This window comes from Rhipicephalus microplus, chromosome X (genome assembly GCF_043290135.1).
Source record: "Rhipicephalus microplus isolate Deutch F79 chromosome X, USDA_Rmic, whole genome shotgun sequence".
In the NCBI taxonomy this organism is placed as follows: Eukaryota; Metazoa; Arthropoda; class Arachnida; order Ixodida; family Ixodidae; genus Rhipicephalus; species Rhipicephalus microplus.
In genome coordinates, this window is record NC_134710.1 from 206,071,883 (window position 1) to 206,194,916 (window position 123,034).

The 123,034-nt window shown below is 45.3% G+C and overlaps 1 protein-coding gene across 1 annotated transcript; it reads left to right on the top strand.

The window, feature by feature from the left end:
• Positions 1–29,151: 29,151 nt before the first annotated feature.
• Positions 29,152–120,345, top strand: Cad96Ca (tyrosine kinase receptor Cad96Ca). The gene is made up of 13 exons (XM_037435788.2): positions 29,152–29,397; positions 73,269–73,349; positions 99,846–99,997; positions 111,847–111,897; positions 113,189–113,425; positions 114,154–114,357; positions 114,957–115,082; positions 116,231–116,384; positions 117,215–117,325; positions 118,242–118,423; positions 118,980–119,102; positions 119,243–119,354; positions 119,451–120,345. The coding sequence occupies exons 1-13, from the start codon at positions 29,334–29,336 to the stop codon at positions 119,720–119,722; spliced, it is 1,869 nt and encodes a 622-aa protein (XP_037291685.1). The 5' UTR covers positions 29,152–29,333; the 3' UTR covers positions 119,723–120,345.
• The last annotated feature ends 2,689 nt before the right edge of the window (positions 120,346–123,034 follow it).

The following is a 123,034-nucleotide window of genomic DNA, read 5'->3' on the forward strand; positions in this document are numbered from 1 at the left end:
CAGGTGGTGCCCTCTACTTCATCAAAGACGGTCGTCACCAAACCGACTGCTGGCGCTGATCTCTCCGGACAATGGCTGCAAACCTCAACCCATCAAGATCTTTAACCCCCCCCCCCCCCCCCGCGCGAGAGACTGTTACGACCGGCCCTAGGGAACCAAGCAGGAGGAGTTTGGGGGAGAACCGGTTCTTGACCGACTGTGTTGTCCACCCCACCTCCCCATTCAGGTTCCCCCTCTCGCCGGGAGAACTCCGGACTCTGCTGTGCGTTCGTGACCATGTTTGGTAACATTTTAGGGCGCCGTGACCATATATGAACCTCGTGTTAGGTTGTGCCACTCCATGTGTTGTGAGGTGTGTTTCCCCCTCTCTCGTGGCCGAGGTGCCGGAGCCACCGTATTGGCTGACGATGCGGACAGTGCACCCAGTGTCGGCAACGCGGCGCTATAAAATGCCGAAGACGTTTTGTATCTCTCACTCTTCTCTCTTTGGGTCAGTTGACCACTTCTCCACATGTAAATAAATCTCTGTTGTTCGTTCGGGCGCTTCTTTCTCGCTGAATTGTTGGACGAAGGATCCTGCGACGGGGCCAGCTACCGAAAACGAGACCGGCAGGACCCGGAGTCCCAACAATCCCAACTGTATCTGGAGGCACGGTACATACCAAACGAAAATAACCTGAAATAACCTCAAAACAGGGGTAAACCACTTGTCCTCTAGCGAAATACCCTTTCCGGATTTTTTTTACCACCTACCATTCGAAGTAAAAATTAACTCTCGTGCTAACTGAGCTTTTGGATGTAGGAAGGGTAGTAATTATTTACCCCACTGAGGGTTTGAGCGAGTATAGACAGAGTAAATTTTTACTGCCTTCACAAGGTTTTTCAGGTGATTTTTGGGAGTTATTTCAGGTGCTAAAATGAAAGTTCACGGGTGCATTCGCCAAAAAAGTCATCAAATTTATTAATTAGAAATTAAATAATTAATAATTAAAATAAATTACGGCAGAATTGGTGACACATAGATTAACATACAGACAAACACACACATACAACAATTGCAGAATAAAACATCACTTCAATAGACTGCACGTGTTGCTTGACTATACTTCGACAATTCGGTATATGTAGGCATGCCTTTTTGACCTTCCGTGCAGTGCCGGTAGGAGAGTTGTTTTCTGCATCAATTAACAATAAAGGTTAAACGTGCAAGCATAAGCTTCGGGTGGGCTGCTGTTCGCGAGGAGTCACACCAACCTTTTATTATAAACCACCTGATTTCACCTTTTTGAATATCCAGTAATTAGCTCGCACACCGGCCTGTTGGCCCCACCCGTGTTAACACTGATGCACAAATCCATAAAATATACGTATGTACACACAAACAAATGTCAGCTCAATGTTTTTCATTGAGCGGTGGTGCACAAACACAGTTGCAGCACGTAATCACGACAAAGGGCGTAGAAGAGCGGGGCACGCCTGCATATAAGCTTGTTACCGACGGCGTACTAGGCCTTTTCGAGGAGCATGGCTATGCGATGAACGACAGCTGGCGATCACAGAATACATATCTTATGTGAACTTCGTCGTAATTTCGGGCTGCACAATTCAGGCTGCACTTTACTCCAGCAGACATCTTCTGTTGAACAAAGTGTATTCAATGCTTCTTTTACCTGCCCTGGTGACGCATTTACACTGGCCGGCTTCGTGTCAACGACGTAGCGAAAACCTTTCGCTTATCGCTTCGGTAACTGGTCACTCTTCAGGAGGCATCCACGGACGATGATACCAGCTTGATTTTGTTACCGCTGGTAGCTTTTTGCGAATCAGAACGAAAGCTAGGTATCCACGACGTACAGGTTCGGAGGCTCACGCTCGGAAGCGCACGGTCACTCGATGATGTAAGAAACACGTGAGATTTATCAGCTCAACCAGACACACAGATCCCGAGCTTCTTCCAACGTCTGTCTCCAGGGCGGCCACACAGCAAAAGCCAACGATTTGCGAAAATGTGCAGGACAACTTTCCAGCACGTTGGTTTTTGTCTTGGAGTATCCCCCTCCCCTTTTTTTCGTTTACAGAATGCTTTCTTCGCTCGTTCTGCTCATGCTGCTCTCAGTTCCAGTGAAATTGCGTTGACTCGAAGTCAGTCATGAGGCGCGACAATGTCGTACCAAACTTTTAAAAAAAGCATCTGTGGTCCTCGCGTACATCCATTATTCAGTGAGAGCGTCAGTCAGGGGGTTTTGGGCCAAAATCCGCCGAAACAGCTGCAGCTTGCAGTCACGTGGTAATAAACTCTGAAAGGCATGTTAAACATCACACGATAGAAAACTCCACATGAGGTAAAACTGGGTTTTGACATCCTTTCACTACGTACCTCGGAGCTGGTGGTAAAACTATGTCATGTACTGCGTTTTAATCCAACACGAGGTAGTTATTTTAAACGCGAGAGAATTTTCAGAGGTCATGAGCCATGAAAACCCTAATCTTGGATAGTTTTTGCTTACAGTGTAGTTGTCATTGTGGCAGTTGTCTTCGTCACTGTCCTTGATGCCAAAAGCCTTGGTTTGCCTGGTGTTTACCGGTAGGAGCTCGCGTTTCGGCTGTAGTCTCTAACGCCTGCTGTGAGTTCGACAGAGTTGTTAGGGTCGTCCTCTTAAGCTTGAGCTTGGGTCAGCGCTTTGCGGGGGCGTCGAGATCACGGACGAGGCAGCACCTCCACTAGATGCCATGTAGTCGTCGCGCGACGTTGACTCAGGCAGCAGTCGGAGTGTCCAGCACTAAACTTTTTTATTTGGGCGAACTTTTGTACGGAATATGAAAAGACGAATTCATCTCGTTGCGCAACTGTCTGGAGACGAAAAACAAATATAAAATTGTCATTATTTCTGCAAATGCGAAACGAGAAAAAACAAAAACAAGAAAAACGACCAAGTAATATGATTGGTGGGCGTTTACCAGTAACTTTAATGAGGAGGGTTAGTTGACACTTTCGAATATAATAATTTGATGGAAGCATACTGTCGACTAGAAAAACTGCCAGATGAGCGAGTTTGCGAAACTTGAATTAAAACGGCCCATCATCTCTCACATGAATATTCGTTGGTTTGTGAGGAAGAAAATTTATGTCTATTATACGTGAAAAAACACTCTTGGATGAGTACTCCGCTGTACCATTATCAGAGTAAAAATATTCCAGAATACAGCTTCGAGAACCACACACAATTTTGTCATTTTTGTATTTAAATTGTCTTGCACATTTTCCTTTTACTTTGCGCCCTATGTGAGGGTTTAGTATAGTTGTCAGAATGCTACTCTGGATATCCTGTCAATCACTCTGCGCAACTCAGATCTCGACATTAAAATGTGGGCAGTCCAGCAAGCTCGCAAGGTGGCGTTAATGCAATGCCTTGACGTTCTTTCGTGGGAGACTTATGCCCGGGTCACGTTAAACCTTGCCGCACGTTCAATAAAGCTGTATCCATCCATCCATCCATCCATCCATCCATCCATCCATCCATCCATCCATCCATCCATCCATCCATCCATCCATCCATCCATCCATCCATCCATCCATCCATCCATCCAAAAGTCGATTTAGTTTGCCCATGCGGATAGTCTTGAATTGTGGTTAATTGGATCTTTCTCACCCGCATTTCTGTGTGTTCATGCAACGGGAGAGCCAGAATCAATATTTGTGTCTTCTTAACTAACTACGCTTATGCAAGCTCAGCCCCTCTCGTGTCTTTTGATTGCGGAGCATTTCTCAGTCGCATAATGTAGCGCTTCGGCGTCTTTGGCGGCGCCGTCCACACCTCCACAGCACATTCTCACGTCTTGTGCCGGCCCTGGAAGACACCCGTAAAACTGTCGCTCCCCTATCTTTCTATCACTTCGCAAGACTGACGCAAGAAGCGTCTGCTAGTAAAAAAAAGAAAAGAAAACGACTGCTCACGCTGCACAACCGTTAACTGGACACTCTATACGTCCAGAGCTGGACGTATATGCCAGCTCTGGATCGCACATTCGGAATTCAGTCAAGGGCGTCTTTACTTGGATTTCACATGAAATTGAAGAGAACGCTTCTCTTTCATTCACTAAATAAGAATAACAAATACGAAATAACACTTAAGCACTCCAATACCATACCCAATTACGCAACATTCACGCGATAACTCTTTGGCGCATTTAGTCGAGTTTCTCCGTGGGAAGATGCGGGCGGCAATTTTTTAGGGGCGAAGCTCCTTATAGCGACACCTGTTCGTCCCCCGTAGTATGTAACAAGTATAACATTTTGACCTCCAAGGTGGTGCCGGTAAGAGACTTCTTCTGTGCGTTGTTGAACAATAAGAAATAGTGCTCAATGTACATGTCAATGGCTGCTAATGGGGAATGAGAGACAGGAGCATTCGGCTTTTAGTTAACGCGCAGGCTGCGATCACTATTAGCAGCCATTGGCATGTACATTGAGCACTATCTGACAAGAAAGGGTTGCTACGTTATACTCGCTGGGTGTAACCTCCTTAGCTTTAGAAAGGTTTAGCGAGCGTTGAGCTGCAGTGCCATGAATACAATGAACTTGTATATACCATGAATGAACTCGAGGTGGTTAAAAATGGGAAGTATAGATACGAAGCGCAAGCCGTAAGAAAGTAAAAGCCGAATTCTCCGCCTCTCATTTCCCATTAGCAGCCATTGGCATGTACATTGAGCACTATCTGACTGAAAAAGTTTGCTACGTCATACTCGCTGGGCGTAACCTCCTTGGTTTTCGAAAGGTTTAGCGAGCGTTCGGCCGCAGTGCCATGAATACAGTGAACTAGTATATACCATGAACTCGAGGTGGTTAAAGGTGGAAAGTAAACCCGAAGCGCAAGCCATAAGAAAGTGTGCGTGTGCCACCTCTCGTTTAGTCCTTGGAATATCCGCTGGATGGCGGTGCTTCTATGTGGGGAATATATGATGAAAAGATGCGAGATGGTAGTACTTGGAGTGTTAATAGATGGACGAACGGACACATAGACAGATGCATGGATGGACGCATGAACGGACTCAGGGGCGGCTGCATGGACGAACGCAGGGACGGACGCACGAACAGACGCACGCACGGATGGGCTGATGGACGCATGGACGGTCACACTTATGGACGCATGGACGGACGGAAGCAAGAACGAATGGACGGACGAATTCTTCGCCCCACTCTCCATCATTCACTACGTGGATATGCTGCCATTTTTTTTATCCTTGTCTTCCCATGGAGTGTGTTTGCTTAAGATAATCATTTTGGTTTGTATGAGTGGTTCTGCGACGTTTTTTTCAATCTACTGGCTATTCCCCTCAGTTGTTCCTAGTGACACTGCGCACTGTTGGCGTTCATTTCGCCGTTCTCGGCCGGGATCATTGCAGTGAATACGAGCGCCGCGTCCCTTACATTGGCGTTCATTGGTCTTACTTGATCTGATTCACATCTTTTTTGTTTTTATTTTTCTTCGTAGCTCAGGGCAGAAAATGAGTCGCCTCGGGCCTCCCGAGGACACTAATGGCGGCAAGCCCCTCCACACGCAATTACCTCCTCCTTGGCAGCCGCGCTCGGCGTGTTTACATTTTGTTCTCTGTTCGCGCACACAGCCAGTGGTGCCGAAGGCAGGCGAGCGAGTGCTTGATGGGGCCAGATTATTCCCATCATTGGCTGCTGCCCCACCGGGAAGAGGAGCCCAGTAACAGGACACAGGTCCTTGCCTCTGCCGCGGGCGACCGCTGGGCCCGTGCGAAACGTGGAGTCGCTCGTTGCGGCATTCGCCGGCGCAGTGTCTCCTTCGTTGTAACGTGTTTTCACCCTCCCCTCTTTCACACCCATTTATTAGCTGATGAGCTGGATTTTATTTCCTACTGGGCAGGACCTAACTGGCTTTAGTTAAAAAGCAAAACATGTACGAGACAGGAAGAAGTTAGGAGAGAATAAACACGTGAGAATGAGCGTCATACAGGGAATTAAGCCGGCCTAAGTTCGTAAGGTCAAAAGTTTGAAACCACGCTGTTTTTTTATAATGAAAGGTGGACTTTCAAACAATTAAGCAAGCTACGAGTCATGTGAAGTTGAGAGCTGCTAGGCTGTCAGATCGTATTTTACAGTGCTGTGAAACTGCAAGAGAACCCTCTACTTAGAGATAGCGCAGCAGCCTAGCATGCAATGACAAAATCAGGTTCGAGTGCAGACGCTGAACCATTGCCAATTGTATATCAACTTAAAACACGTGATAAAGCCATCGTTAAAAAAAAGAAGAGGTCTGGGGTGGGGCCTTACTGGCGACCACCTGCCAGTTATGCACTTCCTCTCCAGAGCCGGATTTGCCACCCTAATGCAGTAATTGGCAACTACCACCCTTATGAAAGTACCAGTTAACCCTTGGAACTCAGTTCCGAGCGGCTGCGAAGCAACTGGCCAAGGTGGTGGTCAGACCTGTGACGCTGCGGAGGGTGCTAAGAATCTCTGGGTCCTCACAGGCCGCCATCAGAATGTGAACTTGGATGCCCCCAACGCTATAGAAAGCTATCTAGGGAGGCTAGTCTAGCTGTATATCCGAATAATGAAAGGGTGTTAAATGAGATATAATAAAGCTCAGCGAAGTGAGGCTTATACAGTGCTGAAGAATTAGGATGCTGTACGTAGCCGGCGGATCTAACCTTGCATCATTTGCAGGCTATTGCCCCGCCCGGTTCCCTCTTTGCTTATTGTACCTAATGTCCTTTCGTTTGTTTGTTCTTAACTAAATAAAGAACACGTCTTATGCTACCGTGGATTAGTTGACAGAGAAGGGTGGGGCTTCGTATCCACAAGACTATCACTGGCAACATGGAGGAATTCTATAGCATCCATAAAAGGGTGGCAGGTACCATAACGATTAACAAAATGTACAACATAAAGGTGGTACAGGCCTACTCGCCCACATCAAGCCATGATGACCACGTGTTTGAACGCTACTATGAAGATTTAGAGTCAGCCATTAATAAAGTAAAAACTTACTATAATATGCTGATGGGTGATTTTAATGCCAAAGTAGGCAAGAAACAGGCCGGAGACCATGTAGTGGGGAAAAATTGCATAGGCTCTAGAAACTCCAAACGGGAGTTATTAGTATACAGTTCGTAGAACATAACAATTAAGGGATCTTTAATACCTTCTTCAGAAAACGAGCAAACCGTATGTGGATATGGTAAAGTCCTAATGGCGAAATTCAAAATGAAAATGACTTCATTTTGTGTGCACATCCAGCCATTGTTGATTGATATGTTGGGTTTATCGTCCCGAAACCACCATATGACTATGAGAGACGCCGTAGTGGAAAGCTCTGGAAATTTCGACCACCGAGAGTTCTTTAACGGGCACCTAAATCTGAGGACACGGGCCTTGAGCCGTTTCGCCTCCATCGAAAATGCAGCCACCACAGCCCGAATTCAATCCCGCGACCTGCGGGTCAGCAGCCGAGTACATTAGCCGCTAGACCACCACGGCGGAGACCCTAGATTTGTGCAGGATGTAGAAGTAGTTTGCAAGCTCTGATGCAGTGACCATAGAATGGTAAGAGCTCGTATTTACATAGAATAAAAAAAAGGCATGCATAAACTTATGCGCAATAAGTCAATTATTAAGCTAGCGGTAAAAGGGAATGTACGGGAATTCGGAGTTTCACTTCAGAATAGATTCGAAGCTTTAAACGAGGTAACCGACGTTAACGTTGACACAATGAACGATAATCTTACTAGTATACACAAAGAGTTTACAGTGGAAGTTGGAGGTACAGTCACTAGACAGGGCACTGGTAAATTTTTGCAGGAGATGAAAAATCTAATTAAGATGACAAACCATGAAAATCTCAAATGCAACTGATAATATAGAGCTAGTCAAGCTTTCCAAGTTAATCAATAGACGCAAGGTAGCCGAAACCAGAAGAAATAACATAGAGTGATTGGAGCAGGCTGTAAAAAAACAGCAGAATTCTAAAAGCTGTGAAGGCAAACTTGTGCATATAGACAAAAATCAGATGTATGCATTCAGGAACAAGGAAGGCAATGTCATAACCACTATGGATAGAATAGTTGAGGTGGCGGAAGAGTTCTACAGATAGCTGTACAGAAAACAACCAGGATGATATCATAAAAAGCAATAATAGCCAAGAGGAATTCGACATCACAGTAACTACAGGAGAATCAAGGAAAGCCCTAAAGGAATTCAAAGAGGCAAAGCTACTGATGAAGATAAGGTAACAACGGGCCCGCAGAAAAATGGCGAAGAAATTGTGTTAGAAAAACTGGCCACCTTATATACGAAGTGTCCCTGGACTGGAAGAGTACCAGCGTCCTGGAAGAACGCCAACATCATTTTAATTCATAAGAAAGAAGACCTCAAAGTCTTGAAAAATTGCAGGCCGATCAGCTTACTGTCCGCTCATACAAACAATTAACAAAAATAATAGCTAATGGAATTAAGGCGACATTACAGGTAAATCTATGAAAGGACCAAGCAGGATTTCGTACAGGCTATTGAACAATAGACCATATTCATAATATTTTATCAAGTGATAAAGTAATGCGCGTACTACAACCAACCCCTGTGTACATAGCATACATAGATTACGAGAATTCATTTGATTCAGTAGAGAGATCAGCAGTCATGAAGACACTGCGGAATCAGGACATCGACGAAACATTTATAAAGATCCTGGACGAAACCTACAGAGGAACAACGGCCACAACAGTGCTTCATAAAGAAAATGACAGAATATAAATAAAGAAGAGTGTAATGCAAAGGGATACGATCTCCCCATTTCTATTTACGGCGGGCTTACAGGACGTTTTCAGAGGCCTATAATGGAAAGAGTTAGGAATCAGAGTTAATCGAGAGTACCTTAGTAACCGTCGATTCACTGATGACATAGTTTTGATGAGTAACTCAGTGGACGAATTACTGCTCATGATTACTGAACTCAATAAGGAACGCAGAAGAGTAGGTTTGAAAACAATATGCAGAAAACAAAAGTAATGGGCAACAGTCGTGACAGAAAGCAGCACATTGTGATAGGTGGACAGACGCTAGAAGTTGTAAAATAATATGTTAACTTAGTACAGGTAAAAACCACGGAGCCGAACCGTGATAGTGAGATAACTAGAAGGATAAAATTGGCGTGGATCACATTCAGCAAGCATTCTCAAATCATGACTGGTAGATTGCCACTATTCCTCAAGAGGAAGGTATATAACTGCATCTTGCCGGTACTTACCTATGGAGCAGAAACCTGGAGGCTTACACAGAGGGTTATGCTTAAATTGAAGACGAAGCAGTAAGCGAGGGAAAGCAAAATAGTGGGTGCAACCTTAAGAGACAATTAAGATGAGAGAAGAGTGGGTCAGAAAACAGGAAAAAATAGACATGGGCCGGGCATCTCGCACGTAGTCAAAATGACTTCTGGTCATCAAGGGTAACTGACTGAATTCCCAGAGAAGGTAAACGTACAAAGTGGAGACAGGAAGTTAGGTGGGTCGATGATATTAAAAAGTTCGCAAGTATAACGTGGAAGCAGAAAGCAGAAGACCGGGTAGATTGGCGGGTCATGGGAGAAGCCTCTGCTCTGCAGTGGGCGTAGTCAGGCTGATGATGATGATACTAATATTTTATAATTAGTCAGAAATATATACGCACGTTCCTCACACCAATTATGATTTATGAGTATGTGGTAGTGGTGCAGAACTATCGATGGTACTACAAGTCTATCGATAGTAGAGTCACCATCAAACTATCTATCGATGGTAGAAGAAACTGTCGTTAAAGCTATCGGTAGTAAGTTTCATAATACCATCGATAGTATAAATCATGGTGTAACTTACACCGTGGTATAAGATCAACCACACGAAGCCATCGCAGCACAAACGTGGTTTCCCGAGTGTGTAATGCAGTTGGGACTTGCTTTTAACAAAACAGATTTTTACAAAGTTCCCGATCTAACGAAATAATTTTCATTCACTGGCAAATACCTATAGCATTCAATGTTGTGATTAACTCAATTTAACGAAATAATTTGGCCGCCATACCTGATTTAACAAAATTGGTTTTGAAGTAACTGGAGAAAACAGTAATTTGGTCAATATGGTTTTTTTTAAGCGCGCGAATGAACGGTTTCGCGTTAAAACATCTAGGTGCCCAGGTTGGAGCTCTAGCTTTAATTCAGCGAAACTGCACGTTGCGTCAATGCACGCACAGTGGACCCACAGCCCGTATAGTGTTCTAACGTATCGAATTATGCTAGAAGTGGTGGTGGTTTCTTCGGTTATTTTGTGGTTTATGCAACAGATAGCACTGATCATTGCCTCCCATCTTTCTCTCTCGCCCGGCTGACGCTCAGCGCATTCGTTCTCCGCGTCCTACCATGCCGGTAGGTGGTCGTAACTTCGTTACCGGGCCTGCATCTCCCGCACAATAGAGGTTTTTAGCAAGGCACAGAAATACGTTACGGAATATGGAGGCAATGCGGAACCACCTGACGAGTGCACATGCGCGAACATTGTACGCGCATACGGAAAGAAGCCATGTCGTATTTCCATAACTTGTTTCCGTACCTTGCTAAAAGCCTTTATTGTATACTCCTCTTGTGTCTGGGCCACCGTCACGCCGTCTTTGCAAAATTTTCAGGCACGCAAGCACGAATTGCTGAAAAAAACAATGTTGTGGGAGATTATGGGTGCCTCTACGTTATAATTTTAAAATTTTGAAGGATCAAAAAAAACTTTTCTTTGTTTTTATGAATAAGTTAATGAAGTAATCTGAGCATCCCTGTTCCTTGGTTAAATTGAGTTTCAAAAATTTATGGTGGTCAAGGAGAAGTAGATGGAAAAGCAAAAGTTCGCAGGCTTGTGTTCTCTCAGCAGAATGATTGGCTGACACATGATAATCAAGCTGAACTGCTCAGATTTTGCAAGAAAGAAGCCGCCGCATGTGGCGGAACAGCGTGACTTCAAGCTAATGACTGCATTATGTGGTTTAAAAATAGTTATATAAAGAAAAATACGTTTGTCAATGTAAGGTGTAGCTGGTTACTCTTGAGGAGGAATAAATTGATGGACGTACTTCGGTATTTGCATTGCGCCAATAACTTATTTCATTACCAAAAGATAGCTCAAGTGAACTGAGTACTGCTGATAGCAAGCTATAGTGAATGAACTGGCACTATCACCGCCCCACAACAGCATTATCAGTCACAGCACTGTAGGTTTTACTATCGACAGCAGTGTTTTCGATGGTACCATTGTTCTATTGGTCGATTATACTATCGATTGTTTATCGATAGTTGTATTAGCGATAGTTTCTTTAAACTGTCGATAGTTTTATACAAACTATCGATAGGATCGATAGTACATTTGATGATAGTACTGCATAAATTTGGTAGTGCTTATTTTGCTTTTCAAAACACCCCCCCCCACACACACAAACACACACAAACAAACACACACAAACACACACAAACAAACACAAACAAACACATACATAACACATATGCAAACGCACACACACATACACACACATGCGCTTGCTTGCTTGTTTGCACCTTATACGTGGCATTTGTTACGAAAAAATTCGTCAACAGGGGTTGTGATGAACCAATGCTTCCTTATTTCTTTTTATTCACAGAACACCTGTTTCCTCTTCACTCATACAATTTGTCGCAGCACTCCCCACCCCCGGTTTTTCACACTCGTACATCAAATGTTGACTTTTCCCCCTCCATTGTTAGGATGGAGTAGAGAGTACGAAGCGTAGGCAGAAATGAGTTTTGTTCTATAGCCTTGAGGAAGAAAAGTCTGCATGTCGAAACGTTGGCTTAGCACAACAATGTGCTAAGCCAACGTTAACGGATCTTTTCATGGCAAGCTTCCGTCTTCCCTTTTCTGCCATTTTTGCATCTTTTATGCAAGATAAGCGCAGTTCACAGAACAGTTATGTAAAAGGTTTTGTAGATGTCTATGGACTTCAGGACCTCCAGAAACACTTTCATGGTGGTGCTTTTTGAGGGGGCTCACAATTACGCCCGTGGCGCAATTACAAGCTGCAGTGGCGTTGTAAATGTAGTGCCGCCTCGAAGGTATATCTCTAAGGGGTAGCCACAATAAGAAGGAGAACGAACAGACAATAATGTCATGGAAAGCTTAATAATAATAATAATAATAATAATAATAATAATAATAAAAATAATAATAATAATAATAATAATAATAATAATAATAATAATAATAATAATAATAATAATAATAATAATAATAATAATAATAATAATAATAATAATAATAATAATAATAATAATAATAATAATAATAATAATAATAATAATAATGTTATTATTATTATTACTATTATTATTCGGGATTTCATGCCCCCATTACAACATATAATTATTTATTTACTTTTAATGCTGTTCACACTTATGGAAGGTCATAACAGAGGGGACAATACAATGACATATCGTAATGCAATTACACTTTCAATGCAATTACCCTTACAACTATATAATAGAATACAACTACATACATAAAAATTACGTAATATTTGTAACTTTGTAATAAAAAGAGGTATTCTCCTAAATAACAATTCAGAATACCTGATTTGATATGTGGGGTTCTACGTCCCAAAACCACCATATGATTATGAGAGACGCCATAGTGGAGGGCTCCAGAAATTTCGACCACCTGAGGTTCTTTAACGTGCACCCGAATCTGAGCCCACGCGCCTACAGCATTTTCGCCTCCATCGAAAATGCAGCCGCCGCAACAGGGATTCGATCCCGCAATCTGCGAGTCATCAGCCGAGTACCTTAGCCACTAGACCACCATGGCGGAACAACAATTCAGAATACAAAACAAAAATTGAGACAATAACAATGCAAAAACGATACAAAATTCACTGACACATTTTCGGAATGCTTACCATGGACATGGAGTTACATGATATTAGACTAAAATATTAAATTGAAAAATCTCGTAAATGCGCCTCTACAGCATTTTCGAAGTCTGTTACATCTTTTAAAACAACACTAGCCTTTGAAAAAGATAGGTCCACCTACAGAAACGTCGGCCAGCCAGTCTGAGACACTTCCACTATTCACCCTAATTATCGCACTATGTTGTTTCCGTCTGTCGGCTCCCATCTAGATTTTGCAATAGCATTTCGTACTTTGTTTCAAACTTCACGGAGGTCTGGAAAGATAGAATATCGAAACGTGTCGGTATTTGTTTGGTAAGATTTTACGACCCAATTCTTGCTAGTTCTGGGTCTTATTTAGCCTGGATCATGCAAATTGTATACTTAAGATTATCAATGAGAAGTTTATTGTGCACTTCAAAAAATACTTTCAGCCTATATTTCTTTCTACGTAGTTCAAGAGAGTGTAAGTTTCATCTACGCAACATCAGCGTGACCAATTCCTTTTTTAATTACGTTGAACAAATAAAACGCGCCACCAGTCTCTGTATTTTTTCCAGCTTTTTATTAAGCATCACTTCATGGGGACTCCAAACAACGGCTGAATATTCTAGTATCGACCTACCGTAAGAGGTGTAGGCAATATATTTCACGTCCCGCGATGCATGTTCCACTTTCTGCCTCAATATGTATAACGTTTGATAGGCTTTGATGCACACGTTATCTGTATGTTCATTCCATGTTAATTTTTGCGTAACTGTTTCCCCATGATACTTGAACTGGTGCGCATGTAATAACAAGTGCTGCAACAACCAATACCATACAAAAAAGATTAGTTTTCCTTTTGCTGATGCCTGCTTCGTAGACTTAGCATAATTTATTGCCATTTTTCATTTTCTACACAAATTATTTAAAATTTGCAAACTATTCTGAACTTTGAGTTGGTCTTCTGGTTTGATAATTGCGGCGTAGATTCAGAAGTCATCTGCGAAAACTTTAACCTGAATACCTTCTTCTACTATGCTACTAATGTAATTGATATAGAGGAGAAACAATAGCAGTCACATTAGTGAGCCTTGTGGCACTCCTGAAAGTACTGCTAAAGGTTATGATAAATGGCCATCCAGTTTGACTACCTGCGTATGGTTTGTTAATATGCATCATGCATATTTGAGGATTTCATTCATTCCTGCATTGCGTAACTTCAACTGCACTGCGTCATGGGGTACTTCATCGAACGCTTTCGCAAGATCCACGTGGACCACATCAACCTGTGTTCTTATATCTACGGCAGCCTCGAAATCATGAATTTTGTATTAACTGTGTCATGGTTGATAGCCCCGTTGTGGACCATGTTGGCAAAGGTACAATAAAGCGTTCTTATCGATAAACCTCAGTATATATTTTGCTATTATATGCTCCGACACTTTGCAAGTGACTGGAGCAAGGGATTCTGGACGGTAATATGTTGCCTGTTCTCAGTTGTCTCCTTTAAATACAGGAATTACAAATGTGGTGCGACAATCTTGTGGTAGTGAATGCATAATGTAAGTTTTTTGTAAGATGATAGATAATGCGCCGTTGATTCAACATATCGCTTGAGAAATACAGTTGGTATGTCATCAAGGCCACTAGATATTTTATATCAAAATTGAGTAGTTGTTGAAATATTGCAGCCCTAGATATTTCAACTGTTTTCATTTTAACGGCAGGATGATTTATTGAGGCGTCTTCAAAATTATGAGGTGTCTTCAAAGAGGAGTTGTCAAAATTTTTATATCGGATCTCCAGATAGCCAAGACTTTAAGCATTGTCGGCCCTAGTATGGTCTTCAACTTTTAGCTCTTCCCATGTCGCATTGCTCAAACAGGCAGATCAAGGCAGATGATCATCATGTGATTCGATATACAATCTTCCACCGTCGCCTTGTAAGCAGTCAATTTATTTGATAGGAACACCAAGTCTATAACGACTTTGGCATCGGTGCAATTTCGGTATCTTCAAGCACACAATATTTGTTTCACAATGTATGTAAACATAATTTATAGCATTTTTAAGCACTTACTGATTCCTCACTACTGAACGAAAAAAAAATTACACTTTTTATGTGGGATAATAATATACCAAGTCATTACCAACATAGTGTTTTCATGTACATGAGCACAGAAAAACTTCTTCAAGGATTTTATAACTCAGGGGAGCTTGAGGGTTTTGGGTATACAACTCCGTTAAGGAAAACAGTACTTTCAGAATTTATTCTACACCAGAGAATTTCTGGTACTTCACAATCGATTAACAAAACATTAGGAAAACATTTAATAATTATATGTACCCCACTTTCACGTGAGTTTCCGTCTTTTCTAAATATGTTCTAACTGTGAAATACAACGCAATTATTGGGTGCATTTTGATGCAACCATGTGTTCTGTTATTGTGGTTATGCGAATATCATGTGGAAACAATAAGTACTCAAGATGCGTAGTATTGTTCACTGTAGGGAAGAGAGGCTCAAGTTTGTGCAGCGCCCTTCGCTCACTCGCTGGATTTCGTGCCGATCGACTGCTGGTGCCCCCGCGATCTCCGGCGACAGTGCAGCTCTGGCCGACTGGCTCGCCCTACGCCATCTCCTGACGCCGACAAGAGCTGTCATCGAGTGGTGCCCCGTCCTCGGACTGCTGCGACCGTGTCCATCTTCCCTATCTTCTCCTTACTTCCGTATGTAGCTGCCCCTGCGCCACGCTCTCTCCTTCCCCCAATCTCTATCTGTGCACCTTTTAATTCTATCTTTTCAATCCCTCCTTACCCACACCCCCCGTGAGCTACTGTTCAGGTGTCCTCCCTCTGAGAGACAGTTACGGGGCTTACTTTTCTCTTATTTTCATTTAAGAATCAGTCCACCCTAAGCGGAGAGAGGGAAAAGCCCCTGTTACTCAGACGGGCCGCGCTTGTTTGGTTTTCCCATTGCGCGCACGAAAAACTTGTTCCTTTGGGCTTTTATCCTGTATTTGGCACGCTATGGGCGCCGCTCCTTCGTCATCCTGGAAAGCAGGCACGTACACTCCTGCTGCATTATGAGCTGCTACAAAAGTTTAAAAATGTCGAATAACTGAAAACTGCCCATGACGTTCTACTGTTTCCAAATCAAGCAGAGCGAGGAGCAAAGGCGTCAAGAGCGAATTGTGGCAATTTGTCGATACTTCCGCGGTCTTGTAACCTCAAAAATTTTTCGTCGTGTACAGCAGAAACGTGATGGCTGGACTGATACGAAAAGGAAGTGTGTTTGTAAATGCAAGGCACTGCGAATAGACAAGGAGCCTATCAAGATTGGCCACGAGCTTTCCGAGACAGCCATGTGCAATATGCGACAGCTGCGGAGCTTGCTAGCTCAAAACTCCAGTTAAAATACAGTATACCGTGAGCCCTGCTGGTGTTTTATTCAGCTGATGGCTTTAGACCTCTCGTCACCGCTCAATGTAAATAGATCTATGCTGCGTGTTAGCGCTGATTGTTTATACGTACATGTCTTGCAAGCAACATCCACCGATAAGTTGGCAGGCGGAGGTGTTGCGATGCTAGAATCGGAGTCATGGGTCTGATTCCCGCATACACCTGCTTAATTTTCATGGAAGCTAAATGTAGTAGCACTGTGCTTAGATTTAGGTGCAAGAATGGCAGTGTTGGTTTTGCATATTTCAAGCATACGGAGGGATGACGCTCAATGTAAACAAAAGTAGTGCTCGGTGTTTGTGCACCCTTTGTACGTTATCGCCGTCATGTTTTAAACTTGAAATCAATTTGGGTGCACGTTAAAAAAAGCAGTTGGCCTAAATTAATCTGGAGTCTCATACCACAGCGTGCCTCCTAATGATATCATGGTTTTGGCACGAAAAATATTATATCCTTGCATGCACCTGTGCCGTGGGAGGTATACAGCTGCTGCTATGAAAACGAGTTGAAACAAGCACTAAGGCGGCAATGAAGTTTTCGATGATTTCTCAAAACTCAACGCGGTTATCAGTGGCAAATCTCAGCGTAAACAGAAACATGCTCGATACTAGTGGGCATTGTATGTCGATACTAGTGGGTATTGTATTGTGTACCAAGCGAGCTGAGCCAAAGCGACATTAAAATAAGTAAACATGCTGCGTGATAAGGTGTGGATATTATCAATGAAGCATGCGCTACAGGAAACATACATGGTTGAAGTACGCATAAAATTCTTTTTATGTGCGCATTATTATGCTTTCAAGGGAGCTGTAAAAAGTTTAACGTGGCACTGAACTTAAGATACGACGTTGTTAACATCTGGTGAATGCCTCGGGAAAAGGGAAGCTCTTAGAAACTGAACACTGCGCATTGCAATGGCGGCAAGTTTAGGCTCTTCACACCGATCTCCTAATAATATGACAAACTTGGCATCCAAGCAATCGAAATCCAACCACTATATACAAATCACGCGAAAGCGTGGTGGTGGTTTGCCGACAGCTCCGAAAAGACATGACTACCACAGCAAATGCACGTTTTACCGGTAAGATACATATAGAATCCACACTTTTGCTCCACTTTGAATGTCTTAGAAATGCGACGCGCTCATAGCACTCGCTCAACGACATTGTGTTTGACTTCCTAACTGCTTGGTCTCACAAAGGTTCTCAATAAATGCTCTCGGTTCTGGTGAGACTCACACTACGAAAACGTTTTTAAAATCTTTTTAAACCTTCGAACCAAGTCCCAGTTCACGCTGCACGTGCAGGGTGACTAAGGCGCGTTCAGAGCACTTGAACGTGCTGAAAGATCACCGGAAGAAGGTGGGAGCGCAGGGACGAGTGACTGCTTTTTGCTAAAAAAACGGCGAAGAATAGATGGATGGATTCTATGAGCATGTCCATTATAACGGGGTGGTGACAGGTGTGCCACCACACTCGCAAGAAAAAAAATGAAAAGGAAACTTTCCTTTTATGATGGCCTAATGTCTTATATGTTTCGATTAAATCGATCTTATTACAAAAAAAAATATGTTCCGTCTCTTCCTCTTCAGACAGAGGAACCTCATTGTCCTACTGTTTCTGTCTTTTATTGCTACTTTGCTGACACCAATACTCTAACCATCTTTTACTTGCTTCATCGCGGACGTGTTCAGCCTTCCATAATTGTCCCTAAAACCTAAAGCCTCATGTAGTCTTGTACCTACACGTATGCCTGGGTGGATATCGCCGCATTCAATCGGAACATGTTCTATAGCTTCCTTAGCTCTGCCACGGCATGTTCATTGTTCTTCTTTTTTATTTATTCTCGCTTTATTACTGCGTGTTCTAAGGCAACCCAACCTCGCTTCGAATAGTAAAGCGCTTCTCCTTCAATTATCATAAAACATCTTCCGTCTTATTTCGTTCTTGCCCTTTCGGTAGTTACTGAAAGCCAGCTTCTGTTCCATCGCTGTCATTCAAATAATCCTATCCGCCACTCTGTCTTTTTGCTTAATGCTCCTTGTTGCCATATCGTCCACACTGCCAGCCGTATACTTACTGGCAAGCCTCGTATGCTTTTTCCTTCATTTTGTGTCCACACTCTTCCTATACAAATACCTGAACACTTTTCCGGCCCATGTACTCTCTTTTATTTTCCTAAGCATCTCTTCAAATCTTATTTTACTTTGAGCTTCCCTTACTTCGAAGCTTGTTCATGCCATATCCTTCTTTACAGAGTCACTCGTCGTCTTCCCGTGAGTGCCCAACGCGAGGTGTCCCACAGTCCTTTTATTTACATTCATTCCTGATTGCACCTCTGAATCATACACGTCACAGAGTTCCCAAGTGTAAACCCTTGAACCATTATGCCTTTCCACAGACCTCGAAGGACTTCGTACATATTATATCCCCTTGACGCTCTGTGCTTCATTATTGCAGCATTCCTCTTTCCCTTTGCTGCCGATGTTTTTTTCCTGAACGTCCATATATCTATCACCCTCATTTATCCATACTCCGAAGTACTTGTATACTCGCTTACCCTCGGTATTTCTTGGCCTTGCATTGAGACTGCATGATCTTCGTGATAATGGAATGCCATCAATCCCCATTTTGTTGCACTAAACCCTAGTCATAGAGCCTCACCTTCCCTTCTGCATATATCAGCCAGCCACGGTATATCAACTTGACTGTCCGCAAATAGGAGAATATCGTCTGCATAAACCAGACATGGAAGTCTGCTCAGCCATCACGCCAGCCCGTTTCTGTGACAGAGTAAATCCAATGTTGCTACCTTCTAGTGCTTTTTTACATCATCATCATCAAGTACAGGATTAATAACAGCGGGGACAAAGAACATCCCTGTCTCAGCCCCTTGTTAATTTCAACGCTGTCGTAGCTACTTACTCCTTCCCATTTTATGCAAACTGTGTTTCCTCGGTAAATTTTTCTCAAAAGCTGTATTCAGTCGTCACCTATGCCCACTTCCTCCAAGCACGTGCCGCGCAGCACCCCCTGCCCGAAGTTGGGAGGCCTATACCACTACACAACGAGGCCTGTTGTTGAGAAAGAGTGTGAGAAGTTCAGCAGAAAAAGCATCCCATATTTTTTTGTCACACATGTGTAGTGAACGACTCATTCCCGTGCAGTCCACCCTACCCCTTTTCTTTCTTTTTGTTACCCATTTTCTCGTTACTGATTTTCTCTGGGACTTCTCGGTCAAGATTATTTGGTAGGATAGCATTCTCTCTTGTGCACACGCACTAGCTTTATTACAGTGTCAAAATTAGCTTTCCATTGCTGATTAACTCGTCCCTTGTGCTGCATTCCACTTTGTACTCCTTCTCTTATAATATTTAAGCACTTTCTATATTCCCGGGCTACTTTCTTTCTATTTGCTAAGAAGCGACTTTATCTTGAACAATTAGGCCTTGCCTCCCCCCCCCCCCCGAATAAAAAACCTGGCGACGTGCCTGCCTCCCATAATAAACGTGATTTACCTCAAGTTATGAGGGTGATCACGAGAGAACTTTGATATAGGCAGCTGGACAGACAGACAGACAGACAGACAGACAGACAGACAGACAGACAGACAGACAGACAGACAGACAGACAGACAGACAGATAGATAGATAGATAGATAGATAGATAGATAGATAGATAGATAGATAGATAGATAGATAGATAGATAGATAGATAGATAGATAGATAGATAGATAGATAGATAGATAGATAGATAGATAGATAGATAGATAGATAGATAGATATACCTTCTAAACGTCCGTGCAGTTCACAAAGAAATCAATTATTAAAGAACATTCTATAGGAAGCTTAATTTGTGATATGCTCGAATGATAGTTATAGAAGCTCCATATAAATCATGCTGCCCTTTGTTTATTTAATTCAAAGATATATATTAAGTATTCTTGAAGAAGAGATCTAATGTACGAAGGAAGTGCAAGCTGAGGACGATCAAAGAGGTAAGCTGATAAGCGGATCTCAAAGGACGTATTACACAAGTTGCGGAACACCAGTAACCTTCAAGTAGTTGTGAATGGGCGTAATGTGACTTAAACTCTACACATAAAGAGTTAGTTTGACGCCAATATATTTCAACTTGGCAGCGTTAGTATCTCCCGAAAGAAAAAAAAGAGAGTAAAAGAACGCACGCACAGACGAAGAGCACGGTACTGGCATCCTGTGTTTATTGAAGAAACTTACGTACGTATATACGCAGCACAAGATCAGCAAGAGGCATGACCGTCGTTATAATCAAATCGAAAACTAAGAGTCCCCAAGGAATATCTAGAAACATTGGATCAAAGGTACGTGACATGATTTTGACGGTTGCATGCATGTTTAACAGATTGCAAAATATCTTACTGCTAGAGAAAAAGCAACAAAGAAAGTAATGAAATTCCTTGCAAATTTTCAAGGTAATAACAACGGTTCTAGTTCAACAGAAATGAGAAAACAATCCAACTTTCTTTTTCTTTTTTTTTCAATCCAAAAAGCGCGGAATTATAGATGCTAAACGAAGTAATCTGAACATGACGAAACAGAAGAAAAAAACGTTTTTTTATTTTTTCTTAAGCGGGAGCAGCTGCGCTTGTGTAACCATAGGGGTATCGAAAAATGGCAAAAAAACACAGAAAAGTGCTACAAGAAATAACGGCAACAAGACTTAAAGGTACACAGGGTGTCAATAACACAGGAATGTAAAAACACGACAAGCTAAGTTAAAAGATTAGTGCACAAAACCTAACGAAATGAACATCAAACCTGCCCCTCTGATAAGGTCACTTCATTATTCAAGAGTTACCGAAGGCACGCTAATGCACCTGTCACCGGTCTTTAAAATATAGTAAGCCTCTACTATCTTCGTTTTTATCATATCTAGTGCAATTCTTAGCACTAGATAGGATAGGAAAAGAAGGCATGCATTAGCATGCCTTCAGTAACACTTTTTAATAGCAAAGTGACCTTCTATGAAGGACAGGTTAAATTTTCTATAGTCACGCATCCAACACAGTTGCATGTTGGAAGGATGTGACCGCTTTTACGACCATAGTTGTACTGTTGGCGTCAGGCCAAGGGCCCAGCACAACCTCAACGATTAAGGACCTATTACGATATTGTTCGGTGGAGAAAATTAGTCTGTTTTTCATGCGCGTATGTTGGGCAGCTGTAAAATATGTGCTCCGGGAGTTTTTAGCCCTTGACCATGATCAAAACCAGGACCACTGTCACTTATGAACAGTGGCGGTCAAAATAATAAAGACCACGAGAGCACTTGGCAAACAGCGCGTCGGCGCCTTCTGATGACAGCTGACGAAGCTCAAGAGTGCGCATTGTGCACACGCGTCCTTTTTTTACCGGCCAAGCTGCTTGTTCGCTCACTTGAAGGGCGCGCCCGCTGGAACTCCCCAGCAAACCTGGTGTGAAGTTAGCTTCAGTCTCGTGCTCTTTGTCTGTCCATGTGTTTATATGCGCTGAAGAAATCTTTCCCTGAGAAATTATGTACGAAGTAGCCTAAGAAAACGTTTTAGATGCGAAGCAGCTCTTTTGCTAGCCTGTGTAACACTGTTCCTCCGGCCGCACCACTCTTCTCACCACAGGTGTGGGAGTGGTGCCAAGTAGCTCACACCCTCCTAGCAGTTTGCGGTGACGTCTCTCTCCCTCACCTGCCGCTAACTCGCCGCGTGTCAGCTCTCACTCACTTTACCCTCTCCACCACTCGCAGTGCTCGAGCCCACTCCTCACACCCATCCGAGGGAAGCCCATCACCCAGCAGTCCATTCACCAGTGCAGTAGTAGCATCGTACTACACCAGACCGAGACTCAAGATGCTGCTGACTGCCGTTCATCAAGATGCCAGAGTGGCGGCCAACCGACCACCCAAGCTCCTTCCAAAGGGAGGTCTCTAACGCCGGGACTGCTCCACTTTTCCCTAACACCACACAGGCTCCGTGTGGACAGCTGCCAGACTACATGCCAAAGGTCGCATCTCTTCGCCTTCCTGCAGTAGGTGTGGAGATGTTGAAACTGTGGACTATCTGCTGTGCTCCTGCCTAGTCTTGTCTCAAGAACGAGCTACAGTCACATCCACCTGCAGACGCTACGGCATCCCTCGCACCACCACCAGTGAACTGCTCCTCCCGGCACGCCCTTATGTTGCTGCCCTCATCAGCTTTCTGGAGTTAATGGATTCCAGTTGTCTGATCAGACTCCACTAACCATCAGTCTCATGTGAACCTCTTGCCTTCACCTTTGGACACCTCCAGCCTCAGGCGTAGCCTTCAACTGCTGTAAGCTCTATCTAGCCATCCTTTCCTATCTTTTTCTCCCTCTATCCCTACCACAAGATGCTGCACTTTGCTACCTTCAGGGCTGCAGAAATAAGCGTCTTTTTTTCCTTCTTCACTGAACTATTTTTACCACCACTCCTCATGTGGGCATCATCTCACCCGTGTCACCTCTCTCCATCTGTCGACGACAAGAAGCTGCGAGTCGGTGGTTGCGTGCTCTGCGCGCACCTCGAGAATCTCACGGCCCCCACAATTGGGCAGCGCGCCGCTGCTTGCCGTGCGATTTCGCCGACGGGCGACGCCGTCGCGGCATGCTTCTCGCTTGTGTGAGCTTACCTTTCCCGGCTCCGCTGTAGCCGGCGTTGCGAGGGGTACCAAAATCAATCGCGTTCGCGAAGGGCCACGTCCACACTGAGGAGGTGCGAGCAAGAGAAGCCGAACGCAAGCGTTGGCAGTTGAAGACCAGCGACACCGACGATGTGTTAGTCAAGAGCACCAATCACGTTCGAGAATACAGACGGTGCGCGGGTGACACCAAAGACACGCGAGCCAAGGAAGCCGAGCGCAAGCGTCTTCAACGCGTCCCACCTCCCGTGTTTTTGCTTTTCAAACAAACGTTTACTCGAGTAAAAGCCTTGTAAAAGCTTCACCAAGCTTCGCTTCAAACCGTTCTTCCAGTACCCGCGACGACGCCCGTTTCAACCGGGTCAACGCCGTGCGCACCGCTGCTACTACGCATCTCCTCAGGGTTCAACTTCGAGGAGATTGTCCATATCTTTTTCCAAAACTTTAGTATTACAAGTTCAGTGTTGAAAGAGATGACTTCACACGTTGAGCTGCATTAGCCAAGTGTCACAACAGGCATGTAGTACCTACCGAATGAGTTATGCAGACGCCTCCAATGCCCCCCCCCTTCTTTTTTTCCTTTTATTTGCAGGTGTTATGGTCAGCTGGCTTGGGCTTATCACCTTCCTGTCTAACAGTTCTAGACCATTCAGTATACGACTGCGCTTGCCCGGTTCATCTCTGAACGATCAGATATTTTCCAGCGGCGGAATTCCAAGCCTACGTGCCTGTTCTACTTACCTTAAGGCCTGCGATGGTATTTTTGGCCCGGACATTGTGTTTCCAGTAGCCTTTATTTCAAGACCTGCCATGTGATTCCACCAGTGGGCAGGGGAGAGTGGCTACCATGCAGGCGCATACAATGTTTTCCTGCATATTCCTACAGGTCAGCCCTTTCCAGTCTTCGTATATTTTAAGTTGTCACCTTGGTGCTCTTCCCATTCTCCAGAGCTTTGAGGAGCGTGCATGAATGTGATTGATTGATTTGGCGGGTTTAACGTCCAAAAACCACCATATGATTATGAGAGACGCCGCAGTGGAGGGCGGCGGAAATTTTGACCACCCGGGGTTCTTTGCACCCAAATGTGAGTACACGGGCCTACAACATTTCCGACTCTATCGGAAATGCAGCCGCTACAGCAGGGATTCGATCCCGCGACCTGCGGGTCCGCAGCCGAGTACCTTAGCCACTAGACCACCGTGGTGGGGCAGCGTGCATGAATGTGTGCATGCTACGAAGGTTCTGTTGTTAGGCCGCGATGTTGAACTTATTTATAGGTCTGAACGAAGACCCTTGCAATTCCAACAAAGATATGATGACATTTCTCAAAACATCAAGTCCTTAATTCACAAAGATAATGTGAAAGTGCTCTGTCAGGTAAGGTGAAATAAATATAAATAAATCTCGAGCAACAAATCAAGCCTAACTAATGAGCGAAAGCTGGCTGTTACTCAAAAGCTGTCTGAATTTCAGATAGTCTACGCGGAACACGCCCGTTCAGAACTAGAAGGAAGCAACCTCGCGAGACGACTCGACGAGTTTGATTGCTGTTCAAGGCCGACAACTTTTTGTGGTTTCAAGTGCAAGCAAGTTGAAACTGGGTATGAATCCGGAAATAAATTCGTGAGGCTATGTATTCTGCGCTTAACACGCAGCTGCCTGAGGATACCGTTCAACGAGTCACACAGGTTGTGGAAATTCGTTCCTGACAAGTCCACCATGTTACGGCTTCGTTCTCGAGGTAAGACTGTAAAATGAAGGTGTTCAGCTCTTCGAGAATTTCTGCGACGCCACGAGCACTCCAAGTAAAAAAAAAAATGCACGAGTTTGAAAATCGAAGGGCCCAGCTGCTCTCTGCTCGCTCGGAGCCATTTATCAAGAATAAGTATTATTCCTTTTTCCCTCTCATATGGAAGGGTATGTGAAGTAGATGCGGATAGAAACGCAGACAACGCTGCTACTCCTTCCGCTGAGCTACACGCCCCCTGCTTTTGCGAAGATGTCGGCGCGTGGAAAGACGTTCCTAGCAGTTCTATTTGAACAAAATATTTCTTTTCGGAAATGTGTGCCATGCTATGAGCAAAAGAACCGACTTTCCCACCATGCATGGTAATGCAGTGCATGTTTATATACAATACTTGGCTGCTGACCCGAAAGACGCTGGTTTGGTCCCAGCCACGGTGGTCGCATTTAGATGGAAGCGAAATGCTGGAGGTGTACTTAGATTTAGGCGCTCTTTAATCCATACCAAGTGGTCGAACTTCCCGGAGCCCTCCACTACGGTGCACCTCGCAACCATATCATGATTTTGGCACGGAAAACCTCAGATATTAGAAAAAAAAAACTAGCTTGTGCTGCATTATATATACATGTAAGGCTGGCATAGTAGCGCTCATAAAAACGTGGTTGTTCCCAGATATAAGTCGCAATAAAATATAAGAATGTAACATGTTCTTCAGCATCTATCAATCTGGCCGAGAAAATTCACAAACAGGAATTTTTATCACTATTCCGAACATATCTGCTACTCGAATGCAGTGCCTTTCGCACGTTCCTTGGAACTTATTTGTGTGTTCGCGCGCATCAACATCGTGAATTATTTTATGTTGCTATCGCCATTCACTTTTCTTTTTGTCTTGGATGATTCTGTGTCTATAAACACGACTCATTCACTCAGATTATTGCAAAATTCCTACAAATTTTAACTATGCGACTTCCAGTTCCCAATCTTTGAGGGATCGCCTATATGTGCTCACTTAAAAACAAGTCGTCTAGTGGATTTTCAGAATCTGTAAGCTTGTGCCATGAGTTTCATTTTTCAGCAAATTATAACTTAACCAATCCGATTTTTTTTTGGCGAGAGTAATATACTAAGCCTTTAGCTACCTTCCCTGATGTGGTTAATCGCGTATGATTCTTGCCTGGATTAAGTGATTATTGGTCCATCTGCTTTATTATTCAGCATGAAGTTAATCACCCTGTGCACGAACGAAAGGTCATTAGTCATTGTAAGAGGGCAGACTTTTTGGCAATGAACTCCTAAATGTTATTTTCTTGAATATGTGCTGAAATTCAAATAACGTCTTAGTTAAAATAATTGAAAAATATAAACATAACATTTCAAGTTTGGTTCAAAGGTACAGTATCAACGGGAAAAGATTGCCACAAGTGACCAGTTGCCCGAACGGCAAGATTGTGATACGCGGCGCTGCGTTTTTCCCGAGCCCGCCGATATCCAGAGGGCCAAGCACATTCTATCATTTAGTGCAGGGGTGGCAAGCGGAAAGCACTTCATCAAACCGTTTCTCAGGTCAACTGCAATAAAGATGCCCCACCGTGGTGGTCTAGTGGTTAAGGTACTAGGCTGCTGACCCGCAGGTCGCGGGATCGAATCCCGGCTGCGGAGGCTGCATTTCCGATGGAGGCGGAAATGTTGTAGGCCCGTGTGCTCACATTTGGGTGCACGTTAAAGAACCCCAGGTGGTCGAAATTTCCGGAGCCCTCCTCTACGGCGTCTCTCATAATCATATGACGGTTTTGGGACGTTAAACCCCACATATCACTCAATCAACAGGGATGAGTTATTATCAGGTGTAGTAAATCTCTCGGGTTTCGTGGTACTTTGAGAAATGCTGCATCTTATTGTTTGGAAAGCGTGTCCTTGGCTCACGAGTGGGCTCCGCGTGTTGCTCGAGGAAATCAAGTCGTTACCGAACTACTTCATAGTGTTGACTTCGCTCGTAGCTAAGCCTCCGAGAGAGAGAGAGAAAGATAACTTTATCGGTTCCGGTGGTTTGCAGACCAGGTCCACGCCTGAACAGAGGCCAGTACCCCATAAACTCTGGCGGCGCTCACAGCCGCGGAGCAGGCGATAACTTGGCTGAAAATAGTTTTTTTAGGGGCGAAGCTTCTCTAATTCTAACCTTGTCCTGCGTCAGGCATAACAGGCAGTTATCAGACAGACGGACGGACGCTTCACTTCACTTATCTTCATTCACTCCGTGGATATGCTGTGATTTTTTTTTAGGGGCGAAGCTCCTCTTAGTCTAACCTTACCCTGCGTCTGGTGTAACCAGCAGTATCTACTTAACAGTTTAATGAATGGTGCTGTCTCATTACCACTTATTGTCTCGTTTCCTATATATGGCATTGGTCAAATAGAAGTGTGTGCAATAGGACGGACGGAAGCATGGACGGACGTATGGACGGAGGGACAGAAGCATGGATGGACGAAAGGAAGCACGGATGGACGCGAGGATTGACGTTTGGATGGATGTCTGGATGGACCAACGGACGGACCCACGGACAGATGAACACATGGACGGACGGATGCTTTGCCACATTCATCATCGTTCATTCTGAGGACATGCTGTGATTTTTTTTGATGACGTCAAGTTTGTCACTTTAGCAAGTTTGTGCCTTTAGTATAGGATTCATATCAGTGTACTAGAGAAATCGGGTGGTGCAAATGTAATGTAATTCTATTGTAGGCAACCCACTGTGAAAGCTACACGCAAAGGTACCTTAGTGCGAGGTTGTCGCGTTACTAAACTCGATGGTTCAGGTGTTATTTCCGGTCACTGCAGCCAACTTTTATTGGATGTGAAATGTAATTAACACACATGTGTTCGATTTAGGCGCACATTAAAGAAAAAAAAACAGATGGTTTAAATACAATGTCCCACGCTATAGCATGCCTCGAAATCATATCGTACTTTTGGGACGTAAAACCCCAGCAACTATCATACATGTATATTATACTTTAAAAGCTGCTAAATAAATGCGTGTTGTCTCGCAAGAGTTCCACAATTTGCAGCAACGTGTGCAGTGATAGTGTGATCCACATGCCTGGATTGTTTCGAAAAACTCAGGGCGCCGGTTGACTAAAGCGGAAGCAATACTATTGCACTAAATTCTTCTCAGCGTAACATTTTTACATAGAACAACCGGGTGCCACTGACGTGTATGGTGTTGTATAAAGAGGCTGTGATGTTGCCTTCTGTAAGTGTGGAGCAAAACTGTAATGGCAGCCGCTCTATAGTTGTGCATAGACTGATGCGCCTTGAAGCTATGATCGGCGTACCAGATATATAGCGAAGTAAAGGCACAGTCAGGCACAGTTTTAGGTGAAGACAGTGTCAGCGCATGCGTGTTCAGGCATAACAACGATGGCCTCTAGAAGTCTGCAAGGAACTGGTAGAACTATAGCGGTGACTAATTAGGTTTTCCAAAATTGCATGCAACACGCAAGAAGTATCTGTATTTATTAGTTTGTCCCTGTAACAAAGATCTCGGACGAACTCAGAAACGGTTACCAGTTGACAGAGATAGTTATGGTTTCGATGACTCAGTCCGTTTTCTAATCAATCCAGTCTTTTGGGCGGCATAACAGAGATGTTAACGGATTTGGACGCTGCCTCGTGCGGTTACTCAATGCTTCGAGTCACTCCAGAACGTGTGCCGACAATATGCCTGATGGAATGCCCTCACTTTCTTTTGCTCTTGTCATTGAAGTGATTTCGGTTTCTTCGAGTACTGGGGAAGCACCGCTTGCATGCTCAGGCGCACTATTTTTCTCCATTCTGGATTTAAGCAGGTGCGTTAGAGTGGCAGGAGAACACTTTCTAGCACTGTGCACCTGTAAGGCAAACCTGTAGAGCTGACTGCTGGGTGTGGCAAAAGTGCGCGCAAGAGGCAGAGCGCTGAACGGGCACTGAGCCGGGACCACGAGGCGGCGGCGGCGGCAGGAGGAATCCGGCAGGTAGGTGGCGCGCTTCCAAGAAGGGCCCCTCACCCGCCGGCTGCTGCCATACGAGAGGGGGGGGGGGATGAGACGAGAGAGCGAGCCTGCCGGGCTGGCATCCCGTCGAGCCAGTGCGCTCGAAGGCGGAGTCTCCAAGACGTGACCCAGGAGGAGAGGAGAGAGCTTCCTCCGCCAAATTACAGCGTCCGACGACGAGCCAGAGTGCGTGGAAGGTGCGTTCGGCCGGCCAGCTAACTTGGGCGGCCTTCTTTGTCGTGGTGCTTCGCCGATGAGCCAATGTTCCCGGCTTGGCGCAGTGCCATGAGGACTCGGTGGAACTGCGGTGCCGTTGGCTGATCAGGCGGCAGCCGCGGCCCAGGCGACCACCTCGCAAGGATACGGCTGGTCGTCGTCGTGCTCAGTGTGCCCCCACCCCCGTGCGTTGCCTCGAAACACGCGCTCTATCCCGCTCTATCCCGCGCCTGGAGAACCGGTGAAAGACAACACGATGAAGACCGCGTCGGGCGCGTTGGCTCTGCTCGGATGCGTGCTGGCTTCGATGCTGCAGTCAGGTGAGTCCCGGATCAACGGCAGGTGTGCGAGCGCCTCAGAAGCCGCGGGCTGCGGGACGCACATTCTTGGCCATGTACCCGGATTGGTCGGGTGGCCGTCCCTTCTTTGCAACCCACGCGGACCATTCCTGGACCGCGCGCATTTGTAAAGCGAGACGCAGATAACACATCAGTGAGCTCCAGTTCATGGCAGCACGCAAATCTGCGAAGCCCGTCAATTACCACTACTGATTGAAAGTTGTGTACCAAAGGACACCTAAATTTTGAACGTATGTTCAGTGCCGCTGGCTCGTCAGAAGGGGCGTCGGCCAACTGTGACAGCAAACGAAATTGTGCTGACTGGGACGGTCATTGCATTATGATGGAAATAGCTGAATTCGACCACTTATTTTGTAATGCTGACTTCTGTGACCCGTGAACGTTTTCGTTCATAAGCTTGTGGCTGGCTCGAAGTTTACACGTAAATGTAGGCTTGTAAGTTGAATAATCACCCTTATGGGTTTTGTCGCTCCAATGAAATTCGTTATAAGCGAACTTGTGCTTTCTCTACTGATTATGTAAACAATTGCTATGTTCACCAGGGCAATGGCGCCCAAATATTTTTTTTAATTTATTTTCTCAGCTTCGCTGCAGCTTGATGCTCACCATTGTGGACGTGCAGTCTGACCACCCGATGCTTTAGACGACGTCCACAATGGTCGACTTCTCATGTGGTGGAATATAAACCTTAAAGTGATCGAAACCCAATCTGCATGACACTTGAGTTAGTCATTGCCGCTTAGCTCTAAAAGCGTTCCCCACATTTGCATATATACACACCACAGCAATTGTAAGGTCACCTTCCAATTACTTGAGCCAGCATAAATAACCGTTGAATATGGAACTACTGATAGGGCGTTCTATGTGCAGAGATGAACTTTACGAAGACCCAAGTAATGGCTGTTGTTTTTTTATACAAATTCTGTTTTTTCTTCTGGCTTCGTGGCTGTATTCTGGGGTATAGCTGGTAAACCTGTTTTTATGGAATACTGAATGTTGGTTTTTAAATTTGGACATGTAATTCCTCCTTCGCAGCATCTGGCGAGAGAAACGTTTTTTTTATTCATGGGCTTCAGATAGATAGTTTTTATGCAGTAAAGCAGGTGCAAGGTCAACAGCCTAAAAATCATTACGTGATAAGTTATGCCAAAATTAGCAAGGCTGCTCATTCAAATGATCTTATTATTTCTGTAAAATAGCCTAGCTGCGCAGAAGTTAAGCGGTTACGGTATCAGTGTTATTTTATGTGGTAAGGTTTTACTTTTAAGTTCACTTCTTGATACGTGTTCCCACGATCACCATCATCGTGGGTGCCTTGTCTGAGGAAGTAATCTACAGTGGAATGTAGCGCCAGCTATATACACTTGCACAGCCTTGCCGACCATACTTCGTGAAGAACGAATCAGCCATGCTTAAGACTCTATCAACTATTAATTCCCTACGAAAAACGCGTGCCAGTAGTGCTTCAAGATCTAAGGCCACCACTGCCTTTGTGATGGACTCAGATGCCGGGTACGTTTCAGTATATACACTTTGGGCCTCTATATGGTGTGTAGGGCATTTTCAAGTGGGGCCCAGAAACTCGAGAGCAAATTTAAACTGTGCCGATTTCAGCAAGGGAAAATGGCTGCGTCATGTACACTACACTAATGGATAACGTGTACAGAAATTCAAACAAAAGATATTAAGGTTTGAAGGGTGAAAAGTGATCGAGAACGCGGTGCCACTGAAGCCAACGTTTCTATAAAGGGAGTTGTCCTCGTCAGGCTCCATTGCTGAAACGTTAGCTTCAGTTACATCCTGCTACTCTGGAGCGATAGTTTGAGCGAAAATGGGATATATTAGAGCAATAACATTGCTGGTACTGAAACAAGTCAACGTTTAATCGGTGCAGTCTTTTCAGAGGCAGAGACAGTAGATCCGCTCAAATTTCAATTCGTGAAAGTATGCATTCAGTTCCGACATAATTTTTTCTTGGTTTGTCCTCTATCTCATTAACATATATATATATATATATATATATATATATATATATATATATATATATATATATATATATATATATATATATATATATATATATATATATATATATATGTTATCTTTTCAAGCTACCCGTGGTTTTGTCTGTATAACCGGTACGCTTTTCTTTCGGTGAGCTTGCGTTTAGTCCACTGAAGTAGACAAAGTGTGCTCGTAGAAATATCGGAAGACATACACCAGTAAAACTTTATGTAATGTGACTCCGCTGTTTACGCTGCGCCGTGTAGTGTGCTGACTGGTGCCCGGTTCAGATGTGCATGACCCAAATCACAAAGCTGTCCTTCCGTGGAAAGCAGATGAGAACTTTTATCCGATGTTAATGTCGATATACGTAATGCATGATAAGGTTACATTGCCGCACCTAAGGGCCTATATTTGATCCGACAAAACTTGCGGTAGTTGTAGGTGTTCTTTCATAAATCTGATAAGCTGCTTTCTCAAGATCCACCCAACTTCATCATAGCTAATGACTGTTTCTGCGCAAGTGTTAGTGATACAGTCGCTTATTGACAATAAAAAAAAACTTATTTTTGGGCAGCGTGTCCCAATGCATCACTTTTCTTCCTAAAATCGAGCAATCTTGATTATGAACTGGCGTAACAGGTGATACTAGGGCTTGTAGTAAACAACTACAGGCCAGCAGCGATCACAACAAGGGTCATGATTATTGTTTGTCGCCATTATACACCCCCCCCCTCCACTAGAAACTTCTTCCATTAGCTATAATTTTTTTCACGTCATGAAGCTCAGTGAAATAACGCTGTGGTCTAGATGATGAAGCTGCTTTTGCGCCATTAGACTGATTTTTTTTATTTACATTAACGAAAATTTCTCTGAAGAGATTTTGACAAATTTTGTTCGTATTTTTAGTTTGAGGCAGTCGTGTATGCGGGCACAGGGTCATCCACTAGCGAAGGCCAAGATTCATCGCAACCCTCCCTCCCTGCCGTTGGTCGAGTCCGGAAGAAAACGAGCTCCGCAATAGATTAAACAATTCATACTAGTGAGACGGCGGTACAATGTAAGACGAATGCACACAAAAAATTGACCGAAAACGTACGCATTCGTGCTCATCTCGTGTGCATTCCTCCTACCTTGAGGCGCCGTTTCAGTGGTAGGAATTCATACCAACTTGCCCAATTACCAGTCCTTCTAAGATGAAACTATGAAAACAAAAACTGAAGTAAACAAAAAGAAGTTTCTCCTACAGCCCTCCCAATGGTCCTCGATTTTCCGGAGTAAAGGTGCAAAGTGCACAGTTCTTCGAATGAAACATCCTTGGTTGCCATTACAGTCGAATACATGCGTAGCTATAACAGTGTGCATAAAAACGGCGTGAAAGATCCGACTGAGTGAAGGTGCGGGGAAGAATTCACTTACCCCTTCAGATGATTTGGGGGCGTCCCCCCTCCCTGTGCGCATGCCTATGAAGACGGCTGTAGAAACGCGAAAACAATAACGGCCTATAGTACGATATTAAACCAGTGGCAGTAGCGAAACGATTCAACGTGATTCAACAGGGATCAATAAACGACACTTGCTAAAGGGTGATGCAGCAATGGGCAGAGGCGGGGTTGCCAGGTAACTACATTTCCCCAGTGTGATACCTACGACCGGATTAAAAGTTAGTTTTAACTGAGCTCTGTCAGAAGCGTGCTTGCACGGGGTAGTTATAAAGAAAATATCACCAGAGACGCTTGTGGTTTTTGTAAGCAGCTTTGAAAAGATCATTTTATGGCAAAAAAAAAAAAGCTCTATGCTTGATCACTTGCACGACCACAGCAGCGCGTCGATTCCGTCTGCATCATCTTCACACAGTAACGGGGATCCGCTAAATTGGTTACCTGAAAAAACTCTCAAGGCCCCAGGCACGAAGCCATTAGCGACAACTTTGTCCTCGTAATGGCTATCTGGATCCCGTGCACTCGCGAAGAGGAAGTGCCGGCCTGATCATGCTATATATAGCGACGTTATACTTTTGAATGTCTGATGAGATTTACTTCGTTTACCAGCCATCTAATCAAAACCGGCAAGCCTAAGACAGCGACACAAAAAAAGAACGAAAGGCACTGCGCGTAATCTCTGGCGCCTACCGGGAAAACCAGTCCATGCTATCTTTTGCTGTCTACAGCCGTAAACGCATGCGGCGTCCTCTCGGAACAGGCAGACTCTTTCTTTAACATTTATACCGTCTTGCTAAAAACAAAACAAAAAACACAGAAAAGCGCTGCCTGCATGAAAATGAGTAGAGCAACGGAAGATCCTTTGATTCCAATTCGGTGCATGGAAGTCACGCAGTACAAGAAACCGCGCAGAAGCGGCTCTGGTAAGGCACAATAGCATGCCTCGTGGTGTCCTAATCCGCGCACCGTTTGCTGAAAAACTCTCGAGTGTGGTTTTTCGCAATCGCTCGAATCCCTCCGGCCGCTTCAAGGCTTCGCGTTTCTCCACCGCCAGTCGTCGAGGCTACCTTACTCCCATTTGATTAGGCGCCTTCTTGACGGCAGCGCGCCGAAGTGCCGGTGTCGCTGCAGCGGACTCGTTCCAGGAAAACTGGTCGCTTGCGTTGGTCGTGCCTGTCGCCGGCTGCTGCAGCGGCGACCCGTCGGCGACGAGGAAGGGGGGCGAGGCTTAGAGACACAAGCACCGGCGACCTTCCGACCTGACGCTGTTTCCGTTGGCGTTTCAGGCGCAGGCGTCACGTATGGCATTGCGCCGTCTCCTGGGTGCGCGCCATCGATGATCATTATGCAACCACACAAAAAAAACATAACAGAAATAGGTAGAAGCGTTTGTTGTGAGTGTCCCCGCACGCCCGAGAAGTTTCTCGTAATTTGCATGCACGGCTGCCGTTCAACGTCGGCGATGGACGAAAAAAATAGCTGCATTCAAAAACGGTCGTCGCTGTCCGTACCGCTTGTGCAGCGTCTGTGTCGTTCCTCCACACCGTCCTGCGACCTTCGTCGTCGGTGTGGGCACGCCGTTGGGTATCTGCGAATGAAATAATAAATAGATTCATGTTCAGTTGGTCGATGTGCATCGGCTAAGTTTGAGCGACGCCAACGCCGCAGTCGTTTAATCTATATACCAACTCCAAACAGGAAAATCACATAGTTGACAGCTTATAATAAGCGTTGTGCGTAGCAGCAATAGAGAAATAACTCGCTGCGCTGTAGTTGCCCAATAATTTTACCTAATAGTACGAAAGAAACAAAAGTTGAGATTTTGTCTGGTTATGGATTGCGCTCATTGTGTGGCGTGGTGATGTAAATATAAATTGTGTTTATGTGCTTCACTGTGCCTGTGTATTCAATAAGCGCAACCCAAAACTAGTATACATTTTCATTTTGTCCAAGAAGTAGGGTTCGCGAAGTAAAAAAAAAATCACGCTTATTTTAGGACTAAAAATATGTATAATTTTTTAAAACGTTACTCATGAAATCAAGTCACTCTTGTCTGGCATTTCTGAAATATGAAATGTTTGCTCTATATCCAGCTGTATGTTGACGTTTAAATATCGTAGTACTTTTTTTAAAGCAAATGCTGTTGCATATCATCACGATACAGTACCCAGCGGCACGTGTCTTTTTATGTAGCGTCTGCACTAATGCGCATAGTTTGCGATTCTTGTCATCATGCGATGAATCCAATTTCGTTTAACCCACGCGCGTCGTGCTCTTCCCTCAATAATTACAACCTGTGCTCATTTGGTGAGCCAGATGGGGTGGGTTGGGGGGTTGACTCCCCAATCTCTCCGGAAGTTTTACATTATGGGTATATATACATACACGCACACTTCTAAACACACGCATGAACATAAAGGGGGCCACAACGACGAAGACATCGATCTACTCTCTCTCGACGGTCCGAAACACGACACATACCGAAAGCGACTCGAATAGAAACTCGACACGAAGGATCCCAAGCGACCATTTGCGTTCGATGAATTACTAGGCCCATGGCCATCTAAAATAAATGGCAAAGCAATGAAGGTGCTGTGATCCTTTTTCGGAAAACAAACATTTGTGACCACTACTGAGCAGGCTATAGTTAAAAGTGATCATGGCGGCTGTGTTTGTTCTGCCCATATCAGAACTTTTGCACGCACCTATGTAGGATTGTATATATGTATATATGCTATTTTGTTTTTTTCTTTCTATTATTTATTTCTAACAATCAAATCAAAAAGGGGTAGCTGTCGCCAAGTAAAGGGGACAACAACTTCTTCGTTTATTTTCTACTTCAATAAAAAATACATAAAGGGTGGTCACAACCTCACCGAAATAAATTTCTGGTTAGGCCCCTGGCTACGGCTCACGGTATGCAGAGGCCCAGCTTATGGGCCGTCTTTGTGTCTTCTCTGTTCTGCGTAATTTTAATGCTGTTTAAAAAATGACTGGCTTTTATACCGGTTAGCTCGCTTACGCACACTTTTTCGCTTTATACCCGTCAAGCGAAAAGACAATTCTCTTGTTATAACGTTTGAACAAATTCAGCTCAAATACTTATATTAAATTTACAGTAAGCATTTCATTTGCTAGGGCTATAGATGGAGATGATTTGTAACTTCACTTTTGAAGCAATTCTACAAATACCGCGTAAGAATGGCCGCACGAAGACAGCATTTGAGCTGTCTAACAGGTATTTTATTTTTGTTTTACTTAAACGCAAATTTCACAATCAAATTATGCAAATCTTTGTGCACGTAAACTACGCCCGGACCTATAGGAGGAGTATTCAACTTACAGTGAAGACGACGCAGTGAGCATTGTGAAGAAAAATGATAGGTGCATTCTCGAGGGACAAGAGAGCAGATTTGGCCACGGAACAAACATGTGTTAACGAGAGAGAGAGAGAGATGTGATGCGGAAAGGCAGGGATGTTAAGAGGAAAATATCTGGTTGGCTACGCTGCACTGGGGAAGAGGAGACCGAAAAGTTAGGAATGGAGGAGTGAGAGAGAAATTTATTTGAAATCAAGAAGAAGAAATAGACATGAACAGGGAACGAAGCGAGAAGGCACGATACCGCCGTATTTGCTCATTTCTAACCCAACCATGATTTCAACGCGAGGGGTGAAGGATGAATAATCCATGCTGGAAGAAGCGAACAAAACAAGGATGAAAGAATTGTGTGCGTCACTGCCCTTTTTGGGCAGCTTAAATTGTCACGCGAGTGTGGGCTTCAGGTAGCAAAGATCTGGAAATAATAAAAACTCGCGTTACATTCGAGGAGCTACGCTGGTGATTCTCAGTATTGATATGTGGGGTTTAACGTCCCAAAACCACGATATGATTATGAGCGACGCCGTAGTGGAGGGCTCCGGAAATTTTGACCACCTGGGGTTCATTAACGTGCACCCAAATCTGAGCACACGGGCCTAGAACATTTCCGGCTCCATCGGAAATGCAGCCGCCACAGCCGGAATTCGAACCCGCGACCTGCGGGTCAGCAGCCGAGTACCTTAGCCACTAGACCCACGCAACGGGTCAGTGATTATGAGTAACCAAGTGCATTTCAAGGAAAGGTAAACGCGCGATGTAGATACAAAGTTGGGTAGGCATGTGAGATTAACAACTTTGCGCTGATAACGCGAATTCAGCAGCACATGACCGCGTTGGAAAGACATGGGAGAGGTTTCTGCGCCGTAGAGGGCGTATAGTAAGGCTGATGATAATGATACATCGTTTCTTCGAACTCTTGCAACTTGTCATATACCAAGAAATACTTCGGAGACAGAGTCACTGAAATTTTAATCAATCTGTTTAGCGAGAGATTGCTCCTGCGTCTTTCGCGAGGGTAAATATCATGTAAGTGGTGGCTGCTTCAGCGAGTCCTTGAAATGAATTGCCTCCCGAGTTCTCGCGCGATGGCCCCCGTCGGTGATGACAGTGCCGCGTGCAAGAACGAAAAGGCGTTTCGGGCTCCAGAGAACCGACTGCGTTAACGACCAGACCTGTTTTCTTCTTTCTGTCGTTTTGCGGCGTAACGAGTGTATATGCGCTGCTGCATAGGCGCGATTAGTAATATAACCTTCTTTTCTTTTTAGTTGTCTTGTTACGTCATGTGTATCCTCCAAATGTGCAGCCGTGGATGAGCAATTACATCACGCCGTGTATGCCAGTCGGCCTTGCAGCTCTTGATTTTTCCTCCGGTGTGTTAGCCTCACCAGTGAGATGTCGTTATGAATCAGGTGAAGTCAGTCGCTAAGTAGTGCCTTCAGAAGGTACTTGAGGGGTACTTGTTTCTCCTCAAAACCGTACTTGTAGGTTATACCTTCGGGTACGCAGCCAAAAATCTCGGAAGACCAGTGGTGCGATCGATGGCGACTGAATGGCTCATACGTATGCGTGGATGGTAGATTACGCGATTCTGCTAATTAAGTGCCAATAAAGGCGGAATATACTTCCATGACAAGCAGTGGACAACCCAGAAGGGTGGCGTTGGAGTTATCGCCCCCCCCCCTCAATCTAGCGCCTATCGAGCACCTATCACCGGTTAGGACAAATGAGCATGACCACTGCTAGTACAATCGAACAGTATTGATGCTCTGATCAGCTGGGATGGGGTTCTTGTGATGATACAATGATAATAACTACAAAAAAAAAACAAAAGAGCAGGGACCCCTTCTGGTTTTACAACAAACGACCGCCCCCTACTCCCTAAAATGAGTGGCTGAATGCATGGCTGATGATAAGAGAACACAGATTTCTTTTTAACAGAAAAAGTCTACAGCTTATGAATCGCACTGTAAATCAATACGGGGTACAAACTGTAATTCACAAACAGGAACACGAGGCTTTGGAAGGCACCTTATAGTTTAGAAGAAATTTGAAGCTGGCATAGTCAACTTGAAAAATGTCTGCTTTCAAACTGATGATGATATGTGGGGTTTAACGTCCCAAAACCACTATATTATTATGAGAGACGCCGTACTGGAGGGCTCCGGAAATTTTGACCACCTGGGGTTCTTCAACGTGCGCTTAAATCTGAGCACACGGGCCTACACCGTTTCCGCCTCCATCGGAAATGCAGCCGCCGCAGCCGGGATTCGAACCCGCGACCCGCGGGTCAGCAGACGAGTACCTTAGCCATTAGACCACCACTGCGGGGCTGTATTTGCAAACTGCTCTACTAGTTGCAATAATGCTGCAAATACGTTTGTCCTTCGATGCACAGACATATTTGTTTCTTTTAAGCATTCTAAGCGGATGTGCCTCGAGAAAAGAATAAAAGTTAATTACTGATGTCAGGATGTGTGTGTGTGTGTGTGTGTGTGTGTGAGAGAGAGAGAGAGAGAGAGAAGAAAAGGTCTCTCGACTCATGTTGACTTTTTGCGATGTAGCTCATCACTTCGACAATATCTGTGCACAACTGTATCCAGTCTTCCCCTATAAGGTTATCCTCGGGACATATGGTTGGAGGAGAAAGATAGAAAACAAAAAGAAAAAGAGCCGTTTATTAACCCCGTCTGAAACGCAGTGGCAATTGTCGCCACGGCACTATGTGTAAACAATGTCTATACATTATGCATTACTCACGCTCAGGCAGTAGACGTACGCCCCGCCGCTGTGGTCTAGTGGCTAAGGTACTCGGCTGCTGACCCGCAGTTCGCAGGATCGAATCCCGGCTGCGGCGGCTGCATTTCCGATGGAGGCAAAAATGCCGTAGGCCCGTGTGTTCAGATCTAGGCACACGTTAAAGAACCCCAGGTGATCGCAATATCTGAAGCCCTCCACTACGGCGTCTCTCATAATCGCATGGTGGTTTTGGGACGATAAATCGCACATAAAAATCTACCAGTCAATCAATCAATCAATTAATCAATGAATTAATGAAGCTGCTTCCATGGACGATGGTGGAAGGATGGTGGGAAATGTCGCAGCGGTGGATATCCGTGGTGCGTCGGTTGAAAATGACGCAAAGCGAATAACTAAAGACACATTTGCAACTTGTTGCAGTTCCGCGCTGTGGGCGGACGCGCTATTCGCGCCTTCGCAAGCTGGCCGCGTGCGCAGGCGGTGGAACCGTGGCGTCTTGCGCCCAGTGGGGCGTCACGGTCGCAGCGCGCCGCATCGAGGTCACCCAGATTTCCGTTGTCGTCTCGTCCGTCGTCTGAAGGGGCTCTCGTAGTGCATACGTTGCGAGCGCTTTTTCCGCCCGGCCGTTTTTCTTTTCGGGGAACAAGGTGGCCGCCGCGTTCACGCGGCCCTGACTGTGCTGACCGCGTGTCGACCGGCATAACGCCCAGAGTGGGAGAGCTTTGTTCTGGTGAGAGTGTAAATAATTACGGCGCGATTGAAGCGGCTCTGCCACGGAGCGCTTTACTGCCGCCGCCTTAAGCTGGCCACGACACGCGTCGCACCTTCGGGCGTGAGCTGTATACACGTGCCGTGTCCTGATGAAATGTATCTGTGGCTGCTATGTCGGCTGCTGAATAATACTTCTCGACTCGCGCGCTTCAGACGGGAGAAACTGCGTCATAGCGTCGTATACGAAAGCGATGTTCTACGCCAACAGCTTTTCGGCGGGGCCGGATGTATCGCATAACATAAGCTGTGGGGGCGTCTCGTCGAAGCTTGCATTTAATACGGACCGTACGGGGGTGAAAACACAGCCAAGAGCACAACGCACGTAGGTAGCTGTTTCTGGCGGCACTATGTCAACTTGTTTAATAATCTTTCGATAAAGGCGAAGTGGCTATTGACGCCTGTGTACCTATAGACCTATAGCTGCATGTTAAAGGGCCAACCACTCAATGTTGAAAGATGAGAGCGTGCTTTCTTTCCCGCCTTCAAATCCCTTTCGACGAGCGACACACCTCCTCGCAACGTATTCTTGCATAAAGCACATGTGATACAATGTCAGCACTAATCATTGCACATATACGAGGATTTGGCACTTCGTATCGACGTTTGCGCAGTCGGAAATGGACAAACCGAATCGAAATCAGTCACGGACGATGTTTCACGCGAGACGAGGAAGAATGGGTGAGCGACATGCACGGCAAAGCAGGGTAGGAGGCAATTGACAACTGGTATTTCTCTTATACGAACAGACCAACAGTTTTCACCATAATTACGCTTGGTTAACAAGCCGTCTGGCGTTATGAAGTGCGCCAAAAAGACGAAAAAGACCAGCAGAGAATGACGCACGCGTTTTTGTGATTTTAGAAGCTGTTTAGGGGCCGTTTCAAGAACACCAAGTGGTCGACATTTCCAGAGCCTTCCTCTATTATACTGCATGTCTCATAATCATATCGGGGTCTTCGGACGCAAAGCTTGATGATATTATGGCCTAACGGGACCGTTGAAACGTCAAAAAAGTGCAGATGAAATATAAATGTTAGGGGGTGATGGTTACGATAGACATGAAAAAAGGTGAGAGTTATATATATATATATATATATATATATATATATATATATATATATATATATATATATATATATATATATATATATATATATATATATATATATATATATATATATATATATATATATATATATATATATATATATATATATATATATATATATACTTCGACACAAAGTTTTTTGATAGTGGTCAGCTAGCTACCACCGAGTGCAATACAACAGATGTAATGCAGCCCCTAGTGCGGTACAGTTTGTGTAACACGTGCAGTAAATGTTCAGGCACCCTCTGGCATACAGCCACTATCAGATCTTGCCACCAGGGTCGACACTGGTGGCTATATGCTTTGCACCAAATTCGCTACTTTAAGAACCCGATGGCGACAGAAATTTCATCATGGCACCATGGCTACATTCTGGCTACATTTCCTTCTACTTTGGTGCATTCGGTAGCCACTTGTTCTATTATTTGCCGGGAAAATACCTGGCGAGCCTAATGACTACCCTTTGTTTCCAACATTTTTGACGTGTCAGCTGAGACATACGCATGCCCTCCTCCCAGTTCTCATCGAGGCACCTCAATGCAAATTGCGGTGCAGAAAAAGGCCGAAGAAATTTGCCTAGTTTTTGTTCACCTCGTCGGTGCGCCTCACACAAATGTTGCCTAAGATGTGGTAGTTTTGGAAGTTCAAAGAAAAATTGAAATGTGTACGTGCGACACCTGCAAATAAAAGATGAAATTTAAACGTGCCTTACGGCTAGCAGCCTCTGCCCACTGCCTGCCGTCGATGTTGATATTACGAGTCAGCTTGTAATGCCGTTGCACAACGCCTGTTTTCAGGTCCACATTACAAAAAGAGATATCCGCCACCGAATGAGGCTGCAATGGTTATCCTCAGTCATATTTCACTGATTGAAATTGAACTGTCATAACCACTAATAATTTTCTGTACGCGACTTCAAGCACGACCTGCATCCACGCCTAATGTTCATACTGAATGATTCACCGAAGTGTTTCAATCTTACTCTTTCTCTGGCAGTTACTCCATCTGTTCTACATGGACTACATGCAGGTACACGGAAATCATCATTAGGTCACTTATTTGCATCTTGCTCATGGCTTAAAAAACTCGCAAGCGGAGAGAACTATGGTCTTACTTCTATTTTATTGCGGATTTTAACTTTTATCATTCATTGTTTAACAATAAAATTCTTTTTTCATGACACCGCTTTTTTTACCGTTTGGCTACAAATTTTACGATTATGCTAAATGTCTTGGCTAATTTGGCTATCTTTAGCTTGAGTTCTAGTTGCTTTTCGGATCTACCCAACGAGAACACTGCTTGTCACACGTGTATTTGAAATGCGTATACCTAAATGCCTGGGAAGAGTATTGAACCGGCAATTTCAGAACGCAGAGTGGAGGAAAACCATCACGCAAGAGACTGACCGCGCGAAAGATATATACGTAGGACAAACGAGGAACACTATATAGTCCAAATATTCGCACTTATATGGAGAGAAAAAGAGATAATTTATTTACAGAAAGGCAGAGAGGTCGGCTTGAGCTGTATACAGTCTGCGCTGGCCTGCTACTCTAAACTGAGGAGGGGGTGACAATTGAGCGAAAGAGTGATGAACGGCGATGGTAAGGTAGGGAGACAAGAATATGGTCCTGTCACGTCAGGGCAACTCTAAAGACGTGCATCCTGTCCAGTGGCTTGTATATGGATGAATACGTTTGAGCAAATATGAACGAAGAGAGAGGTGAAGTGCAAGGCCAACTCTCAAGAATAGCGTAGACATTACTATTACCAGAGAAAACGAAATATTGCATTACACAGAGAGGTACCTTTTTCTCGTATGTGCGCTATCAGGCAAACTGTACTAACCTTGCAGTTGGGTGAACTGGCCCATCGGTGTGGATATTTCTACAGAAAACCTACTAAGTCTGCCCTATTTCTCAGCGTCTCCTCACTAGGCAACAACAAAAAATAAAAAAACAACGTTTTGCCAACGAAAGCTATGCCATCTTCTGAGTCACGACAGCTATGACCAATAGCCTATAAAGAGCTCAAACACGAGAAAAAAAAGCCGACCTGCGATAGAGAGACACGCGGAAAAACTGCTCGATCCGGTCGAAGACCAGCACTGTCCGCGTTCTGGTCGGTGATTCCAGAACGGAGGGGTACGTGGACTTCCCGCGCCATTCCCGCAGCACTGGGCGACGTGGGCGGCCTCGGCTCGCGCATCCATGAATGTGCATTGCCCGCTGGCCAGGCGCATATCGGGGACGCAAATATGGGCCATATCTCGCACGCGCTGCCGACCGCCGCTCGCTTTTTTCTTTTTTCTTCTCGATTCCTGCTGGCTGGTTGCCGCGGTCGGCGCAGCGACGCCTTGGTGCGGCGGCAATGTGCGCGGGTCTTCCCAGCAGCTCGTCAGTCGGCGTTGACCTCGTTCACTGTGTGGATGTGGGCCGCCCGGCGTGAAGCGCCTGCTCGGGTAGTTAGCGCGGTTGGTCATGTTTAAATTGCTCCCTGGGAACGGGAGCCGCCGGCCGTTATGCACACTGTACGCCCCACATGCAGCGCCCCTGCGCGCGAAGCGATTCGCGTTCGGCACGCGATGCACATTATACGGAGGAGAGAAAACAGCGGTAGCGGCCATCTGTAGCGCAGTCCCGCAGAAATGTTGAGAGTGTGTCTTGCGGTCCAGGAAATGCCGTAGAAGCGCGAGGCCTAAAAACGAACGGCCTCGGCGATTTGGGAATGCTCGTGCATGAGTCGCTCGACCCAGTGAGAGAGAGATAGAGAAAGAGAAGGGAGTTCAAAGATCCCGGATCTCAGCTGTGCCAAATACAAAATGCATAATACGCCCACGGTTGGCAGAGTGGTTCTCGCGCTACATTATATGTTCACATGTCATTGGCTCTTGCGTTTGCCCTGTCCGCTGCCGTAACGAGTCTATATATAGCAAACGAGGACAGCTTCATCCTGGAAGAACTCGTTTATAACGTTGCGCAAACATGGGGTTTGAACGCGCTTTTCAATTTAACTCCAAATTAGCCGCTCAGTTGTGTATCGTACCAGCCCTGCAACTCTTGCATTCGAATTGAGCCACCTCATCAGGATAACCGCATGAGCATAAAAAATGGGAGTGCACCACGCTCACTGACGCGTTTCGGCGTTTTGGTCACTTCTGTGCTGTCCCAATCTTTTGACGAACGCCCTCCATTTAGTCCACTTGTTCGTTTTCATTACGTTTGCTTTGCTAGTCAGAAAAAAACACACATAAAAACATGTATAGGGTGTGATGGGACAGGGGTTAATCGGCTCTTCTTCCCACCTCGCCAGAAGAAACTTTTAAATAGTTCATTCGTTCATTCATTCATTCCGATAGGTAATACATCCTGTAGCTCACAAGACTGTATTTGCTGACTATAAGTACATTATTGGAACTGAGAAACTTTTGCGTGCCAGAGCTGAATATAGGGTTTTTCACCTATACATGAAATGTAAGAAATGAATGATTACGCAAAGAAAAGCACTAATTTTGTTTTAAAATAGGAGAGGTGAAGAATAACGAAGGCACTTTGTCAGACTGGAGTGAGAGGAAATAGGATATCCATCTGAAATGCGCGGTATCCCCTACACAAGTAGCTTACACTGATATCACTGAAACAGACACGTGAGAGCACGAGCGTAGTGGAACGCAAAGTTTGTGATGTAACGTTAGTGTTATCAGTGCATCGCATACTGTTTCCTATGTTATTCGCGCACTTAGACTAAATAACGTTCTAGCGACGTCGTTATTACACGAAAGTAGGCTAATCGCCGCGTGATTATACAGCCTCGACGTCAAATTAGCCGCCATTATGGAACCATATTGTGCGATCTGGGCACTTCGCAATTTCTCGAAATGCTAAATTATGGTGGCACTTTGCAAATCTACTTGTAGCAGGCATTGTAGGAGCGCTTCAAAGGACCAATTCTAGGCGGACAGTCGTTTCTTTTCTCACGGCATGGGTGATTGGCACTGAGGTTTTCGGCGCGTGAAATTAAAAGAAAAGGCCTTCATATTCTCCACCCCTCAACCTTAATTTGGGAATTGAATGCAGATTATTTTTGTTTATTATTATAACTGTCTAAACAAAGTTCGTGTTGCTTGGTCATGGTGACCTGCCCGTCATAGTAGACACGGCAGTTGTCACCTACGGTTCCATCATGGGAAGCTGCCTCTACAGCAGGCACTCGGTGTTCGCTTGCTTACCTCAGTCGAGAGCAAGGACCTCTCAAAACTGCCTCCTCCGGTCAAAGCTTATAGCTGGTCATTTCGTGGGACTCTTCCAAGGCACTCAAAGATTCCAAACCAAATTGACCATCGATGCAAGAGAAAAACAAAACGCGGTAAATTAACCACCACTGTAGGCTCGCAAAGCGACATCCCCCGTGCCCGCGGGCGACACAACCGGGCTGTCAAAGAGCGAAACCAATTTGGCCCCCCTCCGAAGAAACATCCGCTTGCACCGCTTCAACTGCTGATGATAAAAATCCCTGAGGAGCGTGCGAAGAGACCGAGGAGCCGACAGAGGCTCCAGGCCGCACCCAGCAATGAAGCCACGGTTGACGGTGCTCAGCGAGCAACGCTTTCGCAGAAATGTCGCTTTCTCTGCAGCACGAAGGCTGTCGTTAGGAGAGGAAAAAAGCAAGGGGGGGGGGAGAAAGACAGGTGCTACCGAAGCACCACGCCTCCTTGGAGCGACGTTCTCGGTGACCACGCTGACACGGGGAAAAAAGATAATAAATATGGCCGCTGGGCAAGTGCTACCGGCGCCGAGGCGAGCAGGTTGGGGCGCTCAAAAGCGCGGGAAGGAGCTCGCACACGCCCGCATTGTAAAACGGGGAGAGGAGTGCGCGAAAAAGAAACAAGAACTGTAGCTCCACAAAGAGTGCGCCCTCAGGAACGCCGGCACAGATCTGGCGAGAAGGCGGACTTGTGGGTGTGACATCTTCGGCAGCTCGCAAGAAGGGAATAAATGAGGCGCGTCGAAAAATAAGAAGAGTCGGGGAGGGACAAGGAGCGGCGCCGACCTGGGCCAGCTCGCGCCTAGTAACCTCGGCGCATCTGGAGAGGCAGCCTTGGAGATAATTGAACGCCAGGCCAGACGACGACACTCAGCAAGACTGGTTTTTAGACTGCGAGCTGCTCCGGATGGCGGCCCCGCTTGGTCCGCCCTCCCCAGGTGTCTTGGAAGCAGGCCTGCAAGTGGTGCGGCTCGGGGCGGCGCCATAGCTGTGACACTTCTTCGGTCACGCCAGCATAACGTTGAACACAACATCGACGGCGACTGGCACGTCCTTTGTGTGCGCCGAGCCTGGCGCGGCGTCGATTTAGATCTGTGGCGAAAGGCAGGGTGCGGGGAAAGTTGGAAGCAATTGAAGTCTCTATAAAAGTGTTCCAAGACCCAAGCATTCAAATGTTCACTTTTGCAGCTTGCTGGATTAGGAAAGGGGCCATTGGTCGGTACTTTAGTTAACTTCTTGGATAACTTTAGTGTGGCGCATAGGCATTAAAAGCAATGACTTTGCGTCATTTTTAGTGCTTTTCGTGCTTCCATGAGTGGTGCTGAGGCTCTTCGGTGTGCAGGGCCTGTTTAGGTGTTAGGAATTCAGTGTCAAGGGCAGCCGCATCTGTGCAAGGGAACATGGTGGTGCGTGTCCGCAGAGCAACTCGTCTAGGATCTTTGAAGTCGTTGTCTATGCACTTTCAAACTCGTTCTTTCTCAAGTGATGCTTATATTTCATTTAATTTTATTATAATGCTTCTACAGCATAGTAATAATGAGAGCTTGTAGCTCTTTTTAAGCTCTGTTTCAGATGAATTTTGAGTTAGGCCTGACGAGGAAAGCTTTGCCATGCCTCCGAGATCCAGCAGAGCATGGTGCTAACTCTGCCTGTTCAATCAACGTCGAAACAACACAATGCAAAACTATATAATTTTGTGAAGCTTGGTTGGTTTCCTTCCTATTTATAAGAACCATTCCTTAACAAAAAGGCTTTCTGAACTTGTATAAAGCGACCGTAGACACTCTTTTGTGCTGAAGTAAGAAACATTTTTAAATGCTGCCGCTGGTCAGTGTGCTTGGTAGCCATAGAGCGAGATAAGCAAATTGAGAGTTCGTTCGAAACAAAGGCAGTGTGTAGGTAAATTGAGCCTTGGTTCGAAACGACTGCAGTGTATAACCACCCGTTTGTACCAATACTACAGTTATGTCCACTTAAGCAGAAACTGCCTGTGCTTCCTTAATCCCACTGCTAGAAAATATTTCCTGCTCTTGGTACCGTGAATCATTGGTCATAATCGTCAACCTCGTCACAATGGTCACCGTCGTAATCTAAGATCTTAAGCCTCTTAAGGGCTTGCGAAGGAAAAAGAAAAGCATTTCTTCTAAATATCCGGCGTCAGTGCAAGCACCGATACAAACGTCCTATGCGTAATTTTTATTTACCGTTAAGCTATCGCCAAATATCTTAAAATAAAGTTCGAAACGGCATGAAAAAGCAATATCCAAGGCAGCGCTCACATTTTAAGAATCGTTTTCAGAAGTGATTCCCTTTCATCTTCGATACAGGAAAATCAGAGCAGTGGCCGATTAGTACTTTCGATAGCAGCGTAGCGTTCAATCGGCTGCTTGAGCTTGAGGCTTGCAAAGCACCTTTGCTTGCGAGGACGCTTTAGTTATGGTTACTACTTCACTGCAGCTAAGAAAAAATTCAGCACGCCAATAACGTGCAACGCTTATCTAATTCCTCATCAGATAATCCTATGTCTTCAAACCTGGACATTAATTCGTTCCCAAACCACTCTTGCGCATACTAATTTTGGATATGACGCTTTTGTTTCAAAACGTCGTGCGGGCATGCCTTAAGGTATCGCTTCAGTGGGTAAACAACAGAGTGCCGCATCGACAATTATCACGAACGTCACATACGAAAAACCACATCATTGGACTCCACTACAGCCAGCGACATTCGGAGTTTCTGTATAAAAGCAACCTCAATTAACTTCATAGAACATGGTCTTTAAGGAATGTTGAAGTCTCTGTCAGTAGCTGCCCACGTGCTTGTGCCAGACAAATTCTTTACATCAGGCCCACAGCGAGGAATCTTTTAAATGCGAATGCATTTCTTAGTCCGACTATGTCAGGCATCCGTCGGGATCCATCCATCGCCCTCCCCCATAGTAATAGCTGCGGGTGTGCGCGTCCCTAGCAACCGGAGCCCCGCGATTCCACACTTCGGCGTCGGCAGCTGTCAGAAACTGCTGCGGGCGCGAGCTTATCCTCGCCCCTAGCAACCGGAACCACCACCTCATTGACTTGAACATCACTTGCCACCGTGTCAATGTAGTGCGGTTCAAACGCTTTTGTAACGTTTGTGCTGCCAGCGTCTGTGTAGTGGTTATGTCGATAAGACGCTGACTTTATGGCTGTCAGGTAAAATGACAAGCGCAATTCTTCGCCACTCCTCTCGCCGTTCCGTCTCTCTCCTCCCTGCGCGCAACTTTCTCGTCCCCTCGCACCTCACTCTCGACCGTTCGCTGGCTGGGTGCCTTTCAAGAACATCCGTAAATGTGCACTCGAGACGCCGCTGGGAAACACCAACGCCGAGCCGAGAACGTTGTTTGTTTTGTTCACAGTATATTTTAACCATGCACGCTAGCTACTAGAGCAGGAAACGCCTACCGCGTTTCTCGCGACAGTTAAACGCCACGTGCGGCGAACGGCGCTATTGCTTGCATGGTGTAAGAAAAAAAAAACATTATTCTTCTAACGCTCGGTTCTCACGTGCAAAACGCCGTTATGGACGCAACGCAATGCATTCGCATTTCCTCGCGATTCCCTTAGGGGAGGTGGGGGCATTTTTTTTTTCAGGGGGAGCCCACTTCTCGAAAGTCATGAAGAACCCCTATTTTTATTATTTATTCCTGGCAAAGCAACCCACTACACCCGAAGTTCGGGGAGGGGCTACGGGCCTTCCTAACATAATGTCTCCTTTCCTACCCATGTTTTACGTTTTGACTCAGTGCAGAATAGCACTCCGGAAAACCTCGTTGGGCCTCCCGAATCTTTCTTAGTCTCTCCTGCAACGAAACAAGAAAAATAATAAACAGTGAGATGACGATAATACTCATACAAGCTCTTCATTAACAGGTTGAAGTGAAGGGTTGACATGCACGCATATAGTGGGATAACTATCCGTGGTAGATTTTGTCGTCACACTGACTTTTGGTCTCTTATATGCGACATGTTTTTTCTTGGTAGAGCGACCCTTCTTCAACTGACACAGTAAGTTGCGATGAGACACAATAGTTGTGGCTTTAGTTTGCCTCATCGCCGTCTTCCTCAGATACCTTTTTTTTTTCTTCTTTTCGGCAGCGCTGCCACGTCTGCCAGCTCATATTTTCAGAGCATCGCGTACGCTGATTTCACACCTGGAGCTGGTTACAATGACGGTGACACCCGAGAAAGACAGCCCACACCGCGGTCGACGACCACAACAAATAGAAAAGCGACACCCTGGAAGCGAAGGCGTAAGTGAACGGGCATGCATGCATATTTGACGCCGCAGTAGCTTTCGCCCACGGCGTGTCGAGCCCCCTCGTCTCATCATCTCTCAAAGTTTCCGCAGCCGGACCTTGTAGTGACACCGGGCTGCACATACAATATATCTCTCGCCCTGCGGCACCCATTTGTCGACTGCAATTAGGCCTTATTCAAGGGACGTGGAAAGCACGCAGCATTGAACGGACGCTTCACTTCGTGCGTTTGTTTGTGTGTTTGTGATCCTAGCGCTTCCTGTCCCCAGTTGGCGTTCTTCAGCTTCACTTGCCGCGAAAAGGGGACGTGGTTTGTTATGGCTTCATAGCTACTGTATAAGATCTTGCTGAACAGCATGAACAGCACCTCCAGGGAGATCCGCCTTCAGGACCTATTCTTTCTGGCATTCTCTGTTAGTATTGTTTTGACGGTGCACTGTGATGGCTCAGTTGTCTTTCTTTTTCTTCTCTTTGACAGGCAGATCGTGTTTGGCCGGTTGTTGTACGACCTTCTAGACGTTCAATTAACTATTGGTTCGATCACCTCAGAGCTGTTCTCTGAAACAAGAGAATTCCAGCCGCCTGTGTCGTCTGCCACTTACCAGGGCGTGTTGTTATCACACCTGTTTTAATATGTAAAAAGATGTCAAGATTAGGCGAACAAAGAAAGTCCCGGCTAGAACGACTGTTTCGAAAAAAAAAAAGAAAGCCTTGATGTTTGCCTGTTTTTGACCACATAAAGACGCTGTCTTCCTGCTATTCTTTCTGCTCGATCTGTTTTGTAGACATTTAACGTAGTATATACCTAGTGGTACCGATGAGGATATAATGGTAATGCCGCACTAAAACCCTCGGCTATCGAAAGGTGTGTGGGAAGAGGCCCAAGCTCTGGACAAACACAATAGAGAAGTATTCGTAAAAGACATATTGGCGTGGTTTTTTAACGGCGACTTTCCTGTGCTTTCTAACAACTGCGCGTAATTTTTCGTCTGCTGAAACCTGCATCCTAATTATATGCACTACTGCGTTCTACAGAACTTAGTGAGTGGGGCCTACCGTCCATCCAGCAAGTATACTTACCGAGTACTTGCAGTCTGTTTCAACATCGTAAATGCACTGGATAATCGTTGAAAATAAAAGCAACTACGCAAGCAAAGAGAACAGGGTGTATGCTGGGCATACGTTCGTATAATTAATGTTGTTTGCCGAGGGCTCGCACATCATCACTTGGGCCCAAGGTTTTTGTTTCTATGATTTTGATGGCTATGTTTATATGTGCAATTACAAATCCTACAGTTGGCGTGAGAGAGCTACTGTAACATTTCTCTTAATCATGTACAGTGTGCGTGTCGGTCTGTAGCTTGATGGTACATATTGCGGAGCAGACATCACTGCAAAAGAAATGAAGATGCTGTGAGTGAACAGCGCGACAAACAGCACTGAATCCGAGAAACAGACAACACGAGCACTGACAAACACCTGACGGAGAAATGTAAATGTTTGAGAAGCTCCGAGATAACTGATTACAACACCTTGCTACTGTCTGTGCATTTGTAACTCTATATACATATTATAAAAGGTAGCTGCAGCGTAGGTAAATTAGTTCGGGTAAAGCACCAAAGCTCGTCTGGCGTATCTTTTCATTTGAAGAGAGTCTATGTTGCGCACTAGTTTTAAAATGCTCGATGAGCGCACGCACAGAAAAGTTGAAGGCGATGGCGATAGAGAGCGGCATAGTTCAATTTGTTGTTCCTGCACCTGCATCGTATTGCAGCCGTATGGCTATATCGGAAGTTATAAGCTACTATACCTGCTATAGGGGATCAAAATTTACGAAGTTTTATGGCTTGAACGTTGCAGCTACATATTGACATTATGTTCCCATCTTTACTCAGCCCAACTCGCTGCTTGCTATTACTTCACCCCACACTCTTAAAAAAGGTGGGAATATTCATTAACTAAATACTAACCGTTCACTTGTCCCATAAAGCACTAGCCTCTTTGTAAGTGAAGGTAGCAAGATGCAGGCTAGCGAAATGTACTACGTAGTTAGTAAGTTAATGGTGCTGACTTGAGTCGTTGGTTCATTACTAAATTGTTAGTAACCCCGCAAATAAAGTTAACGCCTATTTTGTTATAAGTGCATGTGCGCTGCCACATCAAGAAGAGTCTATTACAAAAGTATTGGATAAAAAACAATGTGGCATTGTCTTCGTACATTAATTAATGGCGGCTAACTACTTCATGTAACAACAGTGTGGTGAGTGCGCATCACATATTCATATGATCACATCATAATCACATATGATCATGCATATGATCGTGCTCATGATCATATGAGCATATCATATACTCATGTGATCATATGTGTTCTCATATCTTTACTAGCTCTACCCATACGAGAACTCATATGATTATAAATGAGTTCTCATACGAGCATATGAGAGCTCATATAAAAGGATGAAAAGCCAGAACAAGCGCGCAAACGCATACGCAAATCTTCACGGCGCTACGCCATGCTCCATACCGGGCTGCAGAAATTAGGCGCAGCATGAAGGGTATATATACTCATACTTTGGGATCGTACACCGTGTACTGGTTAGCATCTATAGAATTAATAAGGTAATTGCTGTTTTCTACACATCGTCATGTGACCTTCTATTTCCTTATATGTGTGTCATTAATTAGGTAGCACGAAACTTCTATTAAATCTAATAACTTCCCCTATACTTTTTGGCATTATTGTCTCTCTCTCTCTCTCTCTCTCTCTCTCTCTCTCTCTCTATATATATATATATATATATATATATATATATATATATATATATATATATATATATATATATATATATATATATATATATATATATATATATATATATATAATCATTTCGCTGACTTTGAGCGTATCTATCTATCTGTCTGTCTCGCTGTCTGTGTCTGCCCAGCTGCCTGCGACTGTTAGCTCTCCTGGCCGTTTGGATAATGGGATCCGCACCAAAATTGTTATGGTATAATATTACTGCATGACGAGCGTAACTGACCAGCCATAACATAAAAATCATAACATGTATGTGATGACTGTCATCATTTACTTGTCATTGTCTTGCTGCTCCTGCAGTGGTTTCGTTCACATGACATATCACAAAACTGGTATGATGTGACATGACTGCATGGCGATCGTAAGCGACAGGTCCTCACGTGGAAATTATGACATGCATGTCATGTAAGAACATGACTACATGCCACACTCATGATGCGCTCGCGGTCATTTCGCTACCTTCACATACACCTAATTTGGTATTACGGGACGTGAATAGATAATGAAGGTATACGACTGGTTAAACATGATAACCATGACATTCGTGTTATGCAAGAACATGACTACATGCCACGCTGATGATGTGCTCGCGGCCTTTTCGCTAGCTTCACATATACCAAATTTGGTGCTACGTGGCGTGGGTGGATTACGAAGGTATTTGACTGGTGCAAACGTGATAACCATATGTCATGCGTGTCATGTCAGAACATGAATACATACCACGCTCATGATGCGCTCGCGGGCGTTTCGCTAGCTTCCCATATACCGAATTTGACATTACGTGACGTGAATGGACGGCGAAGGTAAATGGCACGTGCAAACATGATAATCATAATATGCGTGTCATGTAGAACATGACTACATGCTACGCTCATAGCGCGCTCCCAGCTGTTTCGCTAGCTTAGCATATACGAAACTTAGTAATACGTGACGTGAATGGACGACGAAGAAAAACGTCAAGTGCGAACATGAATATTATGACATGGAAGTCATGTACGGCATAATTTACGCCCGCCTTGTAAGGTTGTGCTTATCATAAAGTAGCATATCAACCTCCCTCATTCGTGCTTCGCATTTCATCGATTCCCAATGTATGTGGGATCTGCCCATTTTTTTTCTAAGAGCATCCCGCATTTCTGTCTCTCTCTCTTTCTGCTGACACTGTTCACGTGTCAGTAGCAATTTCTGCCCTTCATTTTTTTATTTGCATATATACGACTAATTGTCGCTACTATACTGGGGACAGCTGTATTTGTAGCATACAATTCAGCACTCACGGTATTTCTTGTGCGAAGATAGTCGGAAGGTTACTAACCAAGACGGCATCCGGGATGCTGTACAATTCCTTGCCACTAACTTTTTCGGCGTGGCAACTTCGGAGTCCGTCCTGACGAGCACAGCGTTATGTAGCTCAGCCCATGCATCATTGGACGTTGTCAAATACTGATAAAAAAAAAAACTCGCCCTAGAACTACTTTTTTCAGTGTAATTGTATGTGCCTATGCTTGGGTCGGCGATTATTATGTTTTTAATTTCCTTTAAATCGTGAAGTGTAGTTCAAACATTTACTTGACGGATGGCGCCAACACTCGCATTTTATTCCGCTATTGTTCGTAATACCAACAATATCGCGTCAACTCATTCGGCATGCCAACGCCAACATTTCGCGTGTCCGTATCCATCAGCAAGCCGTCGATACATGCATTGATACCTGCTCTCTCCATGCACGTACAGGGAAGCATTTACTCGGCGGCACGGCTCTGGCTGCTCGCGTGCGCAGACTCCGCCGCTTGCGTGACAGGAACACAATGCGGGCCGCTGGTCATGCGCCGACGCGTGCCTTATCGCCGAGTGATCGTCCGTTTCCGCGGTGAAACGCCTGCCAGGAATGCAGGACCACAAGGAAGTCCACAAAGATGCACGTGCATGGATGAGGCATTTTTAATCACGGCGATTATTCTATCGCTCACGTAAGCTGCCCCGCCTTTTCATGCGGGCGCCCGACGCGGTGACGAGTGTCACGAAATCTGGAGCGCATGCCGGCCACACTTAGGCTTACTATATATATGGGATCTCTTGCACCGAGTTTACCCCAAACGTGCCCTTATATACTTCTGTGAATAGCGTTATTGTGCATTTAAGAATATTGTCCAATTAGCTGAATATTTCTACTATCAGACGCGTGAAACAAGTGTCTTGGCAACATAGTATCGGTTGTAGCTGGACATATATATATAGTAAACACATGGCCGGGATTTGGGTTTAACGTATACTGTCTGTAAAAATGAAAAACAAAAACAAAAAACGGCCCTACCACGACAATAACGTTTGTAGAGTTTTGTGTCGGCTCTGCTGTAAGAGCGTATACTGCAGCCTGCTGTGATAATGAATTGTACCAGCGCTCGTGGTTGCAGCAACAGCACAATCTACATCATGCAGCCAGATCATGCACGAAAGTGACCTTGAACATTTTTCAGATGAGCTGCTCCTGTCATATAAGAAATGTCGTCGACATACCCAAAAGCGATATTGCAAATCACTGTAATGATAACCATGGCTTCGGCTATAAGCTACGGCTTCTTTCGTATACGATCTTTGCCTGACATACATTTGTCTGCCACTTGCACCACGTCATGCAACAATATAAGACTTTTTGCCGTTAATGCGCATACTGTCAACGTGTAAGATCCAAGCAATCTAAAAGCAACATTTATTTTTTTGTTTGCTGCATTGCACATTCGAAAAATACACGTGGCAGGTGTGGCACTACGCGGCATTACTACACGGATCTGAGGCTTCTGTGAATGAAGACTCACTTCAGGGCACACATACAACGCTATCGGTTGTGGTCTTCCCGATGGATGAGACACGGAAGCTGGCACACGCTTGCCGCGCACGTCCCAGCGGGGACAAGAAAGGAACCGGCTCCGAGCTGTGCGAGTGCTCAGGCGACGACGCGGAAGCGAAGTGCGGAAATAGATTCGCCTTGTCATAGCACAAGCGGTGCTCTAAGCTTGGTAACAGAGACTATGTATTCTGACTACTCGATCACTGCACAACGTCACGCCTCTGCTTCAAGTAATTATACGACGTCTTTTGATGGTGCAGTTGGCATTGAATGCAGAAGACTGCTTCACTGAAGGCACGAGTAAGCTTGGTGTGGATCCTCGACGCAGTCCGTACACACGCGTGCGGACGTCCTCGCAGTTATGGAGATCTGGCATATTGTGGCTTTCACTCATCTGATTGCACTTACCGCTCTCATTCAATGAGAACAGTGTGAATGCATTTGCAGTGTTACTGCTCTCTTCTTCTCTCGCCTTTCCCAGCATTTTAGGAGCGTTTGCAGTGCGCTTATAGGAATAATAAATTATCATACTTGCACTGATGCGTCCATACAGTTCAACGTTCTTTGTGGTCGACTCTGCAAAGTATGCAAGTCGTTGCGTGCATTCAACGATCGGAATAAATGTTGAGCCACCTGTATGCGCCGTGGCTCACGAGTTGGGTTAGGCCGATCTCTGCGTGATGAACGGGCATTTTTGGTGGCTTATACAAAATCGTCCATCTCCTCCCCGAGACACGAGCAGCACGATTCTTGCCGCATAACTCCAAGGATAACTCTTACTTCTTTCGTGTTCGAAAGCGACCGGAAAGTGTCAGAGTTAGCTTACTGTGCTCCTTCACGAGTGAACTATAGCATCAGTAACTCTTACGTAAACGAAACCGATGAGTGCCTGTCTGTGTTGTAGCCATACTGGTTTAGCTGCTCGGATCTTAACGAACCGAAACAGGCTGAATAAACAGTACCGCAAATTCACTATGCAACTAAGGATACCTAGAAAAAAATTGTGGGTACAATGGCACTAATGCGCCTTTGAAAGCCACACACTTGGGAACCTCGTGTTGAGTTCATTCATTCTTAAATGTTCAGCTATTGACGCTATTGTTGCTATTGGCGTTATTTCAGCTATTGATACATTGCACCTCAACAAAATGCATTTAAATAGCAGAGATATCTTGGAGCATAATAATGCACCATTACGCCGGCCTGATTTAGGCTGAAAATGGAGTGACCGATGGCCGTCTCTGATTTCAGACCAACGCCCAAGCTCTTCTTTTTTCCACTGTAACAGTAGTAACAGTATATATATATATATATATATATATATATATATATATATATATATATATATATATATATATATATATATATATATATATATATTCGGGCGGGCAGGTGACCTTTGCATATCCCAGTGCAAATGCTGTTTGAAGGGTGCGCGCTGCGAGTATATGGCCTCCTCGAAGCAGAAGAGCGCACCCGCTCGTCAATCTTCGCGACTGATGGCGGGCGCGTGCAGCGCTGACTGCTCGGTCGCGGCGAGAAAGCTGTCTCCTCGGCCGGAACTACTGTTGCGCGGGCGGCAATCGGCCCGGGAGCCGCTTCAGCGGTCAGTCACGGCGGGCGCCGGGCCTCCCTGGGTGGGCCGGCTTCGGGACGCGCGTGCGACCTCTGCCCGCGCGGCCACCGCTGAAACTGAAGACGGTGCTGAAGAAGCGCTCCTACACGTCGAAAGGGGCGCGCCCGCAGCTGACGTCAACTCGCAGGCGGCTCCAGGAGGACGCTTGGGCGCGGTCGCCCGGAGAGACGACGCCGTCTTTGCACGGGTCGCGGCGGATTGGCCGACCGCGCGTGCTGGCGGTTTGATGATGGTGCATGCGCAGCGATTACAGGGACGGAGCGCCATCTCGACCGCTCGATCTCATCCTGATTGCAGGCCATGCGGCAGCGCATGGCTCCGAGAGGGAACAGGGAAGCTTGCCTCGTGTTTTTCTATCCGAGCTATCCGTAAGACGTTGAAGCGCCTTCAGACTCCTTGATTGCCCCAGGCCGCGGTCGGCTAAATGGCAGAGGGATGGCACGTAATGCGGTTTGATATGCAGGAGGAGCAGCTTGCACACAGCCAGCGGTGGTTCCAAATAGAGAATAAGATACTTGCGTTATCGCATATATTGGCTTCGCACCTATTTTCCTTTATACTTTTCCAGGCTGATGTAACGGCGGGCAGAGTCGTTATTTGCTTATTGTATGTTCCCGACAGTGCTTCTTTGTTTGTTTGTTTTTTCTGAGCACTCGCGGGTCTACGAACGATGCTCAGATATATATAACGGTATGATCGAGCTTGTTGTGGTCTTACATCAGGGATGGTAATAATTCCTGTTCATGGCAACATTGGCGAGCTTGGTATTTTCCTCTTTCAACTTGATGTTTCTTTTTCTTCCAACAAGATATATTCCTCGCTTTTAATGATCTTACTGCCGCCGTAATTGCACCAATCGTTTTATTCACAGCGCAGATCCCCACAGCAGACGTTGTTCTGGGCCTGGATGTACATTAGTTCAATGCTTCTAACGAGTGCTCTTTGCTGATTTAATTCACAAGTGGGTGAACGCAACATATTCAAATCTGGATAAGAGTACTTGGATGTCAGTACGCATAATTCCAAACTTGTATAAGTAAAGTGTATTTTCGAAATCTCCTTTCGACTGCTAGCTCCTAGAACCACAATCTCCGGGCGGGCTCTGTCCCATTTGCGTACAGCCTTCAGACGCAGTCGTATGCGTTTTGCTGTCGAGGCACCAGGGCCGTCGTGCGTAGACAAGCCGACAGCCCGCCGCGCCATGTGGCAGCAAAGGCAAGTGAACGCGGCAACCATTTGGCTTGTCTGACGGCCGAGGCAGGTTTGCTGCGCCTATCAATTAGTGCAGCGACCAGACAGGTCACGTGTCTGCGCAGAGTCGGCAGCGCATTGCGGCGAGACACTGCCGGCGCCCGAAGGACGCGCCGACGACGGTAACGACGACTGAGGAAAAAAAGCAGGCGCAGTGCGGCGGAGACGGAAATGAGAGGCGGGAAACAAAAAGTCTATGCGCGTCCGACGCCCTTGAGCGGCTCGACTGGAACTGCTGCCAAAGACAGCAGGGCATGTGCCAGCAGAGCGACCTGCTGTTAGCGCATTTTCGGCAGTTCGAGGCACCTCTGTGGGCGATGAAAGTCCGTGCGGCCTTATCGACAAAGTGTTACAAATTAAATTTTGCTGTTAAGAACAGTGTCGACCAGGAAGAACGCAAGCATCGGTTGCTCGCGTCGAAACTGAACAGGGTGGCCTTGAACGCGTGTTCAGAGCTATCGACAAATTGCTTCTTAGCGAACCTGTCAGACGCTCGGCATTACTCACCTGCTTAGTAATATCGGGAGACCTCTTTATTTCCCGTTGCGCGCCGAGCGTGTTCAAATAATGAACTTCTGTATATGTGCGTTGCGTCTAACTGCTACAATGCGTGCTCATGGGGGTTTCAAAAGCCTTTTCTCACAATTATACATAACTCATCGAAGAGCAAGACATTAATGTGCTTATTCATAATTTATGCTTTGATTGTACACAGGATTAGAACATCAATACGACGGGGTGGTACGTATTTTCTACAAAGTCTATATATGATTGAAATTAAGAGGGTCGATAAACGGTTACCTAGACTATATATACGAAGTGAGCCGAAGAGGAAGGCCATCAATAGAATTTCGCTGCCTTGGCTATCTGCACTTAAGGTAGACATTCTTCTGTGTTCTTTTCAATCGAATTGAATCTTTAGCAGTTGGGAATCGAACCCGCGTGCTCATTCTAATCAGTATATAGAGCGATAGCCACTTATTTGTTGCATTGGGTGCACTCATCCATGCAGTTCTCATCCTCTAAAGAGAAAGTAAGATTTAAAATTCAAGTATCACAAGATTGAATGCGTTTTATTTGGTTGTTGTTTAGTACATTCCTAATAACCGCTGCAGAGTTTATTTATAAAGGCTAATATAGCTGTTCTTCATTTCTTTATGCTCTCATTTAAAAAAAAGCACTAACGGCATGTTGCAGCTGTGTATGATATGATAAGCGACCAATATGCGTCAAAGCGTTCGGCATAATATGTGTCGAAGCGTTGGTATGATCAAGTCTGTATACCAGCACGATAATTCAGGGGCAGGTGAAAAAATGAGATCTTCCGTTTGCCGCGTTTGTTTAAACGTAGGATAGTGTAGGAAGGCATGGGGCCATGAATTAAATGTATTCAAGCTCGTGGCTTTTATTTACTAGATTGCAGCGGCATCTGGCGTCTTATAGTGCATGTTCACTTCGAGACCGACCGGCAAAAATGGAAAGACACAAGAACAACGTTATAGTTTCAAGGCGTCTTTCCGCCTTGTATTGAGAGGACGCATATTCGCATACAAATCTGCCGAGAACGCAGTTTCAATTCTTTTTGCTCTGGAAAGCTGCATTAGTCAACTAGGTCAGCAATAACCTTGGTCTAGATCTGCGCCCTATTCGCCGGACCAAATTTACGATGACGACTTGGCGCGATAGGAGATGTGGGGCAGATTGACTCTCCCGTTTCGCGCCAGTGCATCAGCTCTGCAACTAGGCTGAAGGGCGTATAGCGAGCTTAAGGTAGCCTAATCTTTATACTGCTGATTTGTTTGTAATTTGTAATCTTTATACTGCAGAGGCAAGTGGGTTGGCTCTCGGGGCTAGCTTCGTGAATGCTTTCTGTTTTTCTTTTTCATAATCACGGCTATGTCAATGTATGCCTATGAACATACCAGCGGTTTCCACGTGTGCCGCTCCCAAGTTGACATTGAGCTCTCTTGCGGCAGTGGATGTGGAAAGCGACACGGCCACTCCCTTTGCGTTGGGGGCATCAGTTTTCTTCACAGTGTTACTAAAGAGGAAAATGACGTTTTGCATATTAGTAAAAGACAATCCTGTAATTTGGAAAACGCCGCTCTTACAGCGATGCGATGCTTGGTAAGCCAGCAAGCGCGCGAAAAAAAATGCGGATGAAGACGCCACTTTGAGATTGCCGCAGCAAAAGGCGTGAAGACACACATTTTGACGGCGTTTACTATACGCCGTATGTAGTTCCTATTTGGTAAAAATGAAGTACATCGTTATCTGTGGCCTCCATAGGCCTAATATGAAGTTGCAGAAAATTACGGTATACACAGACGTTTTCTGCGCATATACCGCGTCGAATCACAACAAAAAGTTTTTTTTTAAAATCTAGCTTGAAAGACATTAGCTAAAGTTTATGATTGTTAAATAATGATTAACAGAAACCGTAGGTGGCTGCGTAGGTGTCATAAATGGTCACTGAAAGGAAAAGAGGCCAACAAGTAGCAATAATAAATGAATAGCTTGTTGATTTTCAGTGATGCTACTGAGAAAAAGAAAAATGAGCGTGTCAGAGAAAAACCTTCGCGCTTTCTATGTGCCACTTCGTTTGTTCATGAACTATTCGTATTTATTCTCGCATGATGCAATTAATAGCTGATGGAATGGAACCATGAAAAATTGATTTTTCTCTGAATCTACGTTGTAAATCACATCGGTGGGAGATTACTTCACGTTACCAAGAAACTTTATTCTCTTACGTACCATATGTTCTAAACATCTAACTGAAGTGGTCAGGTATGATAATAATCACGTTATGCGTTGGTATACACTCAGTACACTAACACGTGGTTACATCAGCGTATAGTTCCAGGTTATGGATGAACTATGAGAACTGTTGCAACGAAGGACGTCATCAGATTTTCCTTCGCTGCATGAGCGTTGCCGCTGCTACAGAATGAGGCGCAAGATGTGTACGAGCTCTAAGAAGGAGAAGAACGTCTGCGCGACTAATTTCGAAACTGGTTCGAGAGATTTGCCTTTTACTTCTAGTTAAAGACGTCTTTGTCAAAGCATTCCGAAATGAGCATAGCCTCAGAAGCTCTCGCGACAAGGAACAGATGGCCCATGACCGACAGCGTGATTTCACTCCCACCCCCTTCTATTTATTTCCTTTTTGATGCTCTCAACATTTGTCGCACTAGCTTTTGGCTTAGTTTTATAGTTTTGCACCGGCCGCCGTGGGCAGTCGAAGTAGCTGTCCCCTCAGATCCCAGCAGTCAGCCCGCATTCATGAGTGACTGCTGCATGCTTGCTTGTTGCGGTTGTGCTTCAAGACGAGACCTCCCACGTTTTGCCCGATCTGTGCGATGGAAACAAGACTTCTCCCTCACGCTCCTTCTCTCCGTGAACGCGACATGCGACAAAGGGTGACGCCCTTTGCATGGAAAGCGTAGGGACGGGAACATCAAAATAAGAAACATGAAAAAAAAGAAAAACCTACTCTGATCGACTTGAGACTTGCCAGCGGCATGCATAACGAAACAGCAGTCGTGCCAAAGTTCTTTCATAGCTGGTGTTTTTGAAATAAGTTGTCATTGATGTACCAAACCCCTCGGTAATGTGACAGAGAGGAGGCAATAAAGCGAGAAAGTTAACCAGAAGCACGTAAGATTTTCTTCTCCACGAAGGGTAATGGAGATGATAATAATAATAAACTACAGTTTACTCTGGCCTGCTACTCTACAATGGAAAAGGGTGACTGGGGAGTGAACGGTGATGAATGATGGTAGGGATATAACAACATGCTCTTGTTATGCTGGGGTAACCGTATACACACGTGCATCCAGTCTTCTAAGAATGCGGCAATATCTCCTATCACCACATTTCTGCTGCTGGCGTCAGGCCAAGGACCTAACACAACCTCATCGATTAATGGTCGACTAATATATCACCCAATCGAAGATACCAGTTGCTGGCGTTCACTATCATACGCTGGACAGTCGCAAAATATATGTTTGAGCGTTTCTGGCAACTGTCAGTGAAAAAAAAAAGAAACAGAATAAGTAAGTGATAACGTCGTTCGACTTCGAATCGTCGATGGGCGGGATCGAATCTCGCCGCGCCGAAAATTTTTTTGGCCAAAAAATGTCTTGCTCTTTCCCAATATCCCTTTCTCCTGTTCTTGATTTACTCATTCTTTCACCCATTGAAGTTATTGCATCCTACAGCGGACAAATCACTGCACGTGTTCTGAGAGCGAAGCAGAAAAGGTTGAAGAGAGCATGTGCTGGTTCAGCTATACAAAAATTTTCTGTCTACGACAGACAGCAAACCTCGAGCATAGCAGCTCTGCAGCACAAAATTAACTGTCCCTTCTGCATGCGGTTGGTGTCGGGGTCGTTCACGTTCCTGTGCCTCTGGCGGGCGCCTTGAAGTGAAAACCAGGATGCAGCATAGTGACGTGCCTGATGCGGTCGGCCATCTGCCCTGCTCTGCATGGTGTGCTACGTGCGCGCGCGCTCCTGTTGAATGCCGTGGAACGTCTAGAAAAGGAACGCCCCGGCAGCCATTGCATCGTAGATGTGACGCGTTACCGCCATAGTTCCAGCGTATTGAATGGAACGATAGCGTTCCTCCCAAACGAAAGTAGTTCCTGGAACGTTATTATTTGAAATGGCCTTCTGTACAGCACTGCGAAAATGCAGCCGCCGAAGCCGGGATTCGATCCCACGACGAGTGTCAAAACCACTAGAACACCGCGGCGGGGCCAGGGGAACAGAAATAAACGAACTCAACAAAACAAGGTCATATGAGGTACCGCCAATATCGTGCAGGCGTGAAGGTACGCAGTAAATACCTGTACGGTCGCAAATACTTGTCGACTTTTGAATTTTTGGAGGAACGCTCTGCTGGTTTGCAATGTCAGCGGTACTCCCGACCATCCATGTATGAAGGATATTCGAATGCTGTTGCTTACTTACCGCTGTTACCGTCAATCAGATTGCACTTTTCAAGATTTTATGCATCACATGATATCTAATGAGATACAATCGTTGGAGACACATTTAGGAGCTCAACCAAGTGTATCTCTAGCAAGGTAATTGTATAAAATGCCGCCATAGAAACGATTCATTTAATATATCAGTTCTCTTTCATTCAGGTCAACTATGACAAGCCCCCGCTCAACGAGCTCCTCTGTAGACCTCTACTGCTCCATCGTTCTCGTCTTGATGAAGGTGTAATATTCCTGAAGTGTGTTCTTCTCTGACGAACGCGGCTTTTGTTTGCTTACTCTCACCGCTTAAGTCTTTCATGTGAAACGTATAGAGGTGGTCAGATAATATAAGGTCGCGCTCCCATTGAATTACATGTTATAGTGGCCAGGGAACTTTTGTCCACCCCTGGACGTGATACTTATGGGTGACGCAGTCGCTTTTAGGCAAACAATCATATTCGGGCCTCCCAGATACATAAAAAACAAAGAGCATTTTAAAAAAATGAAAATAAAAATGATGGAGCTAGCGCAGAGCGACATCGCAGGTGAACAAGATTTTTTTTTAGGACATGCCTTCGCTCGGTTCTACTATACCAATATTTTTATCCGCCTTTCCCGGTTGACTGCCGATGCTGAAGTATCACTCGGGCCACTGCATGAGTACGAAGAGTATAGCTTCAGAAAATGCATCGCTATCATATTACAGTACGTCCCTGATATGCGAAATACGTTTTTGAGCGCTCAGTTAATTAGAAATAGTGCGTAAGTACGAACGGTTGTGGCGGACGACCTCAAAACAAGATTATGCAGCCAATACGTTTCATGTTTCGTGCCGCGAATTTTCGGGGGGTGCAATCACTAGCAAGACGTCTAAAACACCCTGTTTTCGAGAGTGTTCTTCAGGGCAGCGAGTGACAGATGATTCGAATCGCTGAATGCCCAAGGTGAGACCTTGATGCCTTATGGGTCCATCACTTCAAAACAAATCCCACAAATCAATCGACATTTTCACACCTCCTCGTTTCAACATCGGCTGAAACTGCAGGAGGAGTTGGCCGCTTTGCGATGACGGTGGAGCCGACCAAAGTCGGTCGCTGGTGCAATCATCATGGATGCACGCGCCATTGGCCAGTGGCAGGGGAGGGCGCACGCGCGCTCACAGTGGCGCACCGCGCGTTTCGGCGCCACTATCGGGGCAGCTGCTGACGCAGTGCGCGCGCTGATAAATAGGAAGAACGCGCGCGCGGGCGGGCGGTTGCTGCTTTTGCATAACGGTGCATCCGCCTCGGAAGAGCGGGAAACGCTCGCGCCAAAAGTTGATTGCCGCCAGAGATGGGCGCGGACCGACCCGGCACGAACCTGGCCACGAAAACGAGCCGAGCCCAAAGACAAAAAAGAAGAGCGCCACTCGAGAGGCGAAGCCAACACTAGGAGCGGGCAGAGGGAGGTAGGGGGAACTAGTTTGGGAGCCAGGTTGAGTGACCCCTGTAGCTGCGTACGCTCCAGTTTGCTTTGGACCGAGCCCAGCGCGGGCAGGTTTCCCTCTCGACCGCGCATCCGGGTGATTCGGGGAGAAGAACTCCACCGAGGCTGGCCTCGCCCGGCGAACAGATGGTGGACAGCACCTGACGCCGGCTGCTGCTGCACTGCATGTCCAGGTGCTCGAAGCCCCTGGTCTTCGCTTGTTCACCTTGCGGAAGGAGCAAGAGGACAGTGCTTAAATTGTCCGCAGGCATTCAAGTACTTGTTTACAAAGAGAAGGAAGAGTCATCCACATGGAAGGCTGATAAAGTCCCCATGTCGCAAAGTTGGCTCAAGCGACATTCCTTGGTGAATGACTTCCGATCCCTTCAAGTTCCCAGCTTCCTGCGAACTTTTGTCTCGCTTGTTTACCGCAAAAAGTACTCTAATTATATAGTACAAGTCCGAAGAACGGGTATAAATTGGACGAGTATTTGGCATTCGGGCAGTTTGTTGCTCGAGGCCACTAATACGCGGACGCTGAAGAGGGTAGTAGCACGAGCATTGCCTGTTGAGAGTCTAAACTCTCTCAGCGGAACAATGATATGCCAGCGTTCGAATTCCCAGTCACCGTGCACAGATTTGGGATATATATATATAAATATAAATATATATATATATATATATATATATATATATATATATATATATATATATATATATATATATATATATATATATATATATATATATATATATATATATATATATATATATATATATATATAACGCTGCTGTGATTGATAACCGTAGGGAAAGAAGCATTTACACGGCTGCCCTCAATGACTAAAAAAAATGACAATCAGAATTTCATGTTTATATTCCGATCTTCGTTTCCTACCCGCGTGGCAAATTCCCGTTGCGATCAGAGCCTTCTGAGGCGTTAATGGCAAACGCACTCGCAAGGCTTGTCATTGAGATCTCGCGTTTTCTTTTACCTCTGTACCATGGTTTGTACATGTAGCATCTGGCTTTATTGGGATGAAATTATGATGTTAAAACAAATACCCTTCCGGTCTCCAAAGCATTTAATGCTGCCACACCATTTTGCTTGCCAACAAAGACTAGTTGTAGCTCCGAGCTATGTGGCTCGCGGCTGCCATCGTCTTATTTCGGCAGAGAGGGTAGAGTCTTGATTGCAGGCGTGCGCAAGGGGGGGCGGGGGCAAGAGGGCGCCCTATATCACCAACAGGAGGGGAAGGCGCAGTCTGAGAGGGTGGCACTACGACGAACTTTCGCCCCCCCTTCCCCCCCCCTGAACCCTGCGCATGCGGATAGTCTTGATGCTGTCGTCGTGCTAAAAATCTATAGACAGTCAACGCGTCGTGCTTCCTCATTTAAGCAATGTGTAAATGTTATCCTCCAAGGTGACTGACATTAAAACACAATATGCTCGACCACTTGAACAGATTACTACTCTGATGACTTGGCTAAAACTCTCGAAATATTAAAAAACTAGTGAGACCTACAAAACAAGAGCTCGTCTTGTTTAAGCTTTGTTATGAAGTGCGCCTTTATAAACATGCCGCTACACGTAGTGCGTAGTCTTTATACTAGCTGTGATATTCATTGTGAGATATTGTATTTCGTATACGTATTGTTAATTTTATTACCCTGTCAGTTTGCTTACACTCGACAGACGAAATGGGCCCTTTGAAAATCATTCGTTATATATTCAAACAGTACTTTTTTAAGTTGTAAACTATTGTCTCGATTTTGTCACGATATAATAAAGGCATTACTGATCATCGCTGCGTGTCAAGGATACAAAAAAACAAGAAACAGGCCTTGTTGAACACTGCGCGCAAAAGGGCCTCGCCTTACATAAGAAATTAGGCTTGGTTCGGGATGAATAAGCCCGCCGTTTGGGATTTCGATGGAGGCTATAACAAGGCAACGGGACTGGCAGTAGCCAAAAGCGAGCAAAATTTACGCGAAAATTATTGCACGAATGGGGACATGTATTTGCATACATTCATAAGCTAACTCCAGAGAATGCTTCACATTGCAAGGAATTTTCTAATAGCGTATAACCACAAGAAAGTGGCGACTATAAAAATCACGCGCTGATCCTCTTCCCAGCGCCGAGCAAGGGTCGAAGCTGTGTCTGTTCGTGTCCGGTGAGGTTAGGTATAGAATGTGACCTATAAAAATAACCACTCCTGGCGCTGCTTGTATTCTGAGGTAAGCGTTGTGTATGAGTTGCCATTGTCAGCCAACGGGCAGGTGAGCATGAGTTAGCTGTCAGTAATAATCGCGGGGCGCGCGTTTTCGTGCGCAATGCGTGGTGTGTGGCTGTGAGCCCTTGTTTTCCGAATTCAAGGTGCTCGGGGAGAGGGCAGCTTGGAAACTGTTGTACGCGAGAGTTAGGAGACGTTTCAGGTCAAAATGAAGTGTAAAGATTGCGTCAGCTAAATACACGGTGTACGAATATTCTATGCATGTTCTTACACCGCGGCCAATTAATTGCCAGTGTGATTGCAGTGGAGCGAGATTAATCTAGTTTACCTTAATCTGCAGCTAATTATTTGACTGAACTTAACGTTTGATGAATGTGCAGGCAGGTCTGTAACGTCAACTTTGTCTTATTATAATAAATTATTTGGCAGCGAGTGCTCTTCTCTTCTTTTTGTCTCTCTTGCTATGCCTTTGTTTTATGCTCTGCTTTTACAATAAAGGAGTCACAAACATATTTTTTCGATGCAATTAATATCAGTATCGGAGATAATTACACCAACAATCGATGACCGAAATTTTCTCGATTCTGTCCAGAAGGAGCGCAATTACAAGAGTTTGTCGCCCGCTATCAGCATTTTCTCTCTTCCCGATGGGTGCTCCGCAAGCTACGCAGGGGTAGGGTAGGGGGCAATGGTACGAGAAAAAAACGTTACGTCAGCCATGGCCTTAAACACGAATGATGAAAGGTGATCGCTCTCTCCCATATTGATTCTTGTGTGTGAGTGTGGCTCTCGGTGTAATGTTCACAGACAATAATGGAGCGCGGTGCCAGCATGTGGAGGCACGTGGCGGCCCTCTGTGTAGAAAAATGCGTCTGATCTAAACGCTGCTGTTGATCTATGCCGGCTACTGGCCAATAGCATGGTATCTGCCGTTTGACATCAAACAGCAGGCGCCCGCAGCTCTGAATAGATACAGCACAAGTAGAAGACTAAAAAACTGCAAACTTCAAATTCGTGCCGCGCTTGTGAACTTTCTTTGGCCCGCACGGTTGCAAGATTTGACCAAAGTGTTCGTAGCAGTGTCGTCTATCCCATAGAGTTGCATAAAATTAACTAAAGGGGACACTGGCGCTACGATCGTTCAGCGACCATGGAAATTATGTGTATGACATGGACTTGTCTAGTCTTCGTGCTTGCTGGCGGCGACCGCACTTGTGACTTTGTTTATTGTTATTGCTCTGTTTCGGTTTTGTTTCGAAGGAAAGAACAAATCGTTTCTCACTTCGTGACCCAATTTGGAGTCGTAAGCCTAAAAGATTAATGTAGTGAAGCGTAACTGCCAAACATTTTTCGATTGTTGTTCTGTGGCAAAGCACCTTCAAACCACGAGAAGCCTGAACGAACATAAAGTACGAGGACTAGGCAGATCCATGTAATACCCATAACTCCCATGCTCGCTGAAGTGCTATGCGTTGCAGCTCCCATAGACACTAGCGCCAGAATTTCCTCTAGTGATTATTTGGTAAACACTATGGGCTATCCGCAGAATGTGCTTTGTCGCCAAGCCCGAAAGGGGGTCCAGTTATAGTCGTTATTGCAGCAATCTCGACTTTTCAATGGTTTTCCAAGGGCCAAAATGGTGGCTGTTTCTAATAACTCTAAGAGGACGTTGCAGTGGAGCTCGTCCAGTTTAGTTGCTTCGTTTTGTCTTCGTATGAATTCGTGTTCCTCGTTTTAGAGCTACATTTCACGAACGTTCCCCACGAGAATATGTAAGGCGTGCGGGTATTCTATATGCATGTGAAAGCAGCAAGGATCAACGTAAGACGAGATAGAGAAATATGATTTCTTAGAAGGCAGAGAGAAACAAGGGACGACAAAGATAACTAGGTCAGTGCGTCCGGTAACATTGTTACAGTTGTTCTTACACGCTGTTTTCAGAAAAATGAAATCCTTTGGAACTGTTGCTTGCTTTAGAACTGTCGGCTCATGCAAACAGGCGATTTTTGGCGTGTGTATGAAGCTGCTGTACACTTTAAGAAGACGCCGTTGGAACTTAAGGAAGGTTCAGTGTCGAGTTACAGGCTATCGTTCATTCTACGCTGCCGGCACCGATGAATGATCTGTGTCTGAGAGATGAAAAAAGGTGCACGAGTACTGCGCTAAACTTTCATCGAGGCTGGAAAGATTTATTTGCCAGGAAAATACTGTGACTCCGTAGAACAGAGATGCGCTTTCTACTCAGATGCGTTCTGTGCAATGTCATCGTGCTTGAAGCATAGTGCGTGAAAGACAATGAGAGCGTGCATTACCACAGCCGTGCACCAGATGGAAAAATCCCTCCCAAAAAGGTTCACTATACATCATCAGCACGTGCTCAAAGAAATAAAACTCGCAGAGTCCCGTATTCATTCACCCAAGACGACTCGAAGGCGTAACTCAGCTTCTTTTTCTTCTCAGTCAAGTTCCTGCACGTAACCTGGTTCTTAACTGCCTCCAAGATTGTGGGCAATGCAAGCTTGCTGCACCTCAGCTGGTTTTACACTGCCTCCATGATGGGCCCACCTTTGACCAAGCGACGATGTCATGCAATGATGTCATCATGTGACGTCATAGTAACGCTTTGATGTCACAAGGACATTACAGATCTTAGCTATCTATGACACCACAATGTCGCCATATGCTTACGTCTACCCATGATGATGATGATTTTTTTGCGTCACTCATGTTCACGCCAACAGTCAATTTTCGCGTTTGGCGAAGCATCCAAGGCTTTCGCCCTAATAAGCTGAAGCAGTCGCTTTGAATCAATCTAATAGATTTCAAGGTTACTAACTGGCTCAGTTACGCACGACCACCTTTTCGGTACGCTTGTCTTAGGTTAGTACCAGCAGAAAAACAGCTGTTGCTGAAAAAATTTGCATGGGTACATAGTCGGCCATTCATATCCCCTGTAGGTGACTATAAAATTTTGTGATGTTCCAATATTATCGGTCTTAGAACGTTCCAAATCGCAGAAGCTCACATTTGCTGTATAGAACTGGTTATGATATCATTCAGTCACATTGCCTCTCACCAGAAAACGCCTAAGCTGTGACTTCGAGCCCGACTGATTCACCTGTTGTGTAGGTCAACTAATCTCCGAGAGCTTGCCAGGACCATAATATTTTCCTTTTTTTGGGGGGTGGGGGGGGGTGGGGGATGACTTTATGATTTATCTGAAAGAGCACACCAGCTTAATTCTCAGCAATCAGTGGTGAATTGTAGCCAATGATACGTAACACGTCCGTTTTGCGGTGTTGATATACATAGTACCGTTCTTCCCCATCCCACTTGTTATACTTGTTCGTCTTAGACTCTCCCCCGCCGCGGTGGTCTAGTGGCTAAGATACTCGGCTGCTGACCCGCAGGTCACGGGGTCGAATCCTGGTTGCGGCGGCTGCATTTTTGATGGAGGCGGATATGTTGCAGGCCTGTGTACTCAGATTTGGTTGAACGTTAAAGAACCACAGGTGGTCGAAATTTCTGGATCCCTCCACTACGGCATCGCTCATAATCAGGGTGGTTTTGGGACGTTAAACCTCACATATCAATCAATCGTTTTAGTCTCTAACTTGAGGGAGTCCGATAATTGAATGCTGTAAACTTCATTGCTGCGACTCTTTTGGAGTCGCCTTAGACTGTGTCGCTTAGTACTGAACAGCAGTTGATATATCTGAGGCCAGAAAATTCCCATTTGAAGCTGTACAATTTTCACGAATGTTTTTCGATATGTCGACAAGCTAGCAGCACAACATTTTGATAAAAAATTGCAAGCCAATCTGTATCAAACACCTCGGAAAATATGCTACACATTGCAGTCAAATCCACACTGTCTATAATTACTGGTAAGAGCGCACGCCCGCACGCGCACCCCCCCCCCCCCCACACACACACAGAGAGAGAGAGAGAGAGAGAGAGAGAGAGTGACTGACCACCACATCATCGTTCGGTCGTGGGTGCAAATTTCAACAGATCCCTTGTTATGGTAGCGTAACTGCAACGATATTGCCAACGCACTGACAGCTGCTAGTCACACCTTAGGCATAACAAATGGGTTGTCACATTTTGGATTTTTTATGAGCTGTACATGAAGTTTCCTGAATAATCGACCAGGCTGATCCTAGGCTATTTTTACTAATATTGCCGACTGCCATGACGAATTCTGTAGTGTTTGTGACTGCATGCGTCCTACACAACTCTCATTTTGCACCGTGTCGGAAAAGGGGCACCCTCCAACTGTCCACTGCGGACACTTCCGTGAAGCACTTGCCCATGGGCTCTTCGCAATATTACCAACAGTGAGTCTACTTGCGTGAGCTGAACATCAATCGCTGGGAATATTTTTGTTTGTGTGTAACCCAGAGACTTGGCAAGAGATATTCATGCTGTAAACGCAAATGGGCATCCAGCTCTGCTCTTTGGGATGTCCTTTTGGACAGGAGCCTGACCAACTCAATTTGTAGATTTTCTTTCGTGTTCTGCAATAGAACAAAGGCTTGCACCGGTTATATTTGAACATGTGACGAATAATATTATACACATCTTCATGAGTGTCTAATAGCCCACTGTGGTGAACTTCTTTTCGTTAATACGCAAGATATGAGACTTCTCCTTGATTAGGCTTTTTTTTTTATTTTTACATTTCAGATAAGTTGCGGGACACATATGCAGTCATTGTATGGGGTTAATGAGTAGCCTTAATCAGTGTCCTGAGACAGTTTGTGTTATTTGATTCAGCGTTCTATTTCACTGGAGTAAATATACAACGCCAGTAATAAACCAGGGTTCGTTTTTGTTTTTTGTCCCTGAATGCGCAACCGGACTGTAGTACATTTTTGTGAGATGTTCTGAAATGGGTATTTAGGTCATGCCGTGCAGAGGGTGTCAGGTGCAAGTCAAGGGGCTTTTATGGTGTAAAGAGGCCTCATAACTGCATGTAGACAAACGCTTCTTCTCAGAGATGTCTGGTTGTTACAAGTGTCCTGAAGTCATGAAAATTTTTTCATGTAGTTTCCGTTATCTTAACTCTGAAGGTATTGCATTTAATATTTGCCTTATCGCGTACTTCCTTAGGAGTCAAAATAGCGTTATACCGTCCCTTCTAAAGTAATTACTGTACTTAGATATGGTGGTGGTAACAACCTTAATGACAAATTCGTTGCCTGGACCTAGGCCACCCTCGACATATATGACACCAATATATAAAGCTCTGATTTTTGTGTGGTTCTTTAGTCAACATTGCACAATGGTCTATACGTTATTTGCAACGTCTCAATAAAAAATGACATCGTCCAGTCTATAGACAATTTTACATTTCGACACATGTTACGAATGTTTTCTCATTTTTGTGCGTCGTTACGTGAAATTAACAGGTTCATGAAATGCCAACTGCAACAGCCTAACCGTTTCCATGTGTATGCGACTACCATAGCACTGTTCATTGAGCTGTTACAAATGCAAAAAGGTAAATTCAGCAGTATAGTATGGTGGCAAACGAAACCCGTCCGTAAAATAGGGTACAGAACAAGCAAAATTTTCATCTTCCTGAAAGGAAACGTTTGACTTGGAAGCAAGTACACTTCCGGAAGAATGTATATGGTACTTTCTGCTAAAGTTTATTGCTTTTTTTTTCGTAGGTCTTTATTGACCGGCTCTTCCCGATAACGTTGATAGCCCGCTGTCAAGACCTCTCTAGAAGAGTGTAGTGAAATAGAAAAAATAGAAAAAATGCAATAAAATCGCGTGTCATTATGCTGATCCTAGGCCAGAATTCATAGTGCTTGTTGTTCGTAAGCCTAGTTCGTCATTGGGTAATAACACTATTTGTTAGGCAGAGTGACCAATCGGTCTTGTTGATTGGACATAGTGGAGGATAACTGCGATAAGATAGACAGGAACGAAAAGAGGCATACAACGTTGACAAACGCAGCGCTGACTTTGAGCAAAATCCATATTTTGTACCTGTACAGCCAATTATACTGAACACTTGACATGAACAAGTTCACACCTGTGCACAGATTCATGTCATATTGTTATTGCTCTCTAGCATTCGTTTATAGGAAAGTCACATCTTTTGCGCACAGGGGTGCTGATGGGCAGCTGTCGCAATGCTCACACGCACATGACTTTGCCGCAGCCTCGATAACTTCTCTTGTGAGGGCTGACTTGCAACTGGCCATGACGAAAAGCTTTCTGAATTCGGGCCAAATTCACGGAGCTTTCGGTCTGTAGCATCTATTTGCCGTTGATCAAATTACTTCACCAATGATAATTCCAGCATCAAGATTGGCCAAAGTTTCCTCTTACTAGTTACCATTTCATGGTTTTGAGGCACTAAACCCCATCAATTATTATTAGTTATTATGGCGCAAGGTGTTTGCGTGAATACGCGCTGAGATCTCCTGTATATTGTGTGGCATCATGCAACTGGCCTGCCATGATTGTGTAGCGCAAATGTACCTAAATTAGTAATTAACCTTATATGTTTGACAAAAATAGGACTAATTAATTTTTATTTCTTGCAGGCATCGGTTTTCCTGGCCAGAACACACCACCTGTATTCGATTTCAAACGAGAATGGATTATCAGCGAAGACGAGGATGTGGGTAAGTTGAAGACACCGTTGCTTCCTTTGTGCGCTACAACCATCGCGGGAATGCCATACGCACATCTTGAGTGCCTCGATTCCAACCTCTGGTAGGCATCGGGGCGCTCACGAAGAAATGCAACCTGAAAATGTTGCTTCTTCCAACAGATGCTGCATGTCATGAACGTGCGTCCATCCGGGAACGTTGATTTCATAGAATCACACATTTTGTACAACACGCGGGAAGCTCGCTGCAATAAAAAGAGGGAGACAACGTTAATAAAACCTACATAAGAGTGTGTGGTGGGTGCCTAATCCTATTAACACGCGTTCCGGTAGCTTAATCGTTTCAGCATACGACCCTGGTTGTAAAGTAGTGGAGCAGAGAAGAGAGCAAAGTCTAGTCTTGCACCCAAGAAAAGAAAAAAAAGAAAAAAAAAGCACAGGATGCACCTTCGCACGCGTCCGCTGCTCATCCGTTCAGTGGAGAGGACAAAATCGCTCTCGCAAAATAACAAGTAGCCGCGCGCTCGCGCGCTCACTTTAGAGCGTATCTGCGATCTTGGAGCGCTGACACCGGTTGCTCAGAAGTTACCAGCGAACAAAGTGCGAGGCAGGTGGCTAGAAACAACGCTCCAGTGGATCAACATAACGGGGTGCTCTCACACACTGTGCAGCTCGTATGACAGGTTGGCATTAATTTAGATATCAGTGCCATTACCGGTGCGTCGCAATGAAGGCCGTGGCGGCACAGCGGCAGAGAGCAAGTTCCGGTTTCCGAGGAGTATGGCGCCCAGCGAGCGCAGCCGGCGCCACCGCCGAAATCGTGCGGACCGGTCTCGTGGCCGACACGAAGCGCTCGGATCACGATCAAGACTCTCCGATGACGTCAGGCCCCGAGGCAGCTTGCCATTGGTCCGCCACACGGGACGCGCTGTCCCTCTTGGCGCACCAGCCATCCATCTCTCCTCCCTCGCCGAGGTCAGAGCTGGTAGAAAGCAGAAGCCCGAAACGTCACGTTACAACGTGACTGACGAAAATAAGGCGGACTAATAAAACGTTGCCTGCTACCCGTATTGATGGCAGCGCCAAGGGATCCTCCTGCTAATGGCCGTATTGTTGAAACGTGCGCGCAGCGTCACGAACGGGGTTCCGGGAGCGCGCCGCCCGGAACGGCCGGCGTGCTGCGCTGCCACCCGACGACCCCCTTTCGAAGATGGGGGAGGCCATGCGGCCGACGTCGAAACGGTAGGCTCCTCTTCACGGCACCGTCCAACGGTGCTTCGCGCGACGTGTGTCGCGGCGCACATTTCTGAGCTTCGCGCGCCCTGAACAGCCCCGCTCTCCCGCAATAAGTGCGGCGAAGCCCCACTCCGAAATCATGAGGCAAATCTAAGTGGATGCCCTCATGGCGGAGGGTAGTTCATTAAAAACAAAACACTGTCATCTGCCCGTGCTTCAAGATGACGGTTAATGCGCACGCAGAACGTAACCAGCTGGCCTCCTGGTTAGCCCAGATCGCACAGCGGCTGCCAATGTAGGACGTTAGTCCGGTGTTTAAATCCCGGACCAGGACTAAGATATTGTTTCTGAGTATACACAGCAGGCGTTAGTAGGCTTCCGCACACGTGAGGCCAACGGATATTTGAATAATTTATGAGTAAGCGTTTGTATCAACGCCACTCTCAGTCACAAGCAGTGCATCATGTAGGACTCGCTTAATGTTGCCAAATGCCCAGCCTGCAAGGTCATCAATTGGATACACCTGTGAAAATCAACAAAATGCAGTTATTTTGCAGACAAGCAGGTCAAGTTTCGTGGTAGTGTTCATGTTCAGCTTACCTAAGGCAGATATGAGCTGATCGGGAGATTTCTCAGAAATAACATGCCTGATGATGTCACAGCAAGCCATAAGCTACTGAAAGATAATGTATTGCCCTTTTATCTGAGCATTACCTTAATGTCATATACCATCATTTCATATTTTCTGTGGCCTAAAGCATACTCATTGTTAAGTTCAAAACGACGCGAAAGGTTGAAATATGAAGTGAAGTGCCACATTGAATTTCGTGATCTACGTCAATACGACCATGAAAACGCCTGCTGAGCATCTAAGTGAGGTTGCCCTGTGGCTCTGGGGAAACATGTAGTCTAAGCATGTCTGATAAAGTAATAATAACAAGCGAATCAGGGGAAGGGGCATTTGATTGGCCTTCCTTTCTTTAATTCCGCAAACAACTACATTGATTGACTGGTCGCTATCGTGGGCTCAAGAAAGAAGATTAAGGTTCCACCACAGCTTCACTCATGAATATTCAAGTCTTTTTACTGCTTTGAAGCTGAGTGGCAGTTGGGAGATTAACAGACTGAGCATGTGTGCTCTCAGTGAGTCGAAAACCACGTGTGTTATTTTCATCTGGTCTCTCGAGTCAGCCAATGTTGCTGGTGTTGAGGGGAATCGACGTAGCCCTACACAAATTCGTTGGAATAGGCTTAGTGTACTACTCTACGTGTCTTGCATGTTGGTCCTCCACGAGCTTAACAAAACCGAGAAGGAAGGAAGGGGACAGAAAAGCAAAAGGCAGAGGTGTTATCCTAGGAAGTTTCCTGTTGGCCACCTTATGTTTTGCAATACTGTCACATAAGAGTTCTAGGAACACTGCTTTTTGCAGATATAGCAAAGATCGCACTGACGCACACAAAGTTATCTAGCGGAGTGATTTGAAAACCTCGAAAATGGCAAGATAGTTTCTTCAGAAAAACGCAGTAGGAGTTATGCGAAAGGTTGCAGTGGATGATATCCACGATAAAATGCCTCTTAACAAACGAAACTTGCACGCCGTTGACAGAAACAGAACACAATGCTTCGTTAAGGCAATTAACACGCTTTTTTGACAGATAAACTGATCCCTTGCTTTCTTAGATAAGAAGCCGTAGTTAACACTGCCGTCCCCGCAAAATACCCAGAGGTGGTTATCATCGCTTTACATTGAGACATGAACCACTCATGGTGAGTTTTCAGAAAGGCCTACTTTGACAACGTTGAATAATTCGGAGGAATGGTACTCAGCACCCCACCCTGCGACACATCACTCGTCAAACGCATTCAAGACATGGACCATCCTCATTCTAGAAGAAAACATCCACATTGTATTGAGGTAGTACATCGTGTGTTCGTCAATCTGCCTACCAACTCAAAGGGAAGTCTTTAGAAAATTTAGACTAAAAAGCATGGGATGTTAAGGATCTATAAGACTTGCTATGGCGAGTTCGTGGTGATTCATACAAAACATATTTAGCGTGAGAGAGAATTGATGATATGCGAAGCACGGTTGAGGAAGGTTCATATATTAATTTAAAATCAGCACATCGTTAAGAGGTGGATGGACGTAGTGCACAGTACACACACGTAGAAATGTCATAGGCACTCACGTATCTAGATAAGATGTAAGTATGTCGTTTATAGTCACGTAACGCCTCCTCCTCTAACGTTTGCAATGCCAGCACCAGCAGTGGTAGGCATGTAAATTATGCCTTACATGACTAACATATCATGAATATCATGTTTGCACCTAGCATTTGTGTTCATCGTCAAATCACGTCACCAAATACGAAATTTGGTATATGTGTAGCTGGCAAAACGGCCAACAGCGCACTTTGAGCGTAGCATGTAATGAAGTTTTACATGACATGCATGTCATGATTATCATGTTTGGATGCGTCATTTGTTCGCGTCACGTAATAAATACCAAATTTGTTATATGTGAAGCTAGCGAAACGACCGCGTGCACAACATGAACGTGGCGTGTAGTCATGGCTTACATGACATGCATGTCATGAATTCTACGTTAGGGCCTGTCACTTATGTTCTACGTGCAGTCATGTCATACCATACTAGTTTTGCAATATGTCATTGACACCACCGCAAGAGCAGCAGTATCATGAAATAAATTATGAAATTCATATGATGATTTTCATGTCATGAATTGTCAGTTATGCTCGTCATATTGTCATATTATGCCATACCAATTTCGGTATAGATTCCATTATCGAAACGGCCAGGAGAGCTAAAAGTCGTAGGCGGCTAGGGACAGACAGATTATGTCGATATCGCTGAAGTTCACTAAGTGCTTCACAAACAAAAAAAGAAAACGTGCGCACATTATTTTTCTATCATACAATTTCTCATTATCTAACAATTTCTTTTTTTTTTTGCCTTATGTCCCAGGTTCTCATATGCTTCTTTGACGAAGAGATAAAAAAGTGTCAATGACCCATCTATCACTTCATGAGGCTTTTTGGATCTTGCACACTTGGGCAACGATGGCAGTAACGCTCGTGATGGATCAGTGAGTTCACTGACTGCAGTGTTACGCGTAGTGTATTTAGCGTTAGCAGTAAGCCCAGTCATACAAAAACCAGTGCAGAACAGCATGGCAGTCCTTGCCAAGGGCAAGTGGTAGCCCCGAAACACTTTGTTGTCTGCCTTCCCAGGAGCCAACCAGCAGCAACAGTGCTAAAGCTCTCTTCATCATTACGTTAGTATAGCTGTTAAATCGTTCCGGGTACCCCTTCCTCTCCCCACTTTCCCCTCAAGGCAAGCACTAATGATTCCATTTCTTGATTGATATGTGAGGTTTAACGTCCCGAACCACCATATGATTATGAGAGAAGCCGTAATGGAAGACTCCGAAAATTTCGACCTTCTGGGGTTCTTTAACGTGCACCCAAATCTGAGCGCGCGGACCTGCAGCATGTTCGCCTCCATCGAAAATACAGCCGCCGCAGCCGGGATTCAATCCCATGACCGGCGGGTGAGCAGCCGAGTACCTTAGCCACTAGACCACCGTGGCGGGGCGATTCCAGGTTTCAGGATGGGGGATCCAGCTGGTAAACTTTCAATGTTTAGGAACGACACTGTCGTGCCACCACTCATTGTAGTGGTTGAGTGGCACAACATGCACACACAATGTCCGATGTACACAGATAGCATATGGCTGCGTATGGGATGCCATCTGGTCCTTGTGACGAAAGCCTACAGGCCACCAGTGTAGTATCAAACGCCTAGAGTGACAATAGTCCGTTCATTTCTCATACATCTGCCTTATATTTACATTAGTAATGATAACTATAACCCCAGTGTCTCCTTTGCGAATGGTGTTTGTAGAGCACTCGAGAAGAGAAAGGCTGCCTTTGATGCGTACTTGCATTATTGTCATTAACCAACGTGACAGCCGTCTTCGAGAATCGAGGGACTTGCAGAAAGAGTTCTATCGCTTTTTATACCATTTCTATACAGGAGGTAGTTAAGTCAGTGAGTGATTGCAACGTTCTCATTAGTTCGACAGGATGCAGCTTTTTGGCTGGCAGCTGTGAATGAGTTTTGAGAATCGACTTATGTAATTACTGTCTTCGTATCATGTATTATTTTTCTTTAAGTATGCTCATGAGCTACGCAAACGTGACTGGCCACAGCATTTTTTCGTGAGGCAGCCCATGCAGTCACCATGTGTTGGAAAGTACAGTGGAACAAAAACTGAATATCAGAATCGGTGCTCAGGTTTCAGTCATTCTGGAGATCACTATTGATAAGCTTCTCAAATCTCGATGACAAGTCTTATCAAGATATGACCTTTGTACGAGATATCTGAAAGGCCTTCTTTGATATGTCAGCATTATGTGACATTTTCTTCAAAATTAATTTCTCTCCTTCGATCTTCTTTACTGTTTCGGCCTTTGAAGGAGAACAAGTTTGATAAGTGCTGCCCGCCAGCTGAAGATAGTTTGAGGCCCCTGATGTACACCGTGATGAAACTCTAGCAAAAAAAAAAAAAAACTGCCGATTTCTGAAGGTGTTTCACAGACATTGTCGCGTAGTATGACGGTTTCTCTAAGAAACAGTAATCTGAAGAATTCATAAATGAAGTCCGTGGTGTGATGCGCTCTTTGAGGCGAATTTTCTCGCAATCAAAGGGACTGAAATTGTGCTGAAGTAACGAGATGGGATGGTCATTTCATCGTTGTAATCAATAGTTCACATTCACTTTTGTTTGCACGAGATGTTGAACATTTATAAAACCACGTGACTACACTTTTGCGATACCATACTGTAGCGCTCTTAACCGTGTTTCGAGCAAAGCGACGGGCGCCTGGACCGTCAAGCTATCGCTTATCAGGCCCGACGGCGCTTCCTTTTGATGTGCAATCATCAAAGCTGACGAAATAGGAAGCCAGGAAGCGATGAGCCATGGCCGCTCATTTCATCATAATACGCGTGCCGATTGTTTCGCTAGACGTGCGTTTGAGAGCGCTGCAGTACCGTAACGCGCGTGAACGGTCACGTGGTTTTACTTCATATTTTGGGTGCTTTCTTAAACGCCGGCGAAAATCCCCGCTGGGCCTTCCAACCTCGGCCAGGGGACGCTGCACCGCGCGCGTTTCACCGCATTTCTAGCAAAAGCCGGTCACTCGGCACCCCGCTCCCGCCTTCTGCATGCGCAATCTCAGCACATTCACGCACTCTGCACGCGCTGTTATCTGGTCGCCCTCCACGTGCAGTGCCATCTGTGGCTTGCTCCGAAGGTATAAAAAGATTATAAAATCGTTTTCAAGGTGTGAGTCTTATCTGAACAGTGAGCGATTCATTGACAACCTTTGCGGGACCAAGCAAGTCAAACAACGTTGTGTTTGATGGAGTAAAATGTGAATGTCGATGGTGAACAGCTGCCTTTCTATGACATTAAAAGTGAAGGAACGGCGTGAATTTTATATGTGTGTTACCGGTAAAACGCGCATTTGCTACGGCACTGTCTTCTAGAAGCTGTCGGCAAAGTACAACCACGCTTTGCAGTGCGTTTGTATACAGCGTTCGGATTTCTATTCCTTGACTGCCAAGTTTGTCACGCCGCTTTCAATTTACTAGGAGATCAGTGTGAAGAGACTAAAGTTACGTCTGGCCTGTTCGGTCCCTGGCACCATTTCAGTGCGCTGTGTTCAGTTTCATAACATTTTCACTTTTGCCGAGGTGTATGTTAACAAGGTCGTATCGCATGTTCAGTCACAACTTTGATTTTTTGCAGCTTCTTTGAAAGTATAATGATGCGCCCCCAAAAAAAGTTTTTTTTTCTGTCCACTTCGACCATGCATGTTTCTTGCAGCGCATGTTTTATTTCGGATAATATCCATGCCTGATCACGCAGCGCGTTCACTTATTCTAATGTTGATTAGGTTGTTATGACAGCTCCCTTGGCCGTTGTCATATCACACAATACCTACTAGGATCGAGCGTGTTTCTAATTACGCCGAGATTTGCCCCTGTTAATGGCGTCAAATTTCATGGAACTATCAAAAATTCTACATATGCCTCGGTTCTTTTTTCAACTCGTTTTGACAGTGGCAGCTGTATATCACCCGCGGCTCGGTCACATGCAAAAACGTAATATTTTACGTGCCAAAACTATCACATCATTAGCCGGCACGCCGTGGATCGCGGCTCCAGATTTATTCCGACCACCTGAGGTTTTTTTTTTTCTTTGACGTGCCCTAAATCTACTTGAAGTGTATAAGGCATGACGACCATGGACAGAGGGTGCACACACACCGAGCGTCACTTCTGTTTACATTGAGCGTCATACTACCGTACGCTTGAAATATGCAACACCAACACGTCCTGTCTTTCATTCTTGCACTAAAATCTGAGCGCACTGTTACTGCGTTTCGCTCCCGTGGAAACGCAGCTGGCGTATGCGGGAATAGAACCTATGACTTCAATCCTAGCATCACAAAACCTAGCTTATCCATGGGTGTTACTTGCAAGACCTGTACGTTTAAATGCTCTGCGCGAACCCGCAGCACAAATCTGTTTACACTGAGCAGCGACGAGAAGTCTACAGTTATCACCTGAATAAAACACTTGCCGGGCTCACAGTACGGTATTTTAGGTGTATTAAGCTAGCAAGCTTCAACACTTTCGCACTACCAATTATTGTCTCGGAAAGCCAGAGCCCAATCGTGAAGTGTACAGCGGTTGCATATTTGCTGTAGTTTCCGTTTACAAACACGCTTTCTTCTATCTTGAGTCTGGCCATGTCGTTTCTTTCAGTTAAATAATAGTTTTCAATACTGAGCATGACAAAAAAAAAGTCAAAGTAATGAGACCGCGGAGGATCGACGAACTGCCATAATCCACTCTTGACGCCTTTGCTTTTCGCACTGCTCGCATTAGAAACGGTAAAACCTGAAGGGCCGTTTTCAGGTCTTCGTCATGTTTAAACGTTTGTAGCAGCTCACAATGCAGCAGTAGTGCGTGCCTGTTTTCGAGAATGACTAAGGAGTGCTGTCCATAGCGTGCAAATGCGAGATAACTGCTCTAAGAAACACGTTTTCCGCGCGCGCAATCGGAAAACCCCGCAAGCGAGGTCTGTCCGAGCGACCGGAGCTTTGCCCTCTTTCCGCTAGGGTGGTGAACAGCGCTGCGCAAACTTGAGCCTATCCTCCCTATAGGCGTCAAAGAAACCCAAACGGGGACAAGCATTTGCGATTGTATAGTGTGCACCGTCCAGTTATCACCACTGACAGGCGCGCGCATTGTGTTCGACAGCTCTGCGCATACATGCGTGCCTGTTCATGGTGATATGTGGACGGCGCGCACTGCATCATCGCTAAGGCTTGACGCACATTTCCGATGGAGGCGGAAATGTTGTAGGCCCGTGTGCTCAGATTTGGGTGCACGTTAAAGAACCCCAGGTGGTCTAAATTTCCGGAGCCCTCCACTACGGCGTCTCTCATAATCATGAAGTGGTTTGGGGACGTTAAACCCCACATATCAATCAATCAATCAAATCAAGGCTTGACGCAAATACATACGTTGTCACAAAAACGGGGTCAGTTGTTTTGGAATGCCTTTTGCAGCGTAAAGCAAAGCACTTGACCGCAAAGCGAATGTTTAATCAAAGGTTGCACAATATATTTCAGTAAATAACTTACATAAAAAGATAATATATGATTTGTCATGGCCCTAACGAGTAGGACATGGCAAATCATGTCATTTGAGTCATTCTGTTGTGGTTAATCACTTTTCAAGAATTGGTTTAACTTTCGAGAGTCAATTGTGAAGACATACGCCTCCAAGCCAGTTGCGAAGACCGCAAAAAGCACCAAACACAGTGACTAGTAATAATTTGTGTCCGGATGGTTCGCGAGTAAGTATTCTGTAGTGATGGGTGCTAAACGCCCGTGTATAGAAGTCTTGTATTATGAAACGCCTCGACGATTTCACGATTAAATTTTCTTCTTCTCTCTTGAAAGAATTCTCGTTGCTTCGAGGGAGAGAAAATCCTTTCCATAGAATAAAAAAAAACTTCCTGTGATCAACGAGTTTCACTGTATTATGAAAAAATTTGGATCAATCACAATGATCAAGGTGTTGAATATAACCATTTGCTTTAAAATAAGGCCTCTTCGCAATGCTGAAAAGGTGGTCTGCCAGACCACTAATGGAATCCAGAATTTGTTCGAAAAAAAGCCAGAAAAATGTCTTGACACTATCAATGCATTTTATATCAGAAGACTTGGAAACATATGTGTTTGTTACTAGTTGAGCAATAATTTACGTAACTTCATAACACCCATCGCACAAGGCACAAATAATTAGCGAGCTTGTTAGGTTTCCATCGCTTTACAATGGACCAGGTTGTGCTTATTAGAACAGCTGCGAACAAAATATAATAATTGTTCTGTTCGAACAAATTTAGTTGCTATTCTGGGTCTGCCATTCCCAAATTCCTTATGCTTTTACGAATGAAATTTTTAATATAATATCACCACAAGTTTAGCAATTGAAAGGAAATACCTACATCAACTACTCTGTCAGTAGCTGGACGGGGTATCAGTGTATAAAGCCTTCTGCGGCGGGATTACAGCTGAGACAGCGCAAATGGCAAAGTTTGCTTCCGGTTATGTAGGCTGGAATTCGAAAGCATCACACGAATTCTGATAAGTCTAGAGGCCTTCCTCTTTAAACCGTCCAAAAAGCATGGTTATGTTTCGCACCTAGCGATTATACGGAATGTGCTATAACTTCCAATAAAGCGCAAGAATGCATATGTTTTATGTATATGAACTCAAAAACCATTCTTGTTCTTCGCTATACGAACTGATATGACCTCAAGGGCGTTTCTCCGCAAAAAAAATCCGGACTCCAGAAAACCTTCAACTCTCTCATTTCATTCATAGGGAGAAGCATGCACGCTACGTGTATGTGAACATTTGCATAAATAAGCATCCGTATCTGGTATACGTTTAAAAACCACCACTAGATCTTGATGAAGAATGCGCAGTACTCTCGGAAATCTTCAATAGAAATGCACTGGAACTTGGATGAGAACGCTTCTAGTCCTTTGAAATCTGAGTATATGCAAGTTGTATGCGGTCCACTATAGAAGAAATCACTCAAGGCACGTTCCCTTAGTCAGCCCTCTGCGAGACGTTCTTTGCTGAGTTCTTTACTTTAGAGTCTGTCTCCCTTACGCATTTGCTGCAATAATCTGTGAATAGGTCAACTAGCACATGACCTGAACTAGAACATGAACAGCAGGCATTGTTCTTTTGCTTGCGTAGAACTCCTGAGATGATGGCTAAATCTTTTGCACTAGTGGGAAAAGCTTGCATTGCCTGATAAGTGGCTTTCGGCGCATGGTTCTCGGGCGTCTTGTAAGCCGGCTTTTCTAGGACACATGTGAAAGGCCGAAGTCGGTGAACTTACACCATACACACCCAATATACGCAGATGTTTCATCTCAGAAACCACTGCTTGAATACCGTTTTTAACGTTACACTCCATCATTTCTACACTGTGGTGCGAAAATGTGCGAGTGAATCTGATCAGCCAATTTCCTACTTGTGACGAGTGATAGCACTGTCAGTAATGTCAAGCAGCAACTTACCATTATGCTTCATTCGCTGCTTTCTTGCAGATAACTCTGCCAGCTCCATCGTGACGGAACGTTACAATTGTGCATCTCTTTTTCTATTATTAAACAAACAAACCGAAAACCACTCGTGACAAGGGTAGGGTATATTACAAGGGCTAAAGACATTGGTTACTTGTTATTCATTTCATAAGTGCTGAGTGAATGGAGTAAAACAATGTACAAAAATTATATTCATACACAGAAACATCATGAAACGGCCAGCGAATTCACGAGAAAATCACCTCAGAGGACTGGAAAACGAAAGTTAACATACTAAGATTAGGTGGCAAGTTGTGCGTCGATGAGATCTTGAAGTTCGCTAAGATTTTGTTCCGTAGCAATGTCTGATGGTTATACGTTCCACGCGGTTATTGTGCACAGAAAAAGACCAATGAGCACAATGCCAAGACTGGCAATTGATGCGTTTAAGAAGGAGGAGGAGGAAGGAAAAAGAAGGAGGAAGGACAGGGGGTTAGCCAGTTTTCGGACCAGCTGGCTACCCTGTGCTGGGGCAGGGGGTAAGGAGTCTTTTAATGTATGACTTTTAATGTATGACTTTTAATGTATGACTTTATTGTTTAACTTGTAATTTGTGATCACGACGTGGGACAATAGCTAGCGGTGACCGAAAGAATTCGTCGTGAAGAGACTGATGATGATGATGATGATGATGATGATGATGATGATGATGATAGTGATGTTGATGATTATGAAGTTTATGGAATAGAGACAACCGGAAAATTTTACGGTGAAGTACTAGGTACGTACTTCAACTCATTTTTTTAAGGAGGTGACGCGGCTGCAATGTGAATAATCAAAAAAAAATTAATTGTACAGCATGGTTCTGCAGGGCTTCTATGTTATTGGTGACATATGTTTTGTTCAGGCGGCCGGATGGTGGATGAGTGTTCTAATTTTGGACAGAGTAACGTTATAGACTAGTTTTTCTACACGCAATAAGACTTCTTTTAAATTACGTATGAGAAGTTCAAGGGTGCGGTTAGTAGAGGCGAGGGTAATAACAATGTGGTTGATGCATGATAACTTTGACTGGATATTGATGTCAAAGTATTTGTAAGTGGTGGCGAGACCAAGAGTGATTTTATCAAGCGAGTATGTGGTCGGTATGCGTAGCTTATTAGTAAATCACATGAGCTATTTTCGGAAATATTTAATAGCATTAACCAGTCTGAACACCATGTCTTTATTGCGTCTAAATCAGTCCATAACAATGAACGACTGTATTATATGTTACACGTCGGTAACTCACACAATGATCGGCAAATGATCTGATTTGTGACGCCATGAAAATGGGCACATCCTTCATTAAATTAAAAAAAAGTGAAGCTTCAAGCATGCCGCTCTGTGAAACTCCAAATTATACATCAGCAAAGAGCCTCACGCCTTATTCTGAATGACGCTTGAGAGCTTTATTCGGAAACACCCGCGAATATCTACCGCTACATTCTTGGCATCTATTACAGGGTGCTCACATCCGTCGATATGCTGAAGCTTGTATCGAAAAAAAAAATCTTCATATTTAGGTTTAGGTAAAGTCAGTTTGTCTTTCCTGTGAAGCTTCACGGAAAGTATGTTGCGCATCTTCCCTCTACTGAAACGGGTGAACCAATGCTTTGACATTGGAACGTGGCTATAATTACAAAAATGAGGAAGAGACAACACACCAGAAAAAGTTTCGTCCGCACGATCAGTGCAAGTTCCCTCTCTATAGGAGTAATAAGTGAGCCAAATTTCTTTTGCTTGGCCATGCTTCACTTTTCAATGGGCTGTTTGTTGGTAAATCTATAATGCGAGAAATCTTCATAAGCATCACCAATATATTGATATGTGTTAAAGTTTCCATCCGCTTTTGTAGAAAGTCGCAACACCAAATATTTGAGTTGAAGTTTATGTATGTGAGGCCTTCATCGAAAGTTCGTGCGGTGAATAAGCAGTTAAGTGTGAAAAGTTGTAGAGGCACTGCTATCTCGATTTTCTCGCTTGCTATAGGTCCAAGTTTACCTCTTAAAGAAAGTCCGTCAAGGCAGAATTCTACACTCTCTGCAAGGAACCTATGTGATTTTCGAAATATAGATCGACGAACAGATGGAACGAAGGATCAGTATTAATTCCTTTTGATATTGGGCAAGAAAGGTGTGGAAATAGTTAAGCTAACTACATTTCGAATGCCACAAAGCAGCGAACTATGTTCAACTGCGTTCAAGAGCCAGTGTGTATACATAATTCCCATCCAGATTGTGCGAAGTCGACAACATCGATGTACGCGTTCTTTGACGCCGAGAACCGGTTAGAGTGAACAAGGTTTGTCACCCTAACAGAACAAGAACATGGTTTGCAAAAGTCACCAGTTCGTGGTATCTTGAATGAATATTTGTAAAATTAAATATTCACGTCAGGGTGGAGCTTAAACAGTTACCCCACAAAAGCTGTGACAAAAATAACGCTACAGTGACTGGCAAACGTCAGGTGACAGCAATTGATTCTTACATAGATGACAAAATGTGGTTATCGACATTGACCTGAAGTTGCCGACCAAGGAAGAAATAAAAGAAAGTTGGCCAAGGCCTAACAGCATGAATGAAGAAAGCGAAAATTGAAATGATGTTGATCGTGTTTTACCTGCCATAAACTTGCACACCGCTAGTGCGTACGTACCGTAATATGACACTGTAAATGTAGCTATTCACGTTGATTGATATGTGGGGTTTAACGTCCCAAAACCACCATATGAATATGAGAGACACCGTAGTGGAGGGCTCCAGAAGTTTCGACCACCTGGGGTTCTTTAACGTGCACCCAAATCTGAGCACACGCGCCTACAACGTTTTCGCCTACACCGAAAATATAGTCACGGAAGCTTAGATTCGATCCTGCGACCTGCTGGTCAGCAGCCGAGTACATTGTCTACTAGACCACCGTGGTGGGACGTAGCTATCTACGTGGAAGCCGAGAAGCACTTCATAAAACTTGCCTTAAGACAGACGCTATTCGGCACTATTATAATGCTTCTGCACACTTTGCACATAAGGTGCCTGAGCGTGTAGCCGACGCTTCTACCACATTTCTGCAAAACACTTCATACTCGATAGATTCAGCTCCCACTACACTTTTATGCTCCCCACACAGGAACATATGCGAGGACGCCATTTAAAGATTACACAGTCAAAATGCACATGACGCTGACGCTCTTTTGTTTAACAAAATATGACAATGAAGGATTCTTCCTGCAATAAAAAGGCGTAGGACCAGCTTTTTAGATCCAGATAAGAGTATTTTGTATGTGACAGAATTTGTAACTAAACGTTGCTAGACTTCTTTTTTTTTTTTTTTAGACGTGCGGCATCATAATTCGCTACATACAGGGTGCCCTGCTATTTAACAGATATAAAGTTAGAAACTGTGTAATAGAACGTTTTGCAAACTGGCATGCAAGTTTTTTTTTCTATAGCATGTTTGGCCAGCTTCGATGCTTCAAAAATTAGCGAATGAAGCATGCCCAATTAGGCGTTTAGATGGATAACAAAAATAGTAGGATGTACTCTAGAATATAGTTGGCTAAGCAACGTGCATATGGTAGCATCGTCACAGCATATTTTTTAAACCTGTCTAAAGACAGCTGAGACAGCATGTATATGGTTAGTCATTTATTTGTGCCTGCTTTTGCCGCTCATCTACGAAACTGTGGGCCGAAATGCCTAGCCACTACTCTGCGCTCCTGGTTTTCTGTACTTTCTACAAATCGTGCGAAGTTGGACCCAACAAGGCAGATATCTACCGAGCGTTTACCTCGATATGTGTCACGTGTTGATGTTTTTATGCTATATCCTGCATTTCTTTATCCATAATTTGTATCATTAAAGGAAATTTGCCAAAGTATGTAATGTGCATTTGCTGAGACCATTTCTGAGACCATTTCGCGCATAGTCTCAGAAAACTCCAACTCGAATACACGGACTATAATCTACAAACAAAAGATGGCTTGCGAAGTATAGGCGAAAAGAATGTCGTATTAAGAGAGATATAGCCGACCCGCTTTCGTCACAACCGCTGGTCGCGACTGTAAGCCCAAAAGCAGTGGTCACCGGCTCAGCGTCCTGTGCCGCCAGCCGAGATGCCCCTTGCGAGCCGTTAATGCGGCGCCGACTTGGCAAGGGCTGTCACGCGGCCCGTCACGTTGCCGGACACGGCGGCGGCCAAGGCCCCCAAGCAGCAGCATCAACCAGGAGACCGCGATGACCGAATCTTCCACGGTTCCTCAAGCGCTGCTTGGCGGCGCGTGCTGGCGTACACGCCGTGCACGCGAGCGGGTCGTTTCCGCGTGCGCTGGACGGCAGCACCGCCGGCAGCCCCAAATATGCCGTAGCGTAGGAGCCGGTCACGACCCGGGCGTCCAGGGGGAGAAAGAAACCGCCCGGTGAGCACGGCGGCGCTGCCGTTTAGGGCTGCTGCTCAGGTAGCCCGGCGGACGATGCGCTTCCAATGGCGGCGCGAGACAAAGAGAGCCGCCGGGGGCCACTTTCTTCGGGCGGCCGCACTTGCCACGCGGGCGGTGTTCCATCGTTCTCCTCCCGCGCTCTGAGTCGTCTCTTTGGGGCCGCTAATGTTTACCGCGTCGAGTTTGGTCGGTTACGCATCTGGCGCGCGGAGGAGAACAGGGCCGCCGGTCGCATCACTGCTGGCCTGCTGACCCCGAAGGACGTCAATCGACGATTCAGTCGAGGGTACCCTTCACTGGGACCACGCATATAGTGGTATTCGAAGGCAGAGCCATCGCCTGGCTACATAGCTCCACAGGAGCTCTTTTCCTTGCTTCTGTGTGCCTCCAGAAAGAGATAAGTGACCTAACGAATTTCTTATTTCAAATTTTTGAACAGCGATCTTTCACCCACAAGTCATGAAACAGTTGCAACCGATGTTGTAGGTGATGCTCATGAATTCAAGTTTTAATGCTACCAAGCTGCTGATGCACGTGCCACGCAGGTCTAGGGGTTAAAGTGTACGACTGCTGACCGGCAGGTTGCGGTATAGAAGCTTGGCCGCGGCGGCCTCATTTTCGATGGAGGCGAAAAGGCTCGAAGCCCGTGAGATTTAGGTGCATGTTAAGGAAGCACAGGTGGTCGAAATTTCCGGAGCTCTTCACTACGGCGTCTCTCATAAAAGTAATCATATCGTTGAATAATGGCGTTAAAGCCAACCCCTTATTATTATTAACCTGCTGATGCCTCCTTCAATATGGGCTCATGTGCGTAAAAGATTGATTTGCTCCGAGTTCGCATCTTTGATGGCCACAGGGGGTGAAGATGGTATACCTCTTCAAAGTTTTTCAATTTAACATGTGTGTATGTACACGAACACATGTAAACACACGCATGGACTTGCATCAAATATGGTTCAAACCTTCTTTTCCCTTCGAAGGAATTTCTTGCTACTCTATTCATAAACTATACGTTTTATCTACCGTCGCTACCATATACACTTTTCAGCCTCTCCCGAACTTTCTAATCTAAGTCTGACCACTCTGCAGCAACACGTCGCCACAAGGAAAGCTTTAAGTTCATGCATGCTTTGATTGAGTCCCCACGCTCTGCCTGCTTAAACCAGTACTTTCAGTTTGCTAACCTTCCTGCACTTGTAGCTCACATAATCTTAATCTCTAGCGATTTAAATCTAGAACTGATCTAGAATTGTTCTGTGTGGCCTAACATTCAATTCGCCACTTTGTAATATTCATGCAATTCCCAGGTATTTTGCTCTACCCTGCCTTTCCATGGTGTTGGTGCACCCAGAATATGTCGCAACTCTGAGTTAGAGGGCTGTGGTAAACTTAAAACCGCCTTCTCTGGAGGCTGGTGCGTGTTGCCTGCATTCACAGAAGACATGATTGAGGTCTTCTAGGGCATTACATGGAACGAACAATGGTGAATCCGGCCGTCCAATCTTGCTCCTAATGTAGTTAGTGTATGCGACGTTTGATTTGATGCGGTGCTAGCATGTCCTCGTGCCTGTCGTGGACTTGCGGCATATCGAAGTCACACGATAGATCGATCTTGGGAAGAGGCTCATACATGGTGACTGGAATCTGTCCAGAGGGATCACTGGATGCGCCAAGTGTGTGCCGATGCGAGTGTCCCAGCATCTTTTCTCGAGGAGGGTATCTCGACAATTTCTTTCAAGGTGTCATATTCAGATTCGGCAGTGTCATCGGCCTAGACGTTAACTTGTATTCTGCAGTGGGCAGGTATCCACTGCAGAACGAAGCGGTGATGGAGGTCGCCGGCTTTGTTGCATAAGTAATTGATGTCTATGACGAGTTGGGGCTGCCTGCTTGATGACTTCAGAGACAGCGGCACCACTCTTGCGTCGGTAAATATGACCTAGGACTCGGCTATCTGGTGAACAATGCAATTAAAGCAGCCCGCAGTTCAGCCAGTTCAGTGGCTGTAGATGAACTGCGGTGACTGCTAGTGGCAGAGATTGTGACATTGGCAGATAGAATCAAGTTACCAATGACGGATGATGTAGGCGTAGCAGAGCCGTCAGTGTAATTATGATGGCGAGCTCTGTAGTTGTTTCCCATGCGCTGTAGAGTGAAATCCATTAATGCTGGTCCGAGTACACGTCTCTTGTTCTTGAACCCAGGCACGAAAGTGACTATTGACCATTAAGGAAGTTTTCAAGATAATTCCGTGGCCATCGGTGCGCTTTGATTATGCAGCGGGAGCAAGCTCCACACCACAGGACTGCTGTCTGATGGAAGCCTATGACCCGGTACTCGGTGGTATAACGCAACTGGGTTCAAAGAAACTGCTGCCGCAGAAGCACGGTAGCTGATAGGCGTCTGTTTTCGGCAATGGTTTCAATGCTTAATATATTTTTGATAGATCAAAGCACACATTCAGGGTTCTTGCTTGAGCTCCAGTCAGGGCTGGTATATATACTGGTTCAGGCAATGCAATGTAATGCAGGAAAGCTGTGTCGTAGAAGACCTTCGCAAGAGTCATATACATTCGCAGCAGGGCATTAACAGAGCAGCCCTTAGCTTTGTTTGATAACAAGATGAATATGCTCGCGTATGACGAACATGGAGCGTCCGTGATTGTGAGGTAGCCCGAGACCCAGCGGTACATATAACCTCCTGCTCCAACAGACTTGAGGGCACATAAGGCGGACTCGTGAGTCACGTAAGCGAACGGTCCCTTGATGAGTAATACACCGATAGTGATATTGCCTGTAGCGGACGCACCAGGAGTGGTTGCTCACGAACAACAATGAATACCCTCCACAAATGTCAGGGTTTAGAAAGAGCTGCCGCAGCATCGATAATGCTATTAGTTTAATCAACTGCGCAACACTCAACAGAGACGGAAAGATGTGCACTAAGCGTCAAGCAAGATGATGATAAACAAAATTTGAGCTTGGTTTGCGTTACGTACGCCTTGAGCACCGCGTAGTCGTTTACACATCGGGCGTTGACGGCCCTCCTTTGGACATGCTCCAAGTCACTCGTTAATAACCGGAGCGTATCTGTGGCGCCATGCTTGAGTACTCCAGAGCACATAAGCTTTGTTTACCTAGCATATGTACATTTCATTTTTAATCGAGCCCACCTTCACCCTAGAAACCAGTATTGCGAAAAGTATTGAAATCAGTTGTACCGGACCAGACATAGTGATAGCATTGTTACTTGACATTATTTCAGCGCAGTGTTTGAAGTGGCTGAACAATACAAGTGAGATTTTGTTACACGCTGTATAATCTATTATTTTATTGCGCTGTGCTGCAAGAGAGATGGTGAGCCTGCTGAAGCACAAGAAATATGCGTTTAAAGGGAGTGACGACCAATTTTTATTGTACATGTTTTCATTATCGGAAACCCTACAGGTATAAGTGCAGTGAATACTAACAGTGAATACTAACGTGGAAAACGCCATGATACTGTTTATTGAAATTTCCGATCTGCAGCGCCGATGAAGCCGTTTTTGCAATCGTATAGGCGTGCGCACGGAGGAGGGGGGCACGCTCCCCCCACCCTATGTCGCCGGAGAAGAGGGTTGCAAAGTGACCGATAGGGAGGATGAAGAGCACTGCGACAAACCTTCGCCCCCCTCCTCCTCCCCAGTAAGGGGAGCCCTACGCACGCATGTGCATGCAATGCATGCCGCAACAAGTTGGTAGGTGAGCGTGATAGCGATTGCATGTTTGAAAACAAGTAAGGCGCCGAACATGTCAATGTAGCCTGTGCTTCTGCAGTTTGTGTTCACGTGCTGTGATTCACCGCCTGCGTGCGGCATGCTCGCATGTGCGACACATGCGTGCCCGGCGCGCATTTACGTCACTGCTCGACACACGAGCTTGCCTCGAAGGACCAGCCTGTCAGCCCCACCTCGGTGGTCTAGTGGCTAAGGTTCTCGGTTGCTGACCCGCAGGTCACGGGATCGAACCCTGGCTGCAGCGGCTGCATTTACAATGAAGGCGGAAATGTTGTAGGCCCGTGCACTCAGATTTGGGTTCACGTCAAAGAACACCAGGTGGTCGAAATTTTCAGAGCCCTCCACTACAGCGTCTCTCATAATGATACGGTGAGGAGATGACACGGCGCGGATGAACATGTGGAGGGGCTAAGTGCCTTTCCTATTGACTTAGGTACTCTGTAGGCTCCGCAGTGCTGAAGATAAGTTCTGAAACAGAGTATAGTTGGCACCACCCCAACACCTGCAGTGAGGGGAGGGTGGTGCGGCGCGTTGGCATGGCGACACGTATGGACAGCGTTACACAGGATAGCCATAGAGCTGCTTCGTATCTAAAGTGAACTGCTTTTCGATTTTGTTTTTTTAAAGAATCAGCCTGATATTTTGATTCCATAGCTACCTTGTACATGGTACGTGGTGAAACCTTATTAAAGCGGAGGAACCGAGAAGTGAAAGCCGATGATCAGCTTCAGTCTGAAAGCACATGTGCGGTAAATCTCAATGACGCCCAAGGAATTCAGTGTTTCGCTTCCCCCTCGGCATCAACACGTTTCGTAAGCCGTATCAATGCTGGGATGGTAACATATTCCAGCTATGCCTCAGACGTCTTAACTTGCGAAGTGTCAAACGAATCCTCCAAACATTTCCCTTTAACATTTCCACATGCGACATACATCTGCGCACAGTTTTTTGTCTTGGAACTTTAGCTTTGTAATTTACCTGAAAATATTCACGCATTGCAATTACGAGATTTTCGACGGTCATAGGGTCCCCATGTGTCCACTCCGGTAATAGCCCTAGTGGAGTTTCACCTTGTAAAAATCAAAGTTGAAAGACCATACAAGCGTTGCGTAAAAGTCCGAAAGTGTTACCTCGAACGGCGCAAAGACAGTGATCATGCTTCCTTACTTTCGACCATCTGTAATGCCTGTTCACAAACCAACTGGCCATATTTCATCAGGTACTAGTTGTCGCTTGATGCCATGCTGCATAACCACGAGAACCGGTTTCCTGGGTGTCCTTCTCGAGTCCTCGTTTTTAGTGCTGCCCATTTCAAAGATGCATAACCAATTCCAAATTGCCTAAATGCTAATTCTTCTGCTGTTTGATAGGCTCATATTCCGTACTCTACTGAACTCGCCGGATACGCTAACAAGCTAAGAATACCGTCAAAGCCCGTTCATGTGTCGCTGCGTGACATGCGTACGACCCATGTTAACAAGTTGATTCTTGAGAGAGAAAGGAAGAGAAAAGTGAGCCCCGTAACTGTCTCCTTCAGTGAGCGACACCTCAACAGTAGCTCACAAGGAATGGGGGTGAGGAGGGATTAAAAGAGTAGGAGTAAAGGTGTAGAAAAGAGGAAGAGACGTGAGGTGGTAAGCCAGAGAGGGCGACAACAAACCGAGGGGATAGGAGAGATAGGAAAGATGGAAACACGGTCACAAGAGTCCGAACACGGGGCACCACTTGCGAGAGCTCTTGTCGGCGTCAGTAGATGGCGTAGAGCAAGTCCAGTCGGTCAGAGCTACACTGTCGTCGAAGGGACGCCGGAGATCGCGAGGGCACAACCGGTCGGTACGGAATCCAGCAAGCGAGTCCTCCCCCATGTTAAAGAGACTCTGCTTTCTCCGGGAGCTGTTTGGTTGTACCCCAGACTTTTTCAAAATTCTTGTGATTCTTGTGGACTGCCCCGATGCGCTTCTACTTATGCCACAATCATGCTTGCCAAAGACCATCCGGTCAGGACATATATAGTTGTGGATTGCCTCAGAGCGCACATTCGACATGCTAGCCGTGTCCCCGACCACCACTTGGCCCTTCTACCTTCCGGAAGACCACGTGCTACGTTTTCAGACGCCATAGCCAAGCACCTAAACAGCATTCTATCAGGATATACGCCAGCTGCGAGAACGGCATGTCCTTTGTGGTGCCTCGACTAGCCGCAAGTACGTCTAGAAATTCCGGGAATCAAAAAGAAAAGCAGTCACTCCAGAGTAGCGTTGAAGCAAGCAACACTGCTATTATTACATGAGTTGTACTTAGACCGAACGCAGATATACACTGATGGGTCCGTCTCGTCCAGCAGCTCATCAGGTGCCGCTGTAATTCCGGCTGCAGAAATGACAATCAAGTTTAAGTTGTCACATATGACTACATCTACGGCATCAGAGCTTGCTGCTATAAGGGCTGCTTTACAATATCTCGTTCAAGAACGTCCATGAAAATGGGTCATATTCTGTGATTCGAAGGCAGCGCTTCAGAGTTTGCAGTCTGCCATGCGTAGGAGGAGTCATGACCAACTGGTACAAGAAATAAGACATTGCCATCATGAAGCTCTAGCACGAGGGCATGATATTATATATCAATGGCTGCCTGGACATATCGGTATTACCGGAAATCAATTAGCCGATGATGCAGCCCGCTCAGCCCATGAAGAAACCCGTGTAGTCCCGATTCCTCTATCAAGGAATGATGCAGCAAGACAACTTTACCTGCTGGCTCGAGATCTCACACGCACGTTCTGGTCGTCTACCAGCTTCCAAAGGTGTCAATTTTATGAACTGGATCCTTCGCTCAAGCTAAAGCTACCATCACAACTTTCCCGCTCAGATGCGACACTGTTATGCCGCCTTTGGTTGGGTGTTGCATTTACAAAGGTGTACTCCTTTCGCATTGGTATGGCAGACACTCCTACATGCGACTACTGCGGAGCTGAAGAGACCATCGAACACGTCCTGTGCAGCTGCGCTTGCTACGACACACAGCGATGCCAGCTCCGGATGGTTTTGAATCAACTTGACCCCGGACCATTTTGTGTGCAGAAGATACTAGGACCTTGGGCATCTGCCTCAGTTGCGCAGAAAGCAACTAAAGCACTGCTACTTTACCTTAAGTCAACAAACCTGAGCGACCGCCTGTAGACTGTGTGTGCTCCCCGAGTGTGCTCGTGATTGTGTGTACCTTCTCATCTTTCTGCAACCTCTTTTCTCCCCTTTATCCCTTCCCCAGTGCAGGGTAGCAAACCGGATGTGCGTCTGGCTAACCTCCCTGCCTTTCCTTGCATCTTTATCTCTCTCTCTCTCTCTCTTGTGATGTGAAAAATTATGTTGCTGCGCAAAAAAAAAGGCGCCGGTTGCTCTGTACCACTTGAGTAGATCGAGTATACAACTTGAGAAGAAACATGCAAACAGCAGTGCATGGAAAATGCTCTTGCAAGCACACATATGTAAAAAAACACATTAACACGCACATATCAAACACTGTTCCTCGGACTTTCAAGACAAAATAACGCCCTTCATCTCATTTTCCGCTGTTTCATTGTCATTTAAATGTATCAGTCATACACACATTGGTAAGGTGCATGAAAACAACTTTTTGTGTAAGCAGGGCAAGGGGTGTCCCTGGAACCATTGCTACGTTTCAAGTTGTGAACTAGTTCTCTTCGAAGCAGTTGCAGCCTTACAGACGAGAAGGCTTGTGTAAGCGCTTACAGCATTGACTGTCAGTGTTCAAAAGTTTTTCAGCTCTGTATTTTTGTTGCGATAGGAATTTTATGGACACTCTCGGCTGGATTTTGCCGCCAGCGTCGGCGTCGATGTCATGCACCGTATATGTATACATATGTATGTATATGAAGACACAAGAAAGTACAAATCCAGAAAAAGCACTCCGGCGCGCGGAATCGAACGTGGGACCTCGGCGTCGTGAAACCGAGGCGTTAACCACTGAGCCACCCCTGAGACCATTCTTCACCGCTCCAACGGCAAGCTATTTACATCTACCACTTACTGCTGCTGTGTTTTCGGCATGACCACAAAGATTGCGCAATGAGCGCACGTCACCACATCGCGCAGTGGTGCCCGCTCTAATCTCCTACGCGTACTTTGCCCGGGTTAGAGAAGGGGAGCGACGCTCCCTCACGCGCCCTTATCTCGCTGTGGTGAGAAGGAGAGGATAGTACGCCTTGGCTGGCCTCGGGCTTTACGTGAAACAATTCTGCTGTATAAGTACCGGGCACTCAAAGGTCACTGCAATCATTGCAGTCTCCGTTCGAGAAAAGCGCGCGCGCTTTTCAGACTTATCGAACTAACAAATGAGACGCTTATTCGTGTGCATCCGTACCTGTGAGTACATTTTGTGCTTAATTTGTGCGCGAGAAACGCGGGGCACGTTTCGATCTGGTTTCCATTCTGCGCGTGACCTTACAAATCGTTGCCATCTCGTTCTTTGCTTCGCCTTTGCGGCAAAGCTGTGACTGTTTTGTCACAACAAGACAAAGCATGCATGATCACCTACTTTTAATTGTAAAACAAATGTATAAGAAAGAGGGGTAGCTTTGTCTGAGTGAAGGGAAATGTGGCACCAGAGAGACGGAATGACGTATTTGCATTGATTGTAACTATATACATTACCTTGGTTGCAAATGCTGTTATACACCAACGTTCTCACAATGCAGCTTTTCGGTGGTTACGTTTAGCCGTTAGCAGTGCGAGAAAGGGAAGAACATTGGTGGCAATTTGTTTCTATAACCCTATCAATACGATTGAGCTTGTCGTGTATACTTCGTGACGTGTGTCCTCTCTAAACTTTTTTGTCCCAGTAACTGTAGCGCAGTAGTTCGATTTATTTATTGAATCGATTAATTAATAATTATTTATTGTGAGGTTTACCATCCCACAACCACCATATGATTATGAAAGACGCCGTATTGGAGGGCTCCGGAAATTTCGACCACCTGGGCTTCTTTAACCTGCACCCAAATCTGAGCACACGGGTCTACAGCATTTTAGCCTCCATCAATAATGGAGCTGTCGCAGCAACGATTCGCTCCCACGACCTGCGGGTCAGCAAGCCGAGTTCGCAATTTAGTTAGCCTCTGACATCGCCAGAATTGGGTCGTTCGCGTCTGGTGAGACTGCAGTTACTGCGGCTGTATCCTATACAGCACCTCGTTTTCTTTTCCGAAATGTTTGCCCTAAAGGATAGACTTTCTAGATACTAGAAATGATTGGGCATAATACAGCACCAGGTTACAACTAACGTTTTTGTTCTTGATGAACCACTTTATATGCATGTACTCATTTGAGTATAAGGCAATGTACAAAAGCGGGGAGTCAATACTGCCAGTCACTGTCGTATGCAACGTATGCAAACAAACATAATAAACGAACAAACATGGTTAGTAAAAAACACAGTGACAAGGATTCAGACTCATAAGACAGAGACGAACGGAGGCAAGGGGAAAAATTCTTAGGTTTGTTATCGTCTTCTCGGCAGCGCAAGTGTTCTACTCACAACCGAGGTTCCACGTTCACGGCCAAACTTAAGATAAACCTGGAAACTTTCATTGCAATACAGCATGCGTAGCGTATTTGTCAACGGCGGCTGTTTTCACGCCACGTTTTCTCATCGCTTGCGGTGAAAATTAGAAGAAAAAAAACACTCTACGCTGTTCACAAACTCGATACTATATTTTGTGATTGCTTGAAGCAATCAAGTTCTGTTTGAAAGCAGCCACTAGCGGTGATACCACGTCAATTTCAACACCGGGATGCTACTTGCAGCCGAAACGCTGATGCTTAAAGCATGGTGTTACGTTGTTATACCGTTTAGGTTGCCCGCATGGTGACCACTATCGTATGTCACTTCATCTTATGCTTAGAACATGCCTCACTTTGTACACATGGTTATTCTTATGTCTAATGTCGTCATCGTAGGATATAATTAATAAAAAAACGATTCCTCCACACCAACGTGCAGAAGACGCGCATAAGAATGTCATTTTTTTTTACTGCTATGCAACTTCACTGGAGATGTACACAGCTTTCCTGACCACGTGCTGTAAACGCCGGTCATTTCGTGTATAGTGCGACCTCCACGCACCTGCACCACGTAGCTTTCGCAAGTATGGTTGGGAAAGCAATTTCCTCATTTTGTGTGGGCGGTACACATGGAGCGGCCACCACTGAGGACAGTGCGAACGAGCTCGAAGGCCCACGCGTACTGGAGGTCGCTTTGTGCCCTACTGATTCCACGTGCGGCTCGGAGTGCCTCCGCGCATATTTCGGCTCTTTCGTATGGCAATAATTACTGGTGACGTAAGAAGCGTATGTTGACTGCAAAAAAATTGGCCCCGTATGTGCGCGTTTTACTGCAAATGTCGTCGAAAGACGATAGTCTTGCGTGTGGAGAGAGTGAACGAAACGTTCATTTGATGTTCTGCGCGAGAAAATTGGTTAATTGTATTCTGGAAGGGCTGCGTTAGAGAGTCTCGATCCGTGCAGCGAAGGCGAACGAGCGCATCGAGGCACGTTAGACATGAGCGCCATCTGGCAGATATCTTCGAAAACGAAGGAAGGCGTGCTCACCCGTGGAGAAAGAGGCGCGCCTCGCCTGTCTCGGAGGCGATAAGGAGTAGAACGCGAAGTGACGGGCAGGGGCCACCACCGTGTCGTCTTAGCAAAGCGTTAGAAACACTTGCCTTTTTGAGCATAGCGTTGCCCTGTCAGCGCAACGTGATAAACGCTACGGTCCTTAGAATTACTTTTGTGTGCCTTCTATAGTATGAAAACACACATACAAAGTATTGACTTGTTAGTATGGTGCCTCAGATATGCACAATAATTGCTTTTAATTGACAGTCGCGCAATCATGAACGCTGAAACTTGAGCTAAATTGGTGGGCGCTGCAGATAGGCTGGGCCGTTTGGGGTGTCGCTTGGTGCCGTTTGGGGTATCGTTACGGCGGAGAAAGACGTTTGGGGTATCGTTGCGACGTTTCAGCATGGCATAGAGAGCGAAATATGACCATTTCAAGGAGATGCCCTCTCCGTAATCAAGGTGGTGCTCCCTCTCCTTCGGAAAGAATTTCTTGCTACGTGCCTGCTTAAGTGCACGCAAACCGAACATGAAAAAAAAACTTTTAATTTTTGCGACAAACTTTTTCTATGGAGATAATAGTTTTATTCAGCCTGTAGAGAGTCAATTGGCTGATTGCCACTATTAACAGTATAGAATTTGGGTCCAACAAAGTGTTTTTTTGTGTGTGTTTGCACAGGAAGTCGGGTGATGACGGTGCGGACACGAGACGAAGACCACGATGTCATCGAGTACGGTATCGAGCCCGCAGTCTTTCTGGACGGATCCAGCTACTTTCGCATCAACAAACGCACCGGAGAAGTCTTCCTCACGAGGTCGCTCGTTGGTCAGGTGGGTATTTTGCATCATTGATTTCTCGGGTGTTTTCAACGCTCACGATAGGAACTGCCACCATCTTCGACGGCGCTTCAAAAGTCAACTCCAACTGTCAGCATGCAGCCTTGGCGAAAGAAACAATTGCATTCAAACGCACCTGCATTACGTTCATATAACTTGTGAGCTCCAGCGAGGCAAAGCTTGCGCATCATTGAAAAAATTCCACATTTCACATGGGACAAGGTCGGACGCACCAAGAGCCACCAAAACCGCATGTTCGTGTACACTGAGGAGTGACGACAACCTTATTGTTCCTGTATTGCAACGTAATAATATTTGTCGATGAGTAGCTGTAGTCACCTTAAGATGCGTATTATTACTAATGTTAATAACAAGAAAGGGGCACCACTTGTGCGTGTATTCCGAAAAGTTAGCTACATTATTTGCTTATGACCACCTCTTGATACTCTATTCACTTTGAATCACAGACGTCTCTCGCTTCATATGCTATAGACGGTTAAAGGGTAGATGGGGAGCAAAAGGACAATACCACAGGGAAAACGGACGAAGGTAACGAGGGCACTGGCGTCGATGTCAGCTAGATATAACAGCGGCGACAATAGAATAGCGTTCGCTCGACGCATATGCGCGCCATTACGTTATTGTCAACTCTTATAAACCTGCCTGAGCTTTGAAAAATTGCTCTGTGCGTATTACCATGGCCTCATCTTCAACGCGTTCACACGGAGTGATTAAGATATGATTCAGATCGCTTTTCAATTACATCAACGCATCCCGCGTCTTCAAGAGACTAGATATCACCTACGGCGTAGTGTATCCGCAAAGGTGTCCCAATATCAGGTTTCCGTGAATCACGGAGTGGCATGATCATGAACAGTGCCACACAGGGAAGTTCCGCCAATTTTGACGGCCCATGGTTTCTGTCCCACGTTTTCAGGATTTAAGAATTGAACTTTGTGCAGGAAAGCGGACGTTACTAATTATGATCCTGAGCATGCCACACAGATGAACAATGCGCAATAGTTTGATAGCCTAAGGCTTTCTAACAACAATTTATGCGCAATTAACGGAATTTTTTTTTCATACTGTGCTGATTGCAATTCTGCCACCATAAATATAACCGGTGATCGTACCGAGCAGCATAACGTTGCAGTCACTAGGTGATATTGTTTGGTCAAGAAAAGGCGCCCTGTGGTTAAGGGTAAGCACTTCCATTCACAGCGATTTCTGTCTTCCAGCATTATGGAAATCGCAACGCTCTCACCCGACGGTTATTATACAGGGTTTTTGATTTGATACGTGAAGTTTACGTCCCAAAACAACCATACGATTATGAGAGACGCCATAGGGAAGGATTCCAAAAATTTTGCCCACACGGGATTCTTTAACGTGCACCCAAATCTGAGCACACGGGCCTACAGCATTTTCGCCTGCATCGAAAATGCAACCACCGCAGCCGGAATTCAATCCCATGACCTGCGGGTCAGCCGCCGAGTACCTTAGACCAACGTGGCGCGGTGGTTATTATCAAAGGGAAACCATGAAGCAGTTCTGACCAGCACAAGGTATCGTGGTTCGTATACTATGTTACGACTCTCTTTCGCAGCCCCACCGCGGTAGCCTAGCGGCTAAGGTACTCGGCTGCTGACCCGCAGGTCGCGGGTTCGAATCCCAGCTGCGGCGGCTGCATTTCCGATGGAGGCGGAAATGGTGTAGGCCCGTGTGCTCAGATTTGGGTGCACGTTAAAGAACCCCAGGTGGTCGAAATTTCCGGAGCCCTCCACTACGGCGTCTGTCATAATCATATGGTGGTTTTGGGACGTTAAACCCCACATATCAATCAAATCAAATCAATTGACTCTCTTTGGCATTTTGCTTGCGCTATTGCTGGGACGGTTCCAGGGCGTGTATTTAGAAATGTCGTTTTTTTTTTATTTTGGCACTGCTTCTTCGAGAAGCTACCAGCCAACGATGTGTCTACCAACGTTCTTCGACTGGCCGCAACTCAATCCTCCAAGACAGGCATCGTAGAATCTGCGATGAACAATCGCTGGCGATGTATGTGCGAGGTGTTTTTCATTACACTCTATCTCCCTTATTTCCCTCCAACTCACTGAGGTTTGATGCACTATAGAGACACGCTCTTTAGGTTGGCCTCTCCACCTCTTCCCAATACATTTCTTACACCTTCGTTATTAAAGCGTGAGGGGCTAACGTCCACTCCAATGAACCCATCTGGTGGATGGCTCATTTGCCTTGTTTTTGTGAGCACGAGTCCAGCAACTTTGTGATCAAGGGCCTGGGCTGCTGAGTTCAATGTGCCCACTGTTACGGTTATTGTGTGCTTTTCAAAAACATGCACGCGTTTACCCTGTGTCTGCCTGTAAGTATGTTGATTCACGATGTTTTTTTTTTTTTTCGTTTGCACCTCTTATCAGAGGCAAGCTGTGATAAAATGGCGCTTCCGTTTACGTGTCGTTCTATCGTGGGATCTGCCTTGTCCGAGCTGGTTGAATTTGATGCCGTAAATACTCCGTAAGTTGTGTATGGTGAGGGGCGGGATAAATGCATGAGGGGTCTTTCTTTCTGTAAAATATTCAAGCTAGGCTAAAAGGTTGCTACAGCGCTGTCAGTGAAAACATGTTCACACAAGCAAAGCACGCTACATGCATGCGCTGTACCTGTAGCACGCAAAAGCAAGTTCATCCTCTCGAAGCCCTTATTTCACCGATGATGGGGTTGCTGTGAGATTGCCCGATATAAGATACACCCACTGTGCAGAGATAAAAAATTAGGGGACCCTAAAGCTTCGCCTTTAGGAGTTTAACGCGACAGTGACATCCTGTTCGTAGTGCGTACTTCAAACACTTAGTGCATGAATCCTTTTCGAATTCGCTATGCACCCACTATATACGTGGCCTTAAGTGCACAGACGAAGTAGTGTGTGTCTTTTGTAGTTGGGTACTGAATTTAAACCACGAAGACATTATGATAATCACAAGTCCTGACCCCCGTTCACAATGGACGCTTGTACCATGCATTATTACTGAAATATTTAATGCTGCATTCTGAAGCATGTATACAGGTCGCGTGTGTTTGTGAAGCATGAAAGTTACAGTCACTGATCTTTAAAAGCACAGGACTTTTTTTTTACTGTTGTCACAAGCAGAAGCGTCGCTGTGTGGTCGGACATTCGCTTGCCTCGTAAACAACAAGGGTTCGATGCCCACTGGACCCAAACAACCCTGGTTCGGGCCCCACTGTGCTCCAGGAATTTTTCATTATTTATTTATTTTATTTGCATCATTCTCAATTTTTCAGTTTCGCATAAGATGATTTTTCGCTCACAACCAACGACGCTGACACCGACGCTGGAATTTCTGCGAAACGAGCTCTTTAACGCTATCGCGTTAAAACGAGCGGTGCCTGAACGTCTTGCTTCATGATTTAGGCACTCGCATGTCAGCATGCCTGCGAGTAAAACTCGCTTCTGCAGCTTCGGAAGTCCCCGAGAGGATATTTAGAGGCTGTTGTTTTTTGCGTCTATAGTATACTGTTGAAAACTCGAAGCAGTTAGTTGGTGGGGAGGGAGACGGGTGCTAATGAGTGCTGGTCGCTGTCTAGTTTAGTAGCCGTGCTCACGTTAGAACACATTTCGCGAAAACCAAGGAACGCGCTGTGTCCCAAACAGTCTGGCAGCGCATACGAACACCGACCTGCGTTTCCTTCGACACAATGCACAAAGCGAGCAACGGATGGGCGCGTGTGCCGCAGCCATTGAACAATGCGTCTCTGCGTATACGCAGCCTTCAGTCCGGCGGCTTCCTTGTGTTTTGATTCGGAGGGACTGCCGAACGAGATGAATGCGTGCTCGACCCGCGAGAGGAGGCCTTATGCGGAGTCAGCGAATCGTGACATTTGATCCGCGCTGCGGCCGCGACAGAGCTGCGTCCCACTTTGCGGCGCTGAATGCATGCAGGCGTCCTGCCTATTATTCGCCCTGAACTTGGGCGCCATCTTCCGAGTTATTCCTTTGTTCTTCTAGCGGCCCGCTTCTGCAGGAAGTGTGACCTTCTTGCCTTTCTTTTAGCAAAATAATCAGGGCGCGCATTTGTGTATACGTACTGCTCCTTCCAGGCATCTGCGTTTTTTATTATAAGGTTTCTCTCTCTCGCTCTCTCAATTTCGTTGTCCCGGTCGCCATTTCTGAACTAAACAAAAATTCGGGCAGTGTGAGAGGAGCGCGGTGTTACTCGCTCGTATTGACGTTGCCATATTTTCTAGTTTTCCACTAAACATGTTACGTGGAACCGAACTAGTGACGGCTGTTTAACCCGAGCATATCGTTGTATAAACTGATCTTAATTGTATCAGCACTTTAGTAAGTTGATAAAAAGAAATGCCTACAAGAAATGCTCCTAAAGTACATTTTGATATGATAATAAAAATGACGCGAGGAACTACACAACCACATCTTTACATGAAATCATTCTACAGTGATGTTTCGCTGTTACTATGCGCAATGCCGCAGTCCTGCATCAAATCACCCTCACAAGGCAAGAGAGAAAGAGGAATGCATAACTGTTTCGCGGTGACACTTGTGTCGGAAAAGAATAAGAAGGCGTTCGCTTACGTTTCAGTTTGGCAATTAGATGACCTCGCGCGAGAGCAATGCGTTAGTGCAAAAGAATAACGTACAGAAAACAACAACAACAAATTATATGTGGCGCAGCATGCGGGCCACAACCCGTGTAACCTTTTCGCTCCATCCCTCAGCTTGCGAGCGTCCTGACAGTGCGAGCTATTCGCGCGCTGTTGGCAGCGGCGGCGGCAGCACATGCCGGCGCCTATCTGCATCTGCCATTATGGAAAATGACTGGTTAGTGCGGCGCAGCCGAGCCGGAAATGGTCTTCCCCGCGTATGCGCTGCTCTGTTGCCCTCGCGCTTTCTCTTCCTCTCGTCGTCTCGATCAAGGCTCGATCCGGCTACCCAACGCCGTGGCGAACAGTGCGAGTGCAGTCATTTTTGGCCGCTTTCGAGTTTTGTCTTTCCTTTTTTCAGCCTTCAACACTATAACTCCTTCGGCCCACCATTGCTTGATCCACGTGCCGAGATCTTCGAAGCTACGCCAAACTGACACAACGAATTTCTTAGTCGATTTCTAGAAGACGTGTAGCCCTCGTAACTATAAATTTGTTGAGCACGCTAACATTTGCCAGGCATGATCGTCCTTTAAGCTGATCTCTTTAAGATATACCCTAGAAGTGCGGCAGGACGCAACGCCTATTTGCAAATCATCTTTCTGTCGTCACAAAAGTGAGGTGTATTGTTCTACAAAAATCAGGTGCAAGCCACACAATGACAGCGTCTCCCTGAAAGCTGCTCGCTGGCATTAGCTCATTTTATAAATGCGCTTATCCACATTTCACGTGAGGGAACGTGCTTCGTACAGCACCGTTATTATTGACTCCAAAATTAAAACGCATACCCATTGAACTATTAGCTGTCACTGCTATTTATACGCGTTGGGCCCTTTTGCTTCCTGACTGCTTTTAATGTAATCACCTCGTCTAAAGGTATCTACAACGCCAATTGCAGCTGTTTGGTTATACGTGAGGGGCTTTTTCTACGTAAGCCATATTTTTCATTGGTTTCCACCTTTACCCTGAAACAATGATTCGTTAACATCTGATTCTACACGCGCGGAAGGCTCCCGCGGAGGCAGCTTTGCAGGGGCTTTCAGTTGTCACGTGATTATTGATGGCGATGGCTAGTTTTGGGCTGCGCGGACCCTATACGCAGCGCAACGTTGCTACAAGAACCTCAGTATGTCGAGGGCGCCTACCGCTGCTTACAAATATATAAATAGGTCTATACTAGCGGATCATGGGAGAGGCCTTTGTCCTGCTGTGGACGTAGTCAGGCGGATAATGATGATGATGATGATGAAGACGACCACGACGACGACGATGATGATGATGATGATGATGATACGTGGTCACTCAGGGAGGTGTTTACGGGGAGCATCAGCTGGCTCCTTTTAAAGGTGAAGAAAGTAGTAGTTTCTCAAGTAGTTTTTTGCCGATGCGTGTACCACGTAGACAAATGCATGAAGATCCGTGTTGGAGTGAGAGACATGCGTTACCCTTTGCAGTACATCAAACTGCACGCGGCGGTACACGCTGTTCTTCTCGCTTTTGTACATTGTTTTAAAGCTGGTGACAAGAAACCTGGCAGGAAATTTTAAATATGCATGTTTATTTGCCGTAGTGGCTAGAAGTATGGATGTACCGAATGCGTGCTCTTGACGAAACGCCACATGACAGACGTGCAAGGCCTGTAGAGAGGGGGAATGAAGATGCGCTGGCAACTATTGTCGAGGTGACATTTTCGAAACGAATGACAGATCTTCTGAATGATTTTAAATATAGTTTAGCAAAGCGTTTAAACCAACAATGAACAGAAAGAAGGTATAGTTTACTTTATCTGTAGCCATTTAACGGTATAGTGTAGAGATTGTGATATAAATGCCATGAAATAAAAAGGGCAGAAAACTCCTAGCTACCGGTCGGAACCGAACCTCTAACTAGCTCTTCGTCTTTTCGGTTTTACATCCCGAAACCACGATATGATTATGAGATACGCCGTAGTATAGGCCTCCAAATATTTTGACTATATGGTGTTGTTTAACGTGCACTGACACGGCACAGTACACGGGTTTTATGGCATTCCGTCGCTATCGAAATGCGGCCACCACTGCCGCGATCGAAACCACGAACTTTGGGTCAGCCGCCGAGCACTGTAATCGCTACACAATCGCAGCAGAGCAGATTCATAGACGCTTCGGTCTGTTACGACAAGCTTTAACGTTGTACTACGAACAAACACAGGTGTTCTGTATCAAGCATTTGTGCTTGTGTGTACGTATGTGCCCATGCGTTCAAACCTTCCAGACATTCATTAGGTGTTTTTCATGTTTTCGCGTTCAGGTATTTAATCCAAGATTTACTTGTGTGTTTATTCCAGGCATACTGCCAACGCCAACGGGGACTTTTACAGGAATGGCATTTATAAAATTAAGATATGCAAGAGTGAACATTTTACAGATAACAATACTTAACACATATGAGCAAGTTCAACGTAACATTATTTAACAAACATCTATGATAATATAAAAAGTGCACTTATATAGAGCTACTAAGATCGATCGATTGATTGATTGATTCATTGATGGATTGATTGAATAATTGATATGTCGGGTTTAACGTCCCAAAACCACCATATGATTATGAGAGACGCTTTAGTGAAAGGCACCGGAAATTTCGACCACATTTAACGTGTACCCAAATGTAAGCACACTGGCCTCAGCAATTTTGCCTCAATCAAAACAGCTACAAAGAACGTGCCATGGAAAAGAAAAAAATTATTTAGGAGTATTTTTAATAATAGTTTTTTTATTTTTCATCAAGAAGACTAGAGAGGCAGCCACATTAATTTTGCAGAATCCCTCAAGACGGAAGGATTAAGAAAGCAGAAGAAGCTTAAAAGCAGCTTAACCAGCTCCTGCGCTCCAAAAGTACAGTTTGGGGCGTTCAAAGTATTGTACGCCAACATCCTTAGTGATGCGGTAAATAAACAGTAAGCGAAAAAAAATTAAGGGTTGGAGAAGCAAGATTATCAGCAGAATGCAACAATTTATGATGTAAAATTTAACACCGCGTTTCCGAGAATCGCAAATTTACGAGAAATAAACTCCGATCAAAAGCGAATTTCTTTTAAGAAATTAAACTCCAAAAAACTCCCACCAAACTTCAAGAAAAGTAAGCTACGAAAACATGGACCTATAACCTTCGGATAACGCCTTCGACGCTCTACGAACAGTGCTGGGGCGGCGGTCGTTCTCCCATCCACTTTATTCGGTATTTCTGGCCATGTTAAGCTTCGAGTGTCTTTAACCAGGTGGTCCAAATAATCTTGAGCCCTGCACCGTGGCGTCTCTCGTAGACTGAGCCGCTGTGTGACGTTAAACCCTACAAATCGACCTCTCGACTTAGTTGTTGTTTACATTACGTGATTTCTAGACAGTTTATCAAATAAAAAAGCACATAGGAAGCTGTTGTGTGGGTTGTTGTGTGGATGGTGATAGCGGCGAACGTTCATGGTGTCTCAGAACGAGGTATAGTGCCTTTAGTCGAGCCTTCATTGTTACGCAAAGAAGCGTACTACACCTGAAAACTTTTCCTGCATCCGCGCCGATATGCTGAAGTGCTAAGAAAAGTTGCGTAAGCAGCTTATTTCACTCAAACTTGTAGCTTCAGTCTGCTACAATGATCGGCTTTAAAGAGAAAATTTTATGAGACAGGTAGAAAGATATGTACGCTGGTTTAGGTTCGATCAGACAGAGCTACAGCGTTACAAAGAAAACGCTTCTGCGCAGCACTCTGAGTGCTCTATCTTTTATAGCACCGTCTTTTTCTGAATGCGCAGTGAGAAACACCGCGTCATCAGCGAACGCTTGTCGCGATTTGAGACGTCGCCTTGAGTGACGTTCAATTGTCACGCAAGGTTCATCGTTCGAGATTGCATAATCGTGGGGTGTTGTTATGAAAGAAAATTTGCGTCCGGGTGCATTTCTCAATGCTTGCTCACGAAATAACAGTGCAACGGACAAAAAAAAAAGTAACACTGCCACGTCAAGCCGTAAAGCTCCACAGCATTGCTGACTGAGGTAGGAGTATCCCGGTATAGATGCGGGCCATCGTGCACATTCTGCTCCAGGCGGTCGCACTTTCGTACGAGCTAATGGCGAGTGCCGCGACTACGAAGAGCGAGCATAAAACAGGATCCACTGCTCGTATAGGACAAAAAAAAAGATGTAATGAAAAGAAAGGGAAGATCGCGCATGAGGCTCGCAAGTGCACGCGCCTGCGACAGACGAAGGACGGAGAAAGAAGATAATAGGCAGCCCGCTTCGTCCAGTCCGGGCCGTCCCCTGAGCGAAAGCGTGCAATTTCCTCGAGAGGACGAAGATGGGAGCGCCAAGCGGGGCTTCTCGATGGCTACGCGAGACAGGCGCCGTCCCCCGACAGACGCACCTTTAATCACCGAGCTCCCTTTGACGCGCTGCCAAAAGGCGCTGTAGTCGTTCTCTGCTCTGCTCGGTATTCGTGGATATACGAATGGTAACGATCGGACTTTTCATCGAAAAATAAACACTGCGCATATGCACGTGAACTACACGAATGAAAAGGGCAATATGTTACGCCTACGTTGAGTCTGATGAGTACAGCCTTGTTGTTTTCTTGCCGTTTCCGTTGTGAACATAACTGCATAAGCTGTGCCTGGAAACTTAAGATGCATTGCTGATATTGACAAGCATTCTTATACCGTTGTTTGATTCGGAGTAAGGCACGATGAGTACGCCACCATATCACAGTTGCACGCCCACGCTGTTGCTCAACACTGGTTAAAATCATGCCGAATTTGCACTGTGTGTTAGCGGCCGTCATTGTCGTTCAAGTTCTTTAACTTATTTCTGAAATAGTTGATACAAAACAAATATCCTCAGGTTCTGGTAATGTATGGGAGAGACGTAAGGTTATAAGTTACCAGTTCTATCTACATGCTCACAAAAAAACACGAAATGGTTAGTAATAATGCTTAAAGAATGTTACAGGTTACTACACTCGAATTTGATCAGTAACTGTAAGCAAACTAATAACGCGTGGGTATTGCGAAATAGGAACACGGCAATCTGTCGAAACACACTTGAGTGTGGTACTAAATTGCACGTTCGATTCGACTTGTTAACAAAGGAGAGAGACCCTGCGAAGCACACTTCGCTACAGTGTCGAACAACATAATTCTGGCAGTGAATGCGGTTCTCTATACTTTGCGGTACAATAGCAGGCTGAGGTGATCGTTTGTTTGTTTCTGGTGAGCCTGTACGCGGAGGTGTTTCGTTGGCTTGCGCAACCCGTGAAGCGGATACTGTGTGGCCCCTTCGGTAGGTGCCCCTAGGAGTTGCTTCCTTTCATCCGGGACCGCAGGCAGGTTCGGTCGCGTGCCGTGCACACGGCACGTGCCGCGTAAGCCCGCCGTCCTCTCCCCCCTGGCCTCCCAGGCGCAGACGGCGGCCGCCCACGATCCGGCCGCCGCGACACCTACACTCGCAAGAGGTGCGCATCAAGGCGTCCCGGGGCTTGCGAGCGCTCCAGATCGCATCCCGGGTCGTACGGCTGCTTTATCTTGGCCCGTTATGGCAGTTCATTACGGGCGGCCTGTAGGCGGAGCTGGGAGGGGCATTCCGGATGTGAGAGCCTCCATGCGTTCCTTGGGCGCGGCGCCCCTTGGACGACGCCACAATGGCGGCGCGCGCCGTCGGACCTGCGCGCACCCGGAGTGCCACGCGTCGTCATGGGAGGAGGCTGGCGCACTCCGTGCCCTGCGCGCAGAGCCTAATTACAGGGCCCGGCGAGCGCCCTTGTGGGCTCCGCAGTGTCCCTGGCGGAGATTTCGAACGGCGTCCCCGCATTGGGGACACTGTCCTGCCGTCCAAGGTGTCAATGATGGTGGTTGCTGCACCTCACGTGATGGAGGCTTCGAGGCCCATACGGCCATGGGAGGATGCTTTCGGTCGTGGCCGCGAGTGAGGGCAAACAATGCAGCCTTGGCCAAATCGTGCCTGCCAAAGTATTCTAGTAAATGCGAGGGTGCAGAAAGACCGATGCGTCGCTCACGCTCCCACCAGCTTTCCCCTTTCGGAAGCGTGCCAGCAGTGCATCGTGCGCCAGACGAAAGCGAAAGCAATGTGTCCGGAATGAACGGCCGTCGGACGAAAATCGCGCATTTTGGTTTGCTGAACGCGTTTCTGTTTGCGCAGAGGTCCACTTTGAGTCTCTTTTGAAAGGCAATGGTTAGATCGTGATCTATTGTGCCAGATTTAAGGCGGACTTAATGGCAAAATCGTGCTTCGAGCGCCTCCTGCAAAGACGCTGAAATTTCTCTATCAGGCCGCGGGCATCTGCTATTTGTGCTGAGACATGCTTCACTGAAAACGAGGCCTTTGCGTGCTGACGTCGGCGTGATTAGCGTATTTCAGTGCGCATGGAAACAAGCAAATGTTTTCCCTCGACTCATGTTAAATTTCGCAGTTTCACGAAGGACAAGCCCGGTGGCAATAAAGCACACTCAAGCAATTGTGGCATTGTGGTACTCAATTCTCTCTCAGTGTTCATAAATCCCTAATATAGTCAGCTTACCGAAGCCAGTACTGAAAGTCACAACTATTAATAACGTACATTTATATTTACAATCTTGCTTCTAAGTGCTGGGAACCTACTTCCTTATACAATGTACCCGTTTTATTTGCGCCAACGTACTAAAGATCCTGCGTATTGATTTCGTCAGAAACATTGAAGGGAACACCCGTGTCATGCATTGTTGACTTTACGTATGCGCAATGTAAAGATTTCCTGCGTTCTTCATGGCAGAAACCACCTAGACTATACTCGAGAAACATTGGCGTGGTACATGGCTGGCTTGTGGTGGCTGGTGGCTTTTGACCATATCTTTGGACAGGAAATAATTACTTTTAATAGCTTCAATATGGAGGATTTAACCAGTAATAACATTTCAAATTTAAATAGCGGCATGATGACGGGATCAATTATCCTTATGTACAAACAATCACGGCTGACTGGTGCTGTTGACCCACACCTTTAGCCACGCGCACTTATCGCCCATCCCTGCTTTATCAATATAAAAAAAGTGCTCGTAGGGTGCCTGTAGTACACGTACGTTTTATGGTATGAAAAGTACAACCTTCTTCTCTTTATTCCAGGCCGGCTCTGATTACTACCTCTTTATCACGGCCTACGATGGTCATCAAACGGTAAGTGTGAGATTTGCTTACTCACTCTACACTATAAATTGTAGTGAAATGAACCGAAATTGAAGCGTCTTATCGGATCTATCTTGTACGAAGAAAACTCTAATCTGTGTTGAACCACTCCTCATTAAAAATGATGTAGACCATGGGAATGTCACGTGCTAGTGTTAATATGCACGCATGTGTGGTACGTACTACAAATAGTCCCCCCCCCCCCCTCCCATCAGAGCAAAAAAGCGCAGGCAGTACAAACAAATCACTTTTGAAGTGCTTTTAACTTTTGGTAATAGACACAGTACGCAAAATAAAAGGCTTGGCTTTTAATGTGAAAGTTTTATTTAAAGTATAATAAATTATTGTTAAATTGAGAGATAACAATGTAACGAGCCGTTTTTTTTCATTTAGTCACCTAAAAGTTTTTGTATTTAGAACTATTTCTAGATTTATATGGGAACCTCAGGAGCCAATATGAAAACTTGTGCACGACCATGCTCGTTCTGTAATGAAAATGTCGTTATTTGATGGGGTAGCAGAAAAATGTCCACAATACTATAGTTATGGTGCTCAAGCCTATATATTCTTGGGTCTTACGTGCCAATACCATTATATAATTATGAAGCACATCTTATATAGTCGGGGACTTAGGATTAACTTTGACCATCTAAGGCTCTTTAATGTGCACTGAACTCTAAGTATACAGGTGCTTTTGCACTTATCCGCCTCGAAGTGCAGCCTCCGGGGCGTGGACTCGAAACCACTTCTTCTAACTTAGCAACGGTACACATTAGATGCTTAGGTGCAAAGGCGGGACGGGTGTGTTCGAGTCCAAGTGCTATCTGGAAACATACGGTATATGTAGATGGAAAAAGCAATTGGAACATTGTCATCTATAAATGTGCCGCGTGCAATTTATTTAAACACATTTCTTTTATTATTTTTTCACGGACCCCGCACCCTTCTAAAGGGCAAGGCAACTTTTCAAGACTTGCTCGGCCTCCCACACGTTCCTTCCGTTCTTTACTCGCTCTCTTCTGAAGTTTCGATAACTCCTTAAACTGATTCCTAGGGTCCAGGCAGTGAATGTTTGTACCTCTTGAATCTTTTGCATAGGAATATCAATAATATATTTTGTTTCAACTATAAAGCGGTAATGTCTCATAACCACTGATACCGAAGGGTCTTTACGTTTGCAATGTCAGTAAGTAGACTGTAGGTAGAAGAAACATGTAGCGGAGATGTTCTTGAGTATATGTCCGCGCGTCTCTTCACTTCTTGCCCCTGACGCCACGTGCAGGCCAAGATTGAAGTGTACGTGAAGGTGGTGAAGCCGAGCAGTGGGCTCGATGGGAGTGACCTGCTTGAGCCTCCACCGCGGCCCTTTCCGGGAGGGGGCCCAGGTGGGTCCCCCTCCGGCAACTTTGCCCCTCCCGCCCCTCCGCCCTCGCTGGGCCCCGGCAGGAAACGTCCCTCCAAGGAGCCCCCGCCGCCTCAGCCTCCCAGACCTCCGGCCGGACCCACGGGAACGGGCCAGGTGCGCTGCCACCGCCTTTTCTTCTTCGCGACCACGCCACTTGTGGCGACAGGAGCAAACGTGCACTAAGCTTACCCTCGTATTCACAAACGCTCCTCGACTCGACTTTCAGCCTTCACTTGACAGAGTTGAGCACTGCGCCACCGCTCGACTGAAGATGACGCTGCGCTACTCAAGAATCGCAGCAGATTATCGCTGATATGCAAAGACTTGCCGTGTCTAGAGGTGGCGCTCCCATCGGCTTTCTCAAGTGAAGGTGAAGCGTTGAGTAAAGGGACGTTCTAGAATACGGGGGTTAGCCAAATAATTCCAGAAAAACTGCGATACTTTGTGGCCAATCAGTGAGCCTGCAAGAGTGCGGCAAGTGAAAAGCAGGAAATTTGCTTTGATTAGATTGCAGGTAGAAGCCGTGGGCTACGCATTAACGTTGTTTTGGCAAAAGTGCTAGTTCCGAGCTTTGTGCCAACCGAGACATTGTGCACTGTGTTCCAAAGCGCACGCGGATGCGTCTGTTACTTGCTAACTTTGCACTTGGCCTTTTAGCTCGCCTTAGCTATAGCAGCTACTTGCGGCGTCTTCTTCCGCAGGAAAAAAATCACTTTTTTCAACTTCGCCTTCGCAACGCTGCCTGCAAGTTACTCTAGCTACATATGCATGGTGTATCTTTTTGACTTATTAAATTGTCGTGAAGGGTGTTTGCAGCGTCTAGATCATAATGGGGCTTACAGGTACGACCAGACGCTGGAGTGGAGGATCCAACAGACACAGAAGAGAAAGGGGGCCCTCATGGTGGCTCACAGGGAACTTCGGGCGGCATTGACATGACGTCGACGGTGCTGCCCATTGTGGCCGTGGTGGGCTTTGCACCACTCGTGGCTCTCTTCTTCTGGCTCATGCATCGTCGGTGCCACAGGGATGATAAACTGAAGCCCGTGAGTCATGTCATGCGCTCAGCATCGCTGAAAATCTTGTCATTCATTTTGCAGCATTCTAACATATTCCCTGCAGTATAGTTAGGCTCAAATCTGAAACAAGAGAGAAAAAATTTATTTGAAGGCAGAGAGGTCGGCTAGACCTAGTGTGCCCTAGCCTGCTGCTCTGCATGAAATATGAAACACGGATTACGAGACCCGGCGCATTTAACGACATCATTCGCTCTTGCATCATTAATAAACACATATTATCATCATTGATAAAATTATTATGCTTACTCTTTTTTATATAATGAGTAGAATAATGTCTGTCTATTTAATGTGAAAGTAGTGTATTTGAGTACGAGCGACTGATAAGATTAGATAACTATGAGCATCGCTGCTGAGGACTATATGTTCAATATGCGGTTTCACCATTATTTGCTTTAACTAGGAACGATGGTCCATGGGCTGTTGCATTAGTTGCTTAACACGTAAAGCAGAGCATTTGCACCTGTACAGTTCTCTTTTGCTTTTCTTGAGTGCCATGAGTAGACGTTTCACTCATTCATACTAACATGAAATTATTCTTTGCTCTTTCACGTTGTATCTTTCTTCAGAAAAAGTCCAGCGACAGGCTCGATAGCAACTTTTCGCACAACTTCGACCTTTCCCCCGCTACACTCTACAATCCCAGAGCTCGGAGGGCTCTCTCTAACAGATACGAACCGGACTTCTTGAGCTCCGTAAGTAAATTCTTTCTTTTTTTTCTTTGGGGAAATCAACCACAAAACAAGGAAAGGCATACCTTTACAAAGTAATGCAAACCTGCAGATATCAGGTGTCGTTGGCAATGTTGACTTCAAAAGGATCAATTATTCAAGGAAAGCCGCTGCGCTCTTTAATTTCAGAATTAAATAATTAGTTCGAGTATATGAAAAAAAAAACGTACGGGTTGGACGAAACTTGTGACACCTCGCAGAGGGTCAAATGTACCAATTTGATCGGTGAGGGGTACAGTTCAACTATGTGTACGAGATGGTTTAAGTTATGGCTTTCAGGAAAAGGTTGAGGGGAATTGTTAATTCAGAGAACAGAAGAATCTTAGGCTGTCCATGTTACCTTGCATCAACCCTAGTGACACAACTACGCACCAGTGATGTAAATTTTGTCGCCATTTTTTACAGGTGGCTAGCACTGGACACATAATTAAACTACCCTTCATAAACAAATATTTTGGGGATCTTGATGCTACGGTTGCACTTGTAATTATCGCTGGTGCGGGCAGTTTTTGGGAAATGCTTGTTATAGTCTTTGTAAACTGAGCAATGACCAAACCTTGTAAATCGTTCTCACTCATCGTGAATATTGGTCCTGTACACTTTTACATGCAAAGTGACAAGCCTGTTCTAATACGTAATAAATATTTATTAAAAGGGTGAACACCAAACAATATAACTACCCATTTTCGTTTTACAAGTATATCGCCATACCTTGCATTCGCAATATCGATCTCTCCGGTTTTTTTTTCTGCATAATGTGTCAGGTGATGAACGCAAAGTGTTAATTTGTTTGTTGATTGAGTTTCTGTATAGCTTGATATGCTCGACATGGTTAGCCCTGCATCAATATATTAAAATTTTCATGGTAAAAAACAAAAACAGTTGCTTTACTAAAGTTTCTTGGTACTATAATTATTGTGCTTTGTTTGCCAATTTTTTTAGTTTTTTTATTCCTTTTTATAGTAGCTGAAGCTTAAAAATGGAAAGGTAAAACGTATTCTAAATTTAGCAGATTTATAAGAATTCAGAAAGCTAATAGAGACATTAGTTATCACTCATAATAGAATTACACCAGTTCTATTTTCAAAACCACTGTTCCTCTTTCTTTGCAGTTGTCAGAGCACAGCAAGTGGGAATTTCCAAGGCACCATCTACGGTTTATTGGTATCCTCGGCGAGGGCTGCTTTGGACAAGTCTGGAAATGTGAAGCCATGAATATCACGGGATCTGAAGAACCAGTCATCGTTGCAGTGAAGACGCTAAAAGGTAAATGTCATTCACTTTTCCCAGTTCTTTTTGTTTCAGTCCTCCGGAACCTTTGGTGTTCGTACTACTGCAGAAACACTTCATTGTGCGATAGCAGGCGAAGCTAGAATCCATCATTTTTATCGCAAAATTATTGAAACATTATCGAGTGCGCAATAAAAAAGATGCAATGACTTATTTGATTGTTAACAGCCGAGCTCTGCTGGAGTAGGACATGCTTTCTCAGTGTTTCTTCTTGGAACGCACCGTGCAGTAATGTCAAAACGAAAGAGGAACATTCAGATAAAAAAACTACATTGCAAACGTTGATCGCTGCAGTAGGGTAACAAAGAAGACCTGTCCATCGCTTTGAAGGCAGCTGCATTTCCGATGGAGGCGGAAATGTTGTAGGCCCGTGTACTCAGATTTGGGTGCACGTTAAGAAACCCCAGGTGGTCGAAATTTTCGGAGCCCTCCACTACGGCGTCTCTCATAATCATATGGTGGTTTTGGGATGTTAAACCCCACAAATCAATCAACTCAATCAATCCATCGCTTTGAAAAGGCTACTTAGTTTCGCCCTGGCCGAAAGAAGACCCCTTGTCGAAATATTTACTGAATGCCGGCGCTTTCCTGGACCACGCTGGTTGATTCGTGCAAGTATCCGTGTTTCAGTGATTATATCTATCTTTCTTGCATGAACAACACGTATTCCAGAGCATGGAAAGCTTCGGTATAGCCTTACATAATCAATAAATTGTGTGCATAGGCAAATTATTCAGTATTTCTATCCCCTGCATTTTCCTTGCAGAATGGCTATATAACATTTCCCTGTACCTGTGTGTTTGCAGAAAACGCCACTGAAAAGGAAAAGAAGGAGCTTCTCAGTGAACTTGGCGTGATGAAACTAATTAACCCTCATCCCAATGTCGTTACCTTGCTAGGAAGCTGCACTGATCGAGGTATGTATGTCTCACACAGCCTTCTGAGAAATTATTTCACGTGACTTGCATCCCTTGCTAAATGCCGTTTGTCTGCTGAGCACCATCGAAATTCAGTCTTCAACAGCCTTTTAGATGCTTTAATGCAACAATAACATTCTATTGATAGACATGTAGAAAAATTTAGTCCGCTGTCTTTCACAACTGAACCTTTTATAGTACACGTACTGCTGAACAATTATAAAGTCAAGAAAATGGAACATTCTTTATATTTGATATTATTCTCTGTTGTGATGTTTACAGTCTTTATATGCCCTCGTGTGTTCATGGCGACCATATATTTAGTGCGGGGACGCCTGTTTTTCTTTTTCTACAAAGGTTCCCACTTTCGACAAGATGCCTGATAAGACGGGAAGCTTAATTTGGCGTTCATATTCTCTTAAGGCACCTAGAAAAACAGAAGATAAATGTTGCCAGCATTTGTAACTGATCAGTGATCACTGTTACTGTCGATTGACTAAAAGAAAGGAGGGAACAGAGAGGCAGAAGATAGGGAGGTGAATCAGAAAAGTATCCCACTGGCTGCCCTACACTGGGAGAGAGGAGGAGGGAATTAAAAGAAAAAAAATAGGTTGGTTGAATCGTAGGACCAGACCAACGGTCTTGCGGAGCCCAGCATTCTATGAGATATATTTTAAAACGCCTATGCTCAGCTGGTGTAAATAAGGCAGAGAAGTTCGTCGAACGTTACGTGGAGGGCATGTATGAATAAATTCCAGATGAGACAAACGGACACCCTTCCACATGAACATATAATCAAAACGACGTGTAAACAGCATTATATACAAATTGAGCTCCTAAAACTTATATTGCTGTTTCTTGTACCAACAAAAAGGCACATATGACCTGTTCTCATTGCCTAATTCCACTGTTCCAGACCCTTTATTTGTCATCATGGAGTTTGTGCCCTTTGGCAAACTGCAAACGTACCTTCGCGAGAGCAGAGTTGAAAGGTCGTATGGAAACCTGCATGGCAGTAGTAAGCACCTAACATCACGAGATCTGACATCCTTTGCATACCAAGTGGCCAAGGGCATGGAATACCTTTCATCCAAAGGGGTAAGAATGCTGCTCGAGAAAGTGCAGCTACTATTCGATTTATCTGATTGCTTGGACGGGTGAGTGAACAGTGGGTAAACTATTTTTTTCTTATTTTTTTTGTCAAGTTTCAATCAAATATATAGAGAACATTGCCGTCACAATATATACCATATGACGTACTTGCTTCTTAACTAATGGGTATGTCTCATCTCAAAAAGTTTCAGCCCCAGACTCTTAAAACTATTACTGATAGTTATTATTCTCTTTTTAATTTTTTTTCTTTAATAGGAAAGGTCAGTGTCATCAACTAAAAAATAATTTAATAAGTTTACAATACTCTCACGATGTTTGTGTAAACAGATATACTCTATGGAGACTGTGAAATACGAGGAAATCCGCCAGTTCACCTAATTAAAGCTTTCTAATTTGGTGAAATGTACACACAATAAAAGCAGAATAAATACAGACATAATGTTATGTGCTTGAATCATGTCACAATGGTATTTATAATCGCTTTCTCCTCGCAGTATCTTTGTATTTTAGTGACATGGTTCCTGTTTGTTATTTTATTTAGATTATACACAGAGACCTGGCTGCGAGAAATATTCTTGTCGGAGAAAACAAAACTTGCAAAGTAGCAGATTTTGGATTTGCTAGAGACGTCATCACCAGCCATGTTTACGAAAGGAAATCGGAGGTAAGGGCACTTTTTCTGTTAGTAGGATTTCACAGCACTCCCTTGCCACATGGTGCGCGATTCACCAGACGTATTATTTTTTTTCCAATTTCGTATACATGCGAACTTCTTTGTGCAATAGAAAACTTGTACTGTTTCAGGGGCGCTTGCCTATTCGGTGGATGGCACCGGAATCGCTTTACGACAATATCTTCACGACGAAGACTGACGTTTGGTCTTTCGGAATACTCATGTGGGAGATTGTCACACTCGGTAAGTTATTTCCTGAATTCGCTCTGTCAGGCGACGCGAACATTTTACCGATGCAGTGTGCTAAAAGACTTCTACGCTTTGCCCTTTCTTTTCAAGGCTCCACACCATACCCTGGACTGGCTGCTGCCGAGGTGATGCGACGCGTCCGCGACGGCTACCGCCTTGAGAAGCCTGAGCACTGCAAGCGAGAAATGTACAACATAATGTACTACTGCTGGGACCCGGATCCCAACGAACGACCGTCGTTCAGCGAACTTACTTGCCTCCTTGACAAGCTTCTTGTGAGTGAGAACGACTACATTGAACTGGACCGCTTCCCTGACCACTCGTACTACAACATCACAAACCTCTCCGGGGAAAAACTTTAACTGCGTCATTTGAAGCCGGCAGGGTGGCACACTGGTCATCCAAGCACGTGCGCCGTTGGCAACAAAGAGGGAAAACGCAGATGAAAGCAATGGTGGCGAAAATCGGCGCTCGCTTTGGAGTCCTCCCGATTACGTTCCCTGTGTTCATCACGCTTTTAAGTGAATCTCGATACTTGGACTGTGGTGTCTGCATTGTCATGTCAGCGGGCGGCAGCTTCACTCACGAGAAGACACAGCTCAGTGCTTCCGGCCAGAACACTTGTATAATGCGTGTGGTATTTTATTTTGTGCGTCCAGAGTGGTCGATTGCTTGCAAGAAAGTGTCAGTGGCGTCAACTGAGAAGTTCGCTGTGAGGTCAAGAACGTTGGTGTGCTACGATGGCCAGCTTGATCATCCGTAGAACTGTACTACTAGAGTGCTCTGGGATGATACTCCGTCGCGGGTCTAGTACGATGTGAATGTCCTGGATAGACCGCCAAAGAACTCTCGGCAGAGACTATACAAAACACGAGCCAGCGCGGAGCTATGTGGCTTGTAGTAACTTGTGGCGCTGACAGGGACCAGCCTGAAATTACGAGCCATATGTGTGCATGAGGGTTATGCATACCCTTGCTCATCACTCATCTCAGGGGTTGCACTGCTGCGCTTGCCGTGCCTTGGGGGTCATAAATAATGCGCTTTTCGGGTACTGGTAGCCTTCAATGAAAGCTTAAGAGGCTTGCGTTCCATTTGTTGTTCAGGCACGAGGCGCAAATTCTCGTTGCTTTTGTTGAATATGCCTGGGACTTGAAGCAGCTGCAGTGCACTTGTATTTTAATGTATCATAAGAGAAAATTATTTTTATTTTGTTGATGTAAGCACGTTCTCCACTTGCATCTTTAGCGTCGAATCTCACTGACACTGTTCTATAAAATAAGACCTAAGAAAGCCCGCTGTCACGGCAAGCGAGTTCCTCGCGAGAACATGGCAATCGAGTTCAAATCAGGCCAGCGGCCATTTCATCCTCGCAAGGAAAGCAAAGTTCATGGGTTTGAGAAGGTCATGATTGCAACAGCTCGACCATACAGCACACGAGATCTGTTTCGGGCTATTTCAGTCATGAATCAGTACAACTCGCTAGGCTAACAATTAGGAGAACGTGTTTCAGAATATGCGCGATGCTGATAAAGGACAGCGTTACGGCGTGTACAAATATTAAACTCCGCATTTCACTGCCTCGATCCTCCTGTGGGAGGTCACTCTCGGCTGCGGCGCTCACTGTCCAGAACTAGAGAGGAGTGTCAGACTTTGTCCTAATTCAAAATTTAGGCAGCTTTGCGAAATAACACTTAGAAATCAGTCTTGATATCTGAATTAGCTTCCGAGATTGCTCTACAAACACGCTCAGATTAGCTGAAACGGGCAAGAAGGTACAGAAACGCAATAATGCCTTTAATATAGCATATTCACATGCACGTAATAATTCCTAACTTAGCAATATAGATGTGTCATTAAAATTTACTTTCGAGATATTTTATTTTCGTCTTAAGCAATATCCAGACAGTTCTGCAACAGCTACCTTCTACAAACTAAAAAAATATATCAAATCCAGCAAGCCCGAGTGTAGAATGAACGCCCCAGTTATATGCACACGTGAAAGAAAGTTAGTTTGGCTGAGCAAAAGGATACCTTTATTCGAGGACACTGAATAAACGGGTTCGTTGTTTCGCTTTGTGTTTGTGTTCAGATACATAAATAAAAATATAAACTTAGGTTTTAAGACACCACCGAAACAAAAGAAAGCACTGAAGTTTCACATATTTATGAGATGCAAAATATGGACTGCATGCTGAAATGAATTCATCTTTTGTACAGTAGTAACGAGATTATATGCTCTTACATATGTGCTTTACTGATATTGTAGTGATGTGTTGAATGTATTACGAAAATAATTAATTATTTGTCAACACAAATCGCAAATAAATTACTATGTACAAGAAGTCGATTCATTTTTTTTGATGGCTCTGCCTCTTAATAAAGTGATTTCTTGCAGTGAGGAAGATTTAGGCTACATTGTTACGAGATCATTACCTAATTTCTTCCTTGACAAGTGAAAACCTAGATGTGAAATTTACTACGAGCTATAGAAGAAGTGAACTGGGAAAAGCACAGCTTCCACGATCAAGAACTACGCCATCTCTGTACTGCACCATGTACAGTGTCAATTTTTATGAAAGGGAACACGGCAACGCGTGGCCTGCGCGCTCCGGCGGCTGCTGGCAGCGCGTTCAAGCGGGAGCAATAGCAACTACAGTCTCTTTTCACATCATCTTGTGGCGAGCAAAGCAACCATTCGTTGCTGATATGGAACCAGTGGCAAGATTGAGACCCCCTCCCCCTTCAAAGCGATCACGCGAGAGCCGGTAATCGCCTCGAAGGGGGAGGGGTTGCAATCTTGCCATTCTATACCAGCAACGAATGGTTGTTTTGCTCGCCGCGAGATGACGCGAAAAGAGAATCTTGTTGCTCTCGCTCCCGCTTGAACGCGCTGCCAGCAGCCGCCGGAGCGCGCAGGCCACGCGTCGCCGCGTTCCATTTCCTAAAAATTGACACTGTACATGTGTTCACTCCATGATATCTAATTGTGCTTCTCAGTTCGGTAATGAATGTGCATGTACAGTGCAGTTTCGTCATGTGCTTTTGTAGAGAATGCAACTTCTTGGCCTACCACAAAAATTGTCAGGCGCCTCATCACGCGTACACGAGAAGTTCCCATTTTCACATCCTCGTTTTGCCTTCATATTTTCTACCCTTTTGCCTCACCTCAGTACATGGTAGCTAATCAGAGTTACTCTGCAATCCTTCGGTTTCTTCCGTATTCTATTTATATATTCATCGTGTTTTATATAAAAAAGGGAAGTTTACATATTCACTCTCTTGTGTCACTTTCGATGCGTTTGGAAGTGTTACACAGGCACATTCTATATTCTTTTACTTGTACTCATGTTCCGCTCAATGGTTCTGGTTAGTCAAAGTCATCAAGTGCTTACAAGTACCTGAATACAGCCTAACGCTAGTGGAAAGACATATGCATGAATGTGTCAGAGTGCAAAGAATCACCGAGTCACCATTGACAAGGGACAGCTTCATCACTACTCATTCAGTTGTCAACTATTGCCCTCTCAACAACAGCAAAAGAAGAAAGTGTCGTTCTGCCTTATACCTGGAATAAGTCTAAGAGTTAAAATGATGCGTTGGCGTTGGAGAGCCTACATAGTCTATACAGTGGATTGCTGCCGCAGAAAGTTGCGCCTTTTTAGACACGCTCGTGT

Bases quoted from the DNA above. Each gene is read 5' to 3' on its own strand.
- Cad96Ca (XM_037435788.2), top strand. From the start codon at position 29,334: ATGAAGACCGCGTCGGGCGCGTTGGCTCTGCTCGGATGCGTGCTGGCT. The intron at 113,426-114,153 runs GTGCGCTGCCAC...TGGGGCTTACAG, and splicing joins GACCCACGGGAACGGGCCAG to GTACGACCAGACGCTGGAGT. The intron at 119,355-119,450 runs GTAAGTTATTTC...TTTCTTTTCAAG, and splicing joins GTGGGAGATTGTCACACTCG to GCTCCACACCATACCCTGGA.